At 51.2% G+C, this 125,455-nt stretch overlaps 7 protein-coding genes, 3 long non-coding RNA genes, 2 other non-coding genes and 4 pseudogenes across 42 annotated transcripts; 7 read left to right on the forward strand and 9 right to left on the reverse strand.

Moving 5' to 3' along the window:
* Window positions 1–570: 570 nt before the first annotated feature.
* H2-K2 (histocompatibility 2, K region locus 2) lies at window positions 571–4,703 on the reverse strand (annotated as a pseudogene). Its single transcript, NR_004446.1, has 6 exons — window positions 4,639–4,703; window positions 4,166–4,435; window positions 3,783–3,958; window positions 1,653–1,927; window positions 1,409–1,525; window positions 571–991 (listed from the first exon to the last, which is right to left on the reverse strand). The product of NR_004446.1 is annotated as a histocompatibility 2, K region locus 2 (transcript).
* A 2,700-nt stretch (window positions 4,704–7,403) lies between these two features.
* On the forward strand, window positions 7,404–11,270 carry AA388235 (expressed sequence AA388235). Its single transcript, NR_033305.1, has one exon. It is a non-coding gene; the product is annotated as an expressed sequence AA388235 (long non-coding RNA).
* Window positions 11,271–21,923: 10,653 nt separating this feature from the next.
* H2-K1 (histocompatibility 2, K1, K region) lies at window positions 21,924–26,531 on the reverse strand. 11 transcript variants are annotated; one of them, XM_030249506.1, is made up of 8 exons: window positions 26,106–26,531; window positions 25,646–25,915; window positions 25,183–25,458; window positions 23,197–23,472; window positions 22,950–23,069; window positions 22,739–22,786; window positions 22,528–22,566; window positions 21,924–22,415 (listed from the first exon to the last, which is right to left on the reverse strand). In XM_030249506.1, the coding sequence occupies exons 1-8, from the start codon at window positions 26,167–26,169 to the stop codon at window positions 22,384–22,386; spliced, it is 1,125 nt and encodes a 374-aa protein (XP_030105366.1). In that variant the 5' UTR covers window positions 26,170–26,531; the 3' UTR covers window positions 21,924–22,383. The 11 variants fall into 11 exon arrangements, with proteins under 11 accessions (XP_030105366.1, XP_006523741.1, XP_006523739.1 ...); XM_006523678.4 differs by having other exon boundaries at window positions 21,924–22,388; window positions 22,739–22,771; window positions 25,646–25,975; XM_006523676.4 differs by having other exon boundaries at window positions 22,739–22,771; window positions 25,646–25,975.
* Window positions 26,532–28,290: 1,759 nt separating this feature from the next.
* Window positions 28,291–30,060, reverse strand: Gm31082. Its single transcript, XR_385546.3, has 3 exons — window positions 29,500–30,060; window positions 29,280–29,357; window positions 28,291–29,194 (listed from the first exon to the last, which is right to left on the reverse strand). It is a non-coding gene; the product is annotated as a predicted gene, 31082 (long non-coding RNA).
* Gm7326 (predicted gene 7326) lies at window positions 42,972–43,793 on the forward strand (annotated as a pseudogene).
* Ring1 (ring finger protein 1) lies at window positions 46,704–50,592 on the reverse strand. The gene is made up of 7 exons (NM_009066.3): window positions 50,422–50,592; window positions 50,201–50,330; window positions 49,205–49,365; window positions 48,891–49,106; window positions 48,208–48,597; window positions 47,595–47,868; window positions 46,704–47,395 (listed from the first exon to the last, which is right to left on the reverse strand). Exons 2-7 carry the CDS (start codon window positions 50,276–50,278, stop codon window positions 47,294–47,296), a joined length of 1,221 nt encoding a protein of 406 aa, NP_033092.3. The 5' UTR covers window positions 50,279–50,330; window positions 50,422–50,592; the 3' UTR covers window positions 46,704–47,293.
* Window positions 50,593–50,894: 302 nt separating this feature from the next.
* Mir219a-1 (microRNA 219a-1) lies at window positions 50,895–51,004 on the reverse strand. Its single transcript, NR_029800.1, has one exon. It is a non-coding gene; the product is annotated as a microRNA 219a-1 (primary transcript).
* Mir219c (microRNA 219c) lies at window positions 50,924–50,983 on the forward strand. Its single transcript, NR_106154.1, has one exon. It is a non-coding gene; the product is annotated as a microRNA 219c (primary transcript).
* A 940-nt stretch (window positions 51,005–51,944) lies between the features above and the next one.
* H2-Ke6 (H2-K region expressed gene 6) lies at window positions 51,945–53,967 on the reverse strand. Its single transcript, NM_013543.2, has 9 exons — window positions 53,914–53,967; window positions 53,535–53,752; window positions 53,318–53,434; window positions 53,115–53,207; window positions 52,928–53,013; window positions 52,763–52,847; window positions 52,575–52,617; window positions 52,308–52,382; window positions 51,945–52,137 (listed from the first exon to the last, which is right to left on the reverse strand). The coding sequence occupies exons 1-9, from the start codon at window positions 53,957–53,959 to the stop codon at window positions 52,121–52,123; spliced, it is 780 nt and encodes a 259-aa protein (NP_038571.2). The 5' UTR covers window positions 53,960–53,967; the 3' UTR covers window positions 51,945–52,120.
* Window positions 53,968–54,177: 210 nt separating this feature from the next.
* On the reverse strand, window positions 54,178–57,602 carry Slc39a7 (solute carrier family 39 (zinc transporter), member 7). Of its 2 annotated transcripts, NM_001077709.1 has the most exons (8): window positions 57,460–57,602; window positions 56,736–57,174; window positions 56,478–56,646; window positions 56,280–56,333; window positions 56,002–56,166; window positions 55,758–55,895; window positions 55,422–55,618; window positions 54,178–54,980 (listed from the first exon to the last, which is right to left on the reverse strand). In NM_001077709.1, exons 2-8 carry the CDS (start codon window positions 57,168–57,170, stop codon window positions 54,708–54,710), a joined length of 1,431 nt encoding a protein of 476 aa, NP_001071177.1. In that variant the 5' UTR covers window positions 57,171–57,174; window positions 57,460–57,602; the 3' UTR covers window positions 54,178–54,707. The 2 variants fall into 2 exon arrangements, with proteins under 2 accessions (NP_001071177.1, NP_032228.2); NM_008202.2 differs by having other exon boundaries at window positions 56,736–57,602.
* A 121-nt stretch (window positions 57,603–57,723) lies between these two features.
* Window positions 57,724–64,315, forward strand: Rxrb (retinoid X receptor beta). 4 transcript variants are annotated; one of them, NM_001205214.1, is made up of 10 exons: window positions 57,724–58,135; window positions 58,739–58,956; window positions 59,467–59,623; window positions 59,934–60,113; window positions 61,566–61,738; window positions 62,237–62,366; window positions 62,537–62,669; window positions 62,773–62,876; window positions 63,079–63,184; window positions 63,296–64,315. In NM_001205214.1, the coding sequence occupies exons 1-10, from the start codon at window positions 57,910–57,912 to the stop codon at window positions 63,441–63,443; spliced, it is 1,575 nt and encodes a 524-aa protein (NP_001192143.1). In that variant the 5' UTR covers window positions 57,724–57,909; the 3' UTR covers window positions 63,444–64,315. The 4 variants fall into 4 exon arrangements, with proteins under 4 accessions (NP_001192143.1, NP_035436.1, NP_001192144.1 ...); NM_011306.4 differs by having other exon boundaries at window positions 62,785–62,876; NM_001205215.1 differs by lacking the exon at window positions 57,724–58,135 and adding an exon at window positions 58,262–58,396.
* Window positions 64,316–64,830: 515 nt separating this feature from the next.
* Window positions 64,831–92,596, forward strand: Col11a2 (collagen, type XI, alpha 2). Of its 16 annotated transcripts, XM_006523559.4 has the most exons (67): window positions 64,831–65,648; window positions 68,072–68,221; window positions 68,313–68,523; window positions 69,146–69,308; window positions 70,731–70,922; window positions 71,683–71,760; window positions 71,902–72,153; window positions 72,352–72,414; window positions 73,010–73,189; window positions 75,531–75,590; window positions 75,706–75,747; window positions 75,958–76,020; window positions 76,334–76,408; window positions 76,869–76,955; window positions 77,174–77,230; window positions 77,392–77,445; window positions 77,526–77,579; window positions 77,665–77,718; window positions 77,863–77,916; window positions 78,077–78,130; window positions 78,224–78,268; window positions 78,376–78,429; window positions 78,853–78,897; window positions 79,106–79,159; window positions 79,325–79,369; window positions 79,488–79,541; window positions 79,785–79,829; window positions 80,062–80,115; window positions 80,217–80,261; window positions 80,749–80,802; window positions 81,130–81,237; window positions 81,964–82,017; window positions 82,305–82,358; window positions 82,457–82,501; window positions 82,830–82,883; window positions 83,017–83,061; window positions 83,163–83,216; window positions 83,312–83,365; window positions 83,532–83,585; window positions 83,962–84,069; window positions 84,190–84,279; window positions 84,468–84,521; window positions 84,737–84,844; window positions 84,977–85,084; window positions 85,205–85,258; window positions 85,382–85,435; window positions 85,591–85,698; window positions 85,843–85,896; window positions 86,114–86,167; window positions 86,311–86,364; window positions 86,491–86,544; window positions 86,752–86,859; window positions 87,131–87,184; window positions 87,376–87,429; window positions 87,521–87,574; window positions 88,127–88,180; window positions 88,370–88,477; window positions 88,581–88,634; window positions 88,751–88,804; window positions 89,022–89,129; window positions 89,318–89,371; window positions 89,545–89,580; window positions 89,776–89,829; window positions 89,936–90,203; window positions 90,643–90,755; window positions 90,918–91,124; window positions 91,580–92,596. In XM_006523559.4, the coding sequence occupies exons 1-67, from the start codon at window positions 65,567–65,569 to the stop codon at window positions 91,718–91,720; spliced, it is 5,463 nt and encodes a 1,820-aa protein (XP_006523622.1). In that variant the 5' UTR covers window positions 64,831–65,566; the 3' UTR covers window positions 91,721–92,596. The 16 variants fall into 16 exon arrangements, 14 of the variants coding, with proteins under 14 accessions (XP_006523622.1, XP_006523625.1, XP_006523623.1 ...); XM_006523562.4 differs by lacking the exon at window positions 73,010–73,189; XM_006523560.4 differs by lacking the exon at window positions 72,352–72,414.
* A 6,927-nt stretch (window positions 92,597–99,523) lies between these two features.
* On the reverse strand, window positions 99,524–102,153 carry H2-Pb (annotated as a pseudogene).
* Window positions 102,154–109,754: 7,601 nt separating this feature from the next.
* Window positions 109,755–121,221, reverse strand: BC051537 (cDNA sequence BC051537). Its single transcript, NR_046183.1, has 5 exons — window positions 121,181–121,221; window positions 120,896–121,025; window positions 118,352–118,457; window positions 111,553–111,739; window positions 109,755–110,958 (listed from the first exon to the last, which is right to left on the reverse strand). It is a non-coding gene; the product is annotated as a cDNA sequence BC051537 (long non-coding RNA).
* On the forward strand, window positions 110,525–111,764 carry H2-Pa (histocompatibility 2, P region alpha locus; annotated as a pseudogene).
* H2-Oa (histocompatibility 2, O region alpha locus) lies at window positions 118,291–121,146 on the forward strand. The gene is made up of 5 exons (NM_008206.2): window positions 118,291–118,440; window positions 119,745–119,993; window positions 120,220–120,501; window positions 120,595–120,730; window positions 120,915–121,146. Exons 1-5 carry the CDS (start codon window positions 118,359–118,361, stop codon window positions 120,916–120,918), a joined length of 753 nt encoding a protein of 250 aa, NP_032232.2. The 5' UTR covers window positions 118,291–118,358; the 3' UTR covers window positions 120,919–121,146.
* Window positions 121,222–125,455: the final 4,234 nt, after the last annotated feature.

Here is a 125,455-nt window from a genome sequence, read left to right on the forward strand (position 1 = left end):
GCAATAAAGGAGGTTAAGCATTTAAGAACGCTTATTAAAAATGGGTTTAAAAAACTAAGCCAATTATCTCATCTGTGGATGTGCTCCTGAGAGTTCTACAAAAAATCACATCCTACACCTGAGACCCCTGGAAGAGAAACTGGAGAGAAGGGGAAGCAGGAATCACCACAGTAGCATAGGACAGGGAGAGCCCATGGCAGCTTCAACATGGCATCATTAGTAGCTAAAAGGAATGGGTGAGAGGAAATGGGTGAATTGTCTTGTACACCCGGCACATTAAAGGATCTCTAGTTCCATCTCTGATCTTTAGCCCTGGGGGCTCATAATCCTGGGGATAGGGCAAGGCTCAGGCCTTCCCTGTGTCCTTGTGATCAAAGACTCTCAGCATGTGCCTCATAGTGGTGGAGAGAGCAGAACACAGAGTTGACAGCCTAGGAATGACCTTATCACAGATCAGAACGGACTGAGCACACCTGGCACAGCCCTGGTCACGCTCAGCTGCCACAGCCTCATTCTGTCCCAACAGATACACACAGCATAGTGACTCAGATTCTGGAAGGTTCTCCATCTGCCATTTATTTCTTGAAAAAAAATCAAAACAAACCAAAACTCTAAGTATTCTCAATCCATGAAATTAACAAGAAATCAACCCTCGGTCAGGATGTTAAGAATCAAGGTCCCATTCAGATTCTTACTCTCAGTGTGGAAGTGAGGAGCTGCAGCTCAGGGCAGCATGGAGCTGGCAGGATGCAGATGTCGCCCAGTGTTTGGCTGGAGCAGCAAGGTTGGCTGTGGAAGGGAACCCAGGGCAGTGCAGGGACAGGGTTCTGTGTGCAGGGCAGGCTGGGCTGCACAGTTCTTCACTTTGAGCCCATAGGCTCACAGGGAACATCAGATACTTGACTAAAGAAAACTGAGGGCTCTGGATGTCACAGGAGATGTGTGAAGACATTGTCTGTCACTTAGTCCACTCCAGGCAGCTGGCTTCACGCTAGAGAATGAGAGTCATGAACCATCACTCTGAAGTCAACATTCCAACCACCCACAGCTCACTCACTCAGAAAAGCTGTGAGAGTTCAAGGAAGATCTTGACACTGGAGTTCCCAGAACTGACAAAGGACCCAGTTAGAGACAGTAGCAATGTGGGGTGTGCCTGTGTTCCCCATTGATGAGCAGAGCACAATTCTTTTGTTTGTTTGTTTGTTTGCTTTTTTGTTTTTCAAGATACGGTTTCTCTGAAGCCCTGACTGTCCTGGAACTCACTTTGTAGACCAGGCTGGCCTTGAACTCAGAAATCCTCCTGTCTCTGCCTCCCAAGTGCTGGGATTAAAGGTGTGTGCCACCACGCCTGGCCAGAGCACACTTCTAAAGGAGACTGAGAGAAAATGCACACCCTGCCCTTTCCTACCTGTGTTTCTCCTCCTCTTCATCACAAAAGCCACCACAGCAACAATGACTATCACAGTTCCAAGGACAACCAGAACAGCAATGGTCACCATGTTGGAGTCGGTGGATAGAGGAGGCTCTGGGAAGGACCGGTACAGGAAATGAAGGTGAGGGTCATGACCCCAGCTCTCAGTCCTGAGCAGCTCAGGGTCTTCAGAAGGCTCCAGTTTTCCCTGATCCCGGTTATGCACCCACACCCTCCTTACCCCATCTCAGGGTGAGGGGCTCAGGCAGCCCCTCATGGTGCACATGGCATGTGTAATTCTGCTCCTTCCCAAGAGGCACCACCACAGCTGCCCACTTCTGGAAGATTCCATCCCCTGCAGGCCTGGTCTCCACAAGCTCCATGTCCTGGGTCAGCTCCTCCCCATTCAACTGCCAGGTCAGGGTGATGTCAGCAGGGTAGAAGCCCAGGGCCCAACACCTCAGGGTGACATCATCTTCAGATCCCGGGTGATGGGTCACATGTGCCTTTGGGGATCTGTGTGGAAGAATTAAGAAATCCCACAATTAACAATACAAGCTGAAATCTACACAAGACTCAGCTAAACCAATGATCACAGTGAACTATGTGTCTGTTTGACACTTCAACTGTCATTGCACTAGCGACCAAAAGCAGAGCTGGTCCCCTCAGCACAGGACTGCACATTTTCTTTTGGGATTCAGAAGCTAAGAGGGAATCCACATGAGCCAGTGGGTAAACATGGCCATCCTTATGTGATGTTCTATAGCATGAGATAGTCACAGAATGAAAGTGGGAATGGAAAATAAGTAATTTATTATGTTTTGGAGTTCATATCAAAATCAGAAATCAGGGCCATATGTTATTGAAAGGATGCCACCACTGAGACTGCCACTGTGGTCATCTTGCTGACCAACATTAACAGTCATTCTAAGTGAATAGCCATCACAAAGTATGTAGACAGAGAAAATGACTCCCAGCCCCTGTCTCTGGGGGGACAAAGTACATGTATGTCACACAGGATCCCTGGAGTGAGCGGTGGACCCCAGTGCCCCACTCACTGGAACACAGTGGGCTCACAGGGTGTGTGATCTTCCCTCTCCTCAGCCCTGGATTGCAGAAGACCCTGCCTCTCAGAGTCCAATTCCTGATTCACTGGGGGGAGGGAGCACTGTAACTTGTGGGGGCAGAGGAAGAGCAGGAGGCTTCTGGATGTTTAGTTCTGACAGGAAACAGTCTAAGTTCACAGGAATCTCTCCTTTAATGAGAACCCTGATTTAACTTGCCTAATTATCCAGGTTAGCAGCCTCCCCTGACACCTGTGGAGACTGATACACATGATAATACAAGGGCATGGAGAAACAGGATCACTCCAGTGCAGACCAAACCTGACTAGAAGCAAAATAATACCTTCAAAAACAAACAAACAAACAAACAAACAAACAAACACCCAAAAAGTAAAGAAAAAAGAAAATATGAAATAAGAAAATGAAAAGAGGGATGGAGAGATGGCTCAACTGCTCTTCTAAAGGTCCTGGTTCAAACCCCAGCAACCACATGGTGGCTCACAACTATCCGTAATGAAATCTGACGCCCTCTTCTGGTGCATCTGAAGACAGCTACAGTGTACTTAGATATAAAAATGAATAAATCTTTAAAAAAAAGAAAGAAAATGAAAAGAGAAAAAAATAAGAAATTCCACGATTTATATTCCTGTACTGTACCCCATAAAGGCTCGTGGACCATTCACCACTGTAGGAATAGATAGAATTGGGTTGTTGAAGGGACGCAAACCCCACAGATAGGAAAGGATCTGTGAGAATGTATTCTTTGGAAAGTTCTAAAAGCTGGGGGGAACCATCCTTGTGTAGGGGAGTCCATGTCTCTTATCAGGTAAGGAGACTTCCGGTCCTGAGGTGTAAGGACTGACACATTCAGCAGGACAGGAGTCCATGTCCACAGACAGTGGGTGTGGGCTGAGAACCCGGCCTGGGAGAGGCCATGGCTGACAGAGGCTGCAGGGGAGCTGAAGGGAGCAGCTGTTGTTACCTCAGGGAAATTCTCTCCTTCCCTCCTGAGACAGCCTGGGCACTGTCCAGGGAGAAGGCTGAGCCCTGGGAGAGTCAGTGCAGTCACTGTGATGAGGGATCAGGAGACCCAGGGTCACTCTCTCCCCTCTGAGACAGGGGCATCACCCCAGCTGAGGGTTTCTTCTTCCCCAGGACTGAGCCCCAGCCCCAGGGCAGAGGGAGGAGCTGCCCGCGGCCCCTGCACCTGTGCGCAGCAGCGTCGCGTTCCCGAGCTCCAGGTATCTGCGGAGCGACTCCATGCACGCGCCCTCCAGGTAGGCCCTCTCTCTTTCTGCAACACCAACCTGTTCCAGTTTTTGTCCAGTAATCTGAGCTGCTATGTCTGCTGTCGTCCACGTTTTCAGGTCTTCGTTCAGGGCGATGTAATCCTGGCCATCGTAGGCATACTGCCAGTACCCACGGAGGAGGCGCCCGTCGGACCCCACCTCACAGCCAGACATCCGCTGGTAAGTGTGAGAGCCTGCGGGACCCCGCGGTCAGCACCCCCTGACCCCCCTCCCGTGTTCTGCCGGACCCGACCACTAGCGGACACCTACAAACTGAAAGGGACCAGTGCTGGGTTGTGGTTCTGCTCCCGAACCTCGGACTTGGGGCCCGGGAACTTTCCATCTCAGGTCTCCTTGTCCGGACATGGAGGGGTTGTGACATCCGACCCTGGGTCACCCACCGCCCTCGCTCTGGTTGTAATAGCCGCGCAGGGTCCTCAGGTTCACTCGAGAAATCTGCTCCGTGTTCTTGGCGACCTGTGTCTCCCGCTCCCAATACTCCGGCCCCTCCTGCTCCATCCATGGCGCGCGCGGTTCCATCCTCGGATTCTCCGCGTCGCTGTCGAAGCGCACGAACTGCGTGTCGTCCACGTAGCCGACAGCGATGAACCGGGGCTCCCCGAGGCCGGGCCGGGACATGGCGGTGTGGAAATACCGCAGCGAGTGTGAGCCTGGGGGCGGAAAGCGGTGAGACCCCGACTTCCTCCCAGGACCACGGGCGGGTGCGCGGGCTGGGAGGGGAGCAGGACGCGGGGCTGGAGACGCTGGTGGAGATCGGGTGAAAGATCAGATAAGCCACACAGGGACGAGGCTACCCCGGTGTTGGCCCCGCCCCTCCCCGCAGAGGCTGTTTCCCTCCCGACCCCGCACTCACCCGCACAGGTCTGAGTCGGGGCCAGGGCGGCCTCCAGCAGCAGGAGCACTGTGCGCCAAGCCATCCAATCCTATCTGGGATCCGGGGCATCTGAGTTCTGCTAGCTGTGTGGACTTTGCCTCCGCGAAGCTGGTTGGTTCCCCAGGAACGCGCCACCCATTGGGTGTGAGACCTGTAGGCGTGTCATCAGTGTCCTGACAGAAGCGCCTGACCCAGGTTAGGAGCAGAAGTGAAACTGACCAGATGGGGAATCCCCAGCCCTGGGCTTCCCCAGCCCTGACCTCATACACTGGAGACTAGGACTTTGCCTGAACCCTGTGCTGTGGAGTCTCTAAGTCCTGATCCAGAAGCTGTCAGGACACCAGGAGAGACTCTCAGGCCAGACTCTCTATGTCCTCTCCTCCACCCTTCCTCTTCCTTCTTCTCTTCAGAAGTCACACCCTAGTGTCTTCTAGAAGAAAAGCCACTTCCGGGAATACAATGGGGACACAAGCGCTTGGGGACGCAGTGGAGAGAGGTTTCTCCTTAAAGCAGAGGCGCTGGCCTGCAAGCCCACACGGACCCCACAGAGACCAGGCTCTGTTCACCTGCAAGGGGTGGTTCACACTGCCAAGCCTGAGTGCAGGACTCTCATCTGTTAAGTGTAGACTTTGCTCTCCCCTTAGGATTTGTCTTCTCAGCCTCAGGGTTAGAGGCTTCTGAGATTGTCCAAGTGGATTGTCGTTGTCTCAGCACAGGAGACCCCCTTGTCCACTGAAGAGAGACCCCTGTGCAGACCACAGACAGCAGGGCACTGATCGCTGTCTCCACTGCACTTCTCTGTGTCTGCACGTCCAAGGTACATTTGTTTTAGTGACTTAATCACAGTAGGAGAGGAGCTGTCACCGACTATACCACAGAAAAAGGATGATAGTGTGGTAGAAGTTATGTAATTTCTGACCCTCTCCCTCCCTCCCTGACCTTCACTCACACTTAAGAGCTGATGAGGTGAGAGACATGAATGTCACAGCTGTGTGGGACACTGGATCTGATAACTGAGTTGGCCCCAGAGTTCCTCACGCCTGTGCAGTGTGGACACTGGAAGAAAGATGATCCTCATGCCAGAGAGCACACACTGGTGTTTCGAGGTTTCACCCCTGATCAGTGATATTGGGAAAGATTAAGTTTACACAGGTTTTGGTTGTGTGGAGTTTGACCTGACCTCTCCCCCGTTTCCCTGAGAACTTGATGCTCTTAGGTTTCATCCTGACTAGGGAAGCAACTGGCCTTAAGCAGCTCCACAGAAGGATCTGTCTCTGTTACTTTTCTTCTGTTTTATCCTGTTTTTATAAGGCAAGGTGGGTCTCCACAGATGACCATGTTCATCAGGCTGGCCTTGAACTCACAGAGTTCGCCTGTCTGCTGGGATTAATGGCCTGTGTCATCACACTTGGCTTTCGTTACTTTTCTACGACTATAAGACGTTGGGACCCCATCAAGTTGTGAATGTTTTTAATCTGTTCTCTACTTTCAGAGAATGTGAATCCATGACGGCAGAGGAAAGACATGGTACAAGAACAGTGTAAGCTCACACATCTATCTGCATACCAAAGGAGAGACACTGGGAACAGTGGGAGTCGCTCCTCCCCACCCTCCCATCAGTGCTTCATTGGCTTGCTCTCTCATGAGGTCACAGCTCAGTGGGTCAGCCATGTCCCTGCACTCACACTGGTCCTTGCTGTCTTCTGAGAGCACTGTCAGAAAGCACAGGTGTCGATCACACGTTGGCTTGTTCCAGTGGCAGTCGAGAGTTGTAGGCGTAGGACACAGTGTTCAAGGCGTCCTTGTAACGGTCCATGCATATGGTGATGCATTCCTGCTCAGAGTTGTCCAAGGAGCCCCAGGCTTCCTGATGCACTTCCTGAAACGCCTGTCAGTCATCTTGAGCAGCTCCTGCTCATGCGCAATGGCGGTCTGCACGTTCACCTGCTCTATAATGGTCCCTGGTCCAGCTTTCCGCAACCTACGCCATTAAAGTCCAGCCAGACCACAGGCACAGCCAAACGCAGGTGCCTGGAGCCTGGAAATGTTTAAAACCTCAATGCCCAGCCCAGTGACACTTCTCCAACCAAGCCACACCTCCAATCTTTCTCAAGAGTTCCATCTGCTGGATATGAAGGATTCATTCCTATGAGCCCGTGTGGCTGTTCTCATTCAAACCAGCATAGCGTTCACTATGAAATGGAAGAGACCAGCAGGGTTCTGCAGATGTGTCCAGTGCAATCTGACAGAGATACCCTCCAACAGGGGACTCTGCGGAGTTAGGTCTCCCCCTTTGCCTCTGTCCCCTCCTGCTCAGCCCCTCTCTGTCTCTGTCCTCAGGCCTCTCCCCATCAGTGCCCAGCTCCCCTCCCTCCTGAGCTATGCACTGACACTGTCTCTTCCTGGGCCTCTAGTTTCTCTCATGTGCTCAGCAGCAGGCTGTGGATCAGCTGTGTGGTTTTGATGTGAACATTCCAGTGGTGGCTGGAGAGATGGCTCAGAGCTGAGAGCACGTGTTCCTTGTTGGGAGCCGCCCCACATTCGCTGTCACAAGGTGGCGCTGACATCCTGTGTTCTAAGTGGTAAACAAATAATCTGCGCATGTGCCAGGGTACTCCTCCCCCCATGTACTCTGCCTTCCCCGTGACTACAACTCGGCCATGGGCTGCAGCCAATCAGGGAGTGATGCATCCTAGCAAAAATATAGTTCTCCTTAAAGAGGGAGGGGGTTTCCGCCATCTCTCTCTCGCTGGCATCTCTCTGGCTCTGCGCGCCTTGCGCTCTCTCGCTGCCTAAAGATGTAACAATAGGACTCGGCGCTCTGGCGCGCCCTCGCTCTCCCGCGCGCTCTGGCGCTCTGGCCCCATAAAGATGTAAGCAATAAAGCTTTGCCGCAGAAGATTCTGGTTGTTGTGTTCTTCCTGGCCGGGTGTGAGAGAACGCGTTTGTAACAGTTCCTGTTGCAGAGGATCCAGGGTGAGTTCCATCAGCACATGGTGGCTGTCAACCATCTGCAACTTCAGTTCCCAGGGATCGAATGCTAGTGCTAGTGCACATACATATTCACATACAAAAATGATTACATCTCATGACAATAAAATTTTAAAAATATGATTTGAAAAATACTCCTTCTCTTTCTCCTACACATCCAGAGTGTGAGGACAGGAGTGGAGGGCACAGGAATGTTTGGACATCACTGTCCCACCAGCCAATGAAGAGCGCTCTGTAACAGGACAGGAAAAGATGGTTGAAATAGAGTGTATTGAAATGACAATTTGTCAAAAAGCATAAAATTAAAAATACAGATGATATTTCATTTTATGAACCTACCATGCCCAGTGGGTCACAGCCTCATCCCAGGAAGAAGACACAGTGTGTGCTCATCTTTGCACTTGAGCTGATGTGAGTTTTTGATTCCCTATGAACAAGATAAATTCGACTCAGACGTTTGAATGCTAATTTGTAACAGCCCATGACATCCCAACATCCAGAGCATTCCTGCAGAGAAAGGTGTCCCCTTTCCCATCTTCCCTCCCACTGCAGACCCTCCAGAGTCTCACCTGTTGAAGATGAAAGAGAAGCATCGCATTCTTGGGCAACAGCGCCGCCTGGTGGAAGAAACAAAGAGGACAGCGTCTGAACCCACAGAGCTGAGGGTAAAGGGGATCCAGGCTGCTGAGCTGCCCCAGGGCCTCCTTCCTATCTGCACTTCTCCAGGGCTCTCAGGTCTCAGGCCGCCCTGCTCTCATCAAACTACATCCAGAAGAACTTTACGTGCTTTTCCAGCCGTGGGAAGAAAACTCCCTGTAAGAGGGGAGGCAGGAGGCAGAGCCATGGGTGCTAAAAGGAGCTGCAAAGCCCCAGAGAGCAGTTCCAGAACTCGGACAGGGACCATGGTGATGATTCTTTGATGTCAGCTACATGTGGGGTTAACTAAAACCTCAAAATGGAGGGCAGCATCTGTGAGGTGTTTTTGCTTAATTTGAAGTGTGAAAATCAATTTCTGATCCTTTTCTTTGAGGTAGGAAGACACAGGTGTAAACCAGAATATTTGAGCAGGAGCCCCTCCCACTTTTTGCTCTGGGCCATGACTTCTGCTGGAAGCCTACATGAAGACCTGGAAGAAGGAAAGGCTTGCTCTGTGTCTGCTTGCTCTTCTGGTTTCTACAGTTGCTGATTCAGGCATGGTGTTTCCCTACTGAGAGGACTGGACTGTACCTGCTGGTTCCTGTATGGGGTCTGCTGGCCAAGAAGTCTGGACTGAAGCTGTTGATTCGTATTTGGTGTTTGCCATGGGACTGAACTGCTGACAAAGAAAATTGAGCTTGCCCCCCAAAAGCTATTGTTAAACAGGTCCACTTCCCCCATATCTAAATAACTTTTCTCTTCCACTACCTCTTCTGGATTGTGAGCAAAAGGAGAGGCTAAACATTTTGTTATTATTATTTATTATTATTACCATTATTATTATTATTAAAACTATCTTTCTTTCTCCCCCTCTTTCTTTCTTTCTTTCTTTCTTTCTTTCTTTCTTTCTTTCTTTCTCTCTCTCTCTCTTTCTTTCTTTTTTCGAGACAGGGTTCTCTGTATAGCCCTGACTGTCCTGGAACTCACTTTGTAGACCAGCTGGCCTCAAACTCAGACGTCTGCCTGCCTCTGCCTCCCAAGGGCTTGGATTAAAGGCGTGTGCCACCAATGCCTGGCCAGATAGTAGAGAAAGAACGACTGAGAGAAAAAGAGAGAGAGAAACCCCAGAATCTAATCTCCTTCCCTTTGTTTGCTCCATGACCAGAACCTTTAAGATCTTGTGACCACTGCTACTTATTCTACACCCACTCAACAACCACATACCTACCACCCCACTCTTGGGAATGAGGGCTTAGTGTGTATAAAATTGTTTCCCGCTTTCTGGGAATGATGATATCTCTCAGGGGCACCAAGGCAATGAGGATAATGGTCAAGTCCTAAGAAAGCAAGCTGTAACATTTGCTGTGCATTCGCTGTGTGCTAGGAAGGTGCAGGGCTTAGCTGAATCCTTGGGTGGGGCAGTCTTTGAGGCTGCAAGATTAGCTATTTTGAAGTTGTTCTGGATGCATAATTTTGAGGGGCCAGCCATTAAGGCAGTTTGAGGTTGGATCATTTAGGCTATTTGTCTTGTCTTCTTTGGTGTCTGGTCCTTTCTCTGTAAACACACAAACTTTTATAGGTGATATGCATTTCTACATTAACACATGTATGGAATGTACAGTGTGCACAGAGCTTTATAACTCTGTTTGCGCTATATACTCAAGCTGCAATATAAATATCCACTTGTGCCACATGAAAGGATAACCTCATAAGTCATGTGGACTTTGTAGCCAACAAGATTTATTGGACATGAATAGCTGACATCCTGGCTGGAGACATTCCATTCTTGGCCTTCTTCATAGCTGTTTCCACATAGAGGGATGAGAATTCATGTTTTGTTTAGTTTTGTTGATCTGCTTGTTGTCTTCATTTTTGCAGCCAAGATTTTCAGGATGTCTCCTCTGGTCAAATCTCATCTTTATGAATTTTGAAGGAAGTTATAGCTTTACTTTTCATGTTGAAACAAAGGCAAACCATTTCCCTGAACTCAACACATTTCCTTCCTTCCATTCTGAGGTTCTCACATATGTGCGCCAATCGAATCCAACAGTCCTTTCTCAACTCCAGGGTTGTTCAGCAGCTGTGTTACCTGTCTCTAGACCTATAACCAGACTTCAGACAAAGTAGATTCCAGGAGGGAAGGTGGAGTGTGTAGTCCATGAGGAGTAACCCTGCACTTCTGTGCACTCATGTAAGGAGCTTGACGAGTTTGCTAATTCATTAAGTAGCATGTGGGGAACATGTGTGGGAATGGATTCTGAGGGTGTGGGATAATAGTGGAAGGAACATAAAACTGGGTCAGGCTGAGTTTTTTGACATGGGTCCACTGTGTAAAGATTGTAGCTTTAGTATGGAAGATTTCACATTTTAAAAAGTTGTCAAGACTGTGTTTGAATCTTTAGCTGAAGTGGTTATGGAAAGATGGTCTACTGAAAAGGAGTTGAAGATGTCTAATATGTCTTGGCTTAGTGTTGATGGAGGGATTTACAGCTGAGGGAATATGCAATGGTGGAGTGGTCATGCTGTGTGAAACCTAATTCTTTAGCCATGGGACAGCCCAGAAGACACGCCCTTCACTGATCATATAAGGCACAAAATGTTGAGAGGGCACCAGCACATTTGAAGAGCTTTGTCGTCGTCCTTTTCCTTGTGCAGACCTTAGGGTTGGAGATCCTGCTGCTGCTGAATTGAATGAATTAAATGCAGTGGGTTTAATTCTCAACAGCGCCCAATTGCCAAAGGCAGGGTGATTGTAATTACCACAATGGGAAGCAGAGACAACATAATGTCCACAGTGGACTGCCCTACCCAGAATGGTCATCTCTGGCAGCATGAATTTTATAGTGTCTTGACTCCCAAGGAACTTTGGTCGTAGCTAATTAACTATGGTGTTTCTATGCATGAAATACATAAGAAAATGTCTTAGTCATTGTTGTATTGCTGTGAGGAGACATCATAAACAAATAAAAACACATTTAAAAATCATTTAATTGGAGCTTGTTTACATTTCAGAGGTCAGTCCATTCTCATCATGAAGAGATGCACACAGGCAGCCATGGGGCTGGGGAAAGGGCTGAGAGTTCTACATAGGGATCCATAGGCAGCAGGAGAGAGACAGAGACAGCGACAGAGACAGATAGAGACAGAGAGACAGAGACAGAGAGAGACAGAAAGAGACTAGGCCTGGCTTTTGAAAACCAAATCCTACCCTCTGACTCTTTTCCTCAAACAGGGCCACATTCCTCTAACAAGGCCACACCTCCTACACCTTGATGATCAAGATTATAATATGGATGAGCCTATGGGGAAACCATTCTAATTCAAACCACAACATTCCATTTCCTGTTCCCCACAGGCTTGCAGCAATATCATAAGGCAAAAATGCTTCAGCCGACTTAAAACCTCATAGTCTAATAGTCTATCACAATCTCAACACATTATGAACTTCAAAGTTCTGAGTCTCTTCTGAGATCCATGCAATCCCTAAGCTGTAACCCCTGCAAAATACAAATAAAAAATCAGGAGTCAGGCGTGGTGGCGCACGCCTTTAATCCCAGCACTCAGGAGGCAGAGGCAGGCGGATTTCTGAGTTCGAGGCCAGCCTGGTCTACAAAGTGAGTTCCAGGACAGCCAGGGCTACAGAGAAAACCTGTCTTGAAAAACCAAAACAAACAAACAAATAAATAAAAATAAAAAATCTTATAGATCACATTCTTTCCCCATGCCATGGCACAGGATGTGCATCACCTTTCCAAAATGCAGGAGAGGGAGCATCGTGAGGAGATGCTGAACCAGAGCAAGACCAGAGAGCAGCTGGGCCAACGCTGCATCTCCCTGTCTGATGTCAAAGCACTCCAGATCTCCTGTCTCCTTTGTTGACTGCATCACACTTCTGTCTCTTGGGCTGGTTCCTCTCCCTCTCAGCACCTTTGGTTGAGAGGTGTCCCGTGACTGTGGCATCCCCAACATTTGAGGTCCCCAGTGGAATCCAGAATTCACTGTCACAGCTTCACACAGAGGCCTCTCTTGGCCTCCGTGTCTTACAACCCTGCCTTATGCCTGACCTCAGTGGCACTTCTTAGCCTTGGAGGGAGATCCCATACTTTCTTTCTTGTATTTTTAACTCTGAAGAAACCAGAACCATGTGGCTGAAGCTGTCAAGTTCTGCTGCTTGCTGGAGCTGCAGCTTTGCTCCTCGTTCAAATATGTCTTCAACAGCCTGTTGGGGGTTTTGTTATATATATAATTTTATATTAATAATTTTATTCACTTACATTTCAAATAATAGCCCCCTTCCCAGTTATCCCTCCACCAACCTCCCTATTCCATCCCTCTCACCCCCTCCTCTTTGCCTCTATGAGGCTGCTCTTCCACCCATTCACCCACTCCTGGCTCACCCCTCTAGCATCCCCCTGCACTAGGGCATCAAGCCTCCCTCCCCTCCCATTAATGTTAGGTAAGGCCATCCTCTGCCTCATATGAACCTGGAGTCCTGGCTCCCTCCATGTATAGGATTTGGTTGGTGGTTTAGTCCCTGGGAGCTCTGGGTGGTTCAGTTAGTTGATATTGTTCTTTTTATGGGGTTGCAATCCCCTTCGGCTCCTTCAGTCCTTCCCCTAGCTCTTCCACTGGGGTCCCCAAGCTTGGTCTGAGGAACTGAGGGAGGAATGGTTGGGAAAAACATTTGAAGGGGGCTGAGCTAGAAACTGGGAATAGTGGCTAGGAAAGAAATTAGATTTCTTGTCTCTCTCAATCTCTCTCTCTCTCCTCTCTCTTTCTCATCCTTCCTTTTCTCCTATCTAGTGATAGGGGTAAAACCCAGGGGTAAAGGATAAGAAATAGAAACCAGAAAGTAGCAAAGACCAGCTACAGGTCTCTCTGTGTAGCTCTGGCTGCCCTGGAACTCACTCTGGACACCAGGATTGTCTCAAACTCAGAGATCTGCCTGCCTCTGGGTGTGTACACACAGGGCCCAGCAAATATTCTTAATCAAATCACCAGAGAAGCCTTCTGAATTTTCTTTGATCACGTAAATGGAACAATTGTCACCAAATGAGAGAAAGGCTACATAATACTGGCAAAGGAACATCTCGGCCCATGAATCAGTTTCTGGACTTGAGCCAGTTTGCAGATGCAGAACCCCTTGAATGAACCAATGGCCAGGTGACCTTTAGGAAATACCTTATGAAATACCTAAAAGGTTTATTGCTAGCCTTTCTCCAGTCCTTTCCTAGTGGGCCCTACAGGCTTTCACCAGGGTAACCGTACCCTGGGGAAAGAAATAATCAGACTTTCCAGTGTCAATTGGATAGTGATTCATATTAATGCTGATTGTCAGAGATCCTAAGAAATATTATGGTGCTTCAGTTAAAGTAGGATATTGTGTATGTCTGTTATTTAATGAATTTTGGCAGACATGTGATTTACACTAGGTCCAGTGGGTTCCTGAATTTGTCCAGTGGTTATTTTTCCAGTCCCAGAATGTATAATTGGGATAGATATACTTAGAGGTTGGCAAAATTCTCACATTGGTTCCCTGACCTGTGGAGTGAGGGCTATTCTAGTTGGAAAGGCTAAATGGAAGCCTTTTGAGTTCCCTCTGCCAAGGAAAATAGTAAATCAAGACAGTAACGTCTCCTCAGAGGAATTTCAGAAATTAGTGCCACCATCAATAGTCAACTGTCATTCTCCACCGTCAATCTGTGTTGCTCTGCACTGGCTAGATAGAAGAGTTAAAGGGAGATGTGGTCAGAAACACTTTGGACTCTGGTAACACATGTGTGCAGAGGATAGGAAATAAATCCAACCAAACATTCAAGAGCCTTCTACTTCAGTGAAATTAAAGAACCCAGTGGTCTGGGGCATGCAGAGATAGTCCATCCAAGATGAAGAAAAAGCTACTGACCCGGCCCCTCCTACCACCAGGAAAGGAGCACAGTGCTTAGTTTGTCTCTCTGGATTCTGCAGGCAGCACATCAGTCTGTTACTCTGGCCCATGTGCCTACTGAATCAGAAAGCTGCTAGCTCTGTGTGTGTCCAGGAACAGGCAAAGGCTCTTAAACCAGTCCAGGCTGCTGTTCAGGTTGTTCCAAATTTGGACCTTCTAATCCAGCAGACCTGATGATACTTGAGGTGTCAGTGACAGAGAGGGATGCAGTTTGGAGCCTTTTGCAGACACCTATGAGTGACTCACAGAAGAGACCTTTGGGATTTTGGAGCAAGGCTCCACCATCCTCAGAAGACAACTATTCCCCCTCTGAGAGGCAGCTCTTAGCCTTGATGAAAACTTAACATTGAACAATGGACCACCAAGTTATCATGTGACCTATGCTGCATATAATGAGTTGGATGTTATGTAACCCACGAAGTCATAAAATAGGACACACATGGCAGTAACCTGTTGTCAAGTAGAAGTGGTATATAAGGAATCAGGCCTGGACAGGTAAAAGAAGATAGGTAAAAGAAGTTACAAGAAGATTTTGCCCAAATGCCTAAGGTCTCTACTCCTGTCGCAATGTCACCTGCTGCCACGCATGCACCTACAGCCTCATGGAGATGCCTTATTATTGGAAGACTAAGGAAGAAGAGACCAGGGCCTGTCTTGCTGGTAGTTCTGCATGTTATGCACAGTGGCAGCATTACAACCCCTTTCTTGGACAATACTGAAAGACTCTTGTGAAGGGAAATCTTGCACAGTGGTTGGAAGTTCAGGCAATACACGTGTTAATACATTTTATTCGGAAGGGGAAATGGTCAGATATATGGTTGCTCTCTAATACACGTGCTGTAGCCAATGGATTGGCTGATGGACAAGGACTTGGAATGAGCAAGATTGGAGTCATCTGAGGAGGAAGCATGTGCATAAATCTCTCCAAATGGGGGAAGGGTGTGAAGACACTTGTGTCCCTTGGACATGCTCATCAAAAGGTGACATCAGCTGTGAAGAAGTTCAATAATCAAGTTGGTAGCTGACCCATTCTGTGGACAGTCAAACTCTTTACCCAGCCGTCTCTGTCATTACCCATTGGTCCCATGAACAAAGAGGCCATGGTGGCAGAGATGGGGGTTATGGATGGGCTCAACAATATGGACGTCCACTCACTATGGCTGACCTGGCTACAGCTGCTGCTGAATGCCAGACCTGCCAACAGCAGAAACCAGCCCTGAGCCCCAGATGTGTCACTATTCCTTAAGGTGACCAGCCAGCTACCTGGTGGCAGGCTGACTACATGAACCAGGTCTGTCATGGGAAGGACAACACTTGGTCCTTGCTGGAGTAGATGCTCATTCTGACTGTGGATTTGCCTTTCCCACATGTGATGCGTCTCCCGAAACAATCATAATTTCATTATCCACCATCCTGCGATTCCACACAGATATCCACGTGGTATTCTGACCAAGAAACTCACTTCTCAGCAGGAGAAGTGTGACAGTGGCCCACAGTCATGGAGTCCTCTAGTCTTACCATGTTCCACACCAACCTGAGGCAGCTGGCTTGATAGAAAGGTGAGGTGACTGTCTGAAGACACAGTTACAGTGTGCATTAGGTGACAGAAGCCTGCAGGGCTGAGTCATGAATAGCGGGACTTTCTTGGTCCTGCCAGTGGATGAATAAAGACACAGAGACTTATTATTAATAAATACTTAGACACTTGACTGACTTTCAGCTCTTCTAATGTGACAAATACTGGCCTATGTTCCACTAAGTGACCTGTCCTTTACCTCTTTCTCAGAACCCTGGTACATCAACCTTCCCCATGTCATGTTAGCAAATCCTCCTGCCTCTGATCTTTTCCCAGAGGCCCTCTCTCAGCCCTGAAGTCCCACCTTTACTGTCTAGATATTGCTGGCCATTCTAAGAAAGGGATAACAGTGTTAGGAGAGGTGAATGATGCAGACCACAAGGGGAAATTAGATTGTCTCTCCACAGTGGGGGTAGGAAGGATCATGTCTGGAGTGCAGGAGATCCTTTAGGGCTTCTCTTAGTACTACCATGTCCTGTGGTTAAAGTCAATGGGAAACCACACCAGCCTAATCCAGGCAGGATGACAAAGGCCACAGACCCTTCAGGAATGGTAGTGTGGTCACTCCTCCAAGACAAGACAGGGAGCTAAGATGTAGTGAGGTGCCTGTGGAAAGAGAGGAAATGCCGAATGGGTAGTAGAAGAAGGTAGTTCGGAAAAAAAAAGAAAAAAGAAAAAAGAAAAAAGAAAAGCTGGGCGTGGTGGCACAGGCCTTTAATCCCAGCACTTGGGAGGCAGAGGCAGGCGAATTTCTGATTTTGAAGCCAGCCTGGTCTACAGAGTGAGTTCCAGGACAGCCAGGGCTATACAGAGAAACCCTGTCTCAAAAAAGAAGAAGAAGAAGAAGAAGGAGGAGGAGGAGGAGGAGGAGGAGGAGGAGGAGGAGGAGGAGGAGGAGGAGGAGGAGAAGGAGAAGAAGGAGAAGAAGGAGAAGAAGAAGAAGAAGAAGAAGAAGAAGAAAAGAAGAAGAAGAAGAAGAAGAAGAAGAAGAAGAAGAAGAAGAAGAAGAAGAAGAAGAAGAAGAAGAAGAAGAAGAAGAAGAAGAAGAAGGTGGTAGTTATAAATATCAGTCAGGAAAGCAGGAGATCTGTCCAGGGACACTGAAGAAGACAGACACAGGAAGCAGAGGAGCAGTAACTAACCACAGGGCAGAAAATAGTGTCAAATAAATGGAGTTAAATATTATGAGCTAGCCAGGGAACCAGCCAAAGGTATTTGGCCAAGGCATTAGCGTATACGTCTCAGAGTCCTTATTCTTGTAAATAAAGAGGCCAGTTGGAAAACATATGGTTATAGTAATGAATACCAGAAAAACCATGTGACCATCGCAGAAATAAGGATTATAATTGACATGTGCATTTCTGGTGTACTTGGTTGAAAAAAGTTATTACATTTTATTTTCTGTTTCTTTATCATGCGATGTAGCATTTAAGAGAATTATCAGTGGCTATCATATTTAAATTTGAGATACTAAAGGAATCTCTCTAAAGGAACATTGCTGCTTTTTCTAAATTTATAGTGCATTTACAATTGTATGAGTGATAGTTATCTCATGTTTCAATATTATTATGATCTGGTTATTGATTTCATTGGGAAGTAAATCATGACACAAGGAGACATAATGTGTGCCAAGGTGTATATCATGAAATTAATAAGTGGTCTTTTTTTCTATCACCCAGCTTGCTCCCAAATAATTGACACAGAGAGACTATGGTTTATTTAGTTGGCTTTAAAGCAGCCAGGGATTTTCCCTTTAGCCCCGAATTCTCTGCTTTGCGGTTTTCACGGGTCCTTATGATCTTTGGGCTGAAACACAACTTCTGAGTGAGATTACACCTCCGGCTCCTCACTCGATTGTTACTCAACGCCACAATCTCCAGTCTCAGTGACATAGACACCCACATACACAGACACACAGATACACACAGAGAGACACACAAGTCTCCTGTGATCCCGGCACTTGTCATGCTGAGGTGAGGCAGGAGGATAGAGAATTCCAGGTCGGGATTGGAGAGATGATTCAGAGACTGACAGCATTAAGGGCTCTTCCTAGGTCCTGAGTTGAATTCTCAGTCCACGTGGTGGCTCACAATCATCTATAATGAGATCTGGCGCCCTCTACTGGCAGACAGGCACATACGCAGGCAGAACAATGTACCTAATAAATAAGTCTTAAAAAAAAAAAAATTCAAGGTCAACCTGAGCTACAACAAGGCATACAACACAAACAGCCTAAATGAACGAACACACAGGCTCCATAGACCAGTAGCATCAGAGGCCACTCTGTAGGGTGAGTTGTGTCGATTTCTTCCTTCCCTTGCTGAATCCCTAAGATCAGTGTGTACATCTAGTGCAGGGGACCCTACAGTCCTGCAGTACTGTTTGGAGCTGTTCCTATCTGCTGTAATGACCCCCAATATTGTTCAAGGATTTCTTTCTTTATAGAAATCTTATTTCCCTCCATTTCATTTTTTATATTAAAAAATATTTTTATGTATATAGGTGTTTTGCCTCCATGTATGTCTGTGCACCACGTGCATGGAGTGCCCAAGGCAGCCAGAAGAGGGCGCCCTAGCCACTCTGAGACTGGAGTTACAAGTGGGTGAGAGCTGGGAACTGAACCCAGGTCCTCTGGAACAGCAGTAAGCATTCTTCACTTCTGAACAATCTCTCAAGCTCCATAATTTTACTCAGAAGTGACGCCATCTTTATTTTTATGCCTTGGCTCTCTGTGATTCTTTTCTCTGCAGCACAGGGCCTCACTCAGGCCTGAGCCACCTAACTACCCTGCAGAGAAGGTTTGAACAGGAGAAGCCCTGGCTTCCTCAGGGTCACAGAGTCCCAGAGAAGGAGCTTCCCAATCTGTCCCCACAGTGCTCAGTCTACCAAAACGTCTGATGTCCTCCAGCACCAATGCAGCATTGCTAACATAACCCACACATGGAACATTCCAGATGCCCTGTGTAGGTTTATATTTTCCCAAACCTACATTAATACGCTTACTTAAATGTTTTAACCTCTCTTCTAGCTCACCACCCACCAGAGGTAATAGAAAGGAAAGGTTAACAGGACAAAGGAGGCTGTGGAAATAGTGTAGGAATTGTTCTTTGTGGCAAGTCCAATCTGTGTTGTCAGGATATCAGCAGGTGAGTTCACATGAATCAGCAATAGCAGTTTAATCCAGAAGAAACTTTGAGGTTGCACCAATCAGCCTGAGTCTGCAGAAGCAGGAAGAAGCTTCCAGAACACCACCAGAAGTTCTTTGGTTCGTTTCTCTCTGCAAGGTCATGACAAACCATCAGCAAAGAAGGCAAGGCTAAACCTTTTAAATTCAGACTCCACTTTAGAGAACCTGAACTCAGGTACACTAACAGGATGGTACCTAGCATTAGTTTCCAGGTTACCTCCCAACAAATCATGAGCTTAGTTCCAGTCTCTAGGCTAACCCCCAACAGGACCTGCATCACCAAGTTACACCCCCAACAAACCTGCATCCTCATGTTACAAGCCCATAACCTGTCTAATTAAGATAGGCATAAAATAAGTTTACAATATGACTCCCAGCACTGGTCAATTATGTTAAAGGCCACAGTAACTTCCCCATGAGATGCCTGCACACTCACCCCTCACTTGCTGCTTACTATAAAGCCTTGCCCCAATAGTCAGGCTCCGCATCACCAAAACTGTCCTTCATGATGCAGTGCGCTGAACTGAGCTAGCTCAAATAAAAGGGCCCTACTGTGGGCTGGAGAGATGGCTCAGTGGTTAAGAGAACGGACTGCTCTTCCGAAGGTCCTGAGTTCAGAAATCCTGGCAACCACATGGTGGCTCACAACCATCCTTAATGAGATCTGACGCCCTCTTCTGGTGCATCTGAAGACAGCTACAGTGTACTTAGATATAATAGTAAATAAATTATTTTTTAAAAATAAAAAAGGCCCTCCTGTGATTACATCAGATTGGCTGCTGTCTGGTTTTGGGAGATCACTAACACTTCCCTGGCACTACACATGGAAGATCCTATATTTGCCATCCACAATGCAGAGAAATAACAGGCCTATGAACAGGGCTTTAAGACAGACTATGCTGAAAATACATCCAGCATGCCCAAGTCGGGGCTGCAAGAAACAGGTTCACGGAGCTGGGAATAGAGATTACGAGAGTTCAGGGAGTTAACTCCAGAACACAGCTGTTAAAAGAGAAGATAATGGAGGAGTATAAAAGTTTCGGTGGGGCAGGGTGAGCTGGAGAGATGGCTCCTTGGTTAAGAACACTGACTGCTCTTCTAGAGGTCCTGAGTTCAATTCTCAGCACCCACATGGTGGCTCACAATCATCTGTAATAGGATCTGATGCCCTCTTCTGGTGTTTCCAAAGACAGTGATGTACACACATAAAATAATAAATAAATATATTTTTTAAAAAGTTTCAGGGGGCGGTACCCAAGTTTCAGAGGAGAGAAACATCGCTGTTCTTGAAGGGGAAATTTCTGGTTTCTGTGGAAAGTCAGTTCTGTCAAATGATGTTTTGCTGAAGCAGACACAGGTGAAAGGGTGTTTGCTAAAGTAGATACGTGAAAGGACACATGATGTTTAGAAGGAATATAAATAAGTCCCAGGGCTGGTGAGATGGCTCAGTGGGTAAGAGCACCCGACTGCTCTTCCGAAGGTCAGGAGTTCAAATCCCAGCAACCACATGGTGGCTCACAACCATCTGTAACAAGATCTGACGCCCTCTTCTGGAGTGTCTGAAGACAGCTACAGTGTACTTACATATAATAAATAAATAAATAAATCTTTAAAAATAAATAAATAAATAAATAAATAAGTCCCAACAGACAGTAGACGAGGCTGCATGGTATTGGTAAGCCTTACCATTATTTATTGGTCATTGTTGCTTGTGACTCCATAGAGAGAAATGCACCAAAAACCTTCTGGTGATGCTCTGGTGAATTCTTGCTGCTTCTGCAGTGTGATGATTGGCAGAGTCGAGTGAAAGTCTCTGGATATGTGAGCTGATACAGACTCGGGTGGTGTTTTGCTGAGGCAAGTCTCATGGAAGGCAAGACTCGAGTGAGGACACGTGATGTTTGGAGGGAGTATAATGAGACACAATGGACAGTGATGGTGGGCTCGCATAGCTTGCTTTGCAATGCTACCGTGGTCTCAAGTCTTCATCTTCATTGATCTTCACTTTGTTGAGAGTCATGGCAGAGAACTCCTGGTCATTCCTGCTGACTCGGGCCGATTTGGTGGAGGCCTGGCAGTTTCTGCTGGGTCATGCCATAGCCGATGATTTGGGCTTGCTATCCTGACACTGCAGACCTGGACTGCTGGTATCCTGACAACTGGAGATTGAAATTGCCCCAAGGAACTACTTCTAAACAGCAAACAGCTGAGCCTCTTGGCTGCTTCTGCATCGAGCTGCTATTGCTGATTCTTGTGAACTGATATCCTGACAATGCAGATTGGATTTGCTTCAAAGAATCATTTCTAAACAGCTGAACTAATCCCATATCCTCATATCCTTTTTATTCTCTACTTCTGGTGGGTGGTGAGCTATAAATGAGGTTAAGCATTTAAGAACCCTTATTAAAAATGGGTTTAGAAAAATCTAAGCCAATTATCTCACCTGAGGATGTGCACCTGAGAATTTAACAACAACAACAACAAAAAAAAATCACATCCTACACCTGAGACCCCTGGAAGAGAAACTGGAGAGAAGGAGAAGCAGAAACCACCACAGTAGCATGGGACAGGGAGAACCCAGGGGAGCGTTAACATGGCATCATTAGTAGCTAAAACGAATGGGTGAGAGGAAATGGGTAAATTGTCTTCTGCAACTGGCACATTAAAGGATCCCTAGTTGAGTCTCTGATCTTTAGCCCTGGGGGCTCATAATCCTGGGGACAGGGCAAGGCTCAGGCCTTCCCTGTGTCTTTGTGACCACAAACTCTCAGCATGTGCCTCATAGTGATAGAGGGAACAGAGCCCAGAGGTGACACAGTGGAGGTGTGGCCCCATCACAGATCAAAGCAAACTGAGCCCACCTCGGCACAGCCCTGTTCACACTCAGCTGCTACAGTCTCATCCTGTCCCAACAGATACACACAGCATAGTGACCCAGATTCTGGAAGTTTATTCATCTATCATTTATTTCTTCAAAAAAACAAATCAATCAAACAAACAAACAAAACCTCTAAGCATTCTCAATCCATGAAATTAACAAGAAATCAGCCCTAGGTCAAGATGATAACAATCAAGGTTACATTCAAATTATTATTCTCAGTGTGGAAGTGAGGAGTTGCAGGTCAGGGTAGCATGGAGCTGACAGGCTACAGATGTCCCTCAGTGTTTGGCTGAACCAGCAAGGTTGGCTGTGGAAGGGAAGACAGAGCAGTGCAGGGACAGGGTCCTGGTGTAGAGGGGTGGACTGGGCTCCACAGTTCTTCACATTGAGTCCATAGGCTCACAGGGAACATCAGACACTTGACTAAAGAGAACTGAGGGCTCTGGATGTCACAGGAGATATGAGAAGACATTGTCTGTCACCAAGTCCACTCCAGGCAGCTGTCTTCACGCTAGAGAATGAGGGTCATGAACCATCACTGTGAAGACAACATTCGAACAACCCATCACTCACTCACAGGGGATTCTGGGAGTTCCTGAAACCCAATCATGTCCACATTGCCCCTCCCCAATCAGACCCTAGAGTGTCACCTTTACAATCTGGGAGAGACAGATCAGAGGTCTGGGAGCCTAGGGTAAAACAAAACAAATGTATATGCATATGTACATGTACATATTCATTTCATGGCACAACTCAGGCACCTAGAAGATTTCTCTGGAGGAGCTATTATGGATTCCCAGAGCTCCCATCATCTCCAACTTCACTCCAATGTCCCCAGGACAACTCTGTCCCCACACTAACCTGGAGCCAGAGCATAGTCCCCTCCTTTTCCACCTGTGAGAAGAAAAGCTGTGAGAGTTCCAGGAAGATCTTGACACTAGGAAGTTCCCAGAACTGACAGCAGACCCAGTTAGAGACAGTAGCAATGTGGGGTGTGCCTGTGTTCCCCATTGATGAGCAGAGCACACTCTAAAGGAGGCTGAGAGAAAACTCAGACTCTGCCCTTTCCTACCTGTGTTTCTCCTTCTCATCTTCATCACAAAAGCCACCACAGCTCCAGTGACTATTGCAGCTCCAAGGACAACCAGAACAGCAACGGTCGCCATGTTGGAGACAGTGGATGGAGGAGGCTCTGGGAAGGACAGGTACAAGAAATGAAGGTGAGGGTCATGACCCCAGCTCTCAGCCCTGAGCAGCTCAGGGTCTGCAGAAAGCTCCAGCTTTCCCTGACCCCAGCTCTGCACCCACACTCTCCTTACCCCATCTCAGGGTGAGGGGCTCAGGCAGCCCCTGATGGTACACATGGCATGTGTAATACTGCTCCTTCCCAAGAGGCACCACCACAGATGCCCACTTCTGGAAGGTTCCATCCCCTGCAGGCCTGGTCTCCACAAGCTCCATGTCCTGGATCAGCTCCTCCCCATTCAACTGCCAGGTCAGGGTGATGTCAGCAGGGTAGAAGCCCAGGGCCCAGCACCTCAGGGTGACTTTATCTTCAGGTCTGCTGTGATGGGTCACATGGGCCTTTGGGGAATCTGTGTGGAAGATTTAAGAAATCACACAATTAACAAGACAAACTGAAATCTACCCAAGACTCAGTTAAATCAATGATGACAGTGAACTATGTGTCTGTTTGACACTTCAACTGTCATCGCACTAGTGACCAAAAGCAGAGCTGGTCCCCTCAGCACAGGACTGCACATTTTCTTTTGGGACTCAGAAGCTAAGAGGGAATCCACATGAGCCATTGGGTAAACATGGCCATCCTTATGTGATGTTCAATAGCATGAGAGAGGTAGTCAAAGAATGGAGGAGGGAATGGAAAATAACTAATTTAATATGTGTTTGAGTTCATATTAAAATTAGGGCTGTATGATCCTGGAAGGTGACACCATTGAGACTCAACCATTGTAGTCACCTTGCTGACCAACATTAACTGTCAGTCCAAGTGAACAGCCATCACTAAGTGTGTAGCCAGAGAAAATGACTCCCAGCCCCTGACTCTGGGGGACAAGGTACAGGTGTGTCACACAGGATCCCTGGAGTGTGCTGTGGACCCCAGTGCAGCACTCACTGGAACACAGTGGGCTCACAGGGTGTGTGGTCTTCCCTCTCACTCAGCCCTGGATTGCAGAAGACCCTGCCTCTCAGAGTCCAAGTCCTGATTTACTAGCGGGAGGGAGCACTGTAACTTGTGGGGCAGAGGAAGAGCAGGAGGCTTCTGCATGTTTAGTTCTGACAGGAAACAGTCTAAGTTCACAGGAATCTCTTCTTTAATTCGAACCCTGATTTAACTTGTCTAATTATCCAGGTTAGCAGCCTTCCCTGGCACCTGTGGAGACTGAAACAAATGATAATAGGAGGGCATGGAGAGACTGGATCACTCCAATGCAGACAAAAGCTGACTAGAAACAAAATAAGCCCCCCCCCCCACCAAAAAAAAAGTTAAGAAAAAAGAAAGGCCAGGAGTGGTGGCACATGCCTTTAATCCCAGCACTCGGGAGCCAGAGGCAGGCAGATTTCTGAGTTCAAGGCCAACCTGGTCTACAAAGTGAGTTCCAGGACAGCCAGGGCTATACAGAGAAACCCCGTCTAGGAAAAAAAAAAAAAAAAAAAAAAAAAAAAAAAAAAAAAACGGAAAGAGAGAGAGAGAGAGAGAGAGAAGAAAATCCACGATTTATATTCCTCCAGGGTAGCCCATAAGGGCTCATGTGACCATTCACCACTGTAGGAATAGATAGAATTGGGTTGTTAAGGGGTGCAAAACCCCACAGACAGGGAGGGATCTGTGAGAATGTATTCTTTGGAAAATTCTAGAAACTAGGTGAACCGTCCTAGTGTAGAGGAGTCCATGTCTCTTATCAGGTAAGGAGACTTCCGGTCCTGAGGTGTAAGGGCTGACACATTCAGCAGGACAGGAGTCAGTGTCTACAGACAGTGGGCGTGGGCAGAGAACCCGGCCTGGGAGAGGCCATGGCTGACAGAGGCTGCAGGGGAACTGAAGGGAGCAGCTGTTGTTACCTCAGGGAAATTCTCTCCTTCCCTCCTGAGACAGCCTGGGCACTGTCCAGGGAGAAGGCTGAGCCCTGGGAGAGTCAGTGCAGTCACTGTGATGAGGGATCAGGAGACCAGCGACACTCTCTCCCCTCTGAGACAGGGGCATCACCCCAGCTGAGGGTTTCTTCTTCCCCAGGACTGAGCCCCAGCCCGAGGGCAGAGGGAGGAGCTGCCCGCGGCCCCTGCACCTGTGCGCAGCAGCGTCGCGTTCCCGTTCTTCAGGTATCTGCGGAGCCACTCCACGCACGTGCCCTCCAGGTAGGCCCTGAGTCTCTCTGCTTCACCAGCCTGCTCCCACTTGTGTTTGGTGATCAGCGCCGCCATGTCCGCCGCCGTCCACGTTTTCAGGTCTTCGTTCAGGGCGATGTAATCGCAGCCGTCGTAGGCGTACTGCTGGTACCCGCGGAGGAGTCGCCCGTCGGACCCCACTTCACAGCCAGAGATCACCTGAATAGTGTGAGAGCCTGCGGGACCCCGCGGTCAGCCCCGCTCACCCGCCCCGGCCCCGCCCGCCCGCGGACTCCTCCAAACTGAAAGAGAAACCGGTTCCGGGTCCGTTCTGTTCCCGAACCTCGGACTTGGGACCCGGGACGTCAGCGTCCCTGTGTCGGGACGTGGAGGGGTCGTGACCTCCGACCCGGGGTCACTCACCGCCCTTGCTCTGGTTGTAGTAGCCGAGCAGGGTCCTCAGGTCCACTCGGAAACTCTGCTCATTGCCCTTGGCTTTCTGTGTCTCCCGCTCCCAATACTCGGGCCCCTCCTGCTCCATCCACCGCGCCCGCGGCTCATATCTCGGATTCTCCGCGTCGCTGTCGAAGCGCACGAACTCCGTGTCGTCCACGTAGCCGACTTCCATGTACCGGGGCTCCCCGAGGCCGGGCCGGGACACGGCGGTGACGAAATACCTCAGCGAGTGTGGGCCTGGGGGCGGCGCGCGGTGAGACCCGGACCACCTCACCAGACCCCGGGCGGCTGCGCGGGCTGAGAGGGGAGCAGGGCGCGGGACTCGGGTGGAGAAGGGGCGGAGGGTCCGGTGGGCGACCCGAGGACGCGGCTTCCCCGGTGCCGCCCCTCCCCTCAGAGGCCGTTTCCCTCCCGGCCCGGTACTCACCCGCGCGGGTCTGAGTCGGAGCCAGGGCGGCCGCCAACAGCAGGAGCAGCGTGCACGGTACCATCGCACCTGTCGGCGATTCGCGACTTCTGAGTTCTGCGGGCTGCGTGGACTTTATATCCAGCGTCCGCGGCGACACTGATTGGTTCTTGGTGATCGCGCCACCCAATGGGGGTAAGAGCTGACTGCGCGTCAACAGTGTCCGGACAGAAGGACCTGACCCAGGTTAGGTGCAGAAGTGAAACTGTGGAGATGGGGAATCCCCAGCCCTGGGCTTCCCCACCCCTGACCTCACTGCCTGGCGACTAAGACTTTGCCTGAACCCTGTGCTGTCGTCTCCGAGTTCTGATCCAGAAACTCTCAAAACACCAGGAGAGACCCGCAGGCCAGACTCTCTGTGTCCTCTCTTCCACTCTTCCTCTTTCTTCTTCTCTTCAGAAGTCAGACCCTGGAGTCTTCTAGAAGAAAAGCCTCTTCCGGGAATACAATGGCGACACAAGCGCTTAGGGATGCAGTGGAGAGAGAGGCTTTTCCTTAAAGTCAAGGCGCTGGGCTGCAAGCCCCACAGGGACCCCACAGAGACCAGGCTCTGTTCACCTGCAATGGGCGGCTCACACTGCCAAGCCTGAGTGCAGGACTCTCATCTGTTAAGTGTAGACTTTGCCTCTCCCCTCAGGATCTGTCTTCTCAGCCCTGTGCTGAGACACAGATTCCTTGTGTTAATTCCTAGATGAAAAGTCTGTGGCTGCAGGTGTGTGTGTGTGTGTGTGTGTGTGTGTGTGTGTGTGTGTATGTGTGTGTGTGTGTATTTGAAACAAGGATCTTCATTCTGAGTCCTGAGTTTGTCTCTGTGGATCTGGGACATTGTCTCAGCACAGGAGACCCCCTTGTCCACTGAAGAGAGACCCCGTGCAGACCACAGACAGCAGGGCACTGATCCCTGTCTCCACTGGACTTCTCTGTGTCTGCACTTCCATGGTGCAGTTGCTTTAGTGACTCAATCACAGTAGGAGAGGAGCTGTCACCAACTATAACACAGAATAAGGATGCTAGTGTGGTAGAAGTTATGTAATCTCTGACCCTCTCCCTCCCTCCCTGACCTTCACTCACACTTTTGAGCTGATGAGGTGAGGGACATGAATGTCACAGCTGTGTGGGACACGGGTTCTGATAATTGAGTTGGCCCCAGAGTTCCTCAGGCCTGTGCAGTGTGGACACTGGGAGAAAGATGATTCTCATGCCAGAGAGCACACACTGTGATGTGAGGTTTCATCCCTGATCAGTAGTGTGGGGAAAGATTAAATTTACCCATTTCATGATTCTGTGGATCTTTTCAAATCAGTCACAGAAGTGAAGTGGAAAGAAGAGCATAGATGGGTGGGGACTCCTGAAGAGAGTCACTCATCACACAGAGCAATGAATGCGTGTGACCACAGGTGTGAACTCCAGTCACCTCCCCATGCAGATCCCCACAGCAGCCCCCCAGCCTCACCAGGATTCAGCAGACCCTGTCTCCCTGAACCCCTCTTATTAGATGTTGTGAGCATTTTCCATGGGGACTTGATGCTCTTAGGTTTCTTCCTGATCAACCTAGGGATGCTGTTGGGGTTAGGCAGCTACACAAAGGATCTGTCTCCATTACTTTTCTTCTTATTTTACTATGGGTTTTGTTTGTTTGCTTGTTTAGACAAGGTCTATCTGCACAGCCCTGGCTATTCTGTAATTCATTATGTAGATCAGGCTGCCCTTGAACTCACAGAGATACATCTGCCTTTGCATCCTAAGTGCTGGGTGTGTTAGTTTTGGTTTTGTTGCTGTGAAGAAACACCATGACCAAGGCATTCCTTCTAAAGGGAGACATTTAATAGGGTCTGGCTTACAGTTTCAGGGATTTAGTCCATCATGACAGGAAGCATGCCAGTGTGCAGGTAGACATGGTGCTGGAGAAGGGGAGACTTCTACATCTTGATCCAAATGCAGCCAGGAAGAGGCTTTCATTCCACACTGGGCAGCTCATGAGCATAGGAGACCTCAAAGGCCAACCTCAAAGTGACACACTTCCTCTAACACAGTCACACTCCTAACATTGCCACTCCTTGTGGGCCAAGCTTTCAAACACATGAGTCTATGAGGCCACCTATTCAATCCACCACACTCAGATTGAAGGCATTGTCACCACACCAGCTTTAGCTAGTTTTTTATTGCTGTGATAAGACAGTGTAATCAAGGCAATACAAAAAAGAACATGTTTAATCTGTTCTCTAATTTCAGAGGGTTTGAGTCCATGATGGCAGAGGAAAGGTGTGGTAGAAAGCTGAGAACTCAGGACTTGATTTGCAAGCAAAAGACTGAGACACTGGGAAAAGTGAAATTCTGTTAAAACCTCAGTGCCCAACCCAGTGGCACACATCCTCCAACAAGGCCACACCTCCCAGTCCTTTCTGAACAGTTCCATCAGCTGGATTCGAAGGATTCATTCCTATGAGCCTGTGTGGCTGTTCTCATTCAAACCAGCACACCTTTCACTATGAAATGGAAGAGGCCAGCAGGGTTCTGCAGATGTGTCCAGTGCAATCTGACAGAGATACCCTCCAACAGGGGACTCTGCTGAGTTAGGTCTCCCCCTTTGCCTCTGTCTCCTCCTGCTCAGCCCCTCTCTGTCTCTGTCCCTCAGGCCTCTCCCCATCAGTGCCCAGCTCCCCTCCCTCCTGAGCTCTGCACTGACACTGTCTCTTCCTGGGCCTCTAGTTTCTCTCAAGGTGCTCAGCAGCAGGCTGTGGATCAGCTGTGTGGTTTCCTGATGTGAACATTCCAATGGTGGCTGGAGAGATGGCTCAGAGCTGAGAGCACGTGTTCCTGTTGCAGAGGATCCAGGGTGAGTTCCATCAGCACGTGGCGGCTGTCAACCATCTGCAACTTCAGTTCCAATGGACCCAATGCTTGTGTACCTACATACTCATGTACAAAAAAATAATTCTAATAAAAAATTTAAACATATGATTTCAAAATCCTTTCTCCTACATATCTAGAGTAGAGGCTGATAGTGGGCTCTTTAGACAAATCTGTATCACCAGCCAGTGAAGCCAGCTCTGGAATAGAACAGAAATGTATGATTGAAATACACTGTATGAAGACAATTTGCAAAAGAGTCATAGAATTAAAAATACAACATACTGATCACAGCCTCATCCCAGGAAAAAGACACAGTGTGTGCTCATCTCTGCACTTGAGCTGATGTTAGTTTTTGATTCCCTATGAACAAGATAAACTCCAATCAGATGTTTAAATGCTAATTTGTAACAGACCATGACACCCCAATATCCAGAGCATTCCTGCAGAGAAAGGTGTCCCCTTTCCCATCTTTCCTCCCACTGCAGACCCTCCAGGGTCTCACCTGTTGAAGATGACAGGGAAGAATCACATTCTTGGGCAACAGCGCCGCCTGGTGGAAGAAACAAAGAGGACAGCGTCTGAGCCCACAGAGCTGAGGGTAAAGGGGATCCAGGCTGCTGAGCTGCCCCAGGGCCTCCTTCCTGTGTGCACTTCTCCAGGGCTTTCAGGTCTCAGGCTGCCCTGCTCTCATCAAACTTACATCCCAAAGAACTTTACGTGCTTTTCCACCCGTGGAAAGAAAACTCCCGGTAAGAGGGGAGGCAGGAGGCAGAGTCATGAGTGCTAAAAGGAGCTGCAAAGCCCCAAACAGAGCAGTTCCAGAAGTCGGACAGGGACCATGATGTTGGTTCTTTGATGCCAGCTACATGTGGGGCTAACTAAAACCTCAAAATGGAGGACACCATCTGTGAGGCGTTTTTGCTTAATTTGAAGTGGGAAGATCAATTTCTGACCCTTTTCTTTGAGGTAGGAAGACACACCTGTAATCCAGAATATTTGAGCAGGAGCCCCTCCCCCTTTGTAATCCAAAATATTTGAGCGGGAGCCCCTCCCCCTTTGTAATCCAAAATAATTGAGCGGGAGCCCCTCCCACTTTCTGATCTGGGCCACGCCTTCTGCTGGAAGCCTACATGAAGACATGGAAGAAGGAAAGGCTTGCTCTGTGTCTGCTTGCTCCTGCTCCTGTTATCTGTCGGAGATTCCTGCTTGTCCTCCCTTGCTCTGAATAATGACGGCAGACTTACATTTGTTTTTGAATGCCTATGCTTTATGCTAGGCCTGTTTCCAGCTATCTCATAATTCAGTTATCCCATTCATACTATTCTAAGTTCTGCCATGTGACTGGTCACCTCTCCTCAGTTTCACACATACCACTTTCTATGAGCCCGTGTGACAAATCCCCCATGCTTCTCTCTTCCCAGAGTTCCTCTAACTGACCAGAATTCTGCCTTCTACTCTCTTTGCTACAGGACATAGAGTTTTTATTTTACCACTCAGGGTGCTTTAGGTAGGCAAGGTAGGACAGAGACTCATCTTCACACAGTGTACCACAACATTACTTCAACAATATACCTCTTAGTCCTATAAACAGCTCTTTCTCTGACATCATCAACTTTATACAATAAGAACAAGTATCAAAACGTAATATTAGGGCTGGAGAGATGGCTCAGTGCTTAAGAGCACTAACTGCTCTTCCAAAGGTCCTGAATTCAATTCCAAGAAACCACATAGTGGCTCACAACCATCTCTAATGTGATTTGTTGCCCTCTTCTGGTGTGTCTGAAGACAAAACAAACAACAGTGTACTCAAATACCTAAAATAAATAAATTAATCTTTTAAAAAATAAACTTAATTTTAAAAAGTTAAGAATTTGAGTTATTAATTATTTATTAATTATTATTAATTCTTCATTTAATTCATTAAGAAAATTAATTATGAAAATTAAGAATTTTAACTAATTCCCTTTCTTTTTTTTTTTTTCAAGACAAGGTTTCTCTGTGCAGCCCTGGCTATCCAGGAACTCACTCTGTAGACCAGGCTGGCCTCAAACTCAGAAATCTGCCTGCCTCTGCCCCTGAGTGCTGGGATTGAAGGCGTGGGCCACCACTGCCTGGCTTAATTAATTCTTAATATAAAATATAAGAATTACATTCATAATGTCTGTTTCATTTGTATTTGTCAACCACTAAGAAATTATCTATGTTATAAATCCAAAGTCCTATCTATCTCATGAGTCCAAAGTTCTTTCCCTAATTCCTTTTCAATCATAACTTGAAATTATCCACCTATAAATATCTTCCTAGACCTAAATAGTTTTCTTGAATCCTAAACAACCTAAGCTTGCTGTGAGACTGTGACTATGCAGTCTTCCCCCAATCAGTGACCTGAGAAGGATAAATATTCCCTGAGAAAACAGCAAGTGCAGAGCAAGCAGCTTCCTTACAAAGCTACGGAAATGGCAGAGATCGCTGGCTGCCTGGACAGTCACCCAAGATTCTCCTGCAGTGCTGGGGCATCCATCTTTGCCTAGTGGCCCAGTATATGATGGACTTTTTTGTGAAGCAGGAACATTGAAGGAGTTCCCCAACTTGTCTTGGCAAAGCTCACCAGTCCACTTCCTCTGTGTTCTGCTTGTCCCCGGTTAGGACTGCATGCAGTCTGCAGTTGAAGTAAGGGCATATTTTTGGCTGGTGCCACAGTTGAAGTGAACTCCATATGGAGGTTCTTCTACGCCCATCATCTTCTTTGAAGCACAATGGAGGCACTGCCAGGAGCAGTTATATCTCACTGTTATGGAAAGCCTGGTGTTGGAAAACATTTTTGAATGCCATATCCTGTAGATGTCTGAGATTGTTGAAGACCACTTATGTATCTACAGTGTATCAGAATAGGCGAGTGTTGCTTGTTTCGAGCTACCCACTATCTCTTCAACTTTAGAAACATCTACAAGAGGCTAAAGAAAGCTTATTTCTGTAATTAACATCATTAGTTCCTAACATGTCCATAAGTTTGATTAACTGACTACCCACTTACATTTCTTAATTATCTTGAACTGTTTGCAATAGTTTCTTTCAAGGACTGGAACTTAACATTACATTTTAAAGTGAGTTGCATAGGTGCAATACCTTAACATTGAAACATGTGTATGGTAAGTTGTAGCAAATATAAGCTTAAATTTCTCTCAATGCACAAAAATCCAAATCAGTATAAAATATTTGAGACCAGTGGTTGATTCTCTTTACTCTGAAAGCAGATTCAACAACCTCCCCTCTTATCCTGTCGTTCCTTTATAATCCTGACATGGAATTTCTAGTCTTTGGAAAGTCAGTTATGTCAAATGATGGTTTGCTGGAGCACACAGGTGAAAGAATGCTTTGCTGAAGCAGACTTGTGAAAGGACCTGTGATGAAGGAGTATAACTGTGACCCCACACAGTCGGGGATGAGCAGTGAGCATGTGGTTTATTTTGCTCTGCCTTACTATTCTTCACTAACAGCAGGCATGTATTTGTTTGCCTTACATAGTTGTTGAGATCTACTTGTGGTAATGCCACCATTGAGAGAAACTCTCCAGAGAACTGCTCCTGAGGTTTCTGCAGCTCCTTGGTTGGTGAGCCTTGTGGTTTCTACAGTATTGATCTACAGTTGCTGGTTCAGGCATAGTGTCTGCCTGCTGAGAGGACTGGACTGCAGCTGCTGGTTCCTGTCTGGGGTCTGCTGGCCGAGAAGTCTGGACTGCAGCTGTTGATTGGTATTTGGTGTTTGCCACGGGACTGAACTGCTGACAGAGAAGATTGAGCTTGCCCCAAAGGAGCCATTGTAAACCAGGTCCACTTCCCCAATATCTTAATAGTTTTTCTTTTTTACTGCCTCTTCTGGGTGGTAGACAAAAGAAGAGGCTGAACATTTGTTAAAGTAGGTTTGAAAATATTTATGTCTACATAACCCTTTTTTCTTTTCAGCCCTTCTCCTGCTTCAATCCTAACATTGACAAACCTCCTACACCCTTGTCAAGTAGTGCTATTCCTTGATGAAGATGTCAATATATGAGCCTATGGCAGCCATTCATATCCCAGCACTTGGGAGGCAGAGGCAGACAGATTTCTGAGTTCAAGGCCATCCTGGTCTATAGAGTGAGTTCCGGGGCAGCCAGGGCTACACAAGGGAAACCCTGTCTCAAAAAGCAAACAAACAAAAATCTTTTTTAACAATGGGACAGGTCTGCTCCTGACAGTACCCCCATTCCACTTGACAGGAGATGATGAGCACTCAATAACCTCCTCATGGAGTCGCTTCAATGCTTCAGTTATGGCAAGCTAGCCACTGGGCAAAGAAAACGCCCTAACTTCATCTACAGACAAAATGCTGTCCAGAAAGGACAAATGGATGCAGGGAAGTTGACTGCCAAACTCTGCCAAGACAGGGTAAGCAAGTCCTTCATAATTCCTGCTTAACCAAGGGTCTGCCATGTATACTGGGTCAGAAGGCTAAAGATGGATGCTGCAACATTATAGAGACAATTCTGGGTGACTGTCTAGACAGCCTGCCTCTGTGTCATCCCTATAGTTTTGGAGGTTGTGTGTCTGTACTTCCTGTATACTCAGATAATATTTATTCCTTCTCAGGTCACTGATGTGGTTAAAGACTAAATAGTTACAGCCTCACAATTACGCCTAAGTTTGTTTAGACTTTAAGAAGATATTTTTAGTTCTACAATGTTTTTAGGATGGTAATAAAAGTGAGGATAAAAAATGATTTAGATACAAACCTCTAACTCACCAACATAGCATAGATAGTAGAATACTTTCTCCAAACTGTCAAATACTTATGGACTAGACATTATAATGTACACCATATCTGGTAATATTCACAATTTTTTTTGTTTTTTTTTGTATGTGGTGTACTATTATGAGAAAAAAGAGCCTTTTAATAGACAAAAAAAGATAAATGTAAGCATAATGATTTTGTACCTTCTGTGCAAAGTTTACCCTTGTGTTATTCAAATGCTGATTTCTCTGGCCTCATATTCATGTTTCAGTCTGGACAGGGCATTGCAATGCTTATACCAGGAATCTCCTGTGTCAAGTTTGTGTAAACAATCTTTACCATCTATTCTTTGCCTTGTCAATAAATGCTGATCATGCAATGGTTGGGCAGAAGAGAGAAAAAGGCCAACCAGAGGGAGGAAATGGGAGTGGGTAGGGGGTGAAATTGATGTGTGCACAAGGACAAGAGGGTCTGAGAAGAAACCACGAGAAGAGGCTTCTGAAGCCCAAAGAGCCACACCCAGAACAATATGCACCGGGCGTGGTGGTGCACGCCTTTAATCCCAGCACTCAGGACGCAGAGGCAGGTGGATTTCTGAGTTTGAGGCCAGCTTGGTCTACAAAGTGAGTTCCAGGACAGCCAGGGCTATACAGAGAAACCCTGTCTCTAAAAAAACAAAAACAAACAAACAAACAAACAAAGAACAATAAGCAATTATTGTGGGATGGAGCTGGGAGGCAGTCAGAGTGGCCTAGGGCTTATTCTAGATCATTTAAGTGCCCAGTTTGTGAGGTGCAGCTTGAAATAAATCTTGGTTTCTCTGTGTGGTTATTGGGGGCTAGCTAAGGTTAAATAAATACAGCCACCAGATTAATTCACTAATTACATTTATATTAACATTAATTCATTATATAGGGAACTAACATCAATGACCTGTGTGTGTGTGTGTGTGTGTGTGTTTGTGTGTATGTAAAAGTCCATTAGCTTCTACTACCCAAAAGCTAACAATGTCAGCAAATAGCATCCGAGGCCCGTGAGAGGTCTCCACCATTTTGCTATAGCCATTTCTATCTCAATGTATTTGAAAAGTGTCTTGATTTAAGGCTGTCTTTGTTCTGCTCCTACGAAAGCTTCATAAAACTGTTTTGGAAGAGGGAATTTGGGGTCACCTAAATTAGTGGTCATTCAAATTTGGCTCTACACTAAGCTATTGCCTATTCCCTCTTGAAGTGAGAGCTGTGTATTTTGCGTGGCACAAGCTAGCCAGGGTCTAGTCTCCCATGAGACTGTGGAAAGAAAACACATGGGTGAACCTGGAGTGACCTGTCCATCACCTTTGTCCTCTAAAAATGTTGAATCCCCTTTAGATCTGTCACCCATCACCCTCTAATGGATCATGGGGAAATGTTGCCAGGCTTCAAAGGGTTAACTGTGGGGCAAGTTGATACAAGGACTGAGGTCCTATGTGGCCTGTGATGGGAACAAAGTGGCATCTGTTGCTTAAGCCAGTGATTTCCCTAAGGAAACTGACCTCCTGCCAGGGTGAAAGCAGTGGCTCCCTCCTCAGTGCCAGGCCGGGTGGAGGGGATGGCTGGGCGAGTTTGCTCAGAAAGTTCTTCTGGGAAGTGTGGATTCCTGGACCAAGACTGCTTGGTGTGGTAACTGTTTCGTTTTGGTTGATACAGGGTCTCACTCTGTAACTTGGCTGGAACTCACTAGGATGACCTTAGCTAACAGAGACCTGCTTGCCTCTGCCTCCAGAGGGCTGAAATTAAAAGTGTGAGCCACCACCTCTAGCAGAAACTCTTTCTTAGCCAAACTACATGTTAGGTAGATGTAACTGGAGAAAAAGTGGGCAAGGCCCACCAACTATGCTTCCTCCTAAGGTATTTGTTTGTTTGTTATTAGCATCTATTTATTTATTTATGTATGTGAATACACTATTACTCTCTTCAGATACACTAGAAGAGGCCATGGATCCCATTACAGATGATTGAGGTTTTGTTTTTTTTTTTAATTTATTTATGTAATATATGTAAGTACACTGTAGCTGTCTTCAGACACTTCGTAAGAGGGCATCAGATCTCATTACCAGTTGTTGTGAGCCACCATGTGGTTGCTGGGATTTGAATTTAGGACCTTTGGAAGAGCAGTCAGTGTTCTTACCCACTGAGCCATCTTGCCAGCCCTGTTTTTGTTTTTAATACTGAGAATTTTCTTTCTGACACAGGGTTTCATGTACCTGGAACTCAGTGTGTGGCCAAGGATGACCGTGAACTTCTGATCCTCCTGCACCCACCTGTGGAGGGCTAGGATTACAGGCTGGAGCGCCATGTCGACTGTAGTGAGCCTTCTTCAGCCCCCCCCCCCCCCCCCGTTCTCTTCTCCTCCTTCACTTTCTCCACCACACTCTCTTAGCTTCTTCCCATCTCTGCCTCTTCCCCACCCCCTTTGCTGGGACACCTTCTCTGCTCCTCTTTCCACTTAGAAGCCTCTAGAACAGTTGGAGTGCTGCCCTCTGGGCTTCCATCCTGATGGAGCACAGCAGGCTTTTAGGAAGTCCAGGGGCAGGCTGGACCGGAACAGGCAGTGGGTTTGTTAGGTTGAGGTGCTAATGTGCACCCCGAGTCTGAGCAAAGTTGTTGAGTGGGTCAGTAGAGAACTAGTGTCAGGACATGGTCAGAGAATGGAGTCCTTTGAGGAGACTTCTGAGTGCTCATGAGAAAACTGTAAGAAAACAAGTTCTGTTTCTTCAAAACGTGGAGTTGTTCTTGGAATGTGTTTTGAAGCTCATCCCGGGCATAGTGGATAGGAGTGAGCTTACTTCAGATTATTCATTACAGCTGGCTATTGATATTTGCTTATACGCCTCTGTGGGAAAACACGTGTCTGCTGCATGTGGCCTCTCCTTGTGCTTGGACACTTTACCAGTGTGACTCTGCTTAACCCTCAGAGTATAAATTGTCTGATGCTCTGAATAAAGTTGGCTGTTGCAGGAGACTTTAGTCCACCTCATTTTAAAGCTCTATTCTCCCAGGTCTTGTTGCCTCTAGAGAGGTAAATAGATTAGGACTTGATTGAAGCGGTTGCCATGGAGATGTAGAGACAATTATCTCTTTATAATGACCTTGTTGGGAAAATGCCAGGGAATCTGATCTATACACCACCCAAGTCTAAAGAAGTGTTAAATTTCTCAGATAGAGGACAGGGGAGTGGAACATTGCCGAGGGACCAATTATTTGCTCATTTAAACTAAAAAATGAGGTTTCCTTTTCTGTTTCTTGAACTGTTCCATTGGTCCAGGAGTCTAGGGAAGAGGATGTTACCCTTGGAAATATAATGGCCATTCCAAGGTGACATGAAGAAGGTATAGCTTGATCTTGTACTAGATTTGGTCTCCATGACACTAACTCCTGATCTCACTCACTGCCACACACGCATTTGGTTCCTTGACTAAAGGAATGACTCCATGGCTCCTATAGGTTCCACTTAGGTGACCCATGATTGGCATGATGACCTCCAAGGCCCCTGAGAGAAGCACTGTGGTAAAGACTGCCTTGCCTTCCCCTCTTTTAGACAAAACTTCTTAGTTTATTTCCCAAAAAATACAATGTAAAGTGGGGGAGGGGGAGCTTATTCTGATTCACAGTGCAAGGTCATTGTGGGCCTCAAAGTCAAAGTGGCCGGTGCCTGAGACAGCTGGTCACATCACATGTGCAGTCAGGAAGCAAAGAGCCAATGCCCATAACTAGCTCACTTCTGCACTTTATACAGTCCAGGAACCCCTGCCAAGGAACGGTCCCATCACAGTTAAGATGGGCCTCCACATCAATTAACATAAAGATGATCCCTCTCAGACACTCTCAAAGGCTAACCTTTGAGACAGCCTCTCTCTATACAACCCTACTTCCCTGGTGCTTACTGTGTAGAACTGCCCTTGAACTCACAGAGATCCTCCTGCCTCTGCCTCCTGAGTGCCAGGATTAAGGGTGTGTGTCACCACAACCTGCTAGTACTCACAGTATCTGCCAAGAACCACCAATGCACTTGGTGATTCTAAAAATATTAACCATCACATAGCCTCACGCAGGCTGAGCTTGAACTTGCTGGTTAAGAACTCCTCGTCCTTCTCTGTCTACTTCCTAAGTGCTGGGATAATGGGCATTTGTCACCTCACCTATTCTCCTCATTTACAGGCCAGGACAGCACAGAGAGACCCAGAGGCTTGTGCGTGCAGACCCTGACCTGGTCCACCATTGCCTCTTCCTTCATCCTTCCCCATCTCTGCCTCCCAGGGAAGTCAAGCTGTCCTTTTTTATACTTTGATTCTCTCAGCCTGCGGAGTCATAATGCTACCTTGACAGAAGAGGAAGAGGATGTCGGGAGAAAATACCCTATTTGGGGTTGATAAAATGTTCCTCCTCTCAGCACTGAGGAAGGCCTGGTTGGCAGAGGTGGGAGACACTTAGCCTGTGAGACCTGGGGCAGGCCCACACATGCCTCCAAGGTAGGAAGCCATGTCTATGAAGTTCATAGTTACACAGAGGCAGGGAGTGAGAGGGAGAAACCCAAGAAGTATTGGAGTGAGAGAGGGAGCCAGGCAGCAATCCAGACAGAAGCCTGTGGGCGGGAGTGTTCATTCCCTGCTTGAAGGGGGCTTCCACCCATGTCTCACCAGGCTTCCCCCCATGTCTCACCAGGCTTCCTTCCTTCTCTACCTCAAATCTCCTTGGGCAAAGCCCACTGGGTTGCTCCACCTGTGCATCCTGGGGTCCAAATTAAGGGAATGTCACTGGGCATGGGTACACTCAAGAGGCAGAGCTCTGACAGTTCAGAGCTAAGCCTGGTCTATGTAGCGGATCCTAGGCAGCCAGGGTGACATAGTGCAACCCTATCTAAAAAACAAAAAGCCAGGCTTTGGCGCACGCCTTTAATCCCAGCACTCGGTGGGGGGCAGAGGCAGGAGGATTTCTGAGTTCGAAGCCAGCCTGGTCTACAAAGTGAGTTCCAGGACAGCCAGGGCTGTACAGAGAAACCCTGTCTCAAAAAACCAAAACCAAACCCAAAACAAAACAAAACAAGGGGCTGGAGAGATGGCTCAGCAGTTAAGAGCACTGACTGCTCTTCCAGAGGTCGTGAGTACAATTCCCTGCAACTGCAAAAGAGAAGGTAGCTCATGGCCATCTGTAATGGGATACAATGCCCTCTTCTAGTGTGTCTGAAGACAGTTACAAAGTACTCACAGAAAATAAATCTTTTTAAAAGAAGGTGGAGAGGGGTCCAGGATGGATGCTGCAGAATGGGGCTTCATGGAGGGGTGAGAGAGCATCTTGACCTCTGTGGGACCTTGGTGACACTTTGCTAGGTCATCTGCCATATTCATGGGGACTGTGGGTGGGCTGTAACTGACAGTACCAGGGAATCACACAGGAAAACCCAGGAGAGGCCATCCAGCCTGCAGCATCTTGAGGCCCTGGCACTGCCAAATGTAAGGAGGTAGGGATGCTGGGCAGGATGGGTGGGCAGTGGGAGGGAGAGGGGTTGATCGTTTTGCTGAAGGCCTGTCCAGGCAACCCTAGACTTGTCTGGGACTCCAGACTGAGGTCATAACTGGTTCTCACAGCCCCATTCCCTATCATTTCTGACACCAGCAGTGGTGAGAATCTTTCCCTTCAAGCTTCCTGGCTTTGTCCTCTCAGTGGCCAGACAGACTTTACCATGGAGACATTACCCTGCCCATTCCGCAGGCTAGCTGGATCTGCCATTGGGTTTGTGCAGAATAAGCATTGGACTCCTCCTGCCCTCCCAGAGGACCCCCCCATCCTCTCTCTTTGTGAGCGCCCGACTCGCCAGCAAGGAAGATGCCACAACATGATCCTTCTGCACACGTTTATTGGGAGAGCTTGATTGAAAGGCGAAAAGACCCTGAGCCCCAGAACTGGCGCTGCTTATATAGGCCTAGGAGAGGCATGTCTACACCCGATTGGTTATGCTTTCAGTACCTCATTTACATGTCCACACCCGATTGGTTATGCTTTCAGTACCTCATTTACACGCCCTGGGCCAGGCAGTGACTCGGCAAAAACTCTACTGCACATGTGCACATTGGTTGTTTACCCAAACTTATGGGTGGTGGCCAGCGGTAGCCAGACCACCTTGTAATGGCGTATGTGGCTTCCCAAATCTCCCCCTTTTTACTTTAATAAAATGATGTTGGACTAGGCCTGTGCAATTATGTCCATCTGCCATGGCTCCTGTATTAGGTCGTTCCTTTAGTGTCACAGCTTTACCCGTCATAGGGTAACCCTATCGCCACCAGGCCCCATGCCTTAGGTTGGTCTGTGCACGAGGAAAGTTGCCTGTCTCTGGATACCGCGCTGTGTGACAGTAACTGCTAAATGACCTAGGACGAACTCTACAAAAGAGGCCAGCCAAGTTTTAAGGGAATGAATTAGCGGGGAAATCATGATCACCCTACCGCGTGCAATGAGGAAACCTCAGCGATGTGCAAGGGCTGATCAATGATCGTTGAGTCTCTCTCATCCCAGTTCAATGGATCCATAAATCCGTGGGGTGCAAGAGCAGAGGACTCAGATGCCGACTAATTCTTGAGCATAGATAACCAAACTTCAGGGGAGGCGCCGTTTTCAATGGCTAAAAGTGCCTGAGTTATAGTCACCTTGTCACGTTTTTGTTGGGTTCTGAATTTGCAAACCAACCAAAGCATGAACACCAGTCCACAGCATATGGCAGCACCAAACAAAATCACTCCCACCCATTCCTTAAAGTAAGAAAATGCAGAGGTAAGCCAAGAGGTAAAGTCTCCAACGGTCACTGGTTCCACTCTGGTTCCATTAAGGTTCAGGATCTGTATCTGCAGCTTTGTCTGCAACCTTTCCAACTCCTGTGACCAGTTCCCCTTCAGATAATTCGATAAATCTGTACTTTTAATAAAAGAATTATTAATATACCTAATGGGAGTAATGCACACATGCGGGGTTGATGTCACACAACTCATTTGTATGACATCCATCATCTGTTCCATGTTATGTTGTAAAATATCCACTCTTTGATTCACTAACATTAACCCTGAGGCGATATGAGAATCCGCCCTTTGCAGGGTAAGCAATGCCTCAGACATTTTTTCTGCTATCTGACTTATGGTGTCAGCAGTATTAACTTGATTGGCCATAGCAATTCCTGCAGTAACCACTGACGCCGCGGACACCACAATGGCTGTAACAATGGCAGCTGTGATTCCAAAACCTCTCTTTTGCCGAACAAGACTCATTATTGGGAATTTTTCTGGATCTGCCTCAACAGGCACAGGGACAAAGGTTGGTAGATGTACCACTAAGGCTATGAAATTGGTTCCATTCCAGCATTGCATCAGAAAACAAGTGACATTTGTACAATCTAACCATTCTGTATTATTTTGAAATTCAGCCAATATAAAGAAAAATGGAGGATTAACACAAACTTCTACTAGAGAAGTAGTCATATTTCTGATAACTCTATTAGATGTCACATTATCTAAATGAACAGAGAGGTATTGGAAAGTGTGGCAGAAACATTCAATATCTCATGAAAGGTTCCAGTCAGCAATGCAAAGGCTGACAAACTGGTACTAGCACCTGCCTCATTACTTAAAATCCATTGGTAATATGGCCAAATATTTTCTTTCCCTGTAGCATCTCCTTTATCATTCATTACGACAAAATCTAATGGAGATGACAAAACAAAACCCTTTGCTATTTCTTTCCGAGGAAAAATGTTTTGACTGACAAGGTGAAAAAACTATAGGAAATGTAAGGTCCAGATGACACCAAGGCATGCTGCGTATAGCCGTAGCATTGCCAACAGGCCATCGTGATCTTTTGGGAATAGTCACATTTCCCTTTATCATAATAGTGGTGATGTTTATAGGTGAAGTTACATTATTTCCAACATCACCTGAGCCTGATTGTGCTCCTTGAACAACTTGCGTTAAAGCATTAAATAACACTCCAGAGCTCACTTTATTTTGGCTAATGGGATCTGCCCAATTAGAGATAATCTTTTTCTTTAAAAATATACAGGGTGTAAAAGGTTTATCCACGTTATGCACAAAGCATAGTGTATAATTTAAATGAAAACTCGTACTATTATACACCCGTGGCTCTTGAGGAGTTAGTCGTGCACAAGGCGCATCCAAAAAAACATTCAGTTGCAAAAAACAAAGGCAAGGTAGAAGAATTGGAATGTACCGGTAAGGGTACTGGCCATGATCTCACTATGGCCCACAAAGGTATACTTATCCCTGTCTCAATCATCAGGAGTAAGAATACAGGATCATCTTGATCTTTCACGGTCCTTGTCAGTCAAGTCGGAACCCAAAGTGGATTATCATCACCCTGCGGAAAAACACAAATAGCTCCCCTGGATCTGATTAATATGGGATCCGGGCCATACCATTTATTATCAAGGACATTTTTCCACTTGACCATTTCATTGGGCAGTTGAGGCCATTGTCCGTGTCTTTCGGCTGGTGATCTTCTAGCATCATCCAATTTTAAGAAATTAAGAGTAAATATTGTAAGGGATAGAGCCATCTTTGGCGTTATAGCTTCTATTCCCCCTTTTTGTTTTTGCAAGTATTGTTTCGAAGTACGATGGGCTCTTTCAATGATGCCTTGGCCCTGTGGATTATAGGGCAATCCACTAATATGTTTCACTTGCATTTGTTTGCAAAATTGACTAAATTTAGAAGAAGTATATGCAGGACCATTATCTGTCTTTAGCAGTAGGGGCTTGCCCCATGCAGCCCAAGCCTCTAAGCAGTGGGATATGACATGGACTGCCTTTTCCCCTGTCAAGGGAGAGGCATTTAGGACACCAGAACTGGTATCAATGGACACATGTATATATTGTAATTTACCAAAAGCTGGGATATGTGTGACGTCCATCTGCCAAACATCTAGGGGTCATAATCCTCGAGGATTAACGCCCACGGAAGGTGCATTAATAAATTTTACACATTTACCACACTGTAGGACAATATCTCGAGCTTCTGTTCGTGTGAGCTTAAACTTCTGTCACAATGTAGAAGCAGGGACATGATAAAGTTGATGAAAATTCTTAGCACCGTCTATAGAACTTTGTGATAGGAAAACCATATCTCTGGTGGCTGAATCAGCAGTTGCATTTCCCTTAACCATAGGTCCAGGTAATAAACTCAGAACGAAAAGCCAGTAGCTATCAACAAGGCGGAGGTGCCACTGCTAACCCTGTGGCCACAGAACCCTCACCGCAGCTCTCAAGTGAGATTGAAAGCCTCATGAGTCAGGGCTATTTCTACCAGGACATTCAGAAAGCTTTGGTCATTGCCCACAACAACATTGAGATGGCTAAAAACATCCTCCGGGAAGTTGTTTCTATTTCTTCTCCTGCCCACGTAGCCACCTAGCACATCTCTCCCTGCCATGGCTTCAGAGGACCCATGAGCCAGGCTCTTACTCAAGGACCACCTAGGAAAGCAGTGGCTTCTTTTGGACTGAAACCAAGCAGCTTATAGGATGGTCTTTCTAATGTGTGATGGTGTTGGTTTGTTTGGTAGACTAAGTGGGAAGGAAAGTACTGTTCTGTGGTTAATTGATGCTAGCACCTAACACTGGTCACTCCAAAGTGCTGTTTCCATAGGAATGTTGAGTTTGTTTTTCTTTTTTAAAGAAGTTTTAATTCTCCTAGTTACCTAACGACTGGTTTGAGATAGAGGCCTTCATATACATTCCGTGTCCTCCCCAGGACATAGCCTGTGGGAGTCAGTTGCCTTGATGCCAGGTGTAGGTCATGAATGTTTCTGCCTAACAGGAACAGAACATTTGTTTCCAGGGTGGCTTTCCAGCCCAAAACCATAGAGCTTTTAGGAAGCGTCAGTCATATATACTATTTAGATTTACAAAATAAATATCTAGGACTTATCTGTTTAGTCTTTCTTGCCAGTGGCTAACTTCAGCTTAGGAATTTCTCCCTTGAATAAGAGCCAGGTAATGATGTATGTGCTCTAATATGTTGAATATAAAAGGGGTGTTCATGCAACAAAATACAATCTTGTATTTTCATCAAAATTTTAGATACTGGACTGTTAGTCAGTTTTAATATAACATGGACAGTGACTAATTACACTTTCAATTATTTTTCTTGAAGAGAGATTGTAACTAGAATGCTTGAAAAGTTATTATAGTCACATGTGTATAATTTATTTATTTATTAATCAGAAATAATAGAAAGTCTTTAAGTTGTCTCTGAGAATAACTATCTTCTAGGGAAAAACAGCTTGATCAGTACGTCTAAAGCCCAAATAATTATAAGGATCCTGAGTTTGTATCTTTTCAGGAGCTATCTGTAATCTTTTTTAAACACAGTAAATGGGATGCATGCATGCATGCATGCATGCATGAATTTATAGACGATATAGGAGCATGAATAAAAGCAATTTTAACTATCTATGGGATAATGATTATCAATTTTACTTAATATGATGGTATGCAATAGATTAAACATCAATATTCTACAATAACCAAATTAATGGCTGTTTGGAACAAGGAAAAGCAAACTCTGTACACTATGAATCTGCTGTGCAGATTGAGACTGCTTTTTAAACAAGTTAAAAGATGGACAGCCAGCAGATTTTTTTTCAACATGAAACACAGAACAACAATCATTCAAACAACAAAACAAAAACAAACATGAATTGACAGATATATGGACAATTTGGTGCACCAAAAACAGACAATAGACAGACAGGGAATAGAACTTGATGTCTCAAAGGGACCCAGATATCCTAACCAGAGCTAAGAATATCTCCATAGGAGCCAGAGAGGAAGCAGGACGTCTCCCGTTTTCCTTCTGTCCCTAGAAGAGCTCTGAAATAGCTTATTTTCATTTTTTCTCTTTTTTGCTAAAAGATCCCAAACAGGGGATAACTGCTTTTCTGAAACTTATTTTCTCTCTCTCATGTTCAGACTCTAATTCTTTATCTCCTTCTTCTGGGAATTCTGCCAGAGAAGGGAGAGGAGGCACAGTGGTTGCTTCTGATAGTTACTCCTCTTTCCCTGAGAGCTATCTTTAAGCCTTTGATGAAGGCTGCCTCTTTAGTCAAAGTCCTCGAGAGGAGGGTAAATTGACTTAATTTTTTGATTTTCATTCTTTATGTTATCTTTTGAATCACTATATTTTGGTTTCTTTTTCTTTTCTCTTTTTATCTCTTCCTTTACTTATTTTTCTGCGCGCTCCTTCCTTTTCATTTCTGTTTCTGACATGCTTTCCTGGTGCTCCTGCAAAAGTCACTGCCCTTCCTTAACAGCTGGTTCACATTTCTTGTCCTGAATACAAGCCTTAATCAACTTCCATAATGGCCTTGTTCCTGCTTTCACTCTCCCTTCCTCTCTCGCTATATCTCTCCCTAATTTTTCCCAACTAGGTAGCGTCAGCGACCCAGTGGGGGGCAAACCAAGAGGCGAGTCTGTCTATCTCTTTTAAGAACCCGCTCACTGTACTTTCAGAAATCTTTAAACCTCGTTCTTTGAGCAAGGCTTGCATCGGCCCCACTAACGGCGTAGACTGGCTGGTACCCATACTCGTCCTGGACTGAAGCATCCTTGAGATAGTCACTTATCTACATGAGGTTCTTAGCCCCAAGGTCGATCCACGAGTTTTATCTACACTCGTTTTATGATCTTTTGTATCTGCCTAGCTATTCCCAGCAGATACACTCGTGTCCAGGGCAATGAAAATTAAGGCAATGGCATAATATCAAGGCAAGAAAGCAAGCAAGCAACACAACCCCAGCAACAATTACCGGATCTATTCCGAAAGAAAGCATACGTCTCAGAGACTTATATTAATTTCTTTTACTTACCAGTACCACCATTCCCCAGCTTAAGAGTTCTGAATCCATGCAGTCGAATCCTTCTCAACAGTCTGTATTGCGGGAACACTTCATTAACCGCTCCTTCCCCGTGATGCAGTTCTGAATCCTCCCTGTAACAGGGGGGTCTTTGCTCATGCCTGAAGATGTTTCTTTTCCTGGGTTTCGGCACCACTTGTGAGTGCCCTACTCGCCAGCAAGGAAGATGCCACAACAGGATCCTTCTGCACATGTTTATTGGGAGAGCTTGACTGCAGAGGCGAAGACCCTGAGCCCCAGAACTGGCACTGCTTATATAGGCCTAGGAGAGGCGTGTCTACACCCGATTGGTTATGCTTTCAGTACCTCATTTACATGCCCTGGGCCAGGCAATGACTCAGCAAAAACTCTACTGCACATGCGCACATTGGTTGTTTACCCAAACTTATGGGTGGTGGCCAGAGGTAGCCAGCGCCACCTTGTAATGGCGTATGTGGCTTCCCACATCTCTTCACTACTTCCCTTTTCTTCAGGTGTTTGCTTTTGGATCAGGTGTAATTAGTCCGGGCCAGCTTGGAATTCATCACGTAGACCAGGCTGGTTTCAGTGGCAATCCTTCTGGCTCTGCCAATCAGAGCTGGGGATTACAGGAATTTGCTACAATGGCTCCTCCCTCTCATTTGTATTTTTGAAGAAGGGGAGGGAGTTATGGAGTTCACCTTTGGTATCACCTTCCTATTTACAACCCGGATTTCCTGTGAGTTTGAAGCTTTCCTTCCCAATTAAAAGTGGTTTTTGTTGTTGTTTTGGGGGGTTTTGTTTTTGTTTTATCTTTTTTTTTTTTAAGACTTATCTATGTATGTGAGTACACTGTAGCTGTCTTCAGATACACCAGAAAAGGGCATCAGATCCCACTACAGATGGTTGTGAGCCACCATGTGGTTGCTGGGAATTGAACTCAAGACCTCTGGAAGAGCAGTCCGTGCTCTTAACCACTGAGCCATCTCTCCAACCCTTGGTTGTTTTTAAAGGCAGGGTTTCACTACTTAGTCTTGCAGAGAACGGCCTGCCTCCACCTTTAATCCACCCACTCAACTAGCTTATTTTTAATTCCGTGTGTTTGGTTGTTTTGCCTGCACCAGTCAGTGTACCACGTGTTCCTGGAGACTGTAGAGGTCAGAAAAGGGCATCCAACGCCCTGGCACTGGAGTTACAGATGGTTGGAAGCTACCTTGTGGATGCTAGGAATCAAACGGATCCTCTGCACAAGAGGCCAGTGCTCTTAGCCGCTGGGCCATCTTTCCAGCCCCCTCCCCCTGAGAGACACACACAGAGAACTGCAGGTTTCAAAGAAGAAATAAGCAAATTTGTTGTTGGGAGGAGGGCGGGGAGGGGGTCTTGTCCACCCTGCCTATCACCAGCAGGGTAGGAAACTAGGGTCTATAGAAAAGGCAGTAGTGGGTACAGGGCCCGTGCTGTCCAATATAGACTAATTCAATATAGATACTTTGTATAAAAGCCATTTGTCCTCCTTTGTCCTCTTGCTGTCTGGCTGGGGGGCTTTGGGAGATGAAGCTGGCAGGCTGAGCTGGGACACAGAGACACCCTGTGGTCCCCATGTTCCAGCTGTCCCCTTGTGACATCATTTTGGGTCCTTCGTGGGGGCATAGCAGAGCTCTAAGGGCCTGGACACCTTCCAGAACTTCTCGTTTACAAGCTCCAAGGTCAGTGATCCATTCAGCGTCTAGGGATGGAGAGAGGGAGGCAGGGGGAGGGAAGTTAAAAGAGGAAACGGACAAGAGGAAAAGGGGGGGGGGCGGGAGAAAGGGAAAAAAACCCTGAAAACCAGTGAGGGTGTGGCTCAACAGAAGCCCCCAGAGAAGGACAGAGCAGGGGCTGAGACGGGTCACCACCCTGGCTCTCTGTTACCATCAGATGCTCACCGTGAACGCTCCGCCCCCAGGAGCGATGTAGATGGTGTACTGCTTTTCGCTGACACCTTCCAGGCTGGGCAGCGCAGGCTCCTCAGGACCTTCGCCTCCTCCGGCAACGCCTCTCTCCCCACCACCCCCATCAGGTCCGCCTGTGTCCGAAGCACCCCCACCAGGCCCTCCGGGCTCTGTGGTTTCCTGCTGCTGCCTCCTCTCCAGGGCAATGCGCAGGGCCAGGTACTTGGAGAGATGATCCACTGTGGCATTCCCAGTAGTCTTCACGTACCTGGGGGTGGAGGGGGCAAGAGTCCTTGAGTGCACAGCCTTCTCCAAAAGTTCTGGCTGGGGGCGGGGGGGCACTCAGGTACCCCAGGCTAGCCTCTACCTTGCTATGTAGCTGAAGATGACCTTCGACTTCTCATCCCCCTGCCTCTGGGAATGACAGGTGTACACTACCACCCTTGGCTTATATGTTGCTGGGGAGCAAACTCAGGGACTCATGTATGCATGCTTGACAGACACCCTACTGACTGAACTACACCCCAGGCCCGAAGCCCCCTTCTGACACAGATTTCTGAGCTCGAGTTTCCAGGTGGTCTGGCTTTGCAAAGGCAGGGCTCCTCACCGAGTCTGGCAGTACTCTCCTTTCTCCACAAGCAGGGGATGGGGCCGGAACACAAGCTCAATCTCTCCACCGGGCTCTGGAGGGCTGGGGGCCCCAGGAGGGCTTGGGGGCCCCAGGGTTCCCCCTCCCAGGGTGCCGCCCCGGTCACCAGAGTCTTCAGAACCGGCACCCCCGCAAGCCCCACCAGCAGCCCCACCCCCTGTCCCTACACTGCTGGCCCCTGCACCCGCTCCGCGGGGTCGCTTGGGAGCAGGGCCTGGAGCAGAGTCTGGGGCGGAGTCAGAGCTTACATCCTCTCCATCCCCTTCTCCCTCCCCAGGTTCTCCTTCCCCCCCACTCATTGTGGCGGTCTGATCAGATCCAGGCATCGGCCGCCTCACACGCTGGGCCCTGCAGAAACAAACACTCCAGGTTATAAAGAGCAGGATTCAAGCCCTTAGTGTTAAACTTCAGGGGGAGCCCCCCCCAGGCCGTGGCCCTACTAGTGAGGCTTCCTGCTTCTATCTGATGGCTGGAGACACAGGCCTAAAGAGGGCTGGCAGAGGTTAGCTTGTTTGAGAACAGACACTTCCCTCAAATCCCAACGTCAGCTGCACGGTCGCCACCTGGCAGCTCGAATGCAGACTATCAGGCCCGTACTCCAGACAAGACCCATGGGTAACAAGGTCTCTGGTTCTCCACACCTGTGCATGGCCTGCATCCGGAGCCCTTCCTCGATACTGGAGCTCAGCGCCTGCTGGTTGTGCAGGCGGCTGAGGCGGATGAGCACCCGGTCCTGATGGGCCTCGTATTCCTCCCGGCTAGGGTAGATTTTGGAGATCAGGGCGTCGAAGTTGGGGTCCGGCCGTAGGGACCGCTTGGATACCAGCTTTTTCCGGCAGGTAGGGCACTCCTTGTTCCTGGGTGTGGGAGGAAGGGAGCTCTGTAGGGCCAACTCCCATCATGGATGCCCAGGCTGACCCGCCTGGCCCCATGGCAAACATGTCCCTCCTGTTACCCGCTCCGCAGGGCGGTGACGATGCAGTCCGAGCAGAACCTATGCAGGCACTCCTTGGTGGTCATTGTGTTCTTCAGCATGTCCAGGCAGATGGGACACATGAGCTCAGAATGCAGTGACCGAGGCGAAACCGCAATCTCTGTACCATCCATGATGGCTTCCTGGGTCATCAGAAGGTGGCAGTGGGTTGGGGGAAGGGGACTTTAGAGGCAAGCTTTGAGAAAGGTAAGAACCTGGACAGCCATGCTGACCAAACTGATGGGAATTCTGGGATGGAGGAGACCAATGACTTGGAGATTACCAGAACAGAAGGGATGAGGGCCCATTTACAAGGAGTTTTGAAACAGAAAGGCCAGGGTTTGTTGAGAGGACTAGGGCTGGGAATGGCACAGATCTATGGGTTGGAGGATATTTATGCTACAAGACTTCTTCATTTTTTGTTTGCTGTTTTCAAGACAGGGTCTCCATATGCATGTATTCCTGGCAGGCCTCTAAGCAGGCTGACCTCAAACTTAAGAGATCCACCTGTCCTGGCTTCAGGAGTGCTGGGGTTAAAGGCCTTCGCCATCACATCCGGCCTCAACAGGCTTTCTTAAAACTCTAAAGAGCAAGACTACCTAGACTAGAAGTTCAGGGTGTCTGTCAAACAGATTCCGATGTCGTCCCAGCGCACGTGAGTCAGAAAACTGGAGAGGGAATTATATTTAAGCTCGCAGGATGAATATATATATGTGTACATTGACATGTGGCTGTTGAGATGGGACAGGGCCGGGACGGTAAGTTCTGTTTACCGTGCTTCAATTAAAACGGTGATATCTGCTGTACCTCGCTGCCATGGCCACTTTGAGGGGTTAAATCGGATCAAATGAGGTAGGTGTTTTAGTGCTTTGAGAAGATAAAAGGTGATTCAAAGACAGAGTCGGGCCAAGAGTAGTGTGGCAGGGAGGGAGAGGGCTGGTGGGAGGGGGTAAGCTGGGGCTGGAAGATCCCTGTCACCTGCGGGGTCCGGTGCAGCTCATAGAGACTCAGTTCCCACGTTTTGCTGGCATTCTGTGCATTCGCCGGCGTCGTCATGGTGACGGGGCACAGACCCTCCCCCTCCAAGCGGGGCTCCGCTGAGAGAGGTCTGCGGAAGGGGGTGGGGGGAGACGCTGTCGGGGCCGCCCCTCTGCAGACCCCGCCCCCTGACCCTGGGCGTGCGCCCCGCGGCCCCTCACCCAGCTCCGGCCTTCGCGCTGCCCTGCTGCGGGCCTCTCCCCAGGAACCCCGGGGCTCCGCTGCCCTGGTCCGCTCGGTCCGCAGCTGCCACTCACGCCGCAACCCTTGCTGCCACCGCCACCGCCGCCATGGCCTGGGCGCCGAGGCTCGACGTCACTTCCGCCCTCCCTGTATCCCACCCCGCGACGGAGACGTCACCGCCCTCGCGCGCCACGCGCGCCGTGGAACCGGGTTCCCCCTCCCCCGCCGGGCGCGCGGTGAGCCGGCCCGGTGGGTGCTGGTGCATGTGGAGAGCCCGAGGGCGGAGGATCCCCTCCGTGGCGCTGATCCCCAACTTCTCTCAAGCCGGGCCTGAGAACCCCGGAAAGCCGGCCGCAGCTGCACCTCTGCTGCTGGGTGCGCGCCCTGAGATCCTAGGGCTGCGGCGGGGTCCCGGGTGTCCGGGGACCGTCCCGCGCTCCGCCCGGCCTCTCCCCCTCGAGGTTTGGGGGCGGCGGCTCGGGACGTCCAGACGCAACTCTCGGCCGGAGCCAGAGACTCGAGAATTGCGTTTGGACAATCAGGAGCCGCGGCCCGGGACGGGGAGAGAAGCGCATCGGAGGCACCGGGGATAGAGACGCCGCGCGGAAGCGGGGACACCAGATGGGGCGGGCCCCTGGGGGGAGTCGGGGAGCACACGAGTGAATGTCTGGCGTGGGAAAGTAGGCAAAGCCACTCCGGGACTCGGAGTGAAGGAAGCGGACGAGAAGGAGAGAGAAGGAGAAGGAGCAGGGCCATACCGGTTGAGAGCCGGTTCAGAGTCGGGAATAAGGGGCACAGAGGAAGAGACCGTGATGGGTATTCGTCCCCCCCGCCAGCCTGTGCAGCGGCTGCCAGGGGGTGTCCTATCTCTGGGACAAGTTAGCAGTGGGTCCCCTCGCCCCCCAACCCAGTTACCCCCTACTTCCCTGTTCTCTCCTTCAGTCCGTGGCCAGTCCTTATGTGGGCACCAGAGTCGATTAGCAAGGACCCCCTCCCCTTCCTCCTCCTCCCAGCCCCCTCCTTCTGCTCTCCTCCAGCCCCTTTCATCGGCTAGTCCATTCCCCTAATCCTGGCCCCCTCCCCTAATCCCCCCCATCCGACCCCAGGCCGGCTGCAGCTATTGTAAGGTGGAGAGAAGGGAGGGGAAAAGAGAAAGGAGGGGTGGGGGAGGGCCACCTGTTCCAAGACCCCCTTCCAAGGCCAGACTGGACACCAGGATGGGGCCAAGAACAAATCACCCTTGGGGTCCATAAGGAACTCGGGGAATGGGGGTGGGTGACTGGTGCTGCAGAACCAATGAGAGGGGGTGGGGGCAGAATCCCCTCCCTCTGAAAAGACCCAGAGTGTCACGCATACACAGTGACATACACTCTTTCCTCTCACACCCGGCGGCGGGGGTTGCCCTGGGAGACCAGGCAGTGAAAGGGAACAATCCCTGGAAAGGGGAGAGAGGGGGAGGTGGGGAAGGGTCTGAGGGCTTGGACACAAGAAGAACCGGAGGTGGCAGGGAAGAGGATTTGGAATTTATTAGGGTCACAAGCACCCCTGCCTTCCATATTCAGCATGCCTGAGCCACACACTGCCATCTCTTTTGTAGCCTGGGAACTTAGCGTCCTCATCAGCAGGAGGGCCAGGCAGTGGTGGGGGAGTGAGCAGAGTCCGGCTTCCATCAGGCAGTTACATGAAAAGACCTCCTGAGAGGGGCAGAGGCATTGGGACAGGTGCATGGGTGGGGATGTAGGCACCCACTTCTGTCCCTGGTCTAAAGAAGGGATGTCTGCTCTGCAGGCTGCAGGAGCCCCTCACTTTCTCATTACAACCTGGGTTCTGTTTTCCTGTCCTCCTCCCCATGAAGGCCTCATACCACTGACTTCCACGGAGGCCCCTGTGATGTATCCACTGTCTTCAGATGCCAAGAATGCAACCACATCTGCCACATCTGTGGGGATGGTGGGGGAAGGGCAGTCTTACTTCCTTAGATACAGATTGACTATCCCCTCTACCTTACACCCCCCCCCCAAAATCCTAAACCTACACCAATCATTAATCCCTGTGCGACCTTTTCAGTACTATTACAGATTTAAGGCTCTGTTCAAGCCCCCACCAGACCCTTTTTGCAATCCATGCTCACCCTCAGGGTCCCCCATGTGTCCCAACGGAATCATTGCAGTTACCTGTAAGGAAACACTCACGTGGGTAGAAGTTTCTTTTATGGACTTCCCCCCCCCCCTTACTTTTTCATCCCTCATTATGTACACGTCTGTGCCCAGCAATCTCTCTCAGAGACCTCTGACAGACTGCCCTCCACCCACAGCCTACCTTGTCCTTCACTTTCTCTGGCATTTTCTGGGTCATGGGCGTTGCAATGAACCCTGGGAGGACCGAGTTACATCGGATTCCATGTCTGTGAGAGGAAGAATGGATGCTGACCCCGGGAAGGACACTGACTCTTCTTCCCTTAGCAAGGTCCCCAGTCTGACCCACCGTCCAAGCTCCCGGGCCGCAGTCTGGGTGAGCCCAATCACTCCTGCTTTGGACGACGCATAATTCGTTTGTCCGATATTCCCCACCTACAGTGAGTCAGAGACCCAGAGTAAGTCAGGAGTCGTCTACAGGGGAGCCGCTTCCCAGCGCCCACGTGGCTAGCTGGCCTGGCCCAACTCATCCTGACCTTTCCAATGATGCTACTAATGTTGATGATGGAGCCACGACCGCCACTGGACACTAAAGCCTGGGCTGCAGCCTGAGTGACTAGGAAGGTGCCCTGGCACGAGAGGGTAACAAATTAGGCAAGATCAGCTGCGGTGGCAGCCTTCCTCTAAGTACTTCCCCAGGCTGGGGGCGGGCACAAGTCACAGGTTTAGAGATCACCACCTTGAGGTTGACAGCTATGACTCTGTCCCAGTCTTCTTCTGACATGTGGAGCAGAAACTCATCGCGTGTGATGCCCGCACAGGACACAACGACAGATGGCGGGCGAGAAAAGCAGGCCTATGTGAGGGAGGGGGAGGCTAACACCAAAGACCACAAAGGGCCGGGCTGAGGGGTGTGTGGCGTGGCGTGGCGTGGCGCGGCGCGGCGTCCGGTTCACCTGCACTTCCTCCAGCAGGCGTCTGGCTGCGGGGCCCTGAGACACATCCGCTTGGAAGGCAGCGTGCTTGCCGCGCGGCGCCCCGTCCTCGCTCCCCGGGCTTCCCAGCAGCCGCACCGTGTCCTGTGCCGCGGCCCCGTCCAGGTCGCAGGCGGCCACGGCGGCGCCCTCTGCCGCTAGGCGCACGCTGATCGCACGGCCGATGCCGCTACCCGCACCTGAGATGGGAGTCCGCGGAAGCGGGAGAAGAAGGGAGGAGGTCAGAGGTCACGGGGCGCAAAGTTACTGAAACTCAGACAACAGGGCCAGGGACTCAAGGGGTGGCTCTCGCTGACATGGCCCGGGCACCCCAACCCACCCTGAGAGGGAACCCCTGAACCTGTGACCAGGGCCAGCGCAGAGCGGAGCCGGAGCTGAGACGCCATGGCGGCTGTGGGTGGGCGTGCCCTGAGCCTAGGCCAATCTGAGCACGCCGGGGGCGTGGCTAGGCCCGGTACGGACCCAATAGAAACCACACTAGTCAGAGGCCTTTGGTAGCCACCAGCGCGACCTCCCACCACGGGGGCGTGACCATCCACCACCACTTGGGGACCTAGGGAGTCCAGGAGCCAAGGGGCCCAGTTCCCCACATAAAGACAAAGGCTGCATGTGGGGCCGAAGATCCAAGGTCTTTTATTCCTGGTCACCGTTCCTCCGCACCCATTCAAACAGTGGTATAAAATGAGTAGAGACAAAAAATCAGGCTGAGACATCTTCCCAAGGAGCCCCCCTCCCCCTTCAAATCAGGACACACGATTGATGTCTACCCCAGTCCTTCTGCCAGGTCTTCCCTGAAGCCATCACTAACTAGTTCAGAGGGAGATGGGCCTTGGAGGGACCCCTGCGGCACGCTGGCGCTGAGAAATCGTAGATTAGGGACCATCGGGTAGGCTACCGTCTTCCCAGTCTTCTTCATGGTCCCATTGATTTTTCCAAAAGCAACAACGCTGCTGGGCAGTCTCCCACTCCGTGGTCCTTCTGGCCTCTCATGCTCCGTATGATCCTCATACCTCTAAGGCCTCAAACAGAGGCTCTGCTAATCTCCAAGGCTGACACTCCTTCTGGCATTAGCACTGGCCAGGACTACCAACTGCCTTTATTAGGAGTTAGGGGAAGGACAGGTCACCTCACCCCTCACTCAAGATGGGCAATCAGTACCATCATGGCAACACCCCCCAGCAGCCCCAGCACCTCCAACAGTGACTGCAGTGGAGATGCCTCTCTCAATAGCTCAGGCAGCACAGACACTGTTGCTACGTAGATAAATCCGCCTGCAGTGAATGGCAGGACCCAGCCAGGACCTGCACCACCTGCCACGTCACTGTCCACTGCCCCTCCCTCGGTGAGAAGGGCACAGGCAGTGCCTGCCAATGCTCCAATTGCAGTCACGAGTTGCAGACGCATCGCCTGGTGGGCAGAAAAGAGAAAGATATGACTGTCGACAGCTAAAATTAGGTGGGAGCAGTGTTAAGGAAAGGAGGGTCTGGGGAGAAGGACCCACAGGTAGTGCTTGCTGCACAAGCACGAGGACAGGAATCTGGGTCCCAGACACCAGCTCCAGGAAGCAGTCAGATAGCTGTCGCCTGGGGCTCCCTCGATAGCTAATACGTAGTCAATGACTCTGCCTCAGGACCACACCTAAGGCCCGCAGCCCCCCAAAACAGCCAGGTTGAGGAGGGAGTACTAGAACAGACATCTCCTGAGAACCTTAAGCCATCAAAGAACTATACACAGGTGAGGACTGCAGCGTAAAACAGAGCAAGAGGTAAAGGCACGACTTTCCCTGACTCTAAACGGCTCACTGTAGTGTAGCTTGTTAGGAACCAAGGATGGGCAGTCGGCACCAACCTGCTTCTTGCTGCAGCCAGACTGGACCAGGATGGCAAAATCCCCAACCTCATGAGGCACTTCGTGCAGCAGGACTGTCATTGTGGTCAGGATCCCTAGCCCTCGGCCCCCACGAAAGGAAGCACCAATGGCCAGACCGTCTGTGAAGTTGTGTGCCAAGTCAGCAGCCAGATTCAGGTACCCAGACACACGCAGGTCTTTTTGCAAAGAGACAAGACAAAAATGATTGAGGGTGTCCATCAAGCCGGTTCACATACAGCCCCCCCCTCGCCCCCATTTCCTAGACTCCCACCGTCACCCACACACCCACAGCCAACCCATCAGCTCATCCCTTACCTGAGCCTGCTTTTTCTTCTTCAGGGCTCTGAGGTTTCACCGGGCCATCTCTGGGCCCAGTGTTTCCTCCTCTCCTTTTCCGCAACCCGCCCACTTCCTTCTCTTCCTCTGTGCTGGGCTTTTCCTTTGAAGAACACTCTGAGGGAGAACAGGAGTTGATCAGAGTGGGGAACAGAGCTTTCGCATGTGTCCTGCTCCACAGGGTGACCCTGAGTGTGTTACAGAGCAGGCAACGCGGGCTCACCATGTCTATCTCCATGGGTGTGACTGTCTCCATGCGCATGCCTGTCTCCGTGTCCGTGACTGTGTCCATGTCCTCCTTTCACGTGTCTCACAAATTTCTCCACCACGAGGAAGGCGACAATCCCACTGAGAACCCACAGCCCCACAGAGAGAATGGGGCCCTGGCCTGGAACGGAGGCAGTAAAGCATGAAGGGAGACGCAGACTCAAGTGTAAGAGGCGAAGCATGGGAATGGAGAGGTTGCCCTTTCCCAGCACACCAGTCCCTGGTTTTTCTCACCACTGTGGGAGTGTCCATGTCCAGGCTGCTCTGGAGCGTGGTGAGAATGAGGTTCTGCGGGAAGTGGGAGAAAAGGCTTGATGAGGGAATGCCTGGCTCAGGGGATGTGTGTTTGAAGACAACCGGAAAATCTGGGATCATTAAAGAGAAAGAACAAAACCGCTTAAGCCTTTGAGGCGGAGCCCACAAGTTACTTACCCAAGGCATGCGGGATGAGGTGGAGGAACGCATCACCCAGGAGCCCCCCGGAAGCAAAACTGAGCAGGATCTGGAGCAGAGAGCGGTGCCTGGGAGAGTTAGATTCTACTGGGATGAGGAACAGCACGAAGAACGGAGCTGCGGAGATCAGCACTGTGGCCCCCAGTGCCTGGTGGAGAAGCACAATCAGAAGGCAAAGATGGAGCTTCCCACCGATTAAGAACCAGTCCCTCTTCCCCACATCCCCTGGCGACTCACGTAGGCCCAGAGGGTGACAGTGTCCAGGTGGTGTTTGATGCCTGGAGCCCCAGCCTCCCTAGAAGTCCCATGGCTATGTTCACGATGGGCATGTCCATGTCCTCCGTGGTGGAGGCTATCGTGGGAGTGGCCATGGCTATGGCCATGGTGTAATTCCTCACGTGAGTGTCCATGGTCGTGGCTGTGGGCATGCCCATGCCAGATGCTTTCATGAGTGTGGCCGTGGCCATGGTGGAAATCTTCATGCGAGTGCCCGTGGCTGTGGCCATGGTGGAAATCTTCATGTGAGTGCCCGTGACTGTGGCCATGGAAGTCCTCTTCCACATCTTTGTGCAGGTCACCATGACCCTCGTGTCCGGCCACCAGCAGCCCCAAAGCCGCCCAGGTCAGCAGTCCCACAGCCACCCAGTGGGGGGCCCGCAGGCCCATGGTCATCACGCTGACCGGAGGAACAAGAGACGACTCGACTTGACTCTCAATCTACCTATTCGGGATCCGCGTCCCTTGAAGCCCTTCCTCTATACTACTTGCTCCGCTCTTACATTGTCCCCAAGGCCGGTCCACCTCATCCCCAACACCCTTCCTGGATGCAGCCCCCCACCCCCGACACCGCTCTAGCCTTTGATCAGCAACTTTACGGTCTCTCTGGGCCCGCGTCTCTATGGCCCACTGGTTGGGGTAAAGGCCTGGAAAGCGCCGTAAGGGAGCAGCAGGGACCTCTCACCGGCTCCGGGATCCTCTCGGTTCTCGGTTTGCTGGGACGTGGCACTCACGCCTCGAGCTCCCGCGAGATCCGGAAGCTCCCTTTCTTGCCTGCGCCCCGATACCTTTACCAACATGGCGGCGCCCCGAGGGCGGCGCGGCCACGGCGTCAGGACGCATGCGCAGAGCTGGGGGGTTATCCGAGGGGACGGCGGGCTGGCGGGCACCGCCTCCTCCGTTTCCACCTCGGCGAAGGGGCGGGAGCTCAAGGCGAGACTTCCCGTCTGTACAAAGATGGCGGCCGCGCCGGTGCTGTCATCTCAGTGCCGAGCCGAGCGCGGCTCTTGAGTCGCGCTGCCACAGGCCGCGGCCTGCTCGCCTCCGCGGCTTCGTCGCGGCCCCCGAGTCCCCCGCTGTCCCCCCTGCGCGTCCCTGGCGCCTCTCCGGCTTCCCCGCCCTCGGCCCGGGCGTCATGTCTTGGGCCACTCGTCCGCCCTTCCTCCCGCCGCGGCATGCCGCGGGGCAGTGTGGGCCGGTGGGGGTGAGAAAAGAGATGCATTGTGGGGTCGCGTCCCGGTGGCGGCGGCGGCGGCCCTGGCTGGATCCCGCGGCGGCGGCGGCGGCGGCCGGAGAGCAGCAAGCCCTGGAGCCGGAGCCGGGGGAGGCTGGCCGGGACGGGATGGGCGACAGCGGGCGGGGTGAGTGTCCCGTGGGCCCGGGCCGGCGCCCCTCGCGCCCCCTCCCCGCGCTCCCGCCCCCTTGTTTGTAAACACGCGCCCTCGACGTCCCGAGGCCCAGCGCCCTCCCCCGGGGCGGGGCGCGGCGGGGGAGCTTCCGCCCTTCAGGTTCGGGCCCGCGGCGGGGCCTGCGTGCGCGGTCTCGGGCGTGGGAAGGACACCGTTCCCCGTGGGCTGGAGGACTCTGGGCATTCGAAGGCTGAGCTTACGCTCTGGGACCGGGTATTTCTGCCATACTCTTTGCCCCGAATGTTCTAAGTTGGGGTTGGACGAGGGGTTCGCTGCTACACCTCCACGTGCTGCTTCACAGCCCCCCCTCCCGAGGTCAGCTTGGGATGACCCAGTAGCCCCGCCTGACCTGCCTCCCTTTTTGTCAACCGCCTCCTCTCACGACTATTAGAAGTGAAATTGTTGTTTGGCCACTTGGTATTTCTGAACTCCAGGGTTGCGGGCTGTGGTGGGTCAGGGAGAATTAAAGTGTCCATTTGGATGATCAAAAGGCTCACTTTCTCTTCTTGTCTCTCCTGTCCGTGTGTGTCTGCCTTGTACGTACCCACTTCTCAGATTCCCGAAGCCCAGACAGCTCCTCCCCAAATCCCCTTTCTCAGGGGATCCGTCCGTCTTCTCCTCCTGGCCCACCTCTTACCCCTTCAGCACCTCCACCTCCAATGCCACCCCCGCCACTGGGCTCCCCCTTCCCAGTCATCAGTTCTTCCATGGGGTCCCCTGGTCTGCCCCCTCCGGCTCCCCCAGGATTCTCCGGGCCTGTCAGCAGCCCTCAGGTGAGAGAGAGGTTGTGGCCTGCTTATTGCCACTGTGCCTTCAGTTCCTTGTTCTCAACTTCTCACCCCCACTCCCCATCTTTGGGTGAACTTCCCCAAAACCCGTTGATCTTTCTAGTTCTCTAATCATAGCAAGCCTGTGGTCTCGGACCCCTTGCTCTTCCTGAAGGGGGTGGTCTGTGGGGGTGCATGCTTCATCAGCTCTGTTTTGAAAACAAACCCTAAGCCTGCAGGGAATATTTTTGATGTCCTGTTCAGCTCACGGTGGCTTTGCTGCCCTTTTCGCTTCAATATGCCTGCCCTTCTAAGACCTGTGCCCTTCAGGGCCACTGTAGCACAATTACAGAAGGGTGGACATCACTCTTGGTGTCACGTGCAAGGAAGGCCCTTTACGTTAGACAGTAGTGTCCCCAGTACCTTCTGGAATAGTACAGGGCTTGCTCACAAGCAGGAAGTGGTTTGCCTGACATATGAGAGTCTCCTGTGACTTCCCTGTCTCCCCCATCCCAGATCAACTCCACAGTGTCGCTCCCTGGGGGTGGGTCTGGCCCCCCTGAAGATGTGAAGCCACCGGTCTTAGGGGTCCGGGGCCTGCACTGTCCACCCCCTCCAGGTGGTCCTGGGGCTGGCAAACGGCTCTGTGCAATCTGCGGGGACCGAAGCTCAGGTATGGGGCTCAGCACAGCCGTAGAAGAAAAAAGCACGTCGGGGCTGTTTACCACTGCCTATGGGGCTCCCAAGGGTTCTTGAGGCTGGTCAGAGCAAGGAGGCCTATGGGACCTTTAGATTCATATCAGATGTGGAGAGGGGTAGGAGTGGGGGTGCTACATGGTTTCTGGTCACCGAAGACTGAGTCACCTTTTTGGATGAAACACAGGAAGGATTTAGACTATGTTCCCTCTCTGGGCAGATTGGTAAGAGACTCCCTAAGAAGGAGGTCTCCACAAAACTGTCTTAACTGCCAACCTTTCTCGTAGGCAAGCACTATGGGGTTTACAGCTGCGAGGGCTGCAAGGGTTTCTTCAAGCGCACCATTCGGAAGGACCTGACCTACTCGTGTCGTGATAACAAAGACTGTACAGTGGACAAGCGCCAGCGGAATCGCTGTCAGTACTGTCGCTATCAGAAGTGCCTGGCCACTGGCATGAAAAGGGAGGGTAAGGGCCTGCCCCGGCCAGGCCTCAGTCACAGGCCCTTCTCCAACCCTGTGGGAGAGCCCTGAGGAGGAACAGGGGAGACTGCTGAGGGCCCCATGGCCTCCATATCTTGGGACTTTGCTCACTTTCTCCTCCAGGGGGCGCAGTTGGGTTTCTCTTTCCTGTCCTCCACAGCTTGGTACCTCTCAGTGTCTCTGTCTCTGTCTCTGTCTTCATGGTTGCATCTCAGGGTTCATCCACCTCCCAGCAGAGTTTGGCCCTAGGGCGAGGTGACCTCTTTCCTCATGGGTCTTTGTTTCCTCTCCTCCACTGCACACAGCCCTTCCCTCTTTTGATGCCATGTTCTTTCCCTAGTCTCCCAGTCTTTCCTTGGACCTGGTTAAACTACAGAATCACTGAAGAGGTCGGGACTTGGTGTCTCTCCTTCTGTCTCTAAGCAAAGCTGACTCCTGGAATTCTAAGAGATATTTTAGAGCTCATTTTGGTCCAATTCCTGCTTTAAAAAAGATGAAAGTCAGCCCTCCCGGGGTTACCCCAGCAGAGTGATAGGACCAGCATCAGAACACACACCGTCCAGACCAGACCAGGCTCTTTCTGCTGCTGCTCTTTAGTTAGCAGAGCTTAGAGTTTGCCATCAGGAGTGTCTGCAGTCAATGTATAGCCCTGGCTATCCTGGAACTCACTCTGTAGACCAGGCTGGCCTCGAACTCAGAAATCCGCCTGCCTCTGCCTCCCAAGTGCTGGGATTAAAGGCGTGCGCCACCACCACCCGGCTCATCGTTTTTTGTTTTTTGGTTTTTTTTAAAGGTTTATTTATTATATATGAGTACACCTTAGCTGTTTTTAGACACACCAGAAGAGGGCATCAGATCCCATTACAGATGGTTGTGAACCACCATGTGGTTGCTGGGATTTGAACTCCAGACCTCAGAAAGAGCAGTCAGTGCTAGAGCTTTATTATAGAAAGGCAGGGGGGAAGAGAGAAGGTAAAAGAGAGGCCGGCCATAGCCAAGAGGAGACAAAGGGGGAAAGGAGAGAGAGAGAGAGAGAGAGAGAGAGAGAGAGAGAGAGAGAGGAAAGGCTAGAGAGAATAAGAGGGGGAGAGTGAGAGGAGAGGAGAGTAAGAGCAAGAGAACAAAGGAGTGAGAGCAGTCAGTGCTCTTAACCACTGAGCATCTCTCCAGCCCTCATCCTTGATTCTTGTACCCTTCTCTTTTTATCTGCCTATTCGTTTACTTTTTGTGTGTTTATAATTTGTGGCGGTGGGGCCAGAGCTCAGGGTCTGGTGTGTGCTGGACAGATTTGCTTTTGGACTCTTCTACCCTTCTGATCCTAATTACCTCCCTGGTCGCTTTATCTCAAGGGACATTGGCCCTGAGAAGGCCCCAAATGAGTTTCAGACAACCCCATAGTTGGCTTCTAATTTTGCACTTCTCTTTCCCCACCCCACAGCGGTTCAGGAGGAGCGTCAACGGGGGAAGGACAAAGACGGGGATGGAGATGGGGCTGGGGGAGCCCCTGAGGAGATGCCTGTGGACAGGATCCTGGAGGCAGAGCTTGCTGTGGAGCAGAAGAGTGACCAAGGCGTTGAGGGTCCTGGGGCCACCGGGGGTGGTGGCAGCAGCGTGAGTGATGGGATTGATTCTTTCTCTCCTGGGGTGGGGGTTGGGAGAAGGAGTCGGGTATGTTCCATCTCCCCTCTTCCCTTCTTTCAGTCCCTCCTTACCTTGCACTGAACTAAAAGGCCTTTCAATAATCTGAGGTGAGCCAGGTGTAGCGATCCATGCCTATAATGTCAGCACTTGGGAAGGGAGAGACAAGTGGATCTCCATGAGTTCAAGGCCAGCCTGGTATACATAGCAGGTTTCAGGCCAGTCGTGACTACATAGTGAGACTCTCTCTTAGAAAGTCTCGTCTCTGACACGGGGTGAAAGCTCCCTCTTCTCTGCTCCCATTGGACAGTCCCAGACTGGTAGTGGTTTCTATGACTGCCCTGAGAGGAGCCTGGACCGCAGAGGTGGATTGGATCCCGACAGGGAATGAGGGTGTAGAAAGGAGTATAAAACACCTCTCACAAGGAAGGTGTCCCCCCCTTCCCATGCATCTCCCCCCTGTCTCTGCAGCCAAATGACCCAGTGACTAACATCTGCCAGGCAGCTGACAAACAGCTGTTCACACTCGTTGAGTGGGCAAAGAGGATCCCGCACTTCTCCTCCCTACCTCTGGACGATCAGGTCATACTGCTGCGGGCAGGTTAGTGATCTCTTTGAACCCTCTCTAGTCTCTTGACCTTCACTGACCCCAGCAGCGTTCTCGTGCATATTCAGGGAGCCCAGCTGGCTACCTTGCCTCTGTTTTCTTTGTACTTGGGTTCCCGTGGCCTGGTGTCCGGCTGCTGACCCTCGGTGCCTTCTGGCCCCCAGGCTGGAACGAGCTCCTCATTGCGTCCTTCTCCCATCGGTCCATTGATGTCCGAGATGGCATCCTCCTGGCCACGGGTCTTCATGTGCACAGAAACTCAGCCCATTCCGCAGGCGTGGGAGCCATCTTTGATCGGTCAGTGGCCCTTGGCCAGGCTGGCCTGTGGCTAGAAGGGGTGGAGCTATAGGCTGGTCCGTGTCCAAGGCTGGCTGAGCTGTGACCTTTGAGTGACCTGCAGGTCCCTCTCCAGGGTGCTGACAGAGCTAGTGTCCAAAATGCGTGACATGAGGATGGACAAGACAGAGCTTGGCTGCCTGCGGGCAATCATACTGTTTAATCCAGGTGAGAGGAGGCCACCCCGCCTCAGCCCAGAAATCTCAGCTGACCCTGAAAAGGCCACTGCACTAGTGCCTTCCCTTTTCACCCCACCCCACAAACCCAGCGGGCCTCATTTCCCTCACCCTGAGGGCCACACTGCATGTCTGTGTGTCCTGACTTGATTCACCTGCCGTCTTCCCTTGTTCTACCTCCTTCACCATCTCAGACGCCAAGGGCCTCTCCAACCCTGGAGAGGTGGAGATCCTTCGGGAGAAGGTGTACGCCTCACTGGAGACCTATTGCAAGCAGAAGTACCCTGAGCAGCAGGGCCGGTGAGGGCCTCGGGGCTGTGGACACCTCAAGGGGGAGGTGGGGGTTGTGAAGCTGGGGTATGTCCAGGGCCTGGGTGGTGCTGGCTCTCACTCCCTTCCTCCCCACCTCAGGTTTGCCAAGCTGCTGTTACGTCTTCCTGCCCTCCGCTCCATCGGCCTCAAGTGTCTGGAGCACCTGTTCTTCTTCAAGCTCATTGGCGACACCCCCATTGACACCTTCCTCATGGAGATGCTTGAGGCTCCCCACCAGCTAGCCTGAGCCCAGATGCACACCGAGTGTCACTGAGGAGGACTTGAGCCTGGGCAGGGGGCAGAGCCATGGGACAGGTGCAGAGCAGGAGGGGACTTGCCCAGCCTGCCAGGGATCTGGCAACACTTAGCAGGGTTCGTTTGGTCTCCAAGTCAGAGGGGACCCCAGATCCCTGTGAGGACTATATGTCTACCTTCAGTGGCCTTGAGTCTCTGAATTTGTCGGGGTCTCCCATGGTGCAGGTGATTCTTCATCCTGGCTCCCCAGCACAAAGCACTGCCCTGCTTCCTTCTCATTTGGCCTCACTCCCTTCTGAAGAGTGGAACAGAGCTCCCCCAGAAAGGGGTGTTGTGGGGCAGGCCCCCCAAGCTGATGATCATGGGAGCAGGGCTCTGACAGCCTTTATCCTCTCAGACTTGACAGATGGGGCAGAGGAGGGACCTGCCTCTGACTCCTGTCAGCCCCATTTCCACAGTCCCTCCTGCAGTCAGACTGAAGAATAAAGGGGTAGTGAAGGGGCTGCTGGAGGTGGAGGAACCCATTGCTCTTTTAATTTCCTGTGAGGAGAGACTGGGAGTTAGACTCAAAGAAGTACTGTACATCCCCAGGTTGACTTAAATGTCAGGGCTGGAGATGGCATGTGGGCAAGGAGGCCCCTCAGGTGGGCTGTCCCAAAGCTCCCTGGGCTCTGCCTCGGGTGGCCCTACAGCTCTTCCCTAGTCCTCAGCACAGCTAGGCTGGGAGCAAGTGGGGACATTGATGGGGGTGGCCAGCCTGCAGAGTTGGGTGCTGGGCTGCATGGTTTTTGCCCTGGACCTCTTTTGGGGGTTCCCTCCCATCTTTCACTTGCACATAAAGTTGCTTTCCAGTTAAAATAGCCATTTTCTGGACTGAGATAACTATATGGGCGGTGGGCACCAGGGCATCTACCTGTGGGGATATCCGGTGAGAAACCCTGACATGTTCCCTGGATGCTGCCACGGCCTGAGGTTCCCTGGGCCTACAGAGCCGGTGCAGGGTGGGGGACACAAGGCGTGCTTTGTCGGGAGGGGGAGAGGGTGTGCCAGGTTGGGGGCGGGGCTGCCCAGGGAGGAGGGAGAGCGGCTGCTTTTCAAAGGCGCCTTGTTTGCCGGTGCCCTTCCAGCGCCAGCGGGCGGCGGCGTCTTGGTCACTTCAGCTTTCACCCTGGCTTCGCCACAGGCTCCTGGCAGACCCGGCACTGTGCCCACGCTTAGGGGTGCGCTGCTCTCAGCGATACCCTCCTAGAACGGCCACGACCCTGAGTGACCCTCTTTTGCCAGACCTTTCCATCAGCATCGCCCCCCCCCACCCCGTACCCCTTTTCATTCTGCTTCACCTAGTCCAGTATTTTTATCTTTGGGGGCAATTAGCACGTCACCCATCTCAGCTTTCTCCGTTCCGCAGGGCGACCCTACGCCCCCCACCTTTGGGTCGCTATCTATAGCTGGGTCTATAAACACCCCGCCCAGGACTGCTCTGTAATTACATGTGGCAGGACGAGGGAGGTAATTATGGAGAGCTGATTACGAGTGGGCGTGGAACGGTCGCCCGTAGGCCCGCCCCTTCTGTCCCACTGTGCCCTGAGTCCCTCCCCGGACTCTTCATAGGGGCTCTGGGCCCCCAAGGGCAGCTGCCGTGGTGTGAAAGGACTATAGGATCATAAAAGTGAAGGGGCTGAAGAAGATATATTCTGTTCCCACAAATGCCATCTGAGGGGGCACGCGAGCTACCTAATCCCTCCAGGAGTAGGGGTGTACCATTCCAGGGCTAGCGAGTGAGGAAGGTTTCCAACCCTCACACTCTCCTGCCCAGGTGGAGATCGGGGTGGGGTTTCCCCTTGGTGGCTGTGGGCGGGCGTCAGGAGGCGGGAGCTGGACCTAGGGGCGGGGGCGAGCTGGGGTCTCTGAGCTGCCAGGGTGGCCAGGGGCACACAGTAGCGGCCACCGAAGAGCAAGCAGCACTGACAAGAAGAGGTGCCCCCACAACGGCACCTTGCTGCATGGAGCTGGGCCACTGAAAGCTGCTGACATCCCGGGGTCCTGGTTCCGAGGCTCAGCTGGCTTCTGTCTGCTGTCAGCACCAGGACTGCCTGGGATCTGGCATTCTGAGCCATGGAGCGGTGCAGCCGCTGCCACCGCCTCCTTCTGTTCCTACCTCTGGTGCTGGGTCTGAGCGCTGCCCCGGGATGGGCAGGTAAGAGGAGTCCTGCCTGGGTGTCAGTCAGTTGGAGGTTGTAGCATCTGCTTGGAAGGGACCTCTGATGCCTGGAGTAGGAGCATCTGAGCCTTAAGAAAGGGATTTTGGGCACCAGGATTTAGATGAAGGGCATGACACTTTTGGTTCCTTGGAGCCACTATAGGACTGTCTCCCTCTCTGAAATGACTGGCAGAGGGCAGGTGACGCCGGCCAACAGGAGCCACCGTCCAGAGGCTGAGTAGGCTGGATTCTTGGTTTGGATCCTTAGAAGAACTTGAGATGGCCAAAGCCAGTTTTGTCCAGGCTTTGCTGATGTCAGGGTAGTGAATACCAGGACTGATGGGTAGAGGAAATGGGGTGAACGTCTGTAGGTTGGAGCCTAGAAGGCTAGAGAAGAAAGCTACCTCCACTGTCCCGTCTTCTTTGGGTCCCCCAACCCCTCCCTGTGCCCTGGATGCTGCCACGCGGCTGGCTCTAGGGAGCCTGGGGGCTGGCTGCCAACAGGACGGCCGCTGGACAGGCCAGGATCAGGTGTCTGAGGCCAGAGCCAACTCTTTGCATTCCTGCCCCTCCCCTCTAGCCAGCAGGACTCCCGTGGGACCTTGGTGTCCACTGGCCCCATCTTTCCCCTTTTTACCTCCTAGAAGGGAAAGCCTCCTAGAAAAGAGGATTTGATAACTGGATCTAAGCAGAAAGGAACCAGTTCCTCTCTCCTGGAATACGTGTGTGTGTGTGTGTGTGTGTGTGTGTGTGTGTGTGTGTGTGTGTGTGTGTCTGTCTGTCTGTCTGTCTGTCTGTCTGTCTGTCTGATTTTTGTATAGATATCCATTATTCATGTTTTCTCTGCTCAAGAGAGAAAATTGGCAGGATGACCGTGTAAAGGATCTAGGTTAGACTAAAGAAAGAGCAGATGAATGAAGTACACAGTGTTTACAGAGTTGAGGCAGGGGGATGACCAAGATAACTGTCTCCATTTGGGAACTGAGTGGAGGTGGGGGGAGGGACTCCAGGGAGATGGTTAGCTAAGAACTCCTGAGGGTATAGGACAGGGCATTTGGGGGCTCAAGGGGATAGGTGGAGTGGCAGTGGGTCTGAGACAGTGGGGTTAGTATGTGGCTTGAGGTGGGTGGGCTGTGAGCATGGCGTGGAACTGTCCTCCATCAGGATTTGGCGGAGGGTGGGGACCTCTCAGGTCTCCTTTGCCCGGGGTCTCTGTGAGTCTCTGTGTCTCTGTCTCCCTCACCGTACTCTCTCAAAGCTGCCCTTGTGTGTCAGTGTTTGCAAAGCTGCTACACTTTGGGGCCAGGCTCCTCAGGGGCGGGGGGAAGGTCGCGGTTTCCTCAGCTCCTGGACTCAAAGGGCCTTTTCTCTCCTGCCTGCCCCACCTCATCCACCCCACCAGGCTCTGCTCTCCTGACTGCCCTGGCCTCTGCCCCGCCCCACACTTCTACCAACACTTTTGCAAGCACTCTCTGTGGGAGTTCTCTGCTGTGGAGATGGTGTGGGAAGTGTGGGAGCAAACTTTCTCGTTCCATCATCGAGTTTGGGCCCGGGAAGCTGAAACCTAAGGAGACCTGGCTGATGGCCTGAGACTTGAATCTTGGGATTCAGGTGGTGGGGGATGGCAGGGCAGGACTGAGGTTCCAGGTGTCCGGAGCTTGCCTGGGCTTTGGGCAAGAACTCTGATAGCATTTACAGATGTGTGGCTTGGGGCCCTGGACCTGCTCCTGGTCTGTGTGGCAGCTTCAGTTTCCCCTTCCCCCTCTTCGAACCCATTCGCCAAGTCTGAGGGCACAGGCTTCTGGGCCACCTTATTCTTATATGCCCTTCCTTAGCACAGGCAGAGTTGCCCCTGCCCCCACCTCAACCCAGTCTCTGTGGCAACTGGAAGACCTCTCTTCTACAGCTGCCTCTCGGCCTCCCCTGTGCCCAGGATGATCGATTGCCCAGATGTTGTTTGTGCTAGAGACCAAGCAGATGCCAGGAAGCCAAAGACTGGGAGATAAGGAAAGAGAGGAAGAGGGAGAAAGAGGGAGAGAAAAGGGTGAACAGTGTGTCAGAGAGATGGGAAAACTGAAAAGAGGGTGTGGGAGGGTCCAGCAGGTGCACAGGCGGGGGAGCAGGGGGCAGAGGGCAGGAGAGATGGATGGAGCAGGGAGTCAGAGTGTGAGCCTAGCAGACTCACAGCAGAAAGACAGAGACAGCGAGTCTGAGACACAGATGCTGACAGAGGGAGGCAGAGAGAGTGTGGAGTTGCATGCCAGCCGGCTAGGTGCACCTCCCCTCTGTATCACTTTGCTTCCTATATGGAAATATAGGTCCCTTTAGGAGAATGTCAGGGAGACTGAGATCTGGGTGTTCCCTGGTTAGACCCCCCCTTGAGACATGTTCTCACTCCTAACTAACCCTGCCCCTCCCAGGTGCTCCCTCTGTGGATGTGCTTCGTGCCCTGAGGTTCCCCTCCCTTCCCGATGGTGTTCGGAGATCAAAAGGGGTCTGTCCGGGTGATGTGGCTTACCGTGTGGCACGGCCTGCCCAGCTCAGCGCACCCACGCGCCAGCTCTTCCCAGGTTTGGTCAGGGAGATGGGGAGGTGGTGAGATGAGGTTTGGGATCTCTCGCCTCTCATTCCATCTGTGTGTGTCTCTCTCTGGGGTACCAGGAGGCTTTCCCAAAGACTTCTCTCTGCTGACGGTTGTCCGGACCCGCCCTGGCCTCCAGGCTCCCCTCTTGACTCTATACAGCGCCCAGGGAGTCCAGCAGCTGGGCTTGGAGCTCGGCCGCCCTGTCCGCTTTCTCTATGAGGACCAGAGGGGACGGCCACAAGCCTCCGCTCAGCCCATCTTCCGAGGCCTCAGCCTAGCAGATGGCAAGTAAGTCACCTTGTCCCTTTGTCTCTTTGTCCTGCCTGGCCCACACCTTTGGCGGAAAGTGACGCACAGCCTCCAGTTTCTAAACTGAGGACCTCTACTGGACCTTTGGGCACACTTGGCCATCGCCTGAACTTGTCACTTCTTGATCAGTTTTAGGGTCTCAAAGACAATGTCTGGGAACTGGGATAAAAAGGTATCTTCGCTGATACAGTGGGAAAGTTACTTAACTTTTTTGACCTTCAGTTTCTATGTCTGTAAGACAAAGATCATCACACATGTCTCCCCAACTAGAAAATTCCCACCATATATTGCTTGACTAGTGCATGCATGTATGTCCATGCACCATGTGTGTGCCTGGTACCAGTACACATGCCAGAAAAGGGTGTCAGATCCCCAGGGACTAGAGTTACAGGTGGTTGTGAACCACCATATAGGGGCTGGGATTTGAACTCAGACCCTCTGGAAGGTCTGAGTGCTCTTAACCCTTGAGCCATCTCTCCAGCCCTGCCGTTGTGATTCTTAGTCCCATGATCTTTGCCAAGCCTTTTACTTGCTGTGGCCCAGCTCTGCCGACTCCCCAATTTCACAAGTAAGTTACATGAACTTCTTACCCCACGATTAGATGGCACCACGTGGCTGTGGCTGTGAAGGGTCAGTCTGTCACTCTCATTGTGGACTGTAAGAAGCGAGTTACCCGGCCCCTTCCCAGAAGTGTGCATCCGGTGTTGGACACCCACGGGGTGGTGATCTTTGGTGCCCACATCCTCGACGATGAAGTCTTTGAAGTAAGTCCGAGAAGAGTGATTCCGTCCCCATGTCTCGAGGCCATGCTTCTGGCTCCAGCCCTCTGTCTTCCTAGGCTTAAACCTTCATTTCTCTTCCCATGGTTTTTTTTTATTTCCATTTGTCTTCAGGGTGGGTTTTCTCAGTGGACAGCAAGAGGCCCCCTTATATAGATATAGCTTATAGCTAATTATTCAGTCATCCATATGTTACCTGTTCACCAATAGATCTACTCCTTCAATCAATTTACTTGTTCATCTACATGCTCCACTATCCAGTCACCCACAGACAACCCCTCATGCATGCATCCAAGCCCCCAACTCCTGTTCATCCACCCAGCCAGCCACCTATTCGCCAGACACCCGCTGACCGACCTGTGGATGCACGCACCACCTCGCCTGTTCATCCATTTGCTTGCCTGACCATCTACCCAGACAGCTCTCTCCTCATACACATATCGACACACTCATCTGTCATCTGCCTATAGAGCCAAACCTCCTTCAATCCATGAGTCTGTCATCCAACCACCCATCCATTCCATCCCCCATCATTCTCTTGAACCTGAACATCTATTGACCCATCCACCCTCCCACCCCATCTGTCCATCCGTCTACCCATCTAGTCACCCAGCACCCACATAACCAGCTACTGTTTTCTGAATATTGGTGAAGGAAAACACAGCACAGTTGTACAAGGTCCCTGACATCCTGGCGAGGTCTTGGTTTTGCTTTGAGATGAGCCAGTGTATAAACACCGTGTGTGGACGCAAGTAATTGCCACTAGGCTTCAGAAGGAGACAGATTCTTCATTTCTAGAGATCCGTCCAGGGACAACCCCCCCCCCCCACCATCACTAATGCTGTAAGGCGGAGCACCCAAGGCTGTACCTGTCTATAGAAGCCACTGTGGAGAGGCCCATGTGTGACCACAGGGGCAGGGAGTGCATGGCCTGTGTTCAGTCTGAAGTTGGAAGGCCTGAGTTCTAGATCTGACCTGTCACGCTGAGTGACCCTGGGTTCATCAGTGACTGTCTAAGACATGAAACCCAAGGCATCCCTTATGGGATGGGATGGAAAGGGATGAAGGTCCTCGTCCTCCTGACTTCTCAGTGTTATGGAGATCCCTGCAGGAAGCTGATCCTGACCTTCTCCCACGACACAGCTTAGTCCCAGACCGTTATACAGCTGTCCATACACCACCTGTTCACCACTCGATCTATTCCTTCAACCAATTTCTCCATTCATCCACCCACCCAGCCGCCTAGTCACAGACACCCACTGACCGACCTGTGGATGCACATGCTGCACCGCCTTGCCTTGTTTGCTTGCCTGACCGTCTACCCAGACCTCATCCCAGACCATTTCCAATACCTCTCCGAGCTCCCCCTTTTATCTCTCCATCATTTTTCCCTCCTCATCTCTGCAGGGCGATGTTCAGGAGCTCCTCGTTGTCCCAGGCGTCCAAGCTGCCTATCAGTCTTGTGGGCAGAAGGATCTGGAATGTGAGAGAGAACAGAGGGACGGCCCTCAGACTCAGAAGCCTCACAGAGCCCAGAGATCTCCAAAGAAGGAACCAGCAAGACTTCATAAGCCACAGAGCCAGGAGCCCCAGAAGCAGGTGAGGGGGTTGGGCAAACAGAAACTGCAGCCTGTGGGGAGGGCACTGGGCTTCTCCAGGACTGTCCCCCATAGCAGTCCATCCTCACTGGTCCATTCTCCACCCCGTCCTCTTGTTAGTCTGCAGCTGTACTTCCCCACTCCCATCATGCCCTCTTCCCAGTCCTCAGTCATCAGCCTTTTTATTTTCATTTAAAAATAAAAAGGATAATAAGAAGAATCCCTGGTGGGAGCTGCATGCTCCTACCCGTGTGAGAACTTCTTCCTATCTGCCTCGGGTTTTCCATCTCTTTCTTGAATTAAGAGATTGGGAGATAGTAGGGGGACAGGTGAGCCTGAGGAGGAGGGGACAGGTGACTGGAGCTGAGCCGTGGTACCAAGGAGGGGGGGGTGGTAAGGAGGGACTAGGGGTAGAGGGAATCTCAGGGAACAGAGTGTCTGTGGCTCACCAAGTGCCTCAGGGATACAGTGGGAAGAGGGACGGAAGTGTGGGTTGGAGGGCCTGGGAGTTCAGGTGACAGATGTGTTCTTGGGATAGTATGAAGACTGAAGGGTCAATCTCTTAATCATGTCTGCTTCCATCCACATGGAACCCATTTCCTCTTTTCTCTTCTCCCCCCCCACCCCCTCTCTCCCTTGCTGTCACCTCTCCTCTGTTTACAACCCTCATTCTCCAACTCTGCACCCCCTTTCCCAACCTCTGCACCATCACCTTATGCCCCCCAATCTCCCATCCTGTCTGTCCCCCTCCCTGCTCCCAGCCCACTGAGTCTCTCTACTATGACTACGAACCCCCCTATTACGATGTGATGACTACGGGGACAGCCCCTGATTATCAGGTAACCTCGAGGGTCCCCTTCACCTCTCTCCCTATCAGTGTCCTCTGTGTTAAACCCCCATTGTACCCCAGCTTCTGGGGTGGACACTAGATTATGGAGGGTCACTTGCTCACTGCCTGCACCCGTATTTCTCCACTGCAGCGTCCTCAGAGCTCCAACCACAGGGCTCCCCCTTCCCCTAGGGGGCGTCGGACCCCTCCCAGAAAGTCTAACCCTCCTGCCAAGAGGTCAGCAGCCAGGCAGGCGCCCCAATCACCAGCCCGGAGGCCCTCTCCAGCTGGAGGCTCTGGCAAAGCCCTCGGCCAGCCTCCCCCCTCCCGACACCCAGCTCGACGGGCAGCTTCCCCCACTGCCAGGGCTTCCCCCAGGACCAGAGGCAGCGGTTATCGGCAGGTAGAACGGGGCATCCAGATCTTTGCCCCCAATTTATAGACACTGAAGATTGATTCTCCTCAAAGGGGATGCAAGATCTGTGATTTCCCCCACCCCGATCCCAGATCCTGCCTGTGGTGAGGACAGGTGGCAGCTTTGCTTTCTTCTCTGCTACTCTCTCACCTCCCCCCACTCCTTTCCCCCTCCCCTTGGGGCTAGTACCCCACCCCAGGTGAAGAGGAAGGAGTCCTGGAGTCCAGTCCCTTGCCATTCCTTGAAGAGGTAACTTCATCCCCAGCCTCATCCCAGCCAAGGGCCCCAAACCCCATAGCATCTTGAGGAGCCGTGCCTCCTTGGCCGGAGGGCTCTTCATTTTCCTACTTAAGACTTTTCCAGTCACTCTAGACCTCTATCTGCTTGTCTAAGTATGGTCAATTCTTCTGATGTCATGGCCGCCTCATTGTCTTTTGACTCTAAAGTACACTCTCCATGTTGGTGTTCAGTGAGTTCCTCCTGTGCCACAGTGCCATTCTTGGGTCCCTTTTCTGTCCAGCACTCTCACTTTCTTCTCTCTGTCTTTGGTTTTGGATTCCTCATCTATCATTATGTCTATGGACTGTCCTGTGTCCAGCCCTCCGGCCATCCTAGTTTTCTACTGTTTCCTCTAACCACACCCATTTCCAAACATCCACTTTGTGGTCAGTAGTCATCCCGTTTCCATTCAGTCTCCCCTTGATCCCTTGGGGAAGAACACCCCAGACCCAGCGACCCTCAGGATCCTTTGGGCTAGAAGTTTTCAAACCCTGGGACCCATAGGACATCTGCTCTCAGGTCTAATGCCTCCATCTATCCTTCCTCCCTCCTGGTCCTTGGGAAGGAGCAGACAGATCTTCAGGTCTCCCCAACAGCTGACAGTTTCCAGGCAGAGGAATATGGGGAGGGAGGCACAGACTCCCCAGCAGGGTTCTACGATTACACCTATGGCTATGGGGATGATTATCGTGAGGAGACCGAGCTTGGCCCTGCCCTCTCTGCGGAGACAGCTCACTCAGGAGCCGTAAGTGGAAGCAGCTCCTGGTCCATCCTTTGCCATCAGGAGATGCGATGTGGATTGCTTCCTGTTTGATCCTTGTTGGCTGTGGGCTACTTCCTATTTGATCCTTGTTGGCTGTGGGCTACTTCCTGTTTGGTCCTTGTTGGCTGTGGGCTACTTCCTGTTTGGTCCTTGTTGGCTGTGGGCTACTTCCTGTTTGGTCCTTGTTGGCTGTGGGCTACTTCCTGTTTGGTCCTTGTTGGCTGTGGGCTACTTCCTGTTTGGTCCTTGTTGGCTATGGGCTACTTCCTGTTGGTTTGTCACATTCCCGTCACATGAGATGTCTGTGTTGCTTGAGAAGATCACTTTCTGCTTTCTCTTGCCCGTGTCTTAACCCGTGGTTCCCTGTAGATCCTCTGTCTGTGGCAAGTGGACTTTTTTCAATCCCACGGCTACTTCCTTCCTTTTTTGGCCACTCTTTGTCTAAATCAAGATGGATGTTACAAACCTGTTCAGTCAATAAGAAGCTTGTGCCCAGTGCCCATCTGTCTCACTCATCTCTTCTTGGTCAAAACAACTTTGTGTCCATGGTGACGGCAGAGTTTCTAGCTTCCCCTGTGGCATCTTGCAACCTTTGCAGCCACTTCTGGTCTGTGTTTCTCTGTCTTCTGTAGCCTTAATGTCCCTCTTGGTGACTGTGTGAGGCTGAACTAAAGGGATTGTTTGTGTTCTGATCTTCTTGATGTCTTGTGTCTGTTTTCTTTGACAATAAGCCACTCCTGGGTACTTCAGATTATCAGAGTTAGAAGGCTATCCGTTGTGGACCTAGATATTTATCATGGCCATTTCCTGTGTGTCCTCACCTTGCTGTCGGTGTGTTTTCTGGACCCTGCCTTTCATTGTCTTAATTCTCTTTTCGAGAGTCACTTTCTATTTGTTTTTCTGAATTTCTTTTCTCTCTTGGTCATGATAGCCATGCTGTTTTTGAAGATCCACTTCCTCGATTCTTTTTTTCTTGGCTGCTTCCTGTCTCTCTGAGCATTTCCTGTCTGTTCACTGTGTTTTCTAGCCATCTTGGCCATGTTTAATTTTTCTTGGCTCTGGCATAAGTGGGTGTCCCTTTATTTGCCTCCTCAGTGATTTTCCCAGGTCTTCAAACACCCCTGGCTGTTGGACTGCTACCCCTTGGCTCCGCTCTGTCCTTTGCCTGCCTTGCTGCCACAGCTGTCCCCTTGCTGCTGCTGCTGCTGCTGCCTAATGCTGTGCCCTGCCCATCCCTTATGGCCACCCTTGCTGCTTTTGCCTTGTGCCTCTTTCTGAGTACTTGGGGTTGAGCTGGAATTTGGGAACTGATCATGCCTAACTGGCCAAGGTAGGGGTGGAGGGGAGGATGCTAACGGTCTTCGTTGGGGGTGGGGGGGTGGAGTGGTAGCAAATGACCTTGTTCCTCTCTGTCGCTATCTTTGGTCTGGCCTAGAGCTTAGAGTGAGAATTGGGGTGGAAGAGTGGGAGGGAGGGACTGGTCGACGTAAGGGGAGGTGTATATCATAAGGGAGGAGAAGGGAGGCACAGAACTCTTGCTGGGAAGGGAGCTAGGGAATTATGGGAGTTACTTCTGAAGTTTAGTTAACTGACCCCAAGAGCTGTATTCTTCCAAAATCCAGTCAGAAGGCTAGAATCTGGGATATCAGTGACAAGGGTTTTCTAGATCTCCTTTGTGTGTGTGTTTTGACTACACACACATAAACATAAACACACAAACACGTATATGTCTATATGTATGTGCATACCACATGCATACTCGATGCCTATGGAGGTCAGAAGATCAGGGTGTTGGATCCTCTAGAACTGGAGTTAAAGATGGTGTGAATCACCGTGTAGGTGCTGGGAACCAAATCTGGATCCTTTTCGAGTACAACAAAGTGCTCTTAACTGCTGAGCCATCTTTCCAGCCCCTCTGGGCAATTTTACCTTGTCTATACATTAGGGCACACACTTTTTATTTTCCGGAGATAAACCCATGGCTTTTAAAATCAGATTGTCATGTGGTTCCCTGCCTTACACCCAAGAAATAAACCTACCCACTTCTTAACAAGCAGGGTAAGGATGGAGAAGGATCTGAGAATTCCTGGGGTTAGAAGGAGCCTTTGGTGACAGGGTGGGGTCCCCCATAAGAGGAATGCTAGGGTTTGGAATCCAAAGGGGCAAGACTTTCGGGGTGGCAGCATGACCAGGGACCAGGGCTTAGGTTTTGGAGGTGGTGTGCAGGAGTTCCTGCAAGTGAAGGCTGGAGTTGGGGTGGATCAATCCTGGTGTCCTGGCTGTTCACAGGCCCCACTGGGGGTTACATGTATGTCTCCCTCAGGTTGCCCACGGACCCCGGGGGCTAAAGGGAGAGAAGGGAGAGCCTGCAGTGCTGGAGCCTGTAAGTCACACTGGTCACGGAACTGGGGGGTGGGGGGAGGCGGTGGATAGGAGGAGGAAGTAATAGGATAGGTGCTGGCTCCGAGGCCTCTAACTTTGGATGTCTGACTCCACAGGGTATGTTTGTAGAGGGACCCCCAGGCCCAGAAGGCCCAGCGGTGAGTATATTATATTAGCAGCCCTTTCTTTTGTTAGCGACATTTCCTGCAGGCACTTTTGTGGCTTGCCTAGGTACATCCAAGTCTCCACTCTAAAGAGCCCTTCCCATCCAAGCCCCAGATTCCCACACCTCTGCCGTGGAACCCCAGCCACATGCACCGCCTTCTGTCTGATGTGCACATCTGGCTTTCCTTCTTTCTGTCCTTCAGGGATTAGCTGGACCCCCTGGCATCCAGGGGAACCCAGGCCCGGTTGGAGACCCCGGTGAGAGGGTAAGTGAGTGCTTTGGGGGCTGCGGTAGCTGCAAAGAGCCACTTGTACCCCTGGGGCACTTGCTGTTTTCAGTAATCCCCTATCAACTGGCTAATTAAAGACTTGATTGTGCTCCCCACAACCTAAAGTGTGGGAGCCCTCTCTGATTGGAGAGAACATGATCTAGCATCTCCCTCCATGTTTTTCTTCATAGGGCAGAGCATCAAAGAGATCTAGAGATGTCTATGTTGTCCTATAGGGAAGAATTTCAAAATGATGTCACATCCCTAACTTGATCCTGGCTCCCTCTTTTTCTTCCTCTTTCCCACTCAGGGCCCCCCTGGCCGAGCAGGGCTCCCCGGATCAGATGGACCCCCTGGTCCTCCCGGCACATCTCTGATGCTTCCAGTGAGTTATCTTCTGGGCTTTGAGACAGGTTCAGGGTAGGGGGGTGCAGGGTTGTTTCACCAAGAACTAACGGAGAACGCTGTGGAGGAAAAGCTGGGCATGGCGGTGCACACCTGAAGTCTCAGTGCATGGACCATGACAGTGGGAGGACCTGGAGCTCATAGCATCAGCCGAAGCAGCTGATCTTTCAGGGGTGTGAAGAGTGCAGTCTCTTTGGACCTGGAAGCAAACATGGGTCATCTAAAACAGGGCAGAAAGATCTCACGTTTTAGGCGGTGAAGAACCAGAGGAGGGTCTCGAAGAGGCTGCCGTGGGGAGAAGGATGGGAGGAAGTGAGATTCTAGAAGCCTCTGAGTGCTGTGCCAGAGCCAGAGCACACCCAAGACGCTGCAGGGCATCTCTGGCTTGGAGGGCACTTGGATTTTCTGGAGGGGAACTTGAATTTTCCATTGCCCCTCAGTTCCGGTTTGGCAGTAGTGGGGGTGACAAGGGCCCCGTGGTGGCAGCCCAGGAGGCCCAGGCCCAGGCGATTCTGCAGCAGGCACGGGTGAGCAGGGGCAGGGCAGGGGTGCGGACTGGTAGAGGGAGGTATGTGGTGGAAAGGGAAGACCGGTGTGGAAAGAGAGTGGGTTTTCTGAGGCCGAGGGGAGATGGAGGAGAGTAAAGGTTACAGGGAGATTAGAGCGAGGATGGGCAAATCTGGGGTTGTTGGGATTCTGTCACATTGCCTCCCTCTCACCCCTTCTGTCCCTCCTGCTCCTCTAGCTGGCACTCCGTGGGCCCCCTGGCCCCATGGGTTACACGGGCCGCCCTGGACCATTGGTGAGTGAGTTGGATGTTAAAGTGGCGTCTCTGTTGGTGTGTGCAGTTGTAGATAATCCGGTCAAAGAACCAGGTCGGAAGTTGACTTGCTTCTTAGGTGGGGAGATGTGGTGGGGAGCTGTTGGTTGTGCCCTTCCACGAGTTTATCTTCTCTCTCTCAGGGTCAGCCTGGGAGCCCTGGCTTGAAGGGAGAATCTGGAGATCTGGGCCCACAGGTGACCACCCCCACGTCTGATGTTCAGCCCAGTGTTTCTCTTCTGTGCCCATTAACCATCCCTGTCTCTCCCTTCACCAGGGCCCCAGAGGACCTCAGGGCCTCACAGGTCCTCCTGGCAAGGCTGGACGAAGGGTGAGTCCTCTAGGGATGGAAATGGAGCTCAGAGGAGAGGGGGCCATGTCCCTTCCCGCTCTCACACATTTTTTGCACCCCCCAGGGCCGAGCAGGTGCTGATGGAGCCCGTGGGATGCCGGGAGAACCTGGCATGAAGGTAGCACGCTTACCCTCCTGTGACGCCTGCATCTGCCTTGCCTGCCCCCTGCCCCCCAGGGCTCAAGAGTTCCTCAGCCAGGACTGAGTAGGAAGGAATGGGACAGGGCTGGACCCTCCGTTTGATTTTCCCTCTTCTTCCTAGGGTGACCGAGGTTTCGACGGACTTCCAGGGCTACCTGGCGAGAAGGGACAAAGGGTGAGTGTGAAGGGAGCTGGCTGGAGTGATGGGAACTGATCTCTAGAGGGGAAGTCGGGACCTCAGAGTAAGTCATGGAGGCTGGGAACTCAGGGAAGGGATCAGTATCTGCTCCTATGAGGGACCTGAGGTCCCCTTTGACTGCTCTCTCCGTTTCCAGGGTGATACAGGTGCTCAGGGCCTTCCTGGGCCTCCTGGTGAGGACGGAGAGAGGGTAAGTGCCTTGGTCAGGGCAGGGGCCAGACTCAGGAGAAGTCTAGAAGGCCAGGTTGGTTCATTCCGTATTCCGTACGCCTTCCTTTTCCAGGGTGATGATGGAGAGATTGGGCCACGGGGGCTGCCTGGAGAGTCGGTGAGTGTCTGAGATGCTCTGGGGAAGCCACAGGAAACAATGTGCACAAAGGGGGAACACATTTCCCTGTCACCCACTGATGCTGTCCCTGTCAATTCTGAATGCAGGGACCTAGAGGACTCCTTGGCCCTAAAGGCCCGCCTGGTATTCCTGGGCCGCCGGTGAGTGACACCGGGGCTTCCAGCCCTGACCTTACCCCTGCTCTCTCCAGTTCCCCACCCTTCCTGATACTTTGTTTCTTCCTCCCAGTCTGTGATGGTTCCCACTCCCTCCCCCGTTATTTCTGCTCTAGCTTCCCCCCAAGAAGCACTTGGTGGACCGCATGGTGCAGTGCACAAGGGCTCTGACTATAGCCAAACACAACAAAAATCTTCAAGAAAAACAAAACAAGCCCTCAAACCCACAGACCCACACCCTGCAGATCCACACGCGCTGGCTGGTTGGGCCAGTCTGGATTTGAGATGAATGCGCGGTCTGATCGGGCATCTGCTGTCCACCCTCTGGGGTGACCAGGCTTCCCGGAAACCACAGTGCTCCTGGCCTGGCCCCAGCTTCCAGCCTGCTTACCCAGCCTTGTGTTTCAGGGAGTCCGAGGCATGGACGGTCCCCACGGCCCCAAAGGGAGCTTGGTGAGTGATTGGCAGAGAGAACCCCCCTTTCCCCTGCAGGTTCCCACCCAGTCTTGTTGGCTGCCATTTTGAACCCCTTCCCGTTGTTTCCTGCCCTGTCCTCTGGACCACCCTGGAAGCTTTCTGTCTTCTCTGTTTTGTCACCATCCTCCGACCCCTGCCTGACCCTTGCCTGGGCTGTGTCTGGCCCCCTCTGGTTTGTTTCTAGGGACCTCAAGGAGAGCCAGGACCTCCTGGACAACAGGGTACTCCTGGGGCCCAGGTGAGTGGTCCTGTCTTCCCAAGCTTAGTGACACCACCTAGGCCTTGCCCGGGTCACACTCTGGGTGGGGACAGGGCATCGGGCCCTCCTGCTCCAGCACTTACTGGGGATTTAGAGAACATCTCAGCCCTGAGACTCCCATGACTTCTCTTTCTCTACCTGCAGGGCCTCCCCGGACCTCAGGGAGCCATCGGTCCTCATGGAGAGAAGGTGGGTGACTGAGTCTCAGGGCATGGAGTTCTAGGGCTGGGGAGGAGCGCTCCCTCTCTCCTGGGACTTTAGCTGTGGAGAGCTAATCCCTCTAGTGAGCATGTCCTTCCTCCTGCAGGGTGCTCGTGGGAAACCAGGCCTCCCTGGCATGCCTGGATCAGATGGACTCCCGGTGAGTGGTCCTGGCCTCTACTCCCCCCAGTATGCAGCCTGCAAGCTTCGTCTGTGCAAGTGGCTGTCTGTCCAGTGTATACCTTTTGCTGGAAGGTCACTCCGGGTGGCTATAAGGTCACTCATGGGGGCTGCTGTGGTTCTTGCTCTGTTGGCTGACAGGGCAATTTGGGTTGGAAGAGCGCAGAGACTCTTGGGAAGTCGACACGGCCCAGCAGTTACATTCTCTGCCTCCTTCTTGCAGGGTCACCCAGGGAAGGAAGGTCCCCCTGGAACCAAAGGGAACCAGGTGAGACCCTCCCTCCACACTTCCTTTTCCTGTCTGAGGTGTCTTCAGACTGGGGAGCACGTGCTCAGAGTCCTTGGGATTTCCTGTCTCATTCTTCACTTGGCTCTGAGCATTATCTGAGTCCTGTGACCCCAACACCCAGTGTGGTTGCTGGGTTTCCATTTCCCCCTCCCCCTAAGGCCCTCGTGGCGGCATCCCCAGGCCCTTCCTAAGTCCCCTTTTCTTTTTGCAGGGCCCGTCCGGACCACAGGGTCCTCTAGGATACCCAGGCCCTCGAGGCGTCAAGGTAACTGTCTACCAGGGAGTAAGACAAAGGGAGCCAGGGGGCCAGAACTCAGTACTCTAACCTAGCTGATCTCTCTATTTATACCCTCCCTCTATTCCTAGGGTGTGGATGGAATTCGGGGCCTGAAGGGCCACAAGGGTGAAAAGGTAAGCTGTGTTCTCTTGGCTTCCACACACCTCCCCCTGCCCTCCTCTCCATCAGTGCTCCTCTGCCCTCCTCTTCATCAGTGCTCCCCTGCCCTCCTCTTCATCAGTATTCCTCTGCCTTCTTCTTTCCCACAGTGCTCCCCTGACACTCCTTTTCCCTAGTGCTCCCCCTGCCCTCCTCTCCTTCAATGCTCCCTTGCCTTCCTCTCTCCCTCAGTGTTCCCCCATCCTCCTTTTCCTCAGTGCTCCTTCTGCCCTCCCTTTCCTTAGTGCTCCCCTGCTCTCCTCTCTCTCAGTGTTCCATCAACCCTTCGCTCCCTTAGTGTTCCATCTGCCCTTCTCTCTCCCTCAGTGCTCCACCTCCCTCTTCTTCCTCAGTGCTCCCCCTGCCCTCATCTCTGAAATCTACCCTTTACCCATGTCCCCTGACCCCACCCAGCTCCCCCACCATTCACCTTCTGTGCCCTCTCACCTCTGTCTTTCCCAGGGCGAGGACGGCTTTCCTGGGTTCAAAGGTGACATAGGAGTGAAAGGAGACAGGGTGAGTAGATGTCTGACTGTCCGTCCACCCATCCCCATCCGATTCCCCATCTCCTATCCTACCACTCTCCATTTTGAGCCATCCTGGGCTCCCTTGAAATGGAAGCTTTCCCTCCATTGCCCCGCCCCCTTTAGAGCTGGGCCCCAGGGAGATGGCAGCCTTAGCCAGCCACAGTGCTCCCCCCAGTCACTGTCTCTGTGCATCTCTGCTGTCCTGCAGTGTCTTCTCAGACACCTGCCAATCCCAGCCGGCCTTGCTGGGGCCCACCTCTCTACAGAGGGCCTAGACCCATCTCTCCCTAACACTCACCTCCCACTTTCCTCTCAGGGCGAGGTTGGAGTCCCTGGTTCCAGGGGCGAAGACGGCCCTGAAGGGCCAAAAGGGCGCACTGGACCTACAGGAGACCCTGGACCCACTGGGCTCATGGGCGAGAAGGTGATGATGGGAAAGAGTGCCTTGTTACTTGGCACACTGGGTGCCAACTAGAAGTCGGTGCTTGATCAAGGATAGCTGTGAATTAACTGTGCCTCTCTACGCACGGTATCTGCTGGGTGCCAGTGGCCTGAGGTGGCGCATAGGAGGTCAAGAAAAATGATCAGTGTGGCAGGCACAGGGAGGACACGGGGGCTAGGGATGCGAGCTGGGGTGAGAATGTGGGGAGGGGACTCGAGGAGGAAGGGAGGGCGTGGCCCTGTCCTGTCAGTTCTACGGGTAGCCCCATGACAGTCAGCTTCCTAGATGAGGCTTTTTGCAGCTGTGGGGGGGGGGCGGGGGCAGGATTAGGATGATTTTGAACCCCAGTGAAGGGCAGAGCCAGGCTATGAGCTACAGAACCCTGTTTCCTACGACAGCGCTGCATCCTCCCGGGCAAGACAGTGCCTGGAGCACTAGGAGGGAAGGATCTCGGGGAGGAGCTGGGCTGGTGCTCCCCCTCAGGGAGAGAGGTCTGGCTGGGTAGTACAGTGGTGGGTGCTGGGGGAGGTGGGCCTGGAGATGGAGCAGGAGTGGCTGAGGAGACAGAGGAACTGAGGTGCAGAATTGGGCTTGGGGGACTTGTGGGACACCGAAGGAGCCAGGAAGTCGGCGGGGCTTCTGCGGGGAGTATTGCTGCTAGATGTCTGTGGCCCCTGTCTTTCCTGATTGCATTCTGTCCTTCCACAGGGCAAGCTAGGTGTTCCTGGTCTGCCTGGCTATCCTGGACGCCAGGGCCCCAAGGTGCTGTGTTGCTCCTCATTGCCTCTTCCTTGACCTCTGACCCCAGGAACCATATATGGGTGGGATTCCCTAGGGAGGTTTTAGCTGACTGACTCCCATTGAATAGATGAGAAATAGAGGCCTGTGGGTGGTAGGGCTCTTCCTAAGGCAACCTGTTTGTTGGCAGGGTCCAGCACCATTGCTGTCTTGATGGCCTCTTCCACCCCCAACCCCACCCCCCACCCCTGCTTTGGCCTTTCCCAGGCTCCTCCCCCCCTTACCCCTCTTTCTTTCTCCAATCTGTCCAGGGATCTCTGGGTTTCCCTGGTTTTCCTGGAGCCAGTGGAGAGAAGGGAGCTCGGGTAAGCGGGGGAGGGGGAAGGATGCACAGGGAGGAACCAGAGGGGCCACTGTGGGAGTCTTGCCTTGTATAATGCTTGCTTGACTTTATTCCCACCAGGGCCTGTCTGGGAAATCAGGACCTCGGGGAGAACGGGGCCCCACGGTGAGTGCTATGGGCTAACACCTGTTACCTAGTGGCTCAAAATCTAAGAGGTGGGCTGGATGGTAGCTCAGTTGGTAGTGTCCTGCACAGGGTGAACAAGCCCTGGGTTCATCCCCAGTCCTGCACAGGGTGAACAAGCCCTGGGTTCATCCCCAGTCCCACACAGTGTGAACAGCCCTGGGTTCATCCCTAGTACTCCATCAGTTGAGTGTGACAAGGTAGAATCAGGTAGAAGCAAGACGATCAGATGTTCAAGATCACCCTCAGTGACATGGTGAGCTCCTCCAGACTCAAGGATGTTTCTGACATCTGCCTTCTGTCTACCTAGGGTCCAAGGGGTCAGCGGGGACCTCGAGGTGCCACTGGGAAATCTGGAGCTAAGGTGAGTGGACTCTGCAAGGTTGAATCTGTCTCCTGATGCGGAGCCTCCACACCCCTCCCCTCCACACTCTGCCTCTTCCTTGGGGATGCCTGATAAACACCCGAATCACTCCCTGACTTTGTCTCCCTCGCAGGGAACATCAGGTGGTGACGGTCCCCACGGGCCACCCGGAGAGAGGGTGAGTGTGGCTTAAAGGCTCTGTTCCCGTGTTCCCTGGGGAAGAAACATGTGTTCCTCTTTCCAGAACCTGTCTTCCACTCATCCCATCTCTGTCTCTAGGGTCTTCCTGGACCTCAAGGCCCCAATGGATTTCCTGGCCCCAAAGGCCCTCCGGTAAGGTGACCGTTAACTTGTGACCCACATCACTTCCTTCTCCCTCATTCGTCTTCTGTGTCAAGAGTCTCTCTGACCCCAAACTTCCCTTCCAGGGCCCTGCAGGGAAGGATGGGCTGCCGGGACACCCCGGCCAGAGAGGAGAAGTGGTGAGTGATCCAGGGGTGTGTGTGTGGGGGGGGGGGGGGCTTGGATCTTGCTGAGTCAGCCGCCTTGGTGCTGTGCTTCCTCTGGGAGCCTAGAACTTGGGGCCTGCCCCACTGTCTCCCACACTTGTCCTATCTGGCTGTGACGTCACTCTGGCTTTCCCCTCAGGGATTCCAAGGAAAGACCGGCCCACCAGGCCCGCCCGGAGTGGTGGGACCTCAGGTATGTTTCCCCTAGGAGAGAATGCACCCCAGACTGGAGTTCGGGCCTCCTCTCCCAGTAACTCAGCTCTGACACCTGTTTGCCTGGGCAGAGACCCCGAATTTCAGCTCTTTCCCAGGTGTCTCTCTCTGTGTCTCTGTCTCTCTGTGTCTCTGTATCTGTCTCTCTCTCTCTCTTTGAGACATTTCCTGGCTGTGACACAAGGTGGCGTGGCCACTCCACACCAGGGATGGGAAGCCCCAGTGGCAGCCAGGAGAGCATCAACAATTTCCCCTTGGCTTTTGGGCAAACTACTGGGCTCTCGATTGGCACTTTGGGGGATGCAGAGTGGGGTCTCGGGGCAGATGGAGCTGAGTTTAGACTGTGATTTTCCCAGGGAACAGCTGGAGAAAGTGGTCCCATGGGAGAGAGAGGTCACTCTGGCCCCCCAGGACCTCCTGGAGAGCAAGGATTGCCTGGAACATCTGGGAAAGAAGGGACCAAGGTCAGTGAGGGCTGGTGGAGAGGAGCTGGGGAGGGGGGCTGCAAGGCATGGGCCAGTGTGGCTCTGAGGGGCCAGAATCTCTGCTCAAGTTATGACTTGACACCCCTCCTTTCATTTCAGGGTGACCCTGGTCCTCCTGGGGCCCCAGGGAAGGATGGTCCTGCTGGTCTGAGAGGCTTCCCAGGAGAGCGAGGCCTTCCAGGCACTGCTGTGAGTGTGACCCCCAAAGCTAACAGCCTATGAATATGGTCACTCATCACCTGGTCCCCTTGATATTATACCCCGCTTTGGGGGCCTACATCTCCCCAAAGCCCACACTTCCCAGGATGTCTTTTGGGGCCCCATGCCTGTGAAGGCTTGCCTTCTCACTCACCACTTACCCTAAATCTGGTTCATAGGGTGGACCCGGCTTGAAAGGAAATGAAGGTCCAGCTGGCCCTCCTGGCCCTGCAGTGAGTCTGGAGTTCCCGGGAGACAGTGGGCAGGAACCAGGAAAGGGTTTGGGGAGGGAGGATTCTGGGCAGGTTGTGGCAGGAACCATGGGCCTACACATGAGAGGGAATTCGGGGTAAGTCAGGATGCATTCAACTTTCTGTTGTCCCAAGATCTATGGTCAGGGGTCCTGGAGTCCCCCTTCCTGGAGGGTCTGACTCCATCTCTCTCTCAGGGCTCTCCTGGCGAGCGAGGTGCAGCAGGATCAGGGGGCCCCATTGGTCCCCCGGGACGTCCAGGCCCACAAGGTCCCCCTGGAGCAGCAGGAGAGAAAGGCGTACCGGTGAGCCTGGGGGCAGGAGGCTGTGAGCTGTGACCTGAGGAGTAATGGCTACCAAGGTGTTTTTGGGGGGGTGGGGGGGACTTGAAGGTGAAGCTACGTCCAAGCCATTACCTCTTCCCTTGTTTCGTGCAGGGCGAGAAAGGCCCTATTGGTCCCACTGGTCGTGATGGGGTGCAGGGCCCCGTGGGGCTTCCTGGTCCTGCAGGACCCCCAGGCGTGGCTGGAGAGGATGGAGACAAGGTGAGGGAACCGGAACCTACAGATGTGTCCAGTCTTCTCCCCACTAGAGACTGCTGACCTTCTGACCTCTATTAATTTGCATATCTCCTTTCTCATCCATCCCGTTACCTTCTCCTGCAGGGTGAAGTGGGAGACCCTGGACAGAAGGGAACCAAAGGAAACAAGGGTGAACATGTAAGTATCCACGACGCTGACACTTGGCCTCCTGGCCTTTAACCTCATCCCTCCCTCGTTGCCCTTACCACCACACCCTACCCCTGCCTGTCCTGGCATCTCTGATTTCGCCTTTCTTCCTAGGGCCCTCCTGGACCTCCTGGTCCCATCGGGCCTGTGGGGCAACCTGGAGCTGCGGTGAGTGTCTCTGGCTTTCCACACAGCCCCACCCTCACACCCTGGACTCCAGCCTGCCTCGGTTCCCACACTTCCTTGTGCCTGGTGCTCAAGTCTGGGTGGGTTTATAGATGGAGGACAGCTGACCCATGACCTACCATTGTGTCCTGCTCCAGGGAGCTGATGGTGAGCCTGGAGCTCGGGGACCCCAGGGACACTTTGGAGCCAAAGGTGATGAAGGAACAAGAGGGTTCAATGGACCCCCGGGACCCATCGGCCTACAGGTGAGCAGGATTGGGGACAGGACCTGAGAGGTGGGCTCAGGGTGGACCTGGGAGCACCTGCCAGTCACAGAGGGTCCATCCACTGCTGCGGGGCTGAGGGACAAGGACTGATCACCTGCGTCTGTGCTTCCTGTCCCTGCACAGGGCCTGCCAGGACCCTCTGGGGAGAAAGGAGAAACAGGAGACGGGGGGCCTATGGTGAGTGTGACCCTCTCCTGTCCAACCCCCTCCTCCCCTCCCCCTCCCCTGCCACCCAGCCAGTCCCCAGCATGAGGCTGCACTGCTGACCTCATGGTGTGCATGCAGCCCTGCCATCTGCCCTCTGCCTGCATCTCTGTTCACCCACCTTGCTCATCCTTAGCCCCTCCTCTCCCTCCCTGCCCCACCCTGATGCATTCATATCCCACCCACGCAGGGACCCCCTGGCCCTCCAGGACCTCGAGGCCCCGCTGGACCCAATGGTGCTGATGTGAGTCAATTCGTCCGTCCTCTGACTCCTTTTCCCTACACTGTAAACCAAGAGGAGCCCCACGGCGCTGGGACCCTGCCTCCCTGCTGGGCTCTCAGCCAGGCCTCTGCACCTCCTAAAAATGGCTTTCCTTCCTCTTCCAGGGCCCACAAGGTTCCCCTGGAGGTGTTGGAAACTTGGGTCCCCCTGGAGAAAAGGTAACTGGGGAGGGGTGAATGTACCAGTCTTGACAGGGCATGAGGGTCAGAATTCTGCCTGTTCTTGACTGAGACGTGGGGTTGTCAGGATTTGGGAGGGAAACTTGGATACTTATCTGTTTGTAGGGTGAACCGGGGGAGTCAGGGTCTCCAGGCGTCCAGGGCGAGCCGGGCGTCAAGGTGAGTGACAGCTCTGAGGCCTTGCTCTCTAACCCCTTTGCCCTCCAACTGTACCCTCACCTTCTCGGTCTCATGCCCATTTCCCTGAAGGGAGGAGGGGCCAGGACACCCCCTATTGGCCTGACTCTGACTGTCCCGCTGTCATCAAGTGACTGGGGGGTGGCTGAGGCTGTCTTTGACATCAAGACCCCTTCCCTTGCTCTACAGGGACCACGTGGAGAGCGTGGTGAGAAAGGAGAGTCTGGGCAGGCGGGAGAGGCTGGACCACCGGGGCCCAAAGGCCCTACAGGCGACAATGGCCCCAAGGGGAACCCTGTGAGTTTGGGGGCTGAATGGGGGGCTCTGGGAATGGGAGACCCTGGAATACTGGGGGGTGTGGGCATCGGCACTTTGGAACGTGGAGGCCCAGGGATGGGCTGATGCCTGGGAGGGAGGTTAAGAATGTGTGGTCTCCTGGGGGAGAGAGCAGAGTAAAGCAAGGGATGAGGCAGGGAAGAGGGGCCAGGTGACTGTCTTCCGAGCGTGACGAGGGCCCTGACTGACCGTAGGGAGCTAGGGTGCTGACCTTGCTCTCCTTCTGGATTAGGGTCCTGTTGGCTTTCCTGGGGACCCTGGCCCCCCTGGAGAAGCTGGCCCACGGGTAAGTCTTATCCAGGGAGGGGTAGAGGCTAAGATGGTGGCACTTCATGGGTTGGCCTCTGTGTGGTAGGTGGGCCTGGGTCTTGAGGAGCCAGGGTTTGGTGTGGTAACTCGGCAGGTGGCAGGAGCGAATCTTGGCTCAGGTGTCAGCCATGTTGGGGACCCTCCTCTGACTTTGTTTCACCCCTTCAGGGCCAGGATGGTGCTAAGGGAGACCGAGGCGAGGATGGCGAGCCAGGACAACCTGTGAGTGACCAGCGACCCCTCTCTTCCCCTTATCTGTCCCCAGAGGTCTCTTGACTGAGGCCTACTTACTCTCTTCGTCTTCCCTCCTTAGGGATCCCCTGGTCCCACCGGGGAGAATGGGCCCCCTGGACCCCTTGGAAAGCGGGTAAGTCGATCCAGCTGCCCGTCCTTGGGTTGAGTGGACAGAGGTGAGGCAACAGTGGGGGTGGGGTGGGCAGGGAGATGCTGGTATCTGGTTATCTTTGGCTGGGGTGTGGTATGCATAGCTGGCCATCTTTGGTGTGGTTTTTGTCCCCGGGCTTTGATCGGTGTTGCTTACTGACCTATCAAGGTGGGCCCAGGATGAAGGGCTTAGCTTCTTAGTTTGCTGGAGCAGGCGGTGGAATGAGGGAAAATGGCCCAGCGGCTCTTCACCATAGGCAGTGAGGTTCTGTTTTAACATTGGGCGTGGTTGCTCCTGTCTTCACTGTCTGTGAATCGTCCTCTCTGTGTGCATGTTTGTATGCCCGTTTGTGTGTGTGCATAAGTGTGTGTGCGCACACATATGTATGCATGTTTGCATGTGAGCATAAGTATGTGTGTGTATGCATGTTAGTGTGTATGTGTGCATGCACACACATGTGCGCAATGATGGGAGGGGCTGAGTTGAGTCGGGCTGGCTACCACCTTAACATTTCTTTCCTGCTCTCTTCCTCAGGGACCTGCTGGCACTCCTGGTCCAGAAGGACGGCAAGGAGAGAAGGGAGCTAAGGTGACAGGCCATCCTGGGTACTGGGACTTAGCCCGCGTTGTCCTCCCCAGACTTGTGTTCAGATGTTCCCCATACCCACCTCTTCTGTGCTGAGCCCCTGCCCTTGCTCCTGAGCTCCAACTTTTCCACTTTACACCTCTTCTGTCTCCTCCTCTGCTTTTGAGGACAAGTTCTTTCTGTGTGTTTCAGGGGGACCCTGGTGCTGTGGGGGCCCCGGGAAAGACAGGCCCTGTGGGTCCTGCAGGCCTAGCAGGAAAGCCCGGCCCCGATGGTCTTCGGGGGCTCCCGGGTTCAGTGGTGAGTTGCAGCGTGAAGGATCTGGGAGGAGGGTGCCGGCCACGGGCGGTGTATAATGTATCAACAATCCTCCCGACCCTGGGGTGTTCTTTCTAATCTATAGGGTCAGCAAGGCCGCCCTGGAGCCACAGGCCAGGCTGGGCCCCCAGGTCCTGTGGTAAGCGACTCACTATATGGGTGGGTTTGGGTCTCCTGGACTGGCCAGAGCCAGGGAGGGAATAGAAAGTAACTTGGATCCACCTCTGAGGAGAGTGACTTCCTGTCTCCCCACAGGGACCCCCAGGGCTTCCTGGCCTCCGGGGTGATGCTGGAGCCAAGGGGGAAAAGGTAAGAGAAGATACGGGGTCACATGCCTCAGCCCCAGATCCCACGGAGATGCTTGCTCAGTGCCCACTGTTTTGCTTCCGGCCTCCAGTGCCCAGACCGCGGGCTCTTATTCTAGCTGAAGCTTTCTCCAGAGCCTGCGTCTGTCTCTGCCTTCTTGCCCTTCTTTACCGGAGTGCATTCTTTTAGCATCTCTTTGTCCACCTTTCCCCTTATCCAGGGTCACCCAGGTCTCATCGGACTGATTGGGCCGACTGGAGAGCAAGGCGAGAAGGGCGACCGTGGCCTCCCTGGACCTCAGGGCTCACCCGGACAGAAGGGAGAGACGGTGGGTACAGGACATGGCTCAGAGATGTCGGGGTGGGGTGGGGGCAGGAACTGGTCTGTGGGGTGGAGGGATTGAAGGACCCATCCTCTCCCTATGCTATGCTTAGAGATGTCAGGGGTGGGGTGGGGACAGGAACGGGTCTGTGGAGTGGAGGGATTGAGAGCCAGCCTCTGCCTGTGCTGTTCTAGGGTATCCCAGGAGCATCTGGCCCCATCGGTCCTGGAGGGCCTCCTGGCCTGCCTGTAAGTACCCTATCTCCTCCTTGTAATCCCGTAAGCTTAGTGCAGACTCCCTGTCCAGGCCTCTGTGTGCTGTGGTCTCTCCTGTGTGTGTCTCTGTGCCGCTCCTGGACTTGTCACTTTGTCTCTCCAGTCCTGTGCCCTTTCCTGAGCTGAGCCCTTCTGTTCATTTACAGGGACCCTCTGGCCCCAAAGGAGCCAAAGGAGCCACAGTGAGTGATCTATTAGCCTTGACTTTTGCCCTCCCTGATCTGGCCCTAACCCTGTCTCTCCAGGGCAGCCTCACATTCTCCTGTCTCAGTGGGGAATCCCTCATTTCTGCCAAGAGACCAATTTGACCCTTTTGTGACCCTGATCCTATACTTGATCTCTTGACCCCTCCTTGATCTTATTAATTCCTTTGTTAGGGCCCAGCTGGACCCAAGGGAGAGAAGGGTGTCCAGGGCCCTCCAGGACACCCGGTGAGTGAGGAGCGAGTGGTACCTGCTGCTCTGGCTGTAAGCAACCCATCGTACCTACCCTTTACTCTCACTGGGACCTCACTGTACCCTCCCTGTCTCCACCCAGGGCCCCCCGGGAGAGGTGATCCAGCCACTGCCCATCCAGATGCCCAAGAAGACCCGCCGTTCCGTGGACGGAAGCAAACTGATACAGGATGAGGAGGCTGTGCCCACTGGCGGTGCTCCGGGCAGTCCTGCGGGGCTGGAGGAGATCTTTGGCTCACTGGACTCTCTGCGGGAGGAGATCGAGCAGATGAGGAGGCCGGCGGGGACCCAGGACAGCCCTGCTCGCACCTGCCAGGACTTGAAGCTGTGCCACCCGGAGCTTCCTGATGGTCAGCACCAGCCTTGGGCCTGGTGGGGCACAGAGAAGTGGTGGCTGGGATCTTAATGAAGATGTAGGAGTGGGGTGATGTGCTTCAGGGTCCTAGCAGCCAACAGGGCTCTGCCTGTGAACACGAGTGTCCATGAGAGCAGACACATATACGTACGTGTACACGTGCACCTGAATCCATAGATGGCTACATGTTACATCTACACATCGCCGTCCTTCTGCAGGGCAGCCCAGAGTCAGTATTAGAGATGCAGGCACCAACCAGAGATCGGGGAGGGCTGCAAGGTGCTCAGGATGGACAGAGTGGGAAAGCAGTGGCAGACTGGGCTGTGGGTCTGGCTGGGGCACTGGGGCAGAGCAAGGGAAGGAAGTCTGTAGAGAGAGGGGTCTCAGAGCATGAGACCTCTGTAACCCTGACCTCCATGTTTCTCCCCCTACAGGAGAGTACTGGGTTGACCCTAACCAGGGCTGTGCTCGGGATGCCTTCCGGGTGTTCTGCAACTTCACAGCAGGAGGGGAGACGTGTGTCACACCCAGGGATGACGTCACACAGGTGCGAGCTGCTGGCCCTCAGTCTGTCCGCCCTTGTCCATCGTTTTCTGTGACCTTTGTCACGTTTCCTTGGATCCCCAGACTGCAGTTTGCCAGTCCTTATCCCATCTGTGGCTGCTCCCCAGAGTGGTCATTGTCACCCCTGACTCTTTTCTCTCTCCAGTTCTCCTACGTGGACTCCGAGGGCTCCCCAGTGGGCGTGGTCCAGCTCACCTTCCTGCGGCTGCTCAGCGTCTCTGCCCACCAGGATGTCTCCTACCCTTGCTCTGGAGTATCCCAGGATGGTCCCCTGAAACTCCGAGGGGCCAACGAGGATGAGCTGAGCCCTGAGACCAGCCCTTATGTCAAGGAGTTCAGAGATGGCTGTCAGGTGGGAACCAGAAATGCTGGGTGGGTGGCAGGTCCCAGATTTGGGCTACAGGAAGACAGGGAGACACTCTCAGCAGGGTGCCTAGAGACCTAGCAGGCAGGAGTACAGCTTCCCAGTGCCAGATGCACTTGAGGGGGGGGGAGCTTAAAGGGCTAAAGAGGAGGGTGGGGAAAATGGAAGCCAAGCTTGTGTGGGCTCATGGGTGCACACACACTTGCCTTACATGGAGTTACACAAGGTTGTGCAACTGCACGTATCCATATGCCCAGCAGAGGCACACAGAGGTTACAAACATATGCCCCCGAGAGCGGGCACACACTGACACACTAGGCCATGCATCCAGACTCATCTGCATGTGGGTGAGATTCTCAGAGGAGAGGCGAGCCAGAGGCTGAGGTCCATTGAGGGAGGCCTCACCGTGCTCACAGATCTTCCTTCCCTGTCCCCCCGTGAAGACCCAGCAAGGCCGGACGGTGTTGGAGGTGCGCACGCCTGTACTGGAGCAGCTGCCCGTGCTGGATGCCTCCTTCGCAGACCTGGGGGCCCCCACAAGACGGGGAGGGGTGCTTCTGGGGCCTGTCTGCTTCATGGGCTAGGCCTGTCTCTGACGCTGTCAACCAAAACCAGGTCTAGCTGGAGTCACACAGCACGGACTCCATGTCACCTCTCGTGAGGATCTCTCATCGTCTAGAGGGCCTTGGGCCAGGCAGGCATCTCAAGCCTCAAGTCAGGCAGCACACGGGGCTGGGGTGAACCAGGGGGTGCCGGGATAGCCCAGGGGGAGGGTGGTACCTGGGCCTCCAGCTCTCCCACTTATGACCCATTAGAGAGCTGAGACCTTTATTTAAAACACTTCCCTGTCACCCCAAATAAGTGGAAGAGAAAGGACACTGTGTATTTTGTATTTAAAAAAATAATTATATTAATTATTTAAAGAGTGGAAGAACAAAGTAACAAAGAAGATAAAGAGAGAAATGCCAAAAATCCCAGCAGATATTGGGGGCAGGTGCTGCAAGGGTGGGCGGGCAGTCCATCCTCCATTCAGGGTTTCCCTAGTGCCTGTGGGTGTGGCTTCCTAAAATGAACCCCTCCTTCCTCTCCTTCCACCTGGGGCACTAAGAATGCTGGAACATGGTCTCCCCTGCTTCAGGACTCCAGCCCTCTTTCCCCAGAGTCTAAGCTCTGTGACACATGTGTCCCTGGGAGGAATGACCTGTTACTTAAGACCAGGCCGCTCCTTGAAGGGAGACCAGACCAGAGGGCTGTGCAGGACCTGCCTCTGGCGGGTTATGGAGATACTGAAGTTCTGCCAGTGGCTCTGAGCCACTGTCCTGGCCACACCTCCTCACCTTCCCTGATTCTGGAAAGAAAGCTAAGGTCTAGCCTATGGCCAGAAGGGACTCCCAGGACCCCTCTAGCCCTATGCCCAACGTCCCTGCTGACTGACGGTTAAACAATGTGATTGTCTCCTCCTCGGTGTGTGCTGGTGCTTGTGTTGTTGTTTTAGTCTCCGAGCTTCACACAGAGCTCCTGTCTCCTAGAGGCTGGCTTCACCTGACACACAGGAGTTCCCCAGCGGGTCCCAGGGTGGCAAAAGCAGACCCCCAAATGGACACCCCAGGGACATCATGCACAGGGCTCTGGTCTGGTGCAGGGCTGCCACTGGCGCTGTGAACTTTGCCTCCTCCATTTCTCCTCAAATCCAGCTGTCCTCAGGTCTTCAAGGTTAGAAGACTCTGAGTGGTTCAGTCTAAACTCTACCTGCGTCCACTTTCGTGGCTTCTTTCCCAAGACACAATGTATCCTCAGGCTTGCAACACTGTCAAAAACCAGAAGTGAAGTCAGGCCTCCACAGGCACATGCTTTTACATATGCATATGCATGTAAGCATCTTTATTCTTTGGGGCTTGGCATGTGTATAGACCCCGGTTTCTCTGCCTAGGGATACTGACTTCCTTCCATCCCAAGATGTCCTTCTCTGGACTTGCTCAGTAGCTCAGGTCTGCTCTGGCCATCCCTAGAAGGCCTCCTGCTTTCCAAGGGCTTCCCATCTTCACACAGCCTTGCTTGCTCTGGTCTGTCAAGTGGAGGTTGAGGGTTACTCCAGGGCCTTATCCAACTGGGGTGCCCCTCCTTACAATGTGTCTAGTTCCTGCCTATAGCCCATGGGATGGGATGGCTGAATGTCGTTCATTTGCATCCTCCATTCACCTCATCCCCAACACGTCCCTGTGGTGAGTCCCAGACCGCATCACCTAGATAGTTCCTGCTGAAGGACAAAACCATGGGACTTCGGACCCCACTCATTTTTGATCCCAGGATGTTCCCACCCTGTACAGGTACAGACTCAGTGGAGGTAAAGACCTCACTGAAGGTGCAGACTCGGTGGAGGTGGAGAACCTAGTGCAGGTAGATGCCTCAGTGCAGATGGAGACCTCAGTGCCAGTGGAGACCCAGTGCAGCTGCAGACTCAGAGCAGGTGAAGACCCTAGTGCAGGTGCAATGTCAGTGCAGGTGGAGATCCCCCTGTACAGGTGCAGAGTCAGTGCAGGTGGAGATCCCCCTGTACAGGTGCAGAGTCAGTGCAGGTGCAGACTCAGTGCAGGTGAAGACCCTAGTGCAGGTGCAATGTCAGTGCAGGTGGAGACCCCCCTGTACAGGTGCAGAGTCAGTGCAGGTGCAGACTCAGTACAGATGCAGACTCCAGTGCTGGTGCAGTCAGTGCATGTGGAGACCCCCCTGTACAGGTGCAGAGTCAGTGCAGGTGGAGAGCTCCCTGTACAGGTGCAGAGTCAGTGCAGGTGCAGACTCAGTGCAGGTGAAGACCCTAGTGCAGGTGCAATGTCAGTGCAGGTGGAGATCCCCCTGTACAGGTGCAGAGTCAGTGCAGGTGCAGACTCAGTACAGATGCAGACTCTAGTGCTGGTGCAGAGTCAGTGCAGGTGGAGACCCCCCTGTACAGGTACAGAGTCAGTGCAGGTGGAGAGCTCCCTGTACAGGTACAGAGTCAGTGCAGGTGGAGAGCTCCCTGTACAGGTGCAAAGTCAGTGCAGGTAGAGACTTAAGTGCAGGTGCAGAGTCAGTACAGGTGAAGACTCAGTGCTTGTACAGACTCAGTGCAGGTGAAGACCCTAGTGCAGGTGCAGTCAGTGTTGGTACAGCAGTCTCAGTGCAGGTGCAGCGTCAGTGCAGGTGCAGACTCCAGTGCAGGTACAGAGTCTGTGCAGGTGCAGGCTCCAGTGCTCATACAGACTCAGTGCCAGTGGAGACAGTGCAAGTGGAGACCCCTCCTGCATCTGAGTGCCACAGTTCTGTCTTTCTGTCTCTGTCTCTGCTGTCTTCTACTTAAATTGTCTTCTCCATTGCAAAGTAATCAGAATGCAGTTCCTGGGTGGACATGTGGTGGTGCGTGCCTTTAAAATCTGAGCACTGGGAGCCAGAGACAGGTAGATCTCTGAGTCAAGTTCCATGACAGCCTGGGCTACATAGAGGCCCCTGTCTCAAACACAACCCAGAATATTGCAGTCCCTACAATACTACTAAATCTTTTCTTCACCCATCAAATTCTTATTTCCTGTTCCTCAAACCTTAAGGGAGCTGAAGTATGTCCGTATGTGTATGTATATGTGTGTGTGTACCATCTCATCTATCTAGTAACATAGTGGATACACTTTGAGGGATCCTGTCTGCCTTTCCATGTCTATAGTCAAGTCTTGAGAGAGACCGCCCCCTCCATCTTCTTCTCCTTGGCCTCAGAGAGACTCACCCTCCCCACCCAGACTCATTCCCAGCAGGGTTGGGCCAGAGCTGAGGTTTGGCTAGGGCTCTCTGCAGCTGGTACTAAACCACAGTGGTCACCCCGAGAGCACAAAGGGGAGTGTCCCCAAAGGTCACTTTTGTTCTGAGATCAGGCAGATTTTCTCCATGGAAACAATGTCACACAGTTACTCAAATAACATTTATAGTTGAAGGTTAGGTCCCCAACCCACAACAGGCTATTAAATGACTGTGCCAGCCAACCTGATCTGACAGTTCGTGAGCCACTCTGCCAAGTGGCAGCTAAGTGGCAGGTTCACAGCCCCTCCCTGCAGCAGCTTCTCCTTCCTCTGGGAACCTGTGGCCTGGCTCTCATGCGGTGCGGGAGGAGTTGAGGGCAGAGGTTCTGAGGTGGATCTTCTGGGGTAGGGCTGGGGAATGTGGGTGCCCTGGCATGTAGGCAAGTGGGTGCCCCTGATGGCTTAGGGCAGAAGTCTCTCCCTCCCCCCCCCTCTCTCTCTCTCTCTCTCTCTCTCTCTCTCTAGTGTGTGTGCATGTGTGCACTTGCATGTGTGTGTCTGTGTCTCTGTGTGTGTCAGTGTGAACCAGGAAAGAAAAGAGCAAGTTATCAAAGGCTTTGAGGCCTCACAGTGGGTCTGACTGAGACAGAGCATACCAGCTGCTATAGGAGGTGACAGTTCTAGAAAGATTTCAGTCTCCAAGTTTAGCTGAAACCCCAAATTAGAGGGATGCTGTGTCCCTGTCACTAGAACAGTCAAGAATAGGACAGAATTGTGGGGAAGATGGAGACACAGCTGTACAACTCACCGCCCTGTTGGTGGATCAGAGGAGGAGGAGGAGAAACAAGGAGGGGAGGGAAACTGCCAAGGGGATGTCCTGGGGCCTGTCACACCCCCAAAACCACTTCTTGGCTTTAGGTTTCTATGGGTTAAAAATAATCTTGTAAGCCAAGAGTGGTAGCATATGTCTGCAAATCCAGATCCTGGGGAGGCTGAGGCAGAAGGATTGCTTAGTTTGAGGTTAGCCTGAGCTATGTAGTGAGTCTAGCTATAGTGAGAGGTCCCATCACAAACAAACAGACATAACAGAGTAAAGACCATGAAGAATACATTTGGGCCACTGTCCTGAGACCACTAGACCCTAGAAGGCTGTGGCCTTCACTGCTCTCGACCTTGGTTCGTTACATACACAGGTGCAGATACACAGGACCAGACTAGGTGGGAATGGATAGGAGAGGGAAGGGAGTGAGGAACAAGACTTGAGCTGCCTCAGAAGGAAGTTTTTATGTGGCAGAGTAAAAACCCAGGCTGAAGGGTGTGGCCCCTGTTCCTGTGAGGCTGGTAGAGCAGGCCTATGATGGTCACATGCCACCTTCTTCCTGGAGGGCTCCTGAGAGCCTCTAGTCTGTTGAGAGAAGGAAACACCACCCCACCTTGGATGTTCCTGAGTGTCCTATTGGACACTAATATTCTCATTTTCACATCAGTTTCATGGGAAGTGGCATTGTGTACTGACTACTGTGTCTCTTGCCCTTTGTTGTGTAGCATTCTAACTTGTAAGGAAGCTGTTAAGACTCAGGCTGGTCTAAAGGGATGGGAACATTCCATCCTGCAGGGATACTCCTTAAAAGTCAGGAAGTGAACAACTCAAAAGTTCCAGGAAGCTCCTGAAACTGACCAGATTCACTAAGTCCTTCCCATCCCAAGTGCGTAAGCAGAAAGAACTGCTGAGGGACACTCTGAGCTTCTAGAAACAATCTCACTCCAAGTTTCCAGTTTCATGAGTTTCATGCCCAAGGTTCATGCCCAAGTTGGAGTGCATTCTTGAGTGTAGCCGTCACTGATTCCTATAAGTAATCGCTCATCCACACTCCACAGTAACGCCATAGACTTAACCCATTGATGACCTGAGTTGTGTTTTGGTGGTGTTCTTACTCTGCTCTGTTGTTGGCTCCCTATCTGAGGTGAGTAGGAATTTATTCACATCTCATTAGGAATGGCATCACGCAATACCTTAAATGAAGTACAGGGATACATACCTCCCTGAGCAGCCCAGATGCACAAGCAAAGCAGATCTTGGCCTTAGTGAAAGGCAACAAAGTAGCTTGCTTCCGTTGGTGGATGCAACCATGTTAGCCCCCTGCTGATCTTGCACTACACGTTGATCTGTTCCTGAGCGGTCTGTGGCTTTCCCCAGTACAGGAGGTGAAAGGATGTGTCCTACTCCTGTTGTGACAGCTCTGGTGTGCAGCCTCGCTGTTTCATCTGTGAAGGGCTCGGAAGGCACACATACTCCACCAAGTGTGGGGCTCATGGTGACACGCTCTCTGGTTGTGTCCACATCGCCCCGTGCAAATCAGGTGGAAGCCACCTGTTCTTGCTGAAGGTTTACCTCAGTCCAGTGGGGATTACTCTTTCTATTCTTTTTAAATGGAGGCTGACCAGGCCAGCTCAGTCGGTCAACAGGGTCTCGAGGGAGGGAGCCAGGATTGAAAAGACAAAGACAACACTATACCATGACTCCAGCCAGCGCTGAGGCTGAAGTAGCTTTATTTTTCTCCAGCCTGCTTTTCTATCATCCTAGGCCCACCCCGCACCCCGCCGATTCTGCACTACACATTGATCTGTTCCTGAGCTGTCCGCGGCTTTCCCCAGTACAGGAGGTGAAAGAGAATGCACACCCTGTTATATCCAGAAGACATGGCCAGGTCTTAGATCAAAGACAAAGTAAGCGAAGGAAGTAGTAAACAAGGACCCCTTGACTTCAGAGGATATGTTAAAGGAAACACTAAAGTATAGAGAGGTATGTTCTTATCAAGGGTGTGTATATGTGTGTGTGTGTGTGTGTGTGTGTATGCGTGTGTGTGAACTCATGTGTGCGGAAGCATGTGTGCACGTGTGAGTTTATGTGCACCAAGAGCATGCAGCTCGTTGTGAAGGCCAAAAGGTAGATCCCCCAGAGCTGCAGTTACAGGTGACAGGGATCTGCTTGACCCAGTGCTAGGATTCAACCTGGGTCTTCTGCAGGAATGGTAAGTGCTTTTAACCACCAAGCCATCTCTCAGCCCCAGGAGCTGAGTCCTTTGCTCTTACGCCATCTTTGTCTTAGTGTTTCTATTCGTTCTCTTTCTCACTGCTGTGACCAGAGCCCTGACAAGAAGCACCATAAGGAAGGAGGAGGTTTAGTGTGGCCTTCAGTTCCAAATGATCTGGCACTTCATGGCGGAAGAGGCATGGCAGTAGCATGAGGCAACTGGTCACACTGCCTCAGCAGTCACGACCTAGACAGACAGGAAATGTACTGGGCTGTAAAACCACATGGCCAGCCCTCCAGTGATCCACTTCCTCTAGCAAGCCTCTATCTCCTACAGAAGAGACCTATCTTCTGTAAGGTCTCAAATAACATAATGGCACCAGCTGGGAGCTAAGTGTACAAATACGGGAGCCCATGTGGGACACAGCCACACAGTGATTCTGTGGTGTTCGGTGGCTTCTGTGTCTACTGAGCTGGGCAGGCAGCTTTTGCTATTCTGACAGCTTAGGGCTCCCTTCTTCTGTAACTTCATTAGCTTGCTAACGGATCTGTTATGCTTTGGGGATGTTATATCCTGAGAGCTAAGGGACACTTTACCTCTCCAGTTCCCCAGTTAAGCCTGAGTTCTCCAGTTATTTTATTTGCCCAATTCTCTAGTGTTGTCTTTGCAGACGGCCCACAAAAGCCACTCAGAGAGCCTTAGACAAAGATTATAAACTCAGCCTGCCCGCCATGGCAGCTACTGATCATTCATGGCTTCACTTAAATTTAAATAATTTAAATCTGACAGCATGATAGTGTCTGATCTTCCAACCTCCATGCTGGCAGACAGCAGATAGACATTTGACAGCAGAGACTTCTGCTGGGGAGGGTGCTCTCAGCATTCTCTGATGGCCGTGTTTAAGGTTACAGTTTGGATCTGGAATGCTCTCCCAGAGTTTTGTGGGTTGATGGCTTGGTCCCTGATGCACTATAGTTCAGAGGTGAGCAGTTAGCAGACCTGGAGCTTGTCAGATTCATCCATTGGTGGATTTAAAAAAAAATTATTTATTTATTTATTTATTTATTTATTTATTTATTTATTGTCTATGAGTACACACACTCTCTCTCTCCCCCTCTCCCCCCCCCATAAAATAAAACTAAACAATTAGTCTTTTAAAAGACCAAGTGTTAGAACAACTTACCCCAGCTTCCTTCCTCAGCCCCACTCTTCCGCCACACTCCCTCAGGACTGTGAGGGAAGTTCAGGCTGAGACTTTCTGATCATGCAGAGGAGCCCTCAGGACAACCACAATATCTTAGCTGCTCATCTAGATCCCGGAGATCTCAGCTGAGCTGGATGAGGGCTGAAAGGATACACACTCAGCTATTAAAATCTCCTTAGAGAGTGAGAGACACTTTCCATCCCTCCTCCTTCTCCTTCGCCTCACCCACAGAAGCCTGGGAACCTGGGGACCTTGTAGTCTAATGGTCAGACCCCTGGCTGGGGCTTCTTCTCTTCCTATAGGACAGCTTTGCTCCGACACTGGTTCCAGTGGCTTCTAGAACTCTCTAGCATTACCTTTCTGCCTTAGACCCTTCTGTGGACAGGAGAGCTTATCGAGGAAATGCTAGCCCCAGCCACCTGCCAGGATTCTCTATTTCATATCTTTGATGCCTGGGCTGTGTGTAGTTCAGGCAGGCCTTGAACCTGCGACCTTCCTGCCTGTGCTGGAGTTGGAGGCTGCTCCTCTACACTCTTCTCACCCTGCTTGCTCTTCCTGTGCCTGGTGATGCCCACTGTCAGGAAGATGAGTCCCAGCACCAGGCCAACCACTCCAATCAGCATCTTGTTTCGGGCAGAGTCAGACTGGATACCTGGGAAGAAGAGAATTCTGGGTTAATGTCCCCTCCCGAGGCACAACACTCCTTAGTGGCTGACAGGGATGCGGATTATCAACATGAAGATCACTGAGAGGGACACACTGTAGGGGAGACTATGTGGAAGGACTCAGAGATGTAGACCTAGGCTAGTGTCTTCAAATAATCACCATGAGGATTTGGACAGCTGCCTTCCAAACAAGGACAGACAAAAAGGCAGATGGAGGAGGTCAGACCCTGCTGTGAGGGCATGGCAGGGGATATCTGCCTCCCTAGACTTCCTTACAGGACCAGATCCCATATCTTCAACAACCCCAGACCAGGAACAGGCTCTCCTCTCGTGCCTCCAGCTCAGAACCAGCCTCAGGTGCCTACAGAAGTTCCTGGGGTGTTCAGGCCCCAGTGTATAAACAGCGAGGGCAGGATAGTGGGTCTTGAGTCAGGTACTGCCTTATCTAAAGGATGTGGATCTAGAAGGGTCCCTTGGGGTGACTCACTCCACTCTACTGTGATGGGGCTCTCCAGGCTGGGGTGCTCCACGTGGCAGGCATACACATCTCCCTGCTGTGGAGTTATCTCCAGCATGAACAGAATCTGGAAGGTCCAGTCCCCATTTCAGATCAGGCTGGTGGACAGGAGTTTCCTCCTGGCTATTCCAGAACCATTGGACTTGAATGACGCCTGGGTAGAAATTTGTCACATGGCAGACCAGCAGGTCATGGTGCTTCAGGGTGACCTTCTTGGAGGGTGATACATGTACCTTACACTGGACTAGAAGTGGAAAAGAAGTGTCATATGAGAGTGTGATTCTGTGGTAAACACCTTCAATCCCAGCACTCAGAAGGCAGAGGCGGGTGGATCTCTGTGAGTGTGAAGCCAGTCTGGGCTACAGAGTGAGTTCCAGGACAGCCAGGAACACATAGTGAGACATGTTTTCCAACTGTGAGTCTCCCACTTTGTCATGGTGAGAAGGACACAAGATTCATTCAAATACTTTTTTAAATTAATTTTAAAGATTTATTTGGCCGGGCGTGGTGGGGCACGCCTTTAATCCCAGCACTCGGGAGGGGGAGGCAGAGGCAGGCGGATTTCTGAGTTCAGTTTGAGGCCAGCCTGGTCTACAAAGTGAGTTCCAGGACAGCCAGGGCTATACAGAGAAATCCTGTCTCGAAAAAAACAAAAACAAAAAACAAAACAAAACAAACAAACAAACAAAAAGATTTATTTGTATTATTTTATGTGTATGAATGTTTTGCCTGCATGCATGTCTGTGCACCATGTGTCCTCAGAGCTCACAAGAGGGTGTTGGTTCTCTCAGACCAGAAGGCTATAAGCCACCACGTGGGTGCTGGGAATTGAACCTGGGACCTCTGTAAGAGCAGCCAGTGCTTTTAACTGCCGAGCCATCTCTCCAGCCCCCACTTGGCCACTTTTATGAACTGATAGTTCCTCAGTAAACTCCTTCCTGAATTGTGATTTATGAATTAAGATGGGTCTCCCTCCGTTTGAACACCCGGACTTCAGGTTAGTCAGTTTTGCCTTAGAACATACTGCGAGATATACAACACGCCTGCAGTATACAACTGACCTCTAGGGGGCTCTGGAGCTAAATCTACAGGCCCGAAGGACTCATATATTTCACAATGACAAAAGATTTTGGGATAGCATTTGAAATGTAAAATAAGAAAATACCGAAAGAAAGAAAAGAAAGAAAAGAAAGAAAAGAAGAAAGGAAGAAAGAAAGAAAGAAGACTGAGAAAGAAAAAATAAAAGAAAAAAAAAGATTTCCAATGTCCTAAGGCTGCACGCGGAATGGCCATTAATTATCCGTATGATTATTTCTAGAGTCTTGTCAGTTACTCACCCTAGAGATTTAGTCCAGATGGGTACAGTGATACACCCTGTACACCCAAGGCTAAATACCCAAGGATACAAGGAAGAAAACCCATAACTCAAGGGCAGCCAGAGTTATAGAGATGGTTTCTCAATCCGGGAGGGATGGAGATGTGGCTCGGCCGCTAAGAGGATCCAGAGGATTCAGGTTCAATTCCCAGCTTGCACATGGCAACTCATAACTGTCTGTCTTGAGATTCCTTAGTCCGACCTCTGCGCCCTTGTCCTCGCCCCCAAGTCTCCGCCTGCCACCCCCCACCCCCATCCCACCCTGTCCGTCCCATTGGGGTCAGCGCGCGGAACTCGCTCACCGCGCTGTCGAAGCGCATGAACTCCTCGCGGTTGAAGATGCATCTCATGATCTCATGCAACGTTGCGTCCCGTCCCGTTGTTCTCCGCGTTGCACTCCTGCAGCGTGCTCAGCAGGTAGCCAAGTCCTGGGGCGCTGGGACGCCACCAACCCCAGTCCCACCCCACTGAGCCCGCCCCCCCCCCCCCCCCCCCGCCACCAGCTCACAGCCTGGCTGCCTTTTGCCAGCTTCCCTCTCAGTCTGGATCTTTGAATACTATTTTTATTGATTGATGTTTCTTTATTTTTGAGACTTAGACATGATCATATCTAAACCCCCTCCACTTTCCCCTCCAATTCCCTGCAAATATCTCAACATAGCCCCTCCCTACTTCAGGTTCTCTCTCCTCTCTCTTTCTCACCTCCTCCCTTTTCTTCCCCTTCTTTCCCCCTCCCTCTTTTTTTCCTCCCTCCTCCTCTCTCTGTACCCTGTCTTTTCCTCTTCCTCCTCTTTTCCTCTAAGTTCAATTACTGCTGTCCCATCCTCTGGCGCATTGGACACGTACTAATGACATCACTTTCAAAAAGGAGCGATTATGGAGTTGGACAGAAGACTGGGTGATTAAGAGCACTGGCAGCTTTGAATTCCAGAATTCACATGGCAACTCACACTCCAGTTTAAGATCAAAGCCTGCGTCTGGCAGTCCTTACAGAAGTGGCGCTGCAGGGTGGGGGCGGGGCCGTGGGAGATGTACTGAATCCCTGTATCTATGGAGTCTGAGCCAGTCCACTTGGAGACCTCAAACGTCACCTCCTCACACCAAGGTGCTTTCCTTTCTGAACCAACATCTTTAATACTCCTGCATGCTGTACTACACACTGTATGTCCTGTCCCATGTGCCGGGAATGTGAAATAAACCCATAAACCCTAATGTAAAAGTTAATTCGCTATTTCATCTTCAAGTATCCATGTGGAAAGACTTAGTCTTAAAAGGTGTGGACTACATATGTAGAAACTCATGATGAAACTCACCACTTGGCATGATAGTTTAAAAAGTTAACTAGCGTCTGGAGAGGAGGACCAGCAGTTAAGAGCACTTGCTGATCTTACAGAGGACTTGGGTTCAGTTCCTAGCACCCATAGGGTTGCTCACAACCACCTGTAAGTCCAGTTCCAAGGATTCAATACCCTCTTCTGACCTTTGTGGGTCCCAGGAGTACCTATGGTCCACATACGAACATGCAGGCAAAACATTCCTTCACACAAAATAATACAGAACATAATAAATTCCCTTAGAAATAATGTAGAATGCCAGCTCTCATCTGAAATCCCAGGGCTAAGGATGCAGAGGCAGGAGGATTACTGCAAATCTTGGGACAACCTGGTCTAATGGGGTTCGGGAAGGCACTGCTCTGAACCTTAATCACTGAAAATCACCTCAGTGAAGCCCTAGTGGGCTCCCTCGTTCCTAGAAGCACTGGCTGGGTAGTTGTTACAAAAGAGAGGTGGGAGCCTCTGTGGGTCTGTCTCTTCTTACCAGTGATGACGGTTTTCTTGTTTCACTCCCTGAAAATTAGCATTTTAAAGCATATCCTGCCCCTTTTCCAGTCCAACAACCAGTTTCAACATAGCCCGTCCTGATCAGGCAAGCGAATCCGAAGATAAAACGGCAGGTGTTGTTTGTACCACAAGAGGGCGCTCTAGGCCGGTTTATTAATGCGTTTTAAAACTAGAAGCCTGGGGCTGGGAGCAGCTTGGCGAGGGAGGCTTGAAGCCTTGGTTGGGTTCCATTCCCAGCATTGCAGGTAATAAACACATTAAACTATATAATCTATTGTTTCACATAAAAGGATATTAAGCTTTGCTGTGGAGAGCAATTGAGAGGCTGAGGCAGGGGCATTGTGGAGAGCTGGAGGCCAGCCTGGACTCATCTTAAGACAAAGAGGATATTAAAAGTTAAAGGGGCAGGGCGTGGTGGCGCACGCCTTTAATCCCAGCACTTGGGAGGCAGAGGCAGGCGGATTTCTGAGTTCGAGGCCAGCCTGGTCTACAAAGTGAGTTCCAGGACAGCCAGAGCTACGCAGAGAAACCCTGTCTCGAAAAAACCAAAACCAAAACAAAACAAAACAAACAAACAAAAAAAAGTTAAAGGGCCAAGTCTTCTTCGTCGCATAGCTTCTGAGGCCTCAGTATTAACACACTGCTGGGGCTCCCAGTGCATTTGACGTAAGATTAATTAACTTTTCTACCATGTCAGGGGGTGGGGTGGGGGTGGAGCTAAAGCTGGGAGGAGCTAAAGCCAGAGACAGGAGCCCAGCTCCAGACAAATCTGCCCTGGTTACTGTAGCTACAGATGTTGGGAAGCCCTCCTGAGATGGAGGAGCACACAACCTGGGGTGCAGGTGCAGGAAGAGATGACTATGGGGTGTTCTGATGGTTCCCTCTGTCACCATAGTAACCCCAGAACAACTGGCCCATCCTGGTGTGCTCAGGAGGCCCTGCCTGGCTGGGGCGGAGGACAAGGGTTGTGTGGGAAGGCCTTGGGGTTCTGTAGCAGTCAACCCACACTGTGTCTCACTCAGCCCTGTGCCCAGGTCCCGACCCCCTCCCGTGAACATTCTCTCTCTCCCTCTTCCCCACCTGCCTCTCCTTGCCTCCACATATGAATCTTGTCATTTTAATTATTAGTTCTTATTTCTCCTCCCTTGTCAATAGTTCGTGTTTGTACAAGCAAGGAAAACAATTTTGAGACCTTCCTTTGGCAACACTTAATTTTTGTAAGCGGAAGTTATCCATGAAGGAGGCAAAACTGAACTGTGGGGGTCTCCCTCACCTGTTGCGGTCACTCAGTGTCCCAGATACACCGCTAAGCCTGTCCCTGGCGCCATCTGTTTCTGATCCCCTGGACCTTGAAGGTACAGTTCCCACAGCTGAGCTGTCCCTTAGTTGGGTCTCGCAGCCTTCTGTGATCATCAAGGACAAGTTCTTTCTCCCTCCTTGGCAAGTGCACCCAATGTGCAAAAGGTACGGGCTCCTGGCTCACCGTGCATCCGATGTCACCGAAAAAGGCACAAGGCTTCTACCCCACCCTGGGTGAGCAGAAGCCATTCTCTTAAAGCTGAGTCTGTCACGTGACCTGAGTCCCCTCAAGGCTGTGATGGAGAGGTAGAGAAACCCAGGAGGCTGAGCCTTCTGACCGCTCTGTAAACTTTGCCCTGCAAACTTATTCTAGAACTCCAGGCCCGTTGTCCACAGAATGTGGCACGCAGACCCCTTAGCATTTCTGCTGGGTTCACGGTTTCTATATTTCCGGGACTGGGAAAAACTGGCTGAAAAAAAAAAAAAAAAAAAAGCAATGCGGGTATGAGCCTGCTTTTCTAGCTGTGGGAGAAGCCCGACTGTTTCTAGAAGTGTGGTCCTATAAGAGGAAAGTCCTGAGCCAGGCTCTTCAGAGTACCCGCTCTTACCTGGAGTGGCCCCACCTTGGGTCTCTCTGGCTCAGCAACACCATCAAAGCTGCTGTCCAGGGGACCATAGGGACCCATGGGACCATCATGGAGCTGGAAGGGTAGCTGAAGTGAGAAAAGCAAAGGTCAGGGGATGGTGGACTCCTTAAGTTGAACTCCTGAATGAACAGCAGCGCCTATGACTGAAGTTGTCTGCTATGATCCCATTGGACAGAGGCTGAGGAAAAAACCAATGAGGCTTGAGCTTCCTATGAGTCATCAGTTACTGGGCTGATGATGGTAAGAGGACTGACAACCTAGTGATACAGATGAGATGACTGGATAGAAAGGAGGAGGGGTTCGTGGGAGACAGGACCACAGGGCACCATCCAATAGGGAACGGCCTGGCCCACTCCCATTGACTGCCAACAGAGGAAACACTGACTGGATGTCCCGCACTGCTTCCATGATCCCCAGCAACCACATGGCCGCTCACAATCTGTAACTCCAGCTCCAGGGAATCTGATTTTCTCTTCTGGCCTCTGTAGGCACTGCACACATGCACTTATACTTATGCAGGCAAACACTCAATATAAAATAAAAAATAAAGGAATCTAAAAGGACAGCAGCCACAACCATCATTTTACACATCACAGGAACCATCTGTGAAAATAGTTTTGCCTTTTTCTGAGAGACAAAAACATTGAAGCTAAAAAGATTGTTCTAAAGTAGTTCACCTAGTCAGGACTCAAGGTTCGAATTCATCCACAACTCTGAGCACAGACTGACTCTGTACATGTAGACCTTACAGCTGAACCCCGCCCGCCAGGACCCCATCCCGCTCTATGTGGCTGCCTCTATGGAGCTGTGTTTGGGACCTAGCAGAGCACCAGAGCCTGCCTCCCAGGATCTTATGACCTTCCTAGGATCACCATGCCTTCTTCATGCCTTCTTCCCTCAAAACAGAGTGTCTCGATTTGTTGTTGTGAGTCAGATTCCCCAGTGAGCCAAGCAGCTCTTACTACAGGGAGTGCTGTGGACTTTGGATGGCCACAAAGACCACACTTGAGATTATAAGCTGTGATGGTGCTCTGTCTCCTCCTGCTGATATCAGGAAGCACCAAGCACCAAGCACCCATCCAAAGATGCAGAGATGGGAAGGATTAGAATTCACAGCACAGGCTGGTGTGATGGTGCACACCTATAATCCTGGTTGAGGCTTGAGGTTTGGGAGTTCAAGGCAAGCCTCCGACACAAACGCACAATTAAACCAACCAACAAAACTAGGCTTTGTAACAAATACACCTGGCTCTAGTTTCTCTGCTGTTGTGAAAATACCCGAATGAAAAGCAATTTAGGGAGGAAACAGGGTATTTGGTGCACAGGTGCAAGCTATAGGTCCATCATTTCAAAGAAGTCAGGCAGGAACTCAATGGGTCAGCTACACCAATCACATCCTCAGGCAAGAACAAAGAGTAAGCAGTCAGGAGGCAGAACCCGGAAGACCTTCTGTGAGTTCAAGGCCAGCCTGGTCTACATAGTGAGTGAGTCTGGGGAAGCCAGGGGTATACGGTAAGAACTTGCCTCAAAATGAAACAGAACACACAGACAAACAAAAACCAAAGAATAAACACATCCTTAGTTGTTTCCTCTCAGATTGTTTTCTTCTCTTTTTTCGGGGTGGTGGTGATTGTGTTTGTTTGTTTGTTTGTTTGTTTGTTTGTTTTTGGACAGGATCTTATTGCATAGTCCCTGTTGACCTAGAGCTCTCTATGTAGACCAGGCTGGCCTTAGATTGATAGATGATCTGCCTGCCTCCACTTTCTGAGTGCTGGGATTAGAGGTATATGCTGTCTTGCCTGGGCACTTTCTCCATGCCTAAGGAATGGTGCCGCCCACAGTGGACTGGGTCTCCCTACATCAGTTAACAAGTCAATCCCCATAGACATTCACAGAGGCTAACTAGCCTAGACAATCCTCATTAAGGCTCTTGTCCTGAGTGATCTAGATTGTGTCAACTTGATGGGTGAGATTAACCAGTATAACCCATGCCTTGTCAACTTGACATATAAACACATTCCATGAGTGCATATGCATAGCCTTCCACCCTTGTCCTAAAAGTCTATGTTAATATAAAATTTAGTCCAAAGTCTTTAAAAACCCCAATACTTCAAAAGTTCAAACTCTCTTAACTGGTAGGTGCTATAAAATATAAAATATATAAAAAATAAAGTTACATACTAAGCATATTTATTCCCAAAAGGAAAAACTGGAGCATAAAAACAACCACTCCAAAGCAAAACCAAAGTCCAGCAGTACAAACCCAAGTCCCGTAGCATTGTATCTGGAGTTTTAGACTAACTCATAATCTTCTGGGCCCCAAAGGGCTTGAATAGTTCCAGCTTCCAGCTCTGCCATCCACAGCACACACAAGTTTCCTCTTAGGTCAGCTCCACTCTACATCTGGGGCTCTCCTTGGCAGGAGTCACATGGTCCTGGTATTGACAATATCCTAGGGTTCAGTGCAGCTGAGGCTTCATCTTCACTAACGGCCTCTTAGGACCCTGCGCTGCCACGCAACACTTGCTACTTCCATAACTATTTCTCTGTTTCTCTTTTTCTGAAAGAGGGTCTCCCTGTGTAGCCCTGTGCAGCCTGAAACTCTCGATGCAGACCAGGCTGGCCTCAAGTCATAGAGATCTGCCTGCCTCTGCCTCCCGAGTGCTGGCATCTAGATAATTCCTCATTAAGGTTCTCTTCCCAGGTTGTGCTAGGTTATACCAAGTTGATGATTAACACTAACCAGCACATAGCGGGGCGATGATGGCGCACGCCTTTCATCCCAGCATTTGGGAGGCAGAGGAAGATGGATCTCTGTAAGTCTGAGGGTCTGAGGCCAGCCTGGTCTACAGAGTGAGTTGCAGGACAGCCTGAGCTATTACAGATCAACCCTGTCTCAAAATAAATAAATAAATAAATCAACAAACAAACAAATAAACAAAAAACAAGCCCTGACCAGCACAGCCCACAAAGAGTTTAAGGCAGGAGTCCAGGAGTAGACAGAAGGGTCAAGGAGACAGACAAAACTGGCGAGAAGCAGAGGTACCTAAAACCGTGTTGATGGCTGCTTGCATTGTTTTAAATCTTGCCTTGTAGTGAATACCTTAATAAACACATATTCGTGTAAATATGAAAGTTAACTACCACTTAGAGAGAGAGAGAGAGTGTGTGTGTGTGTGTGTGTGTGTGTGTGTGTGTGTGTGTGAGCACTGGGAGTGAACATAGGTCTCCATGGATGCTGGATAAACCCCCGCCCACTGAGCTATAGCCCCAACCCCCTTGCACAATCTCCCTTCTCCCAGCTTCTCCTCTCAACGCGTAAATATATTCTTTGCCGTAAAAACACAAACATGAACTACCCAATAAAAATTGTCCTTGCCTGCGCAACATCCCAGCCTAGGGCTGCTTTTGTGCAGCTGGCTCTCCTACTGCTCACACTGGACACCTGTAACTTCGTAAGAGACCACACCCGTGGGTGCCTTTTGGTTTGGAGCAAATGAGGTGGGGTCTCTCTATGCGGCTCAGGCTGGCCTTGAATCTCAATCCTCCTGCCTCAGGTTCCTGACTGTGCTGGAATTTCATGCCTATACCACCAAGTCCAGACTACTTGAACTCAACTCACTTTTCCTATTATCGGACCTCAGAAAGGATCCCCTGAACCGGTTCATCCCCACCCCATTTCCCAGCATCCTTTTCACTTTCTTTTGAAAGGCGTGCTTAGCTGTCGCTCCCTTCTGCTGTGGCCTCCCGCCTTTTCAGTTCTCACTTTACACAGGCTCCCTGGGGTGCCGCCTGCTTCTGTTGCTGTGATAAACACAGAGGCCAGAAACAACTTGGGAAAGAAAGGGTTATTTGACGGTCTAGCTTACAGTCGCCACTAAGGAGAATCAGGACAGGAATCAGGGAGGAACTGAAGCAGAGACCACAGAGAGTTGTTTGTTTGTTTGTTTGTTTGTTTTGTTATCGTGTTTTATGAAGAATTTTCTGTGCTCACAAGGAACCTGAAATCCTTCTTCGAGAACATTCTCCATGCTGTTTGGTCCAAGAGTAGACACCCCTACCTGCTGAGGCCCAGAATCCACAGGGAAGAGGAGGGGCGTGGTCCAAATCCTCCCATGGTTCTCCTCGCCCTTCCAAGTCCAGAATGCTCACACTGTTTATAACGTTTTGACTAACGATAGTTTGTTTATGTTTGCTATTTCTTACCAACTAATAAAGACTAAGAAACAACAACAACAAAATCAAACCACACAGGGATTTCAAACTCAACAACTTCTATATTTCCACTTAAAACAAAAGCAAATATTTTAAAGAGATTTTTAAAAGGTCTTTAAATCAACTTAAATTTAAAAAAAAATAAAATTTGAAACCATTGTCAAAATCCATTCTGTTAGATTTAATATGCTTAAGATTAAAAAAAAAATACAGAGTCACAGAATTAGCACATGCTGCAGGTGCAAATGTATGAACTAACACAGAAACTCAACAACTGTATCACTACAATGCAGCGAGCTTCCCACCTTTTCTGTAATAAGGACACTAGCATGCCTGCCCTGCCACCTCCACAAGTTTAAACATCTAATTTCACACCTGCAGTCCTAGAACCCGGAGCTGTGGGGAGGTGAAAGTCTCTCTCCTAGCTGTGCATTGCTGTGTGACCTGAGGCAAGTCACCGACCTTCTCTGTATTTCCTTGGTTGCATCTAGGGTTGTTGTAGCATTAATATGCGTCAAACATGTAGCCTATTAACAGGCTTGGCACTCAGCAAGTGCTCAACAGAGGCTTCTGTAACCCCGCCCCAGATCCCTGCAGATCCATGGGGTTCCACCTGGGAGTGGGCAGGGGCAGATGGACTGAAGATTCTATCTTCTTCCCTCTCCCCAACACCCCACACTGCCTCCTGTCTGCTGTTTCTCCTCCCCTATTCCCCCTTTTTTTGGGCCTCTTCTGACTTTATTAATAAATCCAGCCATTCCTCTGCCTTACCACTTACACAATAGTTCTTATATTGGTCTCATTTTTCTTTATCTTGCTTCTACAGCAGAACACATAGCAATGTATGACATATTTGTACAGACACAACATCCATCCGGTGAATGCATGTACGCGTCTGATGGCGATGAGCAGTTCGACGTGGATCTTCACGGGGAGGAAACGGTCTGGGACCTGCCGGGAGTTCAGCAAGGTTTATGCATTTGACGCCCAGGAAGCTCTGCCCTACATCGTCAGCCTGAAGAACAACCTGAGAGCCTTGATCCAGAGATACAACGATGGGAGGACCCCTGGTCCACACTCAGAATGGGCGACAGATGCCCTCTGCTGAGGGACCCTCCTTGGAGCGGCCCTGGACTCCCTGCTGTATAGTCGGGGGCTGGTGTCTCCTCTTCTTACCCAAGAGAGGTTGAGCTCTACTGAGGCTGCTCAGTAGGAGTCTTCCGGCTCTCTCTGGACTCAGAGGTGTCAAGAATTCTGAGCCTGAGACAGAAAACACCCAGTGTGGGATCTCTGTGACTTACTCAGAACTGATCGGGTTCTGTCTCTTCCCAGAGTCTCCCAAGGTGACCGTGTTCCCCAAGAACCCGGTAGAGCTGGGCCAGCCCAACGTCCTCATCTGCCACATCGACAGGCTCTTTCCCCCAGTGCTGAATGTTTTTGTTTGTTTTTTGAGACTGGGTTTCTCTGTGTAGCCCTGGCTGTCCTGGAACTCACTCTGTAGACCAGGCTGGCTTACAGGCTAGAATTCAGAAATCCGCTTGCCTCTGCCTCCCAAGTGCCGGGATTAAAGGCGTGCGCCACCACGCCCTGCTACCAGTGCTGAATGTTACATGGCTATGTAACCGGCAGCTGGTCCCTGAGGGAACTTCTGAGACCGTCTTCTGCCCAGCACAGAACTCAGATTTCACAAGTTCCACTACCTTACCATCATACCCACGGCGCAGGATGTGTATAACTGCAGAGTGGAGCACTGGGGCCAGGGCCAGCCGAGTCTTGGTCACTGGGGTAAGCAGCACCCCCTTTCCATGCACCCTTGCACCAGGACCTGGTACCCCAGCATCCCGCTATACTTACTGCATCTGTTCATTTCCCTCAGAAACGCAGGAGCCAGTCCAGGTATCTGAGACAATGGAGACTTCGGTCTGTGCCCTGGGCCTGGTGGTGGGCTTGATGGGCATGGGCATCGTGGTTGGCAGTGCGCTCATCCTAAGAGCTCCACACGGCAGCCATAACCCCGGCACCCAGGAACCCCTATGAGTAACTGTGGAGATAGGGTGCAGTCAGATGAAAGAGGGGGCGTCTACACCTACTGTGCAGAAAGGGGGTAAGCAGGGCAGAGCTTTGTAGAAACAACACTGAGAATCTAAGACTCACGCCCTGCCCTGAGCATCTGCGCCCTTGTTACCCTCACCTAAAATCTGCGTGACAGTACTAAAGTCACTGTGGTTTTGACACATGAGAGACGCTTATAGCATCTATGTGCACAAGAGCATTAAGCACTTTCACCAAAGCCACACAGCTAGACTGTCTGGATCGAAACAGCTCCCTATGGAAGAGACTAAGTTCAGCCGTGCTTGGACCCAGTCTGTCCTGCGCATGCGTCCCGGATTATGGGCCGGGAATGACATGCAGCCTCCGTCTCTGCTCGGACACACTGCTGGCAAAGCTCGCATAAAAATTCTCTTCTGAGCTTCTATTTATTGAAACATTTATATTTCAAATACTAATACTTTTGGATTCTCCTCCCACTGAACAGTGATCTCTCCATGATGATCTGCGTCTCTCTCATACTGACTGACGTCATTATTCACTCTGGACCAGGGTGAGGAGGTGGGAGAGAGTTACGTCACCACTCCACAGAGGCCCTACAGACTGTCAGGACATCTCTGTTCTGACCCTGGATTCATTTGTTCCTCTGTTCCCTTACTCTAACCTCCCCCCCCCCCACCATATGTAATTGGATTGAGTGAGGTTTTTTTTTTACATATAGTTACTATTTGCACCGTGAGGAAGTATTCACCACATCTGCAGTTTTAGGGAGCTCCGATGGCATTGCATCATACACCTGGTTTTGAACCTCTAGTCTGTTGCTTTCGGTTGTTCAATATGGTTCTGCTCTAACCATCCACCTGTCTCTACAGGTACCTCTGGAGTACCTGGGGTGTGTCTGATTATCTTTAACTCTCTCATGTGGACTGGCATCTCTGGAATGCATGGATCCCGGGACGCAGTTGCAGGGAGCTGGGCACGTGGCTCCTTCCCTTGACCATGTGCTGCCCATCATCACGGCTGTGTGGATCTCAGTTCCCAGACCTGAAGTCTCCTGCCGTAGCCGCGACCCCATCTTGTCTGCTTTCATGTGTGAAAAGGAACACGCTGCTGCTGTTCACGTTTCTTTAGTCAACTCTAGTTGTGACCATCTTCACCCGTACTCTCTTTGAAGCGCCATTGGTCTTGCTCTGATAGTTTCTGGCTTGCATCCTTTGCCCATTTTTCGCCATTAGTGCTTCTGTGGGAAGCAGAAGGCTGGGGTTTCCCCTGTCATCTTGCCGACGTCATCACCCAGCAGGGCTTTGTCTCTCTCTGGATGTTTTCCTGCCAAACCAGGATGTTTTATGTGCTGCTAACTCTGTCCCCGAGGTTCCAGGGAAGATAGATGTCTTAGTTAGGGTTTCGTTGCTGTGAAGAGACACCGTGACTACAGGACAACATTTCATTGGGGCTGGCTTTCAGGTTCAGAGGTTCAGTCCATTATTATCATGGAGGGAACATGGCAGTGTGCAGACAGATGAGGGGCTGGTGGAGCCGAGAGTTCTACATCTAAATCTGAAGGCAGCCAGCAAGAGACTGCCTTCTGTGGACAGCCAGGAGGGGACAGGAATTGCACACTGGACAGAGCTAGAACATAGGAGACCTCAAAGCCCACCCCTACAGTGATGCATTTCCTCCAACAAGGCCACACCTAATCTAACAAGGCCACACCTAATCCAACAAAGCCACACCTACTCCAACAAGGCCACACATACTAATTGTGCCACTCCCGGGGTCAGACTTTCAAATATGTAAGTCAGTGGGGGCCATTCCTATTCAAACCACAGTAGGTTTCTCATAGGGCAAAGGGGGAGGGAGACAAAAGCAAAAGCCCAGGGCTGCCTGCTGTCACCTCTCTCGCCATTCCTGCTCCCTGTCACCAGCCAGACTCACCCCCACCCCCATCCCAACCCCCCCTCCCCCTCCCACCTCACCACCTCTCACTCCCCTACCAAAACTTGCTGTCTCCTGTGTGCAGAAGTCTGGGACTTCTCCTAGCTTGTAGCCTTACAATGAGAAGCCTGTCCTGTCCTGTCCTGTCTGTCTGTCTATCCTTCCTTTTTTTTTTTTTTTCTTGGACAGACTTTCACTATGTAGCCCAGTAGGCTGGTTTGGAATTCTTTTTTTTTTTTTTCCATTTTTTTATTAGGTATTTAGCTCATTTACATTTCCAATGCTATACCAAAAGTCCCCCATACCCACCCACCCCCACTCCCCTACCCACCCACTCCCCTGGTTTGGAATTCTTTAAGTTACCTGGCAGGCCTTGGATTCACAGAGATCCATCTGCCTCTGCTTCTGTTTCGCAAACACTGGAATCAACACCAGGCGCCTCCAAGCCCGTTAGGAGCCCCTCCTTAGTGGTTTTTATCTGTAGAGGTTAGCGCGTATCTTGATATTTAGTAATTCCTCCATAAGTGTCTGTCGACTTGCTGGAGAGATTATTTATTACTCCGACATGGGCTTGTTTAGTTCCTCAATACAGTTAGCGTACTGAAGGCTGAGTGCCAGCTATAGACTATAGAGCTCCGTGGCACTGTCCCTAGAACATAGCATGCCTGTGTTATATAACTGTCACCATGGTAGAGAGAGTGTATCATAGACAGCTCGAGCAAGGCTACAGTGAAGCTTCACGGGCTGAGAAACTGCGGGTGGGAGCCATATATAAAGGGAAGGGGAAGGCAGGATGGATCTTAGACTCCATCCTGAACCCACTGTTGACGGTGACTGTGTGCGTCTTGCTGCAGGTGATGGTATTTCTGAAAGGAACACAGCCTTGGGAAGATGTCCTAAACGTGTACCATTGTTACATAGCCCAGGCTGTCCTGGAGCTCTGTAACCTGGCTGGCCTTGAACTCACAGAGGGCTCTACTCCTTGATGGACTTAAGGGCTCAGCTCTTAGCATCATTACCAATAAATTAATGATATCACATGGGTGTTGCTGTGCTTGGCACCAGCCTGGATGCCTGCGCTTGGCTCCTGTCCTCGGCTCCCCAGCTCTGAGCTCCACCATGGACACTGCTGCCTGCTTCCAGGGAGTGCCCAAGAACTATTTTTCCTGTCTCTGAGCTAGGAGACTGCTCTTACTGGATGTCTGGGGCCAGGTCGATTATGACTAACATTGCATGGCAGTGTGACTTCGAGAGGCACCATGGAAGTAATTCTGAGGGCTCTGACCTCACTTGGGGGCGGGGTTGAGAATTTAGATTTGGCCCTGGAGAGGGAACAATGGTAAAATTGACTTGGATGAAGATTCGTTTGGATGAGTCTGAGGGCCACAGAGGTTGGAGTTCCTAAGGAAGAGCTTCAGACCCCTCCTCTAGTTGATTGTAATAAAGCATCTTTTCATGAACCTTCGCTTCTTCTTAATATGTTAGGTGAAACTGAGGTGGAATCTCACGGATAATTTTCTATTTTATTTAAAATAAACTTTAAGACAGGGTTTCTCTGTGTAGTCCTGGCTGTTCTGGAACTTGCTCTGTAGACCAGGCTGGTCTCAAACTCACAGAGATTCACTGCCTCTGTCTCCTGAGTGCTGGGATTAAAGGCGTGCACCACCACCGTGCCTAGCTTGACCGTTTTTTTATTTACAACTGGAAATGGAAACAAGAAAAATCCTCGCTCCTTGTGGATGCTAATATTCTTATTCATGACGCCTGAGGTCAAAGTGTTGTGGACAGAGTTATGAAATCTAAGAAAGTCGGCTCAGTCTCTGGGTGGCAGAAAGACTCGGCAGCCTGTGCTTCCTTCAGTTTGGAAATATGATTTCAGTTTACATTTTTAAAAAGCTGTGATTTTTACCCTGCAGATGAACCCCACGCTGTGAATCTGTATGCCCTGTGATGATCCTGAGCTCATGGGAGAGCGGGAAAAGCTTGGTTCACCCAAAGTCAGAGGTCAGGGGTCAAAGGTGACTGACAGTAAAACATACCATGGTGTTAGGAGGAGGACTCAGGGGCTGAAGAGGAGCCCTGGCTGCCAGAACCCACAGAACCTGGTTCAGCTCCCAGCACCCACATAGCAGCTCACTACTGTCTGCAACTCCAGTTTAAGGGGATCTGACGCCCTCACACAGACATGTATGCAGGCAAAACACCAGTGCACAGAAAATATGTTTTTAGAAAGAGGATGGTGGCACACGCCTTTGATCCCAGCACTTGGGAGGCAGAGTCAGGCGGATTTTTGAGTTCGAGGCCAGCCTGGTCTACAAAGTGAGTTCCAGGACAGCCAGGGCTATACAGAGAAACCCTGTCTCAAACCCCCCCCCAAAAAAAAAGAAGAGGAAGGAGGAAGAGGAGGAAGAGGAAGAAGAAAAGGAGGGCAGTGGTGGCACACAGCTTTTGTCCCAGCGATCAGGAGGTAGAGGCAGGCAGGTATCTGTGAATTCAAGGCTAGCATGGTCTACAGAGTGAGTTCCAGGCAGCCAGAGCTACACAAAGAAATCCTGTCTCAAAATAGATAAATGTAAAAAATTAAAAACAAACAAATAACAACAACAAAAAACCTCAAAGCAGAACAAAATTTCCATTTTTCAGGCAGAAAACAGATTTATTAAGTCTGCAATTCACTTTGAGGGGCAGTGGCCAGGGGGCTCACATTTTTTACTGTTATTTCATCCTGTTGTCTTATTTTTAAAAAGATGTATTTCTTTGTTGTACATGGTGTGTTGCCTGCATGCATGTCTGTGGACCACTGAATTTCTGATAACTGGGGTTACAGATAGTTGTAGGACACCATGTGGGTATGAAGAGCCAAGCCTGGGACCTCTGGAAGAGCAGCCAGTGCTTTTAACCTCTGGGCCATCTCTCCAGTCCATCTTGATATGTTTTTTGAGACAGAACCTAGTCTTATATTTGTGCGATCTTCCTCCGCCTGTTCCGTGCTGAGATTATGGGTGTGGACTGGGACTCCTGGCTCAAAAGCCTTCACGTATTTAGAAATAAAAACGCACTTGGGCAGCCTCCCTTGATGAGTTGCTGGGTGACCCCATCTCAAAATCACTCCTCTCTATTCAGCCATTACTAAACAGAGAAGCCACCGAGGTAGCCATGGTTTCTCTAAGACATACCCACCTCTTGCCCCGCTGACCTGGGACTCCAGCTGCACTGTCACTGGAAGAGAGACTTGGTTCAGGGCTGGACCAAGGCTGTGAGTAGGTCCCCTCATTCATGCAGACATCTGCAGAGAGTACACTGTGTCCCCTGGAGTTGCAGTTACAGAATGTCGTGAGCAGCCTCTTGAGGGCGCTGTTTCCCAAACTCTGGTCCTCTGGCAGAGCAGCGTGGGATTTTAAGGCTGAGTATTTCCCAGCCTGCCCACCCACTGCATCTTTTGAGATGGCTCTGCTGCTGACCCTAAAGCCCTAGAGCTCACCTGTTTGGCTAGACTGGCTGGCTAGCCAGTTACACGGATCTCCCTGTCTCTGCCCCGCCACGGCTGAGGGTTTACAGACATGTGCCACCATGCCTGGCTTTTTCGGTGTGTTGGGAATCCAAACTCACGTCCTTGTGCTTGTGTGGCAAGCACTTTACCCACAGAGCCACCTCCGCAGCACCCGGAACGAGTATTTGTTACAAACTTCACTGAGCCAAAGCAACTCGCTGGAGCCAAAGTCGCAGACTTCTCAGACAGCGTCAAGCTTGAAAACCCTTGATTTCAGCCTCTTTGGAAGATGGCTGCCACAAGTTTGATGGAAGTTCTCTTTACCCATTTCTATTTCCTTTCTCTTTTTTGAGACAAAGTTTCTCTATGTAGCCTGGCTGGCCTGGAACTTACTGTGTAAACCAGGCTGCCATTGAACTCATAGAGATTCACCTGCCTCAGCCTCCAGAGTGCTGGCATTAAAGGCGTGGCCTGAATCTCTCTATTTACTGTATTGACTGAGTCCTTCCAGTGCCAGCCATTGGCTGAGTTCACCAATAGGCAAACGCTAGGTGCATGCGGACCCTGGTCAACCTCTGGCCAGCGTGCAAGAGGGTGTCTGGGGACTAGAAGGGACAAATGGAGACCACCAATGTCCTCTGCCCACCCCATGTCACTTGTAGGAACTGCCTGTAGTGTTCCTTCAGGGGGAGCATCTTCAGCCGTTACACAGTCTTCCTTACAGATAAAATAAAATAATGTTTTTGAAAATGATTTACAAATATAAGAGTTTCTATGCTGTGATTTATTATATCCAATGATCTCCCTTTAAAAGTTCTTAGTGTGTTTTGTTTTATATTTTACCCCCCAAAATTTCCAGAGGGACCCACAGGAAAAATCAGGTTCTATCATGGACCAGATGGAGGCTTTGCCCAGCATAGCCATTTGGTGCTCTGTGACTTCTCTGCTCCTTCCTGAAGCCCCTTCTTGAAAGGTGAAGTGACAGATGACCCATGGCCTCCACTCTCCACCTTCTCACCCAGACTCTTTACTTCCTTGCCCAGCAACAAACCCATTATCTCAGAGAACTGCTCTGATTGGCTGCTTACCGCAAGGGTCTTCCCCTAACCTGGACTCTGTTTCTTTTTACCTCGATCTTGCTCCCTTGCTTCCCAAACAGACGTTGTTAGAGCCACTCACCCCAGCAATGGTCCTTTTTGTGGAGCTGGTCCCGGTACTCCTAACCGCAATGAGCTTCCTGAGTCCCCGAGGAGTAAGGGCCATCAAGGGTAAGTGCTGGGGACACCTGGGAGTGGGAGAGTACAGCACAGGGGAAAGTGTCTCTCTCTGTGTCGGGTATATGGCAACTCCCTCCACCTGCAGACAAATCCCTGCCACCTCCATTGTGGGCCTAACCACTGGGCTGAGGCTGGGTCTCTTCTGGGCTTCTTTTACATTCAGAGCCCCCCTCAGCTCTTCCTCTTTTCTGAGATCCGTGCCCTCACCCGCCTCACTGCAGAGCACCCTGGCTCCTGAACCACTTCCTGGCTGCAACAAGCAGTTCTCATCCAGCTTTGTTGCAGTGTTTTGGTTTTCCCCGTTTGTTTTCTGTCACGCTGGGCTCATGACAGTCCCTTACATTCCTCAGAAGTGTAGAGCTCTGAAAGAGTCAGTGGAAATGTAGCCCTGACACCAGGAAACAGCACTTTGTCGAGGGTGAGACCTATTAATCAACACTCCCAGATGGAAGGTGGAATGTAAAGTTTGAATCTTGGGGTGTTTGTTTGTTTGTTTGTTTCTTTATTAAATTGGCTTTTTGAGACAGGGTTTCTCTGTGTAGCCCTGGCTGTCCTGGAACTTACTCTGTAGACCAGGCTGGCCTCAAACTCAGAAATCTGCCTGCCTCTGCCTCTCAAGTGCGCCGTTGCTGCTGCCAGGATTGAACTCCTGACTTTATGTCCTGTGTTATCTTACAATACTTTGGGAACTTCTCTCTCCCTCCATGTGTTAATGAGGCAGAGTTTCATTGAACTAGGCAGCCCACGCTGGTCTTGAACTTCTGATCTTTCTGTCTCTACCCTCTCTGTGCTGGGGTTGTAGGGATGTGCTGTCATGCCTGGCTTGTGGAAAGCGGCCCTTTTCCTCACCCTGGTCTCTGGATCATGGATATTATTACATCATGCTCCTGTCTGTCACTGTCCCTCACCCACTCCTATGCTAGCTTTCTTTCCCAAAAGCTCCCTTCAGTGCTTCCCCTTAACCATTTCCTCCTCGCCCCAAATTTACCATCTTACACACAAGGTCTGACAGGGTGGCTGCCTCTACAGCTACAGCAGATGATGGAGGCCTGGAAACCTGACACCATCTCCTGTGGGCTGTCTCTCCTTTTCCCAGCCTGCTTTGTCAGCTCCACCCATGCATGCAGTGGCCACGCCCCCTCTGCCCTCCCCCTTTCGTGTCTCTGGAACTTTTCAAGGGGCTGCTATGGCTTTGCAGGGCTGTCCTCACCCCACAGCCCAGGATGAGACCAGGCTGAGACTCAGAAGCTGAGACATGCTTCTCTCAGCTCCCATCCTTCCCTCACCCAATACAGCCGACCACATGGGCTCCTATGGACCGGCCTTCTACCAATCTTACGACGCTTCTGGACAGTTCACACACGAATTTGACGGGGAACAAATTTTCTCCGTGGATCTGAAGAACGAGGAGGTCGTGTGGCGTCTGCCTGAGTTTGGAGACTTCGCCCACTCGGACTTTCAGAGTGGGCTGATGAGCATTTCCATGATCAAAGCTCATCTGGACATCTTGGTGGAACGCTCCAACCGAACCAGAGCTGTCAGCGGTACCTGGCCCTCCCTCCACCCCACCTAACTAGGCAGGGAAGGTGATGGACAGAATCCCCAACCCCTCTTCAGAATCCTGCCCTCCCCTCCCCTCCTGCCCCAGGAAGATCCCAGAACGTTTCTGCAGGTGGCCACACGGGAGGAAGTATCCCTTAATCTCGGCTCTAGTAAGACCAAGAGCTGTGAGGGACGGGACTTTGGGATTTAGGTTCTCATTCCTCCTAGTGCCTCCCAGAGTGACCGTTCTCCCCAAGACTCGTGTGGAGCTCGGAAAGCCCAACGTCCTCATCTGCATCGTGGATGATATCTTCCCGCCTGTGATCAATGTCACCTGGCTGCGCAACAGCCAGCCCATCACTAAGGGAGTGGCCCAGACCAGCTTCTACTCTCAGCCTAACCACAGGTTCCGGAAGTTCCACTACCTGACCTTCGTGCCCTCTGCGGAGGATGTGTACGACTGCAAGGTGGAACACTGGGGCCTGGATACACCGCTCCTCCAGCACTGGGGTAGGGAGCACCCTGCCCCAGCCTGTTCACGTCTGTGTCTCCACTACTCCAGATCCCTTCCTGTGTCCTCTGACCCTTGCTTTCTTTCCTTAGAGCCCCAAGTGCTTACCCCACCACCGGACACCATAGAGACCCTGATCTGTGGCCTGGGCCTGGTTCTCGGCCTTATGGGCTGCCTCCTGGGCACCGTGCTCATGATCACAGGCACACGCAGGCCCAGTATCCGCAGGTGCAGAAGCCCCGGGAGTCTGTGGGCAAAGGGAGGAAGGCGTGGAGAGTAGATGGGGGACGCCGGGGGTGGGGGTTGGGGGTGGAGGAGACAGAGGAAGGGGGAGGAGCTAGAAAAGCGGGAATTTGGAGAAGTGGGTGTGCGAATGTGAATGGCTTCGGTCACCTGGGTTTCGCGACTTTAGGTAACTTCTCTTCTGAGAAACCCTTGAGAGATGATTCCTGGCGGACTTCTGGAAGCTTCTGCGTGCTCAGCGGCAGCCTGTGACAGTGTTGACCTCGAGTGGCATCAACCTCTGTTCACCAAATCCCAGGAGAACATTGTGGGCGCAGTCTCCTGCCCTGGTACCCCATTTCACTCACAGCTCCAGTGCCATCCACAGCTCTGGCAGCCGCACTAAATTCTCTTAAGAGTCCTTGCGTGTGTCCTTTTCACGGGGTCAGTACTTACAGGTCAGGGACGCCTGAGCATCAAGAGGAGTTCTGGGTGGTGACCACCCAGCGGGGCCACATTAGTAAATGTTTTTATGCCATCTCACCTGTGCCTTGTTGACCCATAGTGTGGTACGATTCAGGCTTCAAGGAAATGGGCACAGAGTATCCAATTATTGCAACTCCCCCAATCAAGGGCTTTTGTAGGGCAGCAGGGAGGAAGTCTCACAGGGACTCTGCTCCTACTTGAACACCACCTCTCTTTTGGACATTTCCTGGCATCCTGTGACTGACAGACAGCTGCCTAAGACGCAGCATGGCCACTTCCTTCAGTGGTGTGGATCACATTAGGCACTGGCAGGAGAACCCTGAGGTCTGAGTTGGACCAAAACTGCTTTCTGAAGAAACTGGGTTTGTTGTTTTTCAATGCATCAAAGTTAATTAAGATAAGTAGAGCCAAAACGGTGGTGTGACCTGTAAGTTTGGTCCTGGGAAAGAACTGGCTGGCAAAGACTTCTCGGACTTCCTGGGAGAGAGTAAAACTGGTAGAAGCCAACCACAAAATGTTGGGTCTGGGAAAAGGTGTCAAAGGCTTTGTTTGCCAGCAACGGCAACGTCTTCCTGGTACACCAAGGACACACTACTACCATAAAGGCTCGGGGTGGTACATACAACCTGGGGGGGGGGTGGGGGTTGGTCTTGTCTCCTGGGAACACATTCGGAGCAAGGCAGAAGAACCCAGCTCATCTTCTTGCTGGGCCGCAGGGCCTGCATATTAGCTGCAGTCCTCCGCGCACTGACTTCCCTGGCTGATCTCTCCCAGCTCTTGAGCTCCTATTGCATCTGTTGATGCACACCACGCCCCCGGGGACTGTCTCCCAGTCACACTTTCAAATCCTTGGAAAAACCGAACAGAACAGCTAGCTAAAGCTGGGTGGGCATCCATGCCGGTCCGATGTATTCAGAGCAGGGGATAAGATCGCACAACCACTGAGCTGCTACCTGAGGCGAGGGGTTAGGTTCAGTAAGGACAGCCCAGCTCTTGGTAGATATCACAGTTTGCCACTACCCTTGCCCAACTTGTCATGCATTCACACTTAGCTACCCAGCCATCAGAGACTGCTTCTCCTTAGGGTTCCAACCCTCCCCATCCTACTTTCCTACAGATAACAATCTGTGCTTTCCTACAGATAACAATCAGGTCACCTCTCTCGCGTAATGACAGCAAACCTCCCCCTCTACCCTCCAGCCAACCCTCCAGTATCCAATCAGTTTCCCTGAGATTTCCATGCTGGCCTCCTCAGATCCCTCCATGAATAGCCTAAGAGTCAAAAGAGCTCTACAGGACCCATGACCAAGCCCTTCCCTTACCTTGGCCTCACCCTCAAGGACAATTGCTTTCAACTGTCCTAACAGACCCTGAAGTGTGATTCATCGTGGATTGCTCCCTCCCACATTTATGGTGTTGGCAGCTTGATCATCAGTGCTGGTGATGTTGGGGTTCAGGGACCTTTAAGATATGAGGTCAAGGGGAGGTTCTGAGGTCACTGGGGACATTGCCCTGGGGAGGGATTAAGGCAGCTCTGGTTAGCTAGTTGTAAGAGACAGCCTGATCCCCAACTGCCCTGTGGCTTCCTGTCTGGCAATGCCCTCTCCTCCTGCCACATCCTCCTTCCATGGGGGTATCCCCATACTTCAGGTCCTCCCCAGAGCCTGGCATCGTGCTCTTGACTCTCCAGAACCACGTACTAAATAAATCTTTTAAAGGTTAAAAAAAAAAAAAAACATTTTGTTAGTGGAAAGAGGACTACAGCAGTTAACAATAACCTCTCATCCACACCACACGGGATGGATTGCTACATCTTGATAGATTTGTTTTTGTTTTCAAACTGGGCCCTAGTATGAAGCCTGGTTGTTCTGGAACTTGCTATTTAGGCTAGGCTGGCCTCGAACTCCCAGGGACCCGTCAGTCTCCACTGGGATCAGAGGCATATCTCAATGTTGGTCTTTAAGTTTTCCTTTTTCTCCTGCCACTGTGGCAGAGGAGGAGCTGGGTTTCTGAAGAGGAGCTGGGGTTCTGCTTTGCTTTTTCCATGGTGAGGATCACACACGCCCCCTTCCAACACCACACTCACTTTCAACAATTTTGTTCAAGACTGATTGGCCAAGGGTTGACCACACAGGGTGAACCATGGAACCAGCTGGCAGCTCTCCGTCCCTAGATGACGTCCTGTTCTCCCTGGGGGCTTAGTTCACTTTCTTTTTGCTTGACTTTGGTTGTATTTGTTCCTAGCCAATCAAAATTCTGACACACATCGTGTGTCCTCCCAGAACTTTCTCTGTTCTTACTAATTAGTCCTTGGTGACTCGGCTGTCACCTCCCTCTGCATCTTGTTAGGATGCACCTGTCTGCTCTGCCAGATCTCTCGTTTCTTGTTCCCTGTCACCTCTCTTCTATGGTTTGGTGCCTTGTTTTTTTTTTTGTTTTTTTGTTTTTTTTTTAAACAGGGTTTCTCTGTATAGCCCTGGCTGTCCTGGAACTCACTTTGTAGACCAGGCTGACCTCGAACTCAGAAATCCGCCTGCCTCTGCCTCCCAAGTGCTGGGATTAAAGGCGCGGGCCACCAACGCCTGGCCTTGGTGTCTTGTTTTATCCAGGCACATACTCCTTCGGCTTCAGAGAGTTCGTGCAAAGGAGCCAACTTTATTCGATGTGGGTGGAGGAACATGGTCTCGTTCCACTCTTACCCTAGGACGGCGTATTAGCCAGGGTTCTCTTGAGTCACAGAACTCATGGGTAGTCTCTATAGTAAGGGAATTCATTATGATGACTTATAGTCAATACAGTTCAATACCCAACAATTGGCATCTGTGAATGGGAAGTTCAAGGATCTAGTAGTTGCTCGGTCCCACCAGGATAGTAGATTCCTACAGATGTGCTGGCAAGTAAGTGCAAGCAGGCAAAGAAAAGTGAGTCTTCCTTCTTCTAAGGTCCTTAAGTAGGTCTCCAGCAGAAGATGTGGCTCCCAGATTAAAGGTGTGTACCACCATGCCTGGATCTGGGACTTGCTTTGTCCCAGGCTGACCTTGAACTCAGAGATCTGCTTGCCTCAGTCTCCTGGGACTAAAGGCATGTTTGACCTTGCCTGGGTCTAACCTTTTCATGGCCACTATGCCTCAAGATCTCCATGCCAAGATCCAGGTCAGAAACTTGTGTCTTCCAGCCTCAAGATCTGGAACATATAGGTGAGTCTTCTAATTCTTGGGTTTTGTTTTGTTTTGCTTGTTTGTTTGTTTTTCGAGACAGGGTTTCTCTGTGTAGCCCTGGCTGTCCTGGAACTCACTCTGTAAACCAGGCTGGCCTTGAACTCAGAAATCCACCTGCCTCTGCCTCCAAAGTGCTGGGATTAAAGGCGTGCATCACCACTGCCCGGCTGAGCCTTCCAATTCTGGATTGTAGTTCATTCCAGACATAGTCAAGTTGACAACCAGGAATAGCCATTACAGACGGTACAAAGGTCAAGGTTGGAAATAATTTCCCCGAGGACATCTAACAAATGCCTCGAGTCACTCAGCTTCCAGCTGAAAAGCCAAAAGTTGTCAGAGTTCTGAAACTCTGTGTGAGTCTGGGTAGAACTTTCCCTTCCTCCTATCTCACGTTCACACCTGCACTCCCTTCCCCACAGGGTGAGGAGCCTCCTCAAACTCTGACAACTTTAACCTTAGCTCTAGAAACTCCACGAAAATAGTCGCTGTGTAAGTCACAGCCTTCACTTGTATGTTTGACTTTGCATAAGTTATGCTGTGTGCCCAGATCCTGCCTGCCAGTCCCTCAAGCCCAGATTAAACGTCAGTACTGTGACACCTTCTGCCCCGCCCCATCCATTCTGACTCTCACTGTGGAACGCAACACGCCCTGGTGTCTGTCTTTTACACTACTTGCACCTTTGTAACAATGAAAGTCTGTGCTTGGTATCCCAACACTTGACACAGTGTGCTTAATTCTGCTTAACTTGTTCCCACCTCAGCCTGCTCCCTCTGGTCTGCACTGGTTTCTCCAAGCTGACATGTGATCAAGGGGTCACTTTTTCACAGGTCACTTTCTCACTGGAACAAAGCCACACTAGGTGACACTCTTCTTCCACCAAGCTGTCTTTGCTTCTGTTTTGAGACAAAGTCTCCCTAAGTTGCCCAGGCTGGCTTTCTACTCCTTGTAACCCAGGCTGGTCCTAAACTTGAAATCCTGCTTCAGCCTCCAGTAATTGGGGTTTCAGGCCCAGGTTGGTGAGTGCCT

The sequence above is a fragment of the Mus musculus genome, chromosome 17 (genome assembly GCF_000001635.26).
Source record: "Mus musculus strain C57BL/6J chromosome 17, GRCm38.p6 C57BL/6J".
In the NCBI taxonomy this organism is placed as follows: Eukaryota; Metazoa; Chordata; class Mammalia; order Rodentia; family Muridae; genus Mus; species Mus musculus.

Coding starts and splice junctions, on each gene's coding strand:
- Col11a2 (XM_006523559.4), top strand. CDS start 65,567: ATGGAGCGGTGCAGCCGCTGCCACCGCCTCCTTCTGTTCCTACCTCTG. Junction 76,956..77,173: donor CGATTCTGCAGCAGGCACGG/GTGAGCAGGGGC, acceptor CTGCTCCTCTAG/CTGGCACTCCGTGGGCCCCC. Junction 83,062..83,162: donor ACGGGCCACCCGGAGAGAGG/GTGAGTGTGGCT, acceptor CTCTGTCTCTAG/GGTCTTCCTGGACCTCAAGG.
- Ring1 (NM_009066.3), bottom strand. CDS start 50,278: ATGACGACGCCGGCGAATGCACAGAATGCCAGCAAAACGTGGGAACTG. Junction 48,598..48,890: donor CGGATGCAGGCCATGCACAG/GTGTGGAGAACC, acceptor TTGTTTCTGCAG/GGCCCAGCGTGTGAGGCGGC. Junction 47,396..47,594: donor CTGGGGGCGGAGCGTTCACG/GTGAGCATCTGA, acceptor CTCCATCCCTAG/ACGCTGAATGGATCACTGAC.
- Slc39a7 (NM_001077709.1), bottom strand. CDS start 57,170: ATGACCATGGGCCTGCGGGCCCCCCACTGGGTGGCTGTGGGACTGCTG. Junction 55,619..55,757: donor AGAAGAAAAAGCAGGCTCAG/GTAAGGGATGAG, acceptor CTTTGCAAAAAG/ACCTGCGTGTGTCTGGGTAC. Junction 54,981..55,421: donor CTGGCTGCAGCAAGAAGCAG/GTTGGTGCCGAC, acceptor TCTGCCCACCAG/GCGATGCGTCTGCAACTCGT.
- Rxrb (NM_001205214.1), top strand. CDS start 57,910: ATGTCTTGGGCCACTCGTCCGCCCTTCCTCCCGCCGCGGCATGCCGCG. Junction 58,957..59,466: donor GGCCTGTCAGCAGCCCTCAG/GTGAGAGAGAGG, acceptor CCCCCATCCCAG/ATCAACTCCACAGTGTCGCT. Junction 60,114..61,565: donor CACTGGCATGAAAAGGGAGG/GTAAGGGCCTGC, acceptor CCCACCCCACAG/CGGTTCAGGAGGAGCGTCAA.
- H2-Ke6 (NM_013543.2), bottom strand. CDS start 53,959: ATGGCGTCTCAGCTCCGGCTCCGCTCTGCGCTGGCCCTGGTCACAG. Junction 53,753..53,913: donor TGCGCTGGCCCTGGTCACAG/GTTCAGGGGTTC, acceptor CTCCCATCTCAG/GTGCGGGTAGCGGCATCGGC. Junction 52,383..52,574: donor ACACATGGGGGACCCTGAGG/GTGAGCATGGAT, acceptor CCATCCCCACAG/ATGTGGCAGATGTGGTTGCA.
- H2-Oa (NM_008206.2), top strand. CDS start 118,359: ATGGTCCTTTTTGTGGAGCTGGTCCCGGTACTCCTAACCGCAATGAGC. Junction 119,994..120,219: donor CCGAACCAGAGCTGTCAGCG/GTACCTGGCCCT, acceptor CATTCCTCCTAG/TGCCTCCCAGAGTGACCGTT. Junction 120,502..120,594: donor ACCGCTCCTCCAGCACTGGG/GTAGGGAGCACC, acceptor TTCTTTCCTTAG/AGCCCCAAGTGCTTACCCCA.
- H2-K1 (XM_006523673.4), bottom strand. CDS start 26,169: ATGGTACCGTGCACGCTGCTCCTGCTGTTGGCGGCCGCCCTGGCTCCG. Junction 25,459..25,645: donor CTACAACCAGAGCAAGGGCG/GTGAGTGACCCC, acceptor GGGGTCCCGCAG/GCTCTCACACTATTCAGGTG. Junction 23,473..25,182: donor CGCGACGCTGCTGCGCACAG/GTGCAGGGGCCG, acceptor TCTTCCACACAG/ATTCCCCAAAGGCCCATGTG.